Source organism: Pocillopora damicornis, chromosome 5 (genome assembly GCF_964200805.1).
Source record: "Pocillopora damicornis chromosome 5, jaPocDami1.2, whole genome shotgun sequence".
NCBI lineage: Eukaryota > Metazoa > Cnidaria > Anthozoa > Scleractinia > Pocilloporidae > Pocillopora > Pocillopora damicornis.
Genome location: NC_142674.1, coordinates 17611159 through 17721624, shown reverse-complemented (window position 1 = coordinate 17721624; position 110466 = coordinate 17611159). Strand labels below are relative to the sequence as shown.

The following is a 110466-nucleotide window of genomic DNA, read 5'->3' as shown; positions in this document are numbered from 1 at the left end:
AAAAATCGAGATCGCATAATCTTAACGTTTTGGCATGTATTTGGTAGCCATTAAAGCTTGTTATTTAGTTTATAATTGTTCATAGTTAGCCTACTTTACATAACTCGCTATCCATCATGGATGGTGAGCAGAAAAGCGGTACACAAACCTTAGGTACTTGACACAGTCACCGACAATAATAATCTTGTGAATCTTTCTACTGATCAACGCTTTTCTCCCAGACGCACTCTAATCTCTCTCCTCAATTATTTTGCAAACTTTTTAATTATCGTTTGAAATGTCTGTAGATTCTTGTTTATCATATCCCTGTCTGAATGGTGGAACCTGTAACCGTAACTTAATAACCGGAGGTTACACCTGCAGTTGTTCTTCGGGATACAATGGTGATAGATGTGAGATTGGTAAGGGACTTCTCTAGTTTCAATTAAAGCTTGCCATGTCAAGGTTAAATCTAGATAACATCCTCTTTTTCCATCTCATTACAGGCGATGTATGCTCACTTAGTCAGCCATGTTTAAATGGAGGTACCTGTTTGTTCCTTCATCACTGGCCCTACTTCAGATGCAGTTGTTCAGCTGGATACCTGGGCCATAATTGCTGGTATCAAATACGTAAGGAACCTAATTATGTCGTTCTTTAGACCACCAAACAATACATAGACCAAGAATTTAAGAAACAGATAAAAGATGGAGTAATTATATGATTACATCATTTATCAATAAAAAAGAAAAAACAAGAACACAGATGGAGGAATGAACCAATAAATTTACAGGCTGACAGACAGACTGAAATAACAAAATGAAAGGTTGCCAGAAGGAAGAAAGAAGGAAAGGCCTCTAAACTGAAGGATATAGTGACCGAAAATGGAGGGTTGAAAGAGACACATAAGGGAAGATTGACAGAATAACAGAAGTATAAATTAGTTGAATTAATGAAAAAATGGCTGAATGAGAGAATTACAGAGTGATGGAGTGATGAAATGAAAACGTGATAGGCTGACAGCATGTCAAAATAAGAGGATGACAGAATGACTCTCTTGACTTATCAGTAAACTAAAACAATATCTGGACTAGCAGAACTAAAACAAATAGAATGAAAGTTTTAAAATGACAACAGATTTCAGATTAAATGTTCTCCTCCTTATTAACAGCTGATCAGTGTTCCCCTAGTCCTTGTTTCAACGGAGGAACTTGTGAATACATCGATGAATGGCCGTATTTTGAGTGTGAATGTCCATCGTCGTACTCAAGTTATAACTGTGGATCTGAGTCAGGTGCTATGGCCACTTATGTTATTAAAGGGCGGGGTGATGTGTAAGGAGGTGACGAGCACAAAGCATCGTATTAAAAAAGTCCAATCGCACAGCATTGAGGCTGTGTATGTTGCAAAACGTAAAGGAACTGAATAAGGGACCTCTTGATTTTATTATAAGGGCAAATAAGGTGTGTAAAGGAAAGGACAGATTCTCTTCAACGACGGATTAGGAAGCTCACAGATTATAAGTAAAGAGATGATTGCTAATAGACAATGCTATGAAAATGAATTAAACAAAACACAAAAGATAACTCCACTAAAAGTAAAATCACCCATTAGAACACTCTTGAAAAGGTTATTTTTGGTGGTAAACGCAGGAGTGACGAGGTGCATGCGAAGGGCTGTGCAATCATTTTGGCTCGGGTTCGATTCACGTACCTGTGTTTACATAGTGGCTGAGTTTGGTTTCAATTGTCATCCATATTCTGGGGGATCACCAGAGGTTATTTTAGTGTTCCTCCTTTAACAAAGACAATATTCCAGATCTTAAATTCGACTTGATGCATTAGGTTGGACGTATATGAAGTTTTCCCTCTGAATTTGACTTTTTGCATTTTCTTTATTTATTATATAGGTGACCCGTGTTCACCAGAGCCCTGTCTGAATGGAGGAACCTGTACAGAGGACAGTAACCCGCTGGGTTTTGAATGCAGCTGCCCTTCAGGGTATATTGGATTTAACTGTGGCTTCGAGCAAGGTATGAGACATTCACCAAAAGTGCAATCAATCATTGAACCAAAGACTCAGTGAAATCATAAATCCTAGAATTGACGTCAGTCCATCCGTTTGTTTACACGTAATCTATTCTACCCATTTCTACATACATCAACCAGTCATAGAGTTGCATCAATTTATCAGTTCTATTTTCTACTTTGTAGGCCTTATTTGAGTGAGAACAACTATCTAGGAGTCTCTCATGGAAGTCAGAACTATGTATTTGTATTGCGAGGTATTGAAAATATTTGCATTTTTCTAAATCAAAGTTCCCTATCAGGTGACCGATGCTCAGACAACCCCTGCAACCATGACGGGATGTGCACCGCGGAGAGCAACCTTCTTGGATACAATTGCAATTGCACTTCAGAGTTTGTCGGTTTTGATTGTTCTCTTCTAAAAGGTGCTATCTTGTTTACCAAAATAATTGTTAACTTTACTTTACAGAAAAAATTAACATAATATTAACGAAACAACAACATCATTCCAGGACGTGCCATAGTTTTGAATGCTGGTTCAATATGTGCTTGAAAATCGTAATGATGTGTATTTCATAGAGATGTATGCGTACAGTTTATATCCATAGAATCTCTAAATATTTTATGAGAAAATATTATGTATGAAACGTAACAGAGAATTTTAAAAGACCTTGAGAGTGTTATATTTATGTCGCAAAGAGATTATACTTGTCTGCCATTGTCGCGATTAACAAGTGTACGCAACGAACTCAACTCAAAAGATAGAAATTTCGAATCTCTAGCTTAGGCATCATCATCAAAGATCATTTTTGAGCTGCAGCATGTTTAAAAAGTTTAACAGCTTTGCTTTGGGTATATCTCTCAACAGACGATCCCTGTCTCCCGAATCCATGTAAAAACGATGGTAATTGTACAAGGACAGCTGATCTGAAGGATTTCACGTGCAATTGTACCTCAGAATACATCGGTGATACATGTGGCAATAGGATAGGTAGGAAAGCTTCTAAAAAGTTCCAACGAAAAGTTGTTGTTGTTGTTGTTAATCTTAATGAATGTAAGAAAAAGGAGAATTCGAGCCTCATTAGATTAATGGAATATTAAACCTTTAGATATAGCGTTCCAATACCTAACCACCAAGTTAGTTCAGAATACTTTATAGTAAGCTAAGCATTAGTAGCATGGAATATACTGCCACGATCAGCAATTTAACAAGCGTCTTGAGCATGGATAGAAGAAGGAAAAGGACTGGTTTGGCTAACCAACGACTTCTCTTTTGCTCAGTGGCTGACCAGAGACATCCCAAGGGGCTTTACTCTATGCTATCCTAAGCACCCATGAGATGAGTAATGTACTTCTCTTATTACCGAGATCAAACGTTTTCGGCGTCAATTTACTTTGGGAGTGGCTGGTCCTTTCATGAAAATGTACTCTTGTCGCATTAAATTAACTTCCAAAATCTTTCGGGTATTTTGAAGTTCACGGCAACTGGAGCGACTGGAATGAATGGCCCAACTGTAACAAACCCTGTAATGGCGGATCTAGAACAAGGAAACGCACATGTGATAACCCAGCACCAGCTTTTGGCGGGAAAAACTGCGAAGGTTTACCCACAGAAATGGAGAGCTGTAATTTGGCAAGTTGTCCAGGTTCGCTTTTAGTTTATATGATGCGTAGGTTTGCTTTCTATTACAGTAATTCTTCGATTGAGATATCTGGTAAACTTCCAAGGTCCATTTATGTGACAAAATATATTAATGCATCTGCCAATAACTATTTTTTGTTTCCGATTTTCAGCTGAAATGATAAACTACAAACTCAAGTTAAAAAGTAGAGACTGGAACAGCAATCTAGCTAGTGTGGAAAGTGAAGATTACATGGACCTTGAAGATACAATTAAGAAAGAGGTCATTTGTGTTACGGCAATTTTAATCTGTTACACGACTTATTTAAGCATAAATGCCAATGCATCCTACTGACGGGGCGGCACTGATGCCGGTTTTTGCGTTGTCAAATTTTTAAACATTTCAAAATTGGTTCATGTCTAATGCGCCTATACCGAGGAATGGATGCATGAAGGAAGTTTGGAGTACGATAAAGAAGCGTAAGAATTGCTCGAGGCGCAGCAGGACATGGGGCTAAGGATGAGAAAAGACATAGAGTACGGGCTTTGGGATGCGAAATACGGAAATCGAGGCACGGGATTCTGGATGCAGGATTAGGGATTTGTTAAGGGTTGGAGTTAAGATTTTTCTAGTTTTGATTTTGGCTAAGTTTAGTTCGAAATTAATTTCCTTATTAACGCTTTGCTATCTTATTGTTTGTTTGTTTGTTTTGTCGTTTTCTCTAGATAATCAATTTTTATAACAAAAGAGATGAAGATGTTACAGTGGTGGTTTTAGAGTTCAGGTGCGTTATGTAAGTTGTGTTTGGGATTCATTAGAAACTGAAGGCAAGTTTTAGAGAGTAGTAGGCTGACTTAACAGTGGTGTGTAACTAACGATAAACTAACATTCCCTGCGGTAGTTTCATGCAAGTCATGTGCGCCGCTTTAAACCTTAAACTTCCTTGTTACACGATAAGGCGCACTTAACAGTACAATATCAATATATTCGCATTTGAAAATGACGGCTTTAATTCGTCTTCTTCATTTTCAGACCTGGAAGTGTTATTTCTAGTTTTAACGTTACCTACCCTGGAATAGACTCATTACAGATCGTTTCAATTCAAGAAGAAATAGCGGGAGGTGCATTGGGGGAAACTTCAGCTGAGTTGCTTAATATCACAGCCTCGAATGGTACGTAAGCAAAGTAATTCTCAACTGATGAGTGTAAATAGCGTTACGGGATTGCGCTGCTCCATCATTAGCTTGAGAAGCTAGTACCCTTCAGACATTTTGCTAGTTTTGGCTCTGAGCTTACTGCATTGTTCCACCGCGAGACTATATTTTGTTCTAATAAGCCTTCGTAATTTCCTTGGATTTTGACGACTTCCAATCAAGGACGACTCTGATTTGGCCTATATTTCTTGCCTCACGCCTTTGGCTTATCGTTGACGAGGATGAAAGATATCAATATTTCCTAAAATGTCTAGAGACGTCAGCTGTAACTACCTCTGAGAGCTGGCGTTTAATATACCGAAGACCTGTAAAAAATGAAAAAAATCCAAAATTTTGCAAAATAAGTGTGGCTCATCGATGATTCTTCCTCTTCACAATTTCGTATTCTTTAATGAACATATCTCGTTAGGTTTCAATCTTTAAGCTGCCAAAGTGTCTTATAACTTATGTTAAAAAGGAGAGGCTAAAGACCTTCAAATAATAAAACGACACAGTATATTTTCTTCGGCATTGAGTACGTTCCGGGTCCAAGAGGTATTTTAGCCCAAGCCAGTATATAATGGCAAAGATCAGCTTTAAGAGCTAAGGGCCTAAAACATAATTGGGCCGCGCAGATCATAACATGACAGGATGGAAAATACGTGCACTGTAAGTACCTCCCGTTGTCCCATACAAAGCCTTAGAATGGGACAATGGGAGGTACTTACAGTACATGCATTTTCCGTCCTGTCATGCTGTAAGGCCATTATTATAAGAACTGAAGAAATTAAAAACGAAGCAGTCTGAACAATCGTGAGAGTGAGCTAAAATACATTTTAAACCATCAAAATCTCTTCTCAGCACGTATTACGTGATTTGGATAACTTTGACAGTATTTTTGTTCTGCAGTACCGGAAGCTCCACTCATCACGGAGGCTACTAGTACCACTTCGACGAGAGTTGAGTTGAAATGGACTGCTGTCTTCCAGCCACCTTCCGCTCCACTGCTTGGCTATGTTGTAGTATATAAAAAAATCAATCAAAAATTCCAACCAGATATTATGAAATCATTACCTCCCAATCCCTCAGAAGCAGTGCTTGAGGATTTAAAAAAGTTTACTAACTACACCATCCGGGTGTATGCTTTTACAAGCAGCGGAAATGGAGTGTCTAGTAACGCAGTCTCTGTCATCACTCAGGAGGACGGTAAGTTTGAAATATGAAGAGAAACCTTTCAGTTTCTGTGCCAGGCCTCTCGCTAACACGCCAAGAAGTAAATCTATAAAAATTAGCTTAGAGAACTGTGTGTTATATCAAAATGACCCCTCTGTTGATCCTGTACATCTGTTTGTACGACATTTTTTGTAAAACTATGCAAATGAATGGTAGGTTAATTACTGTCGGAGTTGAAAGGGTTGCCAAAGAGAACTGACTTTGTCCGTGATTTCCTTTTTTTCTCCCACCGTAACAAACACCCCAAATTTCAATTTGATTCGGTAAAAATCGAAGTAAGAGCCACCATATAGGTGTGGCATCGCTGAAATTAAATTATTCAGGTTTGAGGGATCACAAAAGTTGCGCTAGAGAGTAGACCATATACAATTCTTTGTCAATGAAATGACATTGACCTTTGCTTTATCTTATCTTTAATGACGCTGAGTTACGTTTTCTTCAACAAGCTAAATACTTTTCTGTTCTAAAAACCTTTTAGATTGAACTTAGTACTACTTTTCTTCTCTACCCAGTACCAAGTGAACCGCCTCCCAATAGCGTCATTAAATCTACAAGTGAGAGTTCAATCCGTGTTTCCTGGGAACAAATCAGCCAAGTCCATGTGCATGGAATACTTCTAGGGTACGAGGTGAGATACGCAATAGATGACGGGTCATCGCCCTGGATGAGCAAGACACTAGGTGTAGATGAATATGAAATACATTTGAAAGATCTGGAATATTTCACACCATACAAAGTTGTGGTTTGCGCTAGAACATCAAAAGGCTGTGGCGAAGAGTATTCTGACATCGCTTATACGTTTGGAGATGGTGAGTTTATGCACTCTTCTATTCACAGTTAACTCTTTTATTTCCAGGAGTTAAAAATGTCTCCGTGCAGCATAATTCCATTTAAAGAGTTCATAGGGAGAAGAAACAATATATGGGGGATATTGACTGATTTAACAACAGATTATTAGGGCTGACTTATCAAGAAATATATGGAAGACAGTATAGAGGATTTTTAAAGGCACAGGGTCAAGGATGGCTTATCAAAATTTACAAATGATAATCTTCTTTAATATCTTGACAAGCTTTCTTGATAGAGGATGAAGCAGTCATGAACATAGAAATGTGATGAAGGACGCTTAGCGTAGGTTTTACAGCTGCGCTGAAGAATAACGCGGAAGAATATTGTGATGCATAATATTTTTAAGATTTGAAATTGGTTGAGTGCTTCCGAGCTAGCTAGATTTTCAGAAGAAGTCTGGAATATCTCAGCAGTCTTTCGCTAAGGCTCTGAAATCTTATCAATCAATCTATGGCTTTGTCAGGAGCTTTTTTTCTTATCCTTAGTGCCTAACAAGCCTCCTCAAAGCGTAGCTGCTGAAAGACTAAAAGCTGCAGAATTCATTAAAGTCACCTGGAGTCCTGTGCCTTTTGGTTATGTCGGTGGTCTTCTCATGGGGTATTCCATAAAATATCGAAGAATTGTAACAGCTGAAAAGGAAGTTCTTCCATGGGAGGAGGAAACAGCCATAGCAAAATCAACGGATCTCTTCATATTTTTGAAAGTTCAAACCTACTCAATTTACGAAATTAAAGTGGCGGCGTTCACTCAAAAGGGAATGGGCCCGTATAGCGATTATGTTTATGGTGGTGAGTTTGATGCGGGAGTGAAATACCAGGAGAAGAGAAAAATGATAGCAGCCTCATTGTAAATTGTTTTCAGAACTTTACTTGAAATTTACTGCCAGTTAACTGGCAAGAAGGGGGTTCATAAGCATATTACAGTCTTATGGGGGGATGAGGTAAATTATATCTTGATACAAACCAAATTCTCCAACACCCGCCCCCCCTCCCCCAGGAGATAAGTAATGCAGACAGCTTCTTTATATGGTGTCGTTATTTGGTTCTCTCGACGAGGGAGAGGTGAGTGGGAGGGTAGGACATAAGCATATTGGTGAGTATTGATTTTTGTCCTTCTGATAAAAAAAAAATGGAATTTGTTTTCTTCTTTTTTTCGTCTTTCCTTCTCTTTTAGAAACCTGTCGCTGTCCGAAAATCCTTTACACCAACTACTGGTCAGCTTCTCCATATCTAAGAGTGAACAGACAGGACAAGAAGTTTGGTGGAATATTGAGTAACATTGTCATTGACATGATTCAAGCGGCTTGCGACACCTGTCCTGAATACGGTCGTACTATAGTTAAAACTGATTCAAACGGAAAAGGAAAAGATGCCTTCAAGAAAAGTCTCTTAGGAGTTCTAGCTGACATTGATAATATCCCACAGATAAGTTTCCCGATTTATGGCAACGAATACATCACAAGGTTCATGGGAAGTAATGTCTACATAAACCTTGTGGAGTCTCCAGGACTAGCGTTTATTGCAGTGAAGAGGATGCCTGGAACAGCGGCCCGGAACATGATAAGTGCTGTGTTGGATTGCGCTCCGTTGGTAGTGCTTTCAGGCTGTATGGCGTTCATCGCAGGGTTTATTGTATGGGTTCTGGTGAGTAGATATAACAAGTATTTACCTGTTGGAAAACATGAAATAGGATTTATTTGGTTCATCTCACACATATTATTTGATAAGAGATTCCTCTAAGCGAGGAAGAAATTCCATCAATATTTGCCACGCTGTAAACATGCGGCTTTGTACCGAATTAGCATCGAACAGGCGTGGGCTCATTCCCCGTAGAGGCGTAAATCGGTGAAGTAGTGGCAATGTTGTTTAATTTATTTTTTTGAATATAAAACCGTTTTACCTCTCTTTCCCTGAATTTTCCCTCGTTTAAGCCATAAGCCTTATGAAAATAGGCATGATTTTCTTTCTTTTCTTCTGTTGAAATAATGTGTCTTTTTTCTTATTCGACAATTCTTTGAAACGACATTATCAAGCCTCGCGCAGATCAGATGCGGTAGTTTATTAGAAGTATAAATAGTTTTTTAAAACTTTTTTTCACGTAATATTTTTAAACAGGACATGAAGCAAAACCCGGATGAATTTCCAGCCTCTTTTAGCAAAGGCGTCGGTGAAGGATTCTGGTGGTCATTTATCTCCATGACAACTGTCGGGTGAGAACAGCACGAAAAAATAACTTTTGGCCGCATGAACTTCGTTAAGGACCTTTATCATTTGTTTGTTGCTTTTTTTTTTTTTTTCCTTAAATCAGTTATGGAGATCGCTCGCCCCGTTCTGTTCCTGCTCGTATTTTTGGTATCGCATGGACCCTGACTGGTCTAGTTATTATCTCAATTCTGATTGGTACAATTTGTTCAGCGCTCACGTCTTCAACAATATCATATCCCGTTACCCTCTATGGCACAAAGGTGAGTTATTTCGAAGACTTTCACAATACGTTTCTAACTATTCTTTGCGCTTTGGATGGAATCTCACCAGCAAATTTTTCTGCAACAAAATCAATGGATTTGCATAATAATGACAAACAATGCACTGATTATCAAATGGTTAATTCAGTATTGGTGAATAAATGGACTTATTTGTCGATTTAGAACAGACCGACTAATTGATTGGCCAATTGACTGATTGATGGATTATTTGATCGATCGATAGATGGAACTAGTAAATGACTGATTGGTTGTCTCATTGCTTGTTCTTGAAAACTCACGAAAGTGTCTGGATATTTATGTCATTTCAGATTGGAGCCATTCAAAACTCTACAGAGCAACGCGTCGGCACTTTGAAAAACGCAAGAGTAAATGAAGGTAATACTGAATTTTCCTTTTTTTCTGTGATTACTACTATACTTTTCTAACCAAAAGGAAGCAATTAATCTGCATGTAACCAGCGTGTTTTCCTTGATACATTAATGTGGGAAAGAAAAAGCACTTTGTTTGTTAGGCAGGTCCCTTCGTCCAAGATTGAAGGTGTCAAAAAAAATGAAAAAAATGTGTTTTATGAGAAAAAAATTCTTTTAGGGCAGCTGGCATGACAAGGATAATTTTCAGCCTCTTATCATTCACTGCCACTGCTTATATAATTAGGTTATTAATTTCTTCTCCGACTTTGTTATTGGGGACGTGATAGCTAACAATCCAATTGATATCATCAATATCAAAATATCAAACAAGTTGATCTTTGATATGCAAGCTTGTGTCGCTGGTTATTTAAACTACCAAGTCTAAGTAAACTTACTTGGAAATGTAAACTTGCAGGAAAAAAAAATGCTATTGTAAAAATGCTCAGTAAAGCCGTGAGAAAACTTGTTTATAATCATAAGTCTTAACTAACCTATAACTGAATCACAGATAAGAAATATACCAACTTTGAGGACATCCGTTCAGCGCTGGAGGATGGAAAAGTTGAAGGTGCTCTTTTAGACACCTATGTTGCAGCAGAGCACAAAGACGAGCTCTTCAACGACAAAATCTTTGTCAAAGAGATTCTGGACAGACCATTTGGTTATGGAGTTGTTCTATCAGGAGCAGCAGTAAATGTGGAACAGAGATGTCGCGATTACATCAGCATGCAAATAAGCAAAATAATCCAAATCATCCAGAATACAACAGAGACGCTTGATGTAAGTGTCTCATTTTCTTTAAAAAACGCCTTTGTTTGAACACATGGAGTATGCAGAGATTTTTGAGGTACTGTTTTGGGTTAGAAGAGAAAACTTCAATTAATTGTCGTAAAAATAAAGCAAAGAAATCACAACGTTCAATCAGATAAAAGGAGAATATCGAAAGAACCAATAAGAACGCACGGTAAAACCAATCAAACTGTCTGAAGGGCAGGAAAACGCGAGCGATCAATTCATAAAAGCTGGTTTTATTTTCTGAAGCATCAACACCGAGTAATACTTTGTATGTCAGAAACAGTTCATCAGTGCCTGTTTTCCTAATTACACTTAAAACTTTTCTTGATTGAATTAGCTTTTTTATTACTTTTATAGAACCATTTTTTATCTTTTTGAGATTGGAAAGCGCCTTTGAACATTAGGAAATTAGTGCTAAATAGATATCTTTATCCGGAACGAGTTTTAGAGCACTCTTTGCAACTCTATGTTTCTAAGGTAATAATAAGTTTCCAGTATTGATAGACATTACCTGACTGACATTACCGACCACCCTCTGTCATTAAAGAAATCGTATAATCTCAAGCTATTCGTGGCACAGTCTACCCACCAAAGGTACATTGCAGACAGCCCCGTGCACTTTGAAAACGCTGATCGTTCTTTTTTTACTTTAGCCAGCTTCATCAGATGAGGATGTGGAACAAAGCACGGGCCTGTTTGATGGTTCTTCTGATATGTTCCTTATCGCGATGGCTTCTTTGATTGGAATGTTAGGAGTTGCTGTCATCGTTGGACTTATCTATCATTATAAGATATTTGTTCCTCTGGAAAACAAAGGTAAAGGTATTGCTTTGTTTAATGGAAACCAAATAGGGTGTCTGGTTTGGTTTATTTCAAATGTGAACATAGAATACACATAACGGCAAATGCTTGGGGAGAATTGCGAGATCGATTTCTCTTGGCCGCAATTTTGGATTGGTGTGACCGAGATGACCTGGGTTGGGTAAAAAAATGTAATCTAGCGAGGTAATTCATAGAAAGACAGACTGGCAGCTGGAAGGAGATGACGAGGTTTGTTTTCCTTCTAATATTTGTCAGCTTATCCTTCCTCTCCCTTTGCAAATTCAAGATGGGAACTATTAGCTACCAGACAACTAACTCGCTCAAAAACGGGAGGAATCGTCGGGAGAATTTGCTAGATTTGACTCTTTACTTTTGGAGGCTGAGCTTTTAAAAAATAGCCTGAGTTTTAAGATTTATGGTAGAGCAATCAATCGTGAAATTTTTATTATTTCAGTTGCAAGACTCAAATCATCTACATCACATTTTGCTTCGAAAGAAGCTTTTGTTGAAGAAGTGAGCGAATTCGTGAACTCGTTCTATTCTGAGCTGTTCATCAAGATAAATGCGAGTAAAGAGAAGAACAAACAAGCAATTAAGAAGATCAAAGAAAAACATACAGTTGGAAAGAAACTTGTAGGATCTACAAAGAGCTCGAAAATTCCTGGCCTGGTGATAAAAAATCCAGTCTATTCAAGCTCGTCTGCTGAAAACTCCTTCGACATGAAAAGAAAACTCATCGGGCCCAGCTCGAAAAAAAGCCTTCCCGATCAGACTCAACAATGGCATTCCCCAAATTCTGCAGCTTTGAATCGTGCTGAAGTATTGTTGAGGTCAAAAAGCTCATCCAATGATCACCGTCAACGTGATATAGGTTGTGAGACAACTTTACATAACAGTAAAGCGAAGAAAAGTTATACGAAGCCCAGAAAGCTTAATATTGTAAAATAGCTAATGTCTTGCGTGCTGTGAATCGGGGAGAGAGAAGGTAAACCGAGGAACTTTAAAACTAGACATGTTCATAATGGTTATATTACCCGAATGCATTTGCAAAATCATCCCAAAAAATGTTCTTTCGAATTCCCCAAAATGTTGCATTTTGTGAAAAATCCTTTTCGGAATTGCTTTCCCTGTATTTTCCAGCCTACATTGCAGACCTCCTTCTTCAAAGTTACAATCTTTTTCCACAATATTTCCTATTTGGCATTTCCTTTTTGATAAGGAAATTACACATTCCACAGGACGAAATTGCAAGAATCCGTCAACGAAAACGTGGCAGAAACATGTTAAACCGTTCTGGAAACACGACAGATAACCTGTGTTTCCGTTACCGGTTTCGTGACGTTTTCTCGCGTTTCCGTTGCTGCGTATACAACGGAACCGGACCACTTTTTGTGCATGTTAAACATAACGGAAACATGGAGTTGCTTGTTTCCGCCACGTTTCAGAAATACGGAAACATGTGATTTCGTCCTGTGTTTGAACAGAGACATTTCGTCTCTTACTCAATTTGGAGACCATTCACCTTCACTGTCATTTATAAAAACTCTGCAGGAAGTAGAATTTAACTTCGTAGCCACTGACCAGAACAACAAAATATGAATTTACTTCATATACTCACCCGCTAAAAATTTTGCAGATAAGTTCAATTTCTTTATAAGTTGATTAATAAGTTATTCCTTTAAGAATAACTGTCGAAATATCTTCTTCGAAGAGCGGCGAGGAATTACACCATTTCATAGTTTAATCTTATTTTGCATATATTTCTCTTTTCATATCATTAACTTTTATACTTATTTATATTGATGCAGAACTTCTATATTTCCATAGTTTTATTTATTTTGCACTTTGGCTTTGTATATTCGGAATATGTTGTTGTAATTTGAATTTTAGATAGAGGGCCACAAGGTTACTAGTTTCTGTAACTATTCCGTGCTGTCCTCTTGAAATAAAATGTATTATTATTTAATCTTTGAAATATTGCCTAGTGAATTTCCATACTTTTATCCTTGCAAGGTATACCCCCTGCCCCCTTTACCCCACTCTCCTTACTCTTAGCAGGAAAGTATGTTATTATTAAACAGTCGAACTATGTAATTTCTTACCACATCTTAAGGACGCGATAAATTTTAATGGTTTTGTTTCTCGGAGAAGTAAAAGGCAAATATAGAAAAGAAAACAATAACTCTGTTTATTGCCAAGAAAAAATGAAATCTTGGGATAAACCCTGTAAACATTAATGCATTGTTAAAACTGAAACTTACCATCCTAGTGGAGGCGAATGGTCTCAAAATTGAGGTAAATCATTGGAAAGAAATTACTCCCAAAATTTCTTCTGTAGAAATAATTCAGCTTTTCAATTTAGATGACCCGAAATCAAGGATATAAATGGTGTACTACAAATAGTCTCCCCTGCCTTATGTTGCAAAGTCAACCTCAACTAAGGTCTCTGTGGAAACGAGAAACGCTTTTGATTTGCCAATGTTTTGGCATATGCCGGAGTTATGCGACTTAAGTGTGAGTAGAAAAAGGAAGTTGTGTGATGACGTCACTGAACTATTTCTATTTTTGGAGTTTAAAGAAAAAATAATGAATAAAACTATATGTTAACATCAAAAAAATATGAGATGTTCTTACTTTCCATTGCTGTTTTGCAGAGGACAGCTGGGAAGATTTTTACATTTCTTTCTTATTCCTGAGCGCAGTCATTTTAGTTTGCGAATAATCTTAAGGAGCAGACTAGAAGATGTGATTGTAGTTTAGAGAACATCAGCAAATTTCAACATGCTATAAGCTTATTAATTAAAAAAAACGTCAACATCCCTGAGCGATCACGCAACAAAAACGTGCTATATTCACCTGTAGCGGGTGTTCAAAAATATGTTCCGTCGTTAACAGAGTCGAATTACGAAGAGAAAGGAAATATAATGTACATGAACGAAACACACAATTAACTATAATTGCCCACTTCGACTAGGAAAAAAGATCCAAAGAAATGATATCCGATAAGCTGCAAACCGCTTTTAACAAAGCAGTAGTCCCAGAGATGAACTGTTATTTTTGTTATCAGCCGTTGTTTTCTTTTTACCAAGGAACTGTAGAAATAATGAGGCATGGGGTTGTACTGCGCTTGGCCCTCGAGTCGCGCTTGCGCCACTTACGATTCTGACTGATTTGTAACATCACGTGGGACACAAACATAAACAAACAAACAAAAAAACACTTCAGCATGGAGCATATCGAGTGTGGTATGCGCGAAGAAACCTATCGGCAAGCAGCGTTTGACCTGTCATTATCACCATCACAAAGCCTCGTGGTGTTTATTATTTGCGTCTCAGTGGCTCCTAGAATGATCTCTCACTTTGAAAGAAACGTTTTAATATGTCTCATCTGGAGTTGCTTGAGAAATGCCTCCAACAACTAATTGTGAAACGGACGTCTCGTGTCAATAGGGAGTGTCAGACAAGCAATAGTTACAGTGTGAACTCCCCTGAGACACGAGAGCATCACTTTTTTGCTCGATCTTCCGAATGGCCCTGAGTATTCTAGGTAATTTCCAAACAATAAGGACGAGGACAATCAATGGAGATTCGGACGAGGAGAACTTCGCAATCACCAGATCGTCTCCATATCTGAGGCGATCGGAAAAATTAGGGCAATCATATGAAAACCAGGGTTTAGTAGACCACGCTCAAGTTAAGACACAAAATACAAACTCGTTTCATGAAAAGAGAGAATATATTCATACTTTGTGACAGTATTTCCACTCATGGGAAGAATTGGAAAGAATATTTCTAGACGAAATGTTCCACTTTGAATGAAAAATTTCCTTATCGAAAAAGAAATACCAAATAGGAAATGTCATGGACACAGATTGTGACTTAGAAGAGAGAGCTCTGCAATTTAGGCTGAAAAATACAGGGAGAGCAATCCCGAAAAGGTTTTTTCACGAAAATGCATTTATAAAAACATTTTGGGGAATTCCAAAGCACTTTTTTTGGGATGATTTTGCAAATGCATTGGGGTAATATCACCATCATAAATATTTCAAGTTTTAAAGTTCCTTGGTTCATGTTCTCTTTCCCCGATAGACAGGACGCAAGACTTGAGCTATTTTGCAACATTAAGCTTTCGGGGCTTCGTATAACTTTTCTTCGCTTTACTGTTATGCAAAGTTGTCTCACACCCCATACCACGGTAATCATTGGATGAGCTTTTTGACCTCAACAATACTTCAACACGATTCAGGGCTGCAGAATTTGGAGAATTCCATTGTTGAGTCTGATCGAGAAGGCTTTTTGTCGAGCTGGGCCTGATGAGTTTTCTTTTCAAGTCGAAGGAGTTTTCAGCAGACGAGCTTGAATAGGCTGGATTTTTTATCACCAGGCCAGGAATTTTCGAGCTCTTTGCAGATCCTCCAAGTTTCTTTCCAACTCTTTCTTTGATTTTTTCAATTGCTTCTTTGTTCTTCTCTTTGCTCGCATTTATCTTGATGGACAGCTGAGAATAAAACGAGTTCACGAATCCTCTCATTTCTTCAACAAAGGCTTCTTTCGAAGCAAAATGTGATGTGGAAGACTTGAGTCTTGCAACTGAAATGATGAAATATTCACTATTGATTACTTTTACTATGACTCGTAAAAGCTCAGCCTCGAATAGTAAATAGTCAAATTGAGCAAATTCTCTTGACGATGGACGCGTTTTTGCGCGAGGTAGTTGTTCTGGTAGCTAATAGTCCCTATCGCAAAGGGAGAGGAAAGATAAGCTGACAAATAGTAGAAGGGAAAAAAACCTCCTGATCTCCTTCTACCTGCTAGTCTGTCTTTCTTTGAATTCCTTCGCTAGATTTCTTTTTTTTTACCCAACCCGTCATCTCTGTCACACCAATCCAAAATGGCGACCAAGAGGAATCGATCTCGCAATTCTACCCAAGCATTTGCCTCTATGTTCACATTTGAAATAAACCAAACTAGACACCCTATTCGGTTTCCCTTAAACAAAGCAATAATTTTACCTTTGTTTTCCTGAGGAACGAATATCTTATACTGATAAATAAGTCCAACGATGACAGCAACTCCTAATATTCCAATCAAAGAAGCCATCGCGATGAGGAACGTATCAGAAGAACCATCAAACAGGCCCGTGCTCTGCTCCACATCCTCATCTGATGGAGCTGGCTAAAGTTCGAAAAAAAAAAAAAAAAAAAAAAAAAAAAACGAGCAGTGTTTTCAAAGTTCACAGAGATGTCTACAATGTACCTTTGGTGGGTAGGCTGTGCCACAATGCTTTGAGTTCGGTGGATGGACTTTGCCACGAATAGCTTGGGATTATACGACTTCTTTAAGGATAGAGGGTGGACGGTAATGTCGGCTGTATCAATACTGCAAGCTTATTATTACTTTAGAAACATAGAGTTGCAAAGAGTGCTTGAAAACTCGTTCCGGATAACGATATCTATTTAACACCAGTATCCTGGTGCTTTCCAATCTCAAAAAGGTTTTTAAAATATGGTTAAAAAAAGTTACAAAAAAGCTTTTTCAATCAAAAATATTCAAGTGTACTTATAAAAACAGGCACTGAAGAACTGTTTCTGACATTATGTGACAAAGTACTACATGGTGTCGATGCTTCAAAAAAAAAAAATATAAAACCGGCTTTTGTAAATTGTTCCCTCGCATTTTCCTACCCTTCAGACAGTTTGATTGGTTTTGCGGTGCGTTGTTATTGGCTCTTACGATATTCTCCTTTTCTCTGATAGAATGTGGCGATTGCTTTGCATTGTTTTACGGCAATGAATTGAAATTTTCCTTTCCAACCGAAAAAAGTATCTCAAAAGCTATTGCAATACTCCATGTGCTCAAACAAAGGTGTTTTTTTTAAGGAAATGAGACACTTACATCAAGCGTCTCAGTTGTGTTCTGGATGATATGGAATATTTTGCTTATTTGCATGCTGATGTAATCGCGACATCTCTGTTCCACATTCACTGCTGCTCCTGATAAAACAACTCCATAACCGAATGGTCTGTCCAGAATCTCCTTCACAAAGATTTTGTCGTTGAAGAGCTCGTCTTTGTGCTCTGCTGCAACATAGGTGTCTAAAAGAGCACCTTCAACTTTTCCATCCTCCAGGGCTGAACGGAGGTCCTCAAAGTTGGTATATTTCTTATCTATGATTCAGTTATAGGTAAGTTAAGACCTATGATTATGAAAAAGTTTTCGTACGGCTTTACTGATCCACACGCATTATGAATAGCGCTGTTGTTTTTTTTTTCCTGCAAGTTTACATTTCCAAGTAAGTTTGCTTAGATTTGGTAGTTTAAATAACCGGCTGCACAAGCTTGCATCGCAAAGATCAACGTGTTTGATATTTTGATATTGATGATATCAATTATATTGTTTCCTATGACGTCCACAATAACAAAGCCGTAGAGGAAATAAGTAACTCACTAGACAGTTAGCAGTGAATGATACGAGGCTGAAAATTATCCTTATCATGTCAGCTGCCCTAAAAGAGACCTTTTTCATACAAAAGATTCTTTTCAATTTTTTGACACCTCCAATCTTGGACGATGGAACTTGTCTAGCAAAACAAAATACTTTTTTCTTTTCTAAGTTAATATATCAAGGAAAAATCGCACGCTACGTGCAGATGAATTGTTTCCTTTTGGCTAAAAAATAAATAAATAAATAAAAAAAGAAGAAGATAAGTTATCACAGAAAAAAGGAAAATTCAAATGCTACCTTCGTTTACTCTTGCGTTTTTCAAAACGCCGACGCGTTGCTCGGTAGAGTTTTGAATGGCTCCAACCTGAAATGACATAAATATATATCCACATACCAAGGAAACTGAAATCTCAAATCTCAAACGTTAAAAGTAATACAATTATAGTTATGTTGCTGCTAAATATAAAATCAAACAAGAGATTAAGGACGCTTTCGTGAGTGTTCAGGAGCAAGCAATAAGACAACCAATCACTCATTTACAATTTCTATCTACTGATCGATCAATTAATCCATCAATCAGTCAGTTGGCTAATCAATTAATCAGTCTATTTGATTAATCAGTGCGTCGTTTGTGATGCAAATCCATTTGTGATATTGAACTTGCCGAGTTTGTTGGTAAAATTCCATCCAAAGCGCAAAGAATAATTAGAAAAGTGTTGTGACAGTCTTCGAAATAACTCACCTTTGTGCCATAGAGGGTGACGGGATACGATATAGTAGAAGACGTGAGCGCTGAACATATTGCACCAATCAGAATTGAGATAATAACAAGACCAGTAAGGGTCCATGCGATACCAAAAATACGAGCAGGAACAGAACGGGGCGAACGATCTCCATAACTGATTTAACAAAAAAAAAAAAAAAGCAACAAACAAGTGATACAGGTCCTTAACCAAGGTAATGTGACTAATAGTTATTTTTCGTGCTGTTCTCACCCGACAGTTGTCATGGAGATAAATGACCACCAGAATCCTTCACCGACGCCTTTGCTAAAAGAGGCTGGAAATTCATCCGGGTTTCGTTTCATGTCCTGTTCAAAATTATTACGTGAAACAAAAGTTTAAGTGAATTCTTTATACTTCTAATAAACTACCGCTTCTGATCTGAGCGAGGCTTGACAATGTCATTTCAAGGAATTGTCGAATAAGAAAAAAGACACGATTTCAGACAGAAGAAAAGAAAGAAACTCATGCGTATTTTCATAAGGCTTATGCCTTAAACGATGGACGATTCGGGGAAAGAGAGGTAAAAACGTTTTATATTCCCAATAAATTTAAACAACATTGCCATCACCGCACTGATTTACGCCTCTACGGGGAATGAGCTCACGCCTATTTGATGCTGATTTGATACAAAGTCGCTTGTTTAGAGTGTGGCAAATACTAATGGGGTTTTTTTCTCTTTTAGCGGAATTACAGGAATTTGTTATCAAATAACATGTCAGAGATGAACTAGATAAATCCAATTTCACGTTTTGCAACAAGTAAACAGTTCTTATGGTGCTCACCAGAACCCATATGATAAACCCTGCGATGAATGCCATACAGCCTGAAAGCACTACCAACGGAGCGCAATCCAACACAGCACTTATCATGTTCCGGGCCGCTGTTCCAGGCATCCTCTTAACAGCAATAAACGCCAGTCCTGGAGACTCCACAAGGTTTATGTAGACATTACTTCCCATGAACCTTGTGATGTATTCGTTGCCATAAATCGGGAAACTTATCTGTGGGATATTATCAATGTCAGCTAGAACTCCTAAGAGACTTTTCTTGAAGGCATCTTTTCCTTTTCCGTTTGAGTCAGTTTTAACTATAGTACGACCGTATTCAGGACAGGTGTCGCAAGCCGCTTGAATCATGTCAATGACAATGTTACTCAATATTCCACCAAACTTCTTGTCCTGTCTGTTCACTCTTAGATATGGAGAAGCTGACCAGTAGTTAGTGTAAAGGATTTTCGGACAGCGACAGGTTTCTAAAAGAGAATGGAAAAACGAAAAAAAGAAGAAAAAAAATTCCATTTTTTTTTTATCGGAAGGATAAAAATCAATACCCACTGTCCTAACCTCCCCCTCACCTCTCCGTCAACGAGAGAACCAAATCACGACATCATATAAGAAAGCGGTCTGCATTGCTTATGTTCAGGGGGACGGGGCCTTAGGATTTTGTTTGTGTCACGATATAATTTACCTTGTCCCCAGTAAGGCTCTGTAATATGCTTATGAACCCCCTTAGTGGCAGTTAATTGGCAGTAAATTTCAAATAATCTTCTAAAAACACTTTACAGTGAGGCTGTTATCATTCTTCTCTCCTGGTATTTCTCTTTCGCATCAAACTTACCACCGTAAACATAATCGCTATACGGGCCCATGCCCTTTTGAGTGAACGCCGCCACTTTAATTTCGTAAATTGAGTAGGTTTGAACTTTCAGAAATATGAAGAGATCCGTTGATTTTGCCATGGCTGTTTCCTCCTCCGTTGGAAGAACTTCCTTTTCAGCTGTTACAATTCTTCTATATTTTATAGAATATCCTATGAGAAGACCACCCACATAACCAAAAGGCACAGGACTCCAGGTGACTTTAATGAATTCTGCAGCTTTTAGTCTTTCAGCAGCCACGCTTTGAGGAGGCTTGCTGGGCACTGAGGATAAGAAAAAAAGCTCCTGACAAAACCGTAGGTTGACAAGATTTCAGAGCCTTAGCGAAAGACTCTGATGAAATAGGCCAGACTTCTTCTAAAGATCTAGCTGGCTCGGAAGCACTCAGCCAATTTCAAGTCTTAAAAATATTATGCATCACGCTATTCTTCCGCGCGGCTATTAATCAATGGTATTTGAAGCCTACACTAAGAGTCCTTCATCACATTTTTATGTTCATGATTGGTTTATCTTCTATTAACGAAGCTTGTGAAGATATAAAGAGGATGATTATTTATAAACTTTTATGAGCCATCCTTGCAGTCAGGCCTTCAAAAATCTTTACACTGTCTTCCATATATTTCTTGATACATCAGCCCTTATAATTTGTTGTTAAACCAGTCAATTTCCCCTTTAAGTTATGTTTCCTTCTTTGTATTAACTCCCTAAGTGGAAATACACTGCAAGGAGACGTTTGTAACTCCCGGAGATAAAAGAGTTAACTGTATATGGAAGAGGGTATAAACTCACCATCACCAAACGTATAAGCGATGTCAGAATGCTCTTTGCCACAGCCTTTTGATGTTCTGGCGCAAAGCACAACTTTGTACCGTGTGAAATATTCCAGATCTTTTAAAACTATTTCATATTCGTCTACACCTAGCGTCTTGCTCACCCAAGGCGATGACCCATCATCCATTGCGTATCTCACCTCGTACCCGAGAAGTATTCCATGCACATAGACTTGGCTGATTTGTTCCCAGGAAACACGGATTGAACTCTCACTTGTAGATTTAATGACGCTATTGGGAGGCGGCTCACTTGGTACTGGGTAGAGAAGAAAAGTAGTACTAAGTTCAGTATAAAAGGGTTGTTAGAACTTACTACTATTTAGCTGATTAAAGAAAAACGTAACTCAGTGTCATTAGAGATGAGGTCTACTCTCTGGCACAACTATTGTGATCTGTCCAACCAGAATGATTTAGTTTTGGCAAAGCCACATCTACATGGTGGCTCTTATTTCGAGTTTGAAATTTATTTCAATTTTAAAACTTAGCGTGTTTATTACGGTGGGGGAAAAAAGAAAGTCGTGAACAAATTCAGCCCACCGTGGCAACCCTTTTAGCTCTAAAAGTAATTAACTTGTTATTTCTCCACATACTTTTACAAAAAATGTTGTACAAACAAATTTAAAGGATAATTAAAAACTTACCAACAAAAGGGCGTCATCTTAATATAACACCCAGTATTCTAAGCTGATTTTTATAGATTTACGGGGCCTGCTAGCGGGAGGCCTGGCACAGAAACTGAAAGGTTTCTCGTCATATTTCAAACTCACCGTCTTCCTGAGTGCTGAGAGAGACTGCCTTACTAGACACTCCATTTCCGCTGCTTGTAAACGCATACACCCGGATGGTGTAGTTAGTAAACTTTTTCAAATCCTCAAGCGCTGCTTCTGAGGGATTGGGAGGTAATGATTTCATAATATCTGGTTGGAATTTTTGATTGATTTCTTTGTACACTATAACATAGCCAAGCAGTGGAGCAGAAGGTGGCTGAATGACAGCGGTCCAATTCAACTCAATACTCGTCGAAGTGGTACTAATAGCCTCAGAGATCAGCGGAGCTTCCGGTACTGCAGAACAAACATACTGTCAAAGCTATCCAAATCACGTAATGCATACTTAAACGGAGATTTTGACGGTTAAATGTATTTTAGCCCGCTCTCACTATTGTTCAGACTGTTTCGTTTTTAATTTTTTTCAATTCTCATAATAATGGCAATACGGTTTATGATCTGCACGGCCTAATTGTGTTTTAGGCCCTTAGCTCTTAGAGCTGATCTTTACCATCATATACTGGCTTGGGCTAAAATACCTCTTAGAACCGGAACACACAATGCTGAAGAGAATACACTATATCGTTTTATTATTTCAAGGTCTTTAGCGTCTCCTTTTTAGCGTAAGCTAAAGGGCACTTTGGACGCTTAAAAATAGAAACTTAACGAGACCTTTCATTGAAGACTACGCAGTTGCAAAGAGGAAGAATCATCGATGAGCCACACGTATTTTGCAAAACTTTGGATGTTTTCATTTTTTTCCAGAAGTCTTCGCTATATTAAGCGCCAGCTCCTCAAGGTAGTTACAACAGACTTCTCCAGACATGTTAAGAAATAGTGATATCTTATACCTTTGTTAACGATTAGCCAAAAGCGTGAGGCAAAAACTATAAGCCAAATCAGAGTAATCCTCGACTGGAAGTCGTCAAAATGCAAAGAAACTACGAAGGTTTATCAGAACAATGCCGTGAGCTCAGAGCCAAAACTAGCAAAATGCCAGAAGGGTACTAGCTTCTGAAACTAATGATAGAGATTATCATAGAAAGGTTGAAGCAGCGCAACCCCGCGACGCTTTTTATAATCATCAGTTGAGAGTTGCTTTGCTTACGTACCATTTGCGGCTGTGATGTTAAGTAACTCAGCTGAAGTTTCCCCCAATGCACCTCCCGTTATTTCTTCTTGAAGAGAAACGATCTGTAACGAGTCTATTCCAGGGTAGGTAACGTTAAAACTAGAAATAACACTTCCTGGCCTGAAAATATAGAAGACGTTTCCAAATACAAATCGTTGATATATTGTATTGTTAAGTGCGCTTCATCGTGTAACAATGAGGTTTAAAGCTGCGTACATGACTTACACGAAACCACCTCAGGTTAAGGTCCGCTTAAAGGGGATGCTAATCTATCGTGAGTTAAACCCCACTGTTAAGTCAGGCTGGTTCCCTCTAAAAGTTGCCATGTTTCTAATGAATTCTAAACATAATTTACATAACGTACCTGAACTCCAAAACCACCACTGTAACATCTTCATCTCTTTTGTTATAAAAATTGATGACCTAAAGAGAACGACAAAAACAAACAAACAAACAAACTAAACAAACAAGTAAACATATTAATGGTAATCATGCATCCAGAATCCCGTGCCTCGATTCTCATATTTCGCATCCCAAAGCCTGTACTCTGTGACCTGATTCTCTCATCCTTAACCCTATGTCCTGCTGCGCTTCGAGAAATTCTTATGGTTCTTTCTTGCACTATAAACTTCCTTGCTGCACACTTACCTCTGTATACGCATTCCAGACATGAACCATTTTTGAAATTTTTAAAAAATTTGAGTGCGCATACACCGGCATCGGTGCCGCCCTGTCAGAAGGACGCATCGGCATTTATGATTACATAAGTAATAAAACAGACTAAAATTGCCGTAAAAGAAATGACCTCTTTCTTAATTGTTTCTTCAAGGTCCATGTAATCTTCACTTTCCACTCTAACTAGATTGCTGTTCCAGTCTCTACTTTTAACTTGAGTTTGTAGTTTATCATTTCAGCTGAAAATAGAAAAAAAAAATAGTTATCGACTGATACATTAAAATTTTTTGTCAAATAAATGGACCTTAGAAGGTTACCAGATATCTTAATCAAATAGTTACTGTCATAGAAAGTAAACTTGCACATCATAAAACAAAAGGCGAACCTGGACAACTTGCCAAATTACAGCTCTCCATTTCTGTGGGTAAACCTTCGCAGTTTTTCCCACCAAAAGCTGGTGCTGGGTTATCACATGTGCGTTTCCTTGTCCTAGATCCGCCATTACAGGGTTTGTTACAGTTGGGCCATTCATTCCAGTCGCTCCAGTTGCCGTGAACTTCAAAATGCCCGAAAGATTTAAGAATTTAATCTAATGCGACAAGAGTACATATTCATGAAAGGACCAGCCACTTCCAGAGTAAATTGACGCTGAAAACGTTTGATCTCGGTAATACAAGAAGCATATATATATATATATATATATATATCATGGGTGCCTGGGATAGCATAGAGTAAATCGGAGCCCTGAGGGATGTCTCTGGCTACAGAAGTTAAGATTTCAAGGTGTGATGCTTAACCACTAAGCTACGGAGAAGTCGTTAGTTAGCCAAACCTAACCCTTTTTTATCCGTCCACGCTCAAGACGCTTGTAAAGTTGCTGATCGTAGCAGTATGCTCCATGCTACTGATGCTTAGCTCTCCATAGAGTATTTTGTACTAGCTCTGCGGTTGGGCATTAGAACGCTGTATCTAAAGAGGCTCGAATTCTCCTCTTTCTTACATTCATTAAAATTATATAGAACAACAACAACAACAACTTTTCGTTTAAACTTTTAAAAAGTTATCTTACCTGTCCTGTTCTCACATGTATCACCGGTGTATTCTGAGGTACAATTGCATGTGAAATCCTTTAGGTCAGCTGTCCTTATACAATTACCATCGTTTTTACATGGATTTGGGAGACAGGGATCGTCTGTTGATAGATATACCCAAAAGAAAGCTCTTAACCTTTTTTTAAACTTGCTGCAGCTTAAAAATGATCTTTGATAATGATGCCTAAGCTAAAGATTGGAAATTTCAATCTTTTGGGTTTCAAAACCTAACGACAGATCTGAAAGTAGAAAAGGAGTCAAGTTCATGGCGTTCAAATGTAAGTCGCAATAATGGCAGACGAGCATAATCTCTATGCGACATAAATGTAAATTTTATAAGGTTCTTTTAAAATTCTCTGTTTTATATGTAATATTTTTTCATTAAATTTTTAGAGATTCTATGGATAAAAAATGTACGCATATATCTCTATGAAATGCACATCGTTACGATTTTTAAGCACATATAGAACCATCACTCAAAGCTATGGCACGTCCCGGAATGATGTTGTTGTTTCGTAAATATTATGCTCATGTTTTCTGTTAAGTAAAGTTATTTATTATTTGGGTAATCACGATAGCACCTTTTAGAAGAGAACAATCAAAACCGACAAATTCTGAAGTGCAGTTACAACTGTATCCAAGAAGGTTGCTCTCTGCTGTGCACATCCCGTCATTGTTGCAAGGGTTGTTAGAGCATCGGTCACCTGATGAGGAATTTTGATTTCGGAAAATGCAAATATTTTGAATACCTTGCATTACAAATACATAGTTCTGACTTCCATAAGAGACTTCTAAATAGTTAAGTTCTCACTCAAATAAAGCTCAAAAAGTAGAAAATAAAACTAATAAATTGATGCAACCTTATGACTTTTTGTTGTATGGAGAAATGAACAGAACAGTTTACGGGTAAAAAAGCATATGGACTAGCGTCATTTCTAGGATTTATGAATTCACTAAGTCTTTAAAATTTGGCACAATTATTGATTGCACTTTTGGTGAAAGTATCATACCTTGCTCGACGCCACAATTAAATCCAATATACCCTGAAAGGCAACTGCATTCAAAACCCAGTGTGTTACTCTCTGGTGTACAGGTTCCTCCATTCAGACAGGGCTCGGGTGAACACGGGTCACCTATAGAACAAATAAAGAAAATGCAAAAAGTCAAATTCAGAGGGAAAAACTTCATATACGTCCAACCTCATGCATCAAGTCGAATTTAAGATCTGGAATGTTGTCTTTGTTGAAAGAGGAAAACTAAACTGACCTCCGGAAAAACCCCCAGAACATGGATAAGAATTGAAGCCAAACTCAGCCACTATGTAAACACAGGTACGTGAATCGAACCCGAGCAAAAATGATTGCGCGGTGGTTCGCATACAATTCGTCATACCTGCTTCGACCACCGAGAGTATCCTAATAGCTTATTGTACTTTCAATGAAGTTGTCTTTTGCGTTTGGTTTAATTTATTTCCATAGCATTATCTATAAGCATTCATCTCTCCAATTGTAATCTATGAGCTTGCTAATTCGTCATTGAAGAGAATCCGTCCATTCCTTTACACAACTTATCTTCCCATATAAGAATATCAAGAGGTCACTTATTTATTTCCTTTACGTTTCGCAAGAAACACAGCATCGATGCTACGCGATTGGACCTTTCTAATACGAGGCTTTGTGCTCTGTATCTCCTTCCACATTCTTCCACCCTCCATGGCGAGGATAAAGTAAATGTTTATAATACCTGACTGAGATCCACAATTATAACTTGAGTAAGACGATGGACAATCGCACTCAAAATACGGCCATTCATTGATGTATTCACAAGTTCCTCCGTTGAAACAAGGACTAGGGGAACACTGATCAGCTGTTGATAAGGAGGAGAATATTTAATCTGAGATCTGTTGTCATTTTACTTTCTATTTTTTTTTTTGTAGTTCTGCAAGTCCAGATATTGTTTTATTTTAGTGGTAAGTCAAGAGAGTCATATGTCATTTTCTTATTTTGAAATGCTGTCAGCATATCACTTTTTCATTTTATCACTCTATCACTCTGTAATTCTCTTATTCAGCCATTTTTTCATTCTGTCTTTCTGTTATCATAATTTAAAATTCTGTTATTCTGTCATTCTGTCATTTTGTCTTTCTATGATTCTGTCAATCTTCCCTTCTGTGTCTTTTTCAATCCTTCATTTCCTGGCATCACGTCGTTCAGTACGAATGTCTTTCCTTCTTTCTTTTTTCTTTCTGGACACCTTTCTTTCCGTTTTTTTCAGTCTGTCAGTCAGCCTGTAAATTTATTAGTTCATTCCTTCATCTGTGTTTTTGTTTTGTTTTTCTCTTGTTTGATGATGTAATTACATGATTACTCCATCCTTCATCTGTATCTTTAATTATTGGTCTTTGCATATGTTGGTGGTCTGAAGAGGGACATAATGGAGTTCCTTACGTATTTGATACCAGCAATTATGGCCCAGGTATCCAGCTGGACAACTGCATCTGAAGTACGGCCAGTAATTAAGGAATAAACAGGTACCTCCATTTAGACATGGCCGACTTAGTGAGCATACATCACCTGTTATGAGATGGAAAAAGAGGGTATTATCTTGATTTAACCCCCACATGCCGAGTTTTAATTGAAACTGGAGAAGTCCCTTACCAATCTCACATCTATCACCATTGTATCCTAGAGAACAACCGCAAGTGTAACCTCCGGATGTTAAGTTGCGGTTGCAGGTTCCACCATTCCGACAGGGATATGACAAACACGAATCTACAGACATTTCAAACGATAATTAAAAAGTTTGCAAAATAATTGGGGAGAGAGTTTAGTGTGCGTCTGGGAGAAAAGCGTTGTTAGGTAGAAAGATTCACAATAATATTACTGTCTGTGACTGTGTCAAGCACCTAAGGTTTGTGTAACACTTCTCTGCTCACCATCTATGATGGATGGCGAGTTATGTAAAGTAGCTTAACTGTGAACAGTTATAAACTTAGTAACACACTTGAATGACTACTAGATTCATGCCAAAACGTTAAGATTATTCGCTCTCGATTTCCATGCCTGGAAATTGATTCGGGCCTTGCCCTCGTCATGTATCACATGAAAGAAATCTCGACACCAGTGTTATAGAGTTGACGACCATCAGGCTCGAATCAGCTATTGTGCATTTAAACCCAGAGCAAATAATATAATTGTTTCAGTATAGATCAAGTAGATGAACATAACTCAGCAAAAAGAAAGGCCCATTTTTTCCATTGTACTTTGTTTATAACCATAACTGCGTAGGGCTACCCTGCGAGCACCGTTGTCAATCAGTCTCCATCATTTTTGAGAGATCGCTGGAAGATGGATTATTTCCATTTCTACCCGAAATTTTCTTTAAATTGCTTTCAGATGTTCTGTTTTCCCTAAAACTCCTTATTACCTCTACATCCATAGAGCTCTATCCTCAACGCTATGTTATTGTGCCACTTCGTTGGACTGAAGCGAAAGACACTCGCTCTGACAGGTGGGTTCAGTTCATTGTGGGAAACGCTGCTACTGTCTTTATTTGCAGTAAATGTCTGAAATTTGAAAGATGATAATATGTGTAAGATTGATTACAAGTTAAACCGTAAAAAGCGACGAATCAATCAATCGCCACTGTTAAAATGGGGGATGGGATACTCCATCTTGTAGCATATCCTAAACCCTCCTTATCATATGAAAATTAAAGTTGCTATCCCAGCTACGATGAGGATTGACGAATGAATAGCAAAGCATTCACCATTATCAATCCAAGGTCCTGTTTATATAACAAACAAAATAATTCACAGTTGCCTATAGGTTTTTGATTCTACTCAAGTGTTCAACTTTTTTTCAACGAGTGAGCATTGTAATCGTTGAACGTTGAAGGTTCAAGAGAAATTTTATACCATCGCCCATGGATTATTCTCTATTTCACCCACCTTGGCGTGGATATCCCCATGGCTCTTATAATATTGCACTCGTACTCTAGCTCCCCAGTACCTCAGCAGGAATTTTTTGACCCATGCTTTTCTTTTACCCTTTTTTCCTTGGGTGGCTACACCAGTGACCCAGGTCAGCTCGTTCCCTAAATAAACCTGCAACCATTGATTTCTATGGTCCAGCAAAGGTACCCAAGACATTGGCTTCTTATTGTACTCGTAGTGCAGTCTTGCAAAGCGAACGCGAGAAGAATTGTCTTTTTCCGAAGATGCAATAATCTGATGGTCTCGAATTGCACCACTTTGCATTCCAAGAGGCCCGTGACACTCTGTTGTTAGGAAAAAAATTGCTCTGTTCGAGTATCAGAGTAAAAATGTGTCATAAAAAGGTACAAAGATCTTCAAATGTTCTTTGTCAAATGTCGGGTGATAGCATTTTTTTTAACGAAACATTCACTACTCAGCAAGTCGAAAATTTTCTGTGCCACAATCAATCCTAATGTGCGATATTTCTAACTTTCTGTTGGTCTGTCAACCAGTCGATCTTTCCGTCAGTTCTTCAGTTTGCTGGTCTTTTCCTTAGTTGTCACTTTTTTAGTCTGTCAGTCGGTCAGTGTGTTACTTAGTCAGGAAGTAAGTCTGTCAGTCTGACATCCTTATAGTTTAACAAGGTAATTTGGTGTTATCAAATGAGTTGACAACGTAAATTGGTCGGCGTTAAGAGTTTCAAAGTTGGAGTTTGGTGCGTTAGCCCTTTGTCAGAGTCTGTCAGTCTGCCAGACTATTAATCTTGATAAGTTGGTCTGTTTGGCAGTCAGTCTCTGAGGCAGGTGAGTCTGTGAGGCGGGTTCTTTCAACTTATTCTATTTTTTCCTGCTGGTTTTGTTCATTCATTTGTCTGTCCCCACGTTAATTCGTTCATTGATTGAGAATCCTTGCTAGAAATCTTTTATCGCTGTAATGCCATGGAGGGACTGATGATTTTTGTGCAATATACTAGTAAAAAAGAAATCCTATTACGTTTTGTGCTACAGTCGTTCCCAGTGTACCACATGAGGCATGTGCACTTGAAGCCATCTGGCGTATTATTGCAGCTTCCGCCGTTCTGACAGGGGTTTGAAGAACAGAAGTCTGTATTAAATACAAACACGAAAGAGGATCAACGTTAAATAAATAAATAAATAAATAAAATATATCTGTATAATATGTTTAAGAAGGCAGGGGGAGATTGTAACTCCCACCCCCAGTACGCTTTAGAAAGCTCCGTGACATTAAAGAGGAAAAAGACGAGGGATGTAACATTTATTGCAACTCCATGGTACTTAGGCTAGCAATGGCAGGAATGAGAAAACCTCCAAGAAAACAGTTGATATATCAACATGTCTAAAAAGAGACAGAAGGGCTGCAAAGTGCTACTATTAGTTTCACAGTAAATGCGTGTTACACTGATGTTGAAAAAATTGTATTGCCCACTCCACTGTACCCTGAAATCTTTGGCCCTACCCTGCAAAGTGGCACACAGAGAACCAGTGTACATCGGTGGACATGCACAAGCATAGGAACCACTAGGGTCACTAGTGCAGGTGCCATTATTCAGGCATGGATTGCTTGAACAGGGATCTGTACAACATGAATAAAATTCGTTAGTGGTAAGCCATGAAAATAAAGCAAATTACAATCACCAATAGTTTTAAAAGCTCTTACCCCAAACGCACAGGAAAAGTTAAAATATTTCACTGGTGAAGGCAGCGGAGCAGGGTACATAGGTTTTAATTATTCTGGCTTTCAGTCAGCTTGTCAGTCAACCAGCTAGACAGTTATTCAGTGAGTAACTCGGTCAGCGGATTTTTCTGTCTATTTGGCTGTCAGCCAGTCAGTCATTCTTTCGGTCAGTCAGTCGGAGTCAGTAAGTCAGTGAGTCCGTGAATCAGTCAGTCAGTAAGTTATTTGAAGAGTCAGCCAGTTGGTGATTCAGTAAGTCAGTAAGTCGGTGAGTCAGTGAGTCAGTGAGTCAGTGAGTCAGTGAGTCAGTGAGTCAGTGAGTCAGTGAGTCAGTGAGTCAGTGAGTCAGTGAGTCAGTGAGTCAGTGAGTCAGTGAGTCAGTGAGTCAGTGAGTCAGTGAGTCAGTGAGTCAGTGAGTCAGTGAGTCAGTGAGTCAGTGAGTCAGTGAGTCAGTGAGTCAGTGAGTAAGTGTGTCAGTGAGTTAGTGAGTCAGGGAGTCAAAGAGTTGGTGAGTCAGTGAGTCAGTGTATCAGTAAGTTTGTGACTTGAGTACAGTGAGTCTTTCTTTTCGATTTTATATAATGCTTCGCATCAGATTCTAAATAATTAGTCTTATAATAGATGAGAAAAAGTTTAGCTGTTGTGCATCAATCAAGTGGCTTTCATCCAAAGCTTCAGGTTGAAATTGGAAACTGGCAACTGTTGATCGTTCTCAATGAAGACAAAGGCAAAGAAGCTTGAATCTTTAATTACCGCTGCAACCATATAACTCCACTCTCATTGCTATTATGTTGTGCCACTCCAGAACTACGAAGCGAAAGGTATGTGCTCTGATAATTGGGATCAATTTGTGTCTGACAATACCATTACGGTCTGTATTTCCTTGGAACACCTAAAATTGGTAAAATATAACATAAAAAGAAAACAAACTACAGAAACGCGAAAGACCATGACACTTAAGGCAGTGAAGTGGCACTTCTTAATAGTAATTTTCACAAGAAGAGTGATTACATATCCCAGAAAATTAACTTAAGGAGATTAATATGCATTGTTAACTGCTTATGCGACATTAGTGCTCTGTCCAACATAAAATTTTGCAAGAACGTTTTCTAGACCATTTTCTCCATTTTCCGCGTAAATTTTGAGCTTTTCATTCACAATTATATCTTAACTGGATGAAATGTTCTCACTCAAACCAAGGTATAAAATGTGGCGTGTTTTTGACCAGTCGATAGGGACGTCTGTTTACTTTTTTTTGTGTGCGTTGCGAGAATTTTGCTCTCTATCACAATAAAAGGCTTCTTCGCGCAGATCTTTGTTTTCGCTCTGTTATAGAAGAATTTGCTCATGCTTTTAGCTGTACGTATATCGAGTTATTGATACACTTGGGAAGTTTGGAGCGCATTCAACTGAAAAAGCTGGAGTTGCTCTCGGCTGCAACTTGGCTTACCACTATTTCTACTACTACTCCTACTACTACCACTACTACTACTACTACTACTACTACTACTACCACTACTACTACTACTACTACTACTACTACTGCTTATATTACTACAATTTCTAATTCTACTACAACTTCTTTTATCTATACCACTGCTGCTGCTCCGACTACTACTATTACTGCTGCTAGTACTATCACCACCAATCAAAGAGACTTATGTGAGTGATCTTCCCATCTATAGACACTAAATAAAGTCTGAAAATTTCTCAGGCCTGTACGAGAGCTTCACTAGCTTAGCTAACAAGCCAGAGGGAACTGGTCATTTTTTTGTTTGAATGTAAACTGCGAGCATGATGCTGATGATAGTAATGATAAATGAACCTATAATCATAAAAATAATTAAAATTATAAAAGATTCCCATGAAACACGATAAAAAGTTATGGTATACTGCAAAGAAACGCCACACTCAATCTCGGAATTATTTTCGTTTAGGCCATTGAAGTCCAATTTGCGCTACTCAATATGCCGTGAATTTTCCCGCTAAAATTCAAGTTTTCTTTTGAAACATATACAGAATTCAGCCGAATTTGTAGAATTCATTTCAACATTTAGGTTTTACTATTAACAGTCAATTTTACCTTTAAGCCATATGTAACATTCAAGTGTTACGAATATGTAAGTAATCCTCGCAGTTAGGAACACTACTAAATAAATAAATCCAGGCCTGTACGGGATTTGAACCCATGACCTCCGCGATACCGGTGCAGCGTTCTACCAACTGGGCTAACAAGCCAACTGGGAACTGGTTATTACGTTGGTTCCAAATAAACTCTCAAATGTTAATTTCAGCATTTAAGTTTTTCTGTTAAACATTATCTTACTTTTAAATGCAAAAACCGTTTCTTTTCATTCAAATTCGTTCCTAACTGCCATCAATCCGAGTTCAAATACGCCTAAAAAGATTCAAGGTTGAAGTTTTCCTATGAGCAACCAAGTACTCTCTTTAAGTCATCAATAAGGTCTTTGCACCAACATCTAAGTCTTCTTTTAAGCAGTCACGTTTTCTATGGGTAATAAATTATTCGCTCAAATTCAAGTCTGCTCCAACCTTCAAGAGGATTCGCGAAAAACATATGACCTCTTACAGAAGTGTTAACACGCTTCTGCCACTTTAAATAATTATATCGCTCAAAGAAGCTTGTATCATACTCACAAAATATGCAATTCCTCGTGTCTCTTTGTAATTATGCCAGTTAGAATTCTTATAAATTAAAAAGTAGCTTTTGACCCACTGATCAGCGCCTTCTCTCCCTTGTGTTGCTATACCTGTCAGAACAGTGTCGGTCGCACCGAAGACAACTTGCAAATACTGTGAGGAAGCTTGGACACCAGCGACCCAACCTCCGCTGTAGTTTCCTCGCTCTGTTAGGTTCAGCCTGGCCAAGCTTGCTCCGGTGTAAGAATTCCAAGTCGAACTTGCAGTTACCCTGATATCTGGGATTGCGCCACTCTGCATGCCCAGGGCATTAGTACAATCTAATTTTTTTTTCCAAAAGTGAGAAACTAAAACATGAGCCAACAAGTCAGAAGAACTCTTGCAATAAATGGATAAATAAATAGATAGCGTAAATAGCCAGTGAGATGTAAAAGCCGCTGGATGGTTTGCTATAAGATGAATACGCAACTTTCGGTTTTTCTTTTAGTGTATTGGTTTTCTTTCCCTTCTGGGAAAGTTTGAACCTCCTTGTCTGTCAGCGATACGGAATTTTTTAGTGTTTTAGCCGCCATAATTCGGGAAAGCTCCGAAAAACAACTTGTTTGAGAATCGTGAAGGCTTTGCCGTTGATTCATCAACCTGACCGAGTGGCGCCAAAGGCGAGTGACGTGAAAGCAGTTGATTGGCCATATCAACACACGTGAAAAAATACGATATTTTTTCACGTGTTGTTGCGACTTTTCTCAGGGCCGGAAATCCTTGTATAACACCGCAGTTTATGTGATAAATATATATACTGTATATTATCGGCAATTTTTTTGAATGCATATTAACTCCAAAGTTATTACCTTCATAACTGTTTATATCACAGTTGTTACCAGAGTATCCAAACATGCAGCTGCAGGTATAAGGATTGGAGTTGTTGTTGCAGGTACCACCATTCGAACAAGGATTGGGTGAGCAAGGATCCCTTGAGGAAGGCGTTATCGGAGGCTGAGTCCCTGACGAAGGGGCTGTAATAAAACATTTTAAATTCATTATAAATGGTTAGGTCAAGTGTAGTGAGTGCGATACCTAGCTGAAACGGTCTATAAACTTGAACATTCCAAAGATAACTACTCTTATACTAAGTTAGATCTTTGACGTCCCATAAGAGAGTTTTGAGAAAATACTTGTGATGTAACTATCTAACAAAAAATTAGAGCAAACTGTCATAAACATAGCAAACCCAAACGTTGCTTTAAATTTGAAAGAGGTCTCTATCGTTACCCAATCAGTGCACCACGTCGGGTTGGATCAATAAAAACAAGTTGCAGCTTTTAATGAATGACAGTATCTCCCCTTTAGCGCGCAAAATATATCCGATAGGCCTGAAACAGGCGACATTTTTCCAAGCTAAAGTAAAACCTAACTGTCACACGGCGTGTGCCTGTCAATGCAGTAATTCCTCACGTTTCAAACTAATTCTAGCGCACCATGGCTCAGAAATAGCATACATCGATTTGTTGGATCACTGGCAGTGACCGTGGGCAATATAAATGGGAATCCTGTGTACTGATTGCGCAAAAGTCCTAACGGGCAAAATGCGCTCATCTTGCGCGCTCGGGATTGCCCGCATTGATTCCGCGCAAGGAAAAAAAGTACTATAGAAATGGTAGGCTTTCTTTTGCATCTCACGAAATAACAATTCTTAATTCTTGATACAGCGATGTTCCTTCTGCCTTGTAATAAATTCTTTATTGACCAAGCTCGTTCGGGCAAGATGGCTGGATATCTGTCTCATCCTTTTTCCCTTCTTTCTATGGACCTTGACTTCGTCTTGGTCCATATTAACAGAATAAGAGACCTCGGCCAATCTACCCATAGTTCCCTCACGCTCAATTAATAACACATATGTATAACATGATAGACTTAAATTTGAGTCGAATTAGTCTTAGATTTTACCATCCACACATTCGAATTGATTTCCATTATCCTTCAAAACGCATAGTTTCCCGTTCGGACATTTATCCCCAGAGCATTTATCGTCCGCTGAAAAAGAAGAATATATTTTTCTTTTTTTTTACTTTTTCAAATAATGATTGAAAATAAAAAGCTATAGTCCCTTTATTCACAATGGTACCTGTTCCCATTGAGCAGGAAAGTAGTATGATTTCCTAAATTCGAAAATTTCTCACAAGCTTCTCTGAAAGACATACAGCAACGTGCTAAAGTAATTCCAAAAAGCTAAAATTATCGCGGAAATCGCGAGTTATTAGCGTAATTTGGACTTTATTTCAGTGAGAACGATACACATGAGGTATGTCCCAAATATATCGGGAAGTTTACATTTTTTTTCCTTCAGGCTTAGCGGCACATCATTTTCGCTTCACGCCAGGGTAAATACCGACTATAAATGGCTACAGGAAAGGTCATGAACTGTGTGCAAACAATCTATATCGCGAGATAATCATGATTAATTGGTTATTATTTTTGCTGATAATTATTTAAACACGGTCGTTCAAGTACCAATAAAATAAGTCCCTACGCCTCAAAGGGAAAAAGAAAACAAAACAGGAAGAAAAAGCGTTTTATCAAGTGTCCTTTCTCTCCACAAATTGTAAGTGCAGGAATCCAGCATATTCAAATGGATAGTGTAAGCTTTTAAACCCGTATGTAAGTTATCAGCTAGTTATAGCTTTTTGATGTGTATAGCAAGGACACTTCGTGAAACGTTACGAAACTTCGTGTGTAGTAAGGAGGAGGACATAGACAAGAACTTTCTGGACGGCTTAGAGAAAGAGAAAGAAATTAAAAAGGAATACACAAACACCACAAACATTAAATTTGCCACTAAAACGTGTTAGCTAAATAAAATTCTATCTCACCCGGTAAACAAGGCAGCAAAACTTACCAATACCATTTGTACAGTAACGCCATCCATTGCCGCCGCAGCTCCTTATCCTAAACAGATTGTATAAGTAGAATTCGCCACAGTTCATTACAGCGAGGCTTTTTCGATTAAGGCAATTGTTGTTTTTTGAAGCCATACAGAGCGTGAGAGTAAGATCGCCGACACCGTATGACGGATGATCATCTACAAGGTAAGCTCGAACGCCTCCATTACAACTATCTGACGGAGGGAGATTGGACGCCAGAGCATTCCCTGCATCTCCAGAAACTCGGAACCAACCCCACTTTTCGTCTAAGTCAGTGGCATCACATTTATCCACATTTGAATTTATTAGGATGGAACGATCACTTTCATTCAAAAACTTGTAAGTTTCTTCGCAAGGATTTCCTGGAAAAGAAAGAGGAAGTGAAGATCTTGCAAGCAAACTTATCCATTCCGCCCACTTTCCATGTCGACCCGATTCTCACATCAATCCATTTTCAATATTTTAAAAATTTTTTTCCTCTCATTGATTTCAATTTCTTTTCAGTCATTTCTAGGAGAATCTAGAAATTGCCAATCGTGGGTTTCACGAAATTTGCTTCAAAGAACATTTCGTTTTCTGCGACTTTAGTTTCTCTACCAAAATATTTAAGCAAAGCACGTGTAAAATGATATATGAATACACTCGATTGCAAAAACGTTGACACCTAATAAGCTTGATTCACGAACGACAAGACCCATCACCTTTATGGGAAATGTTCGCACAGATACATAATCAGTGATTTACTTCTCTCATTATTCATGGAAAATCTTTTCTCATGATAAAACGTTTTCTTCCGGGAAAGTTTGGATAGCTCTTTGCTGAGTCTCATCGTTCATTATAAACGCTTGTTGCGTGTCAACGTTTTTGCAATCGAGCGTATACATGTGAGAGTACGCGAATGACTCACAGAAAGATAAAGCAGCTCTTTCATGAACAATATCAAATGATGTACATTTTCAATGTAAAAACCAGTTCAAAATGGTCTGTTGGACATGTCTTAATTTTATATTAAAAGAAAAAAAATCGGAAATCCAGAAGTCATTTTTTTATTCTGATCTCTAACGGAATTCTTAAAGGTTCAAATCGAGCCGACTAATTTTCTAAACTAATCCCAATTTCTAACAGATCAAACGAGATCGATGAATATGTTTCCATCGATAAGCAAACAAATTGGCAAAGCTCCGTTTAGTCAATTTGGTGCCGATTTTCATTAAACCAAGTCTTAGACCGGTGGGCTTTGTAAAGTTTAAGGAGCTCAGCTGGAACCTAGCACTTAATTAAACGCCTCACCTCTTTACAAAACAACGACAGAGTTATCTTATCGGTATATATCTTATCTGCGATCCATATGGTATGCACTTCTGATGGTTCATTGCTTTAAATGACCTACACATTCTTTGAAAACACATCGAATCACTTCTAACCATTTTTAAGTGCCAGTTTGATACGTGATATGCATTCATTTATATATATCAATATTCATCGCTTACGCGCGATTGGCAAGCTTTGATTTTTACAAGAGCTCCTTTGAAAATTTTTTTTTTCTGTTTTTTTTTGCTTTCAACAAAAGGATTCGCTTCTAAGTCTTCTGCATTGTCGAGTGGAATGATATTTGAAAACCTAGTAATTCTAACGTAGAATTTTAGCACTTTTTTAACATAGCTACTTTCAAGATGCAGTGCAGGTGATGTATATAAATAGCTCTTCAAGTGCGTGCTGCGTTGTCATATTTCTATAGAAAGAGAGTTAGCTACCATGACTTAAAATGACCATGAAAGCTTTTAGAAAAATAATTTCTTGATCATCAGAAGATTTCAGTTTTCTCTTGATCACAATACTTCTAACATCGACTTCCACCCGCTCCCTCTTTCGCTCGTCTTTCCTAACTGAGGGCCAAGCCAGGTTTAAATTTTTTTGTATATCAGAGAATTTGGATTTGATACTATTCTTAAAATAAGATTTCTCGCCAATATTTTTCTTTAAAGACTTAAATTATGGCTATATCCTGATGAGTTTAGTTTCGGTCCAGATGTCTATGACCTTTTCCAAAGATTTAGGAATAAAAGTGAATGTTGTTTCAGTAGTCATACCTTTGACACACATTAATGGCGAGAGCATCCATACAAATCCAAGTAAACTCCAAAGTAGTGTTATCAGCATCTGCTAAGGTAAACAATATATAGTAATAACTTCTTAAGTGATTGGAATTCGGAAGCATTTTTTTTTTCATAGGATAACTAACTTGGATTGGCTTCTCCATGGCCTTTGCATTTAGCTTGTTTTTAAATGAAGCAGTTTGAATCTGTAGCAAACCAATTTGTTGCATAATTTATTGTGGACTGCATTATTTATTGTAGACTGTTATGGAAGTATCTGGATTTTTAAGCAAGATGCGTTGATATTTATAGAAACTGTTAAACTGTCTGTGAAACGTGAGAAAAAAAAATAGATATCTACCAATAGAGAAAATCACTGTGTTTCCAAAATTGATTTAAAACCAATCCAAACCTCATCTTACGGTTCGCTGCGTTTGGTTATCTTGAGAAGTAATTATTAAGAATTCAACGAATGTTAGTTACAGCATATTGAATTTGTCCTGATGAAAATTATATACACAGCAAGATCAAAACAATTACCCACATACATGCAAACACTTTTGTAAAGAGCACTTGAAATAAAAACTTGTTTAAAGTGGGAAGGCAAGATTAACACAATACGCTGTTACAGGAAAAATTTCATCATGATCTTAATTCTTTAGCGTAGACATAGCGGGGAAACTTTAAATTTGCATTTAATCTAATTACTTCACAGACATGCACGGCAGCTATACAAGTAAAAATAAAATAAATAGGAAGATATTTATTAACATTTTTTAATTATGTGCTTGGGTTATCAAGTTAAGGTGTAACTGGTGTACTCTTACTCAATTAAAAAATCGCACTTCCGAGCGGTTTACCGGCGTAATACTCTGCGTTCGATGTTGGGAGAACACCTTTTCTCGTGTCTTCCCCCGTGGGAAAGGGGGGAGAGACATTCCCCCTCTTTCGATTGCGGCAAGAAGCCTGAACCAAACAGTCGAAATATATTTCTGCATTTACAACGTTCCTACTACCGAAGGGGGTTAGTATGCTAATAAACCGCACAACTCCCACTTCCGTGAAGTGCTAAGTGATAAAAAAAAAAAAAAAAAAGGTGGAGAGAGAAGGATCCAGGAATCTGTAACAGTTTTATCTACCTGTTTCAGTTATTTCTTTTTATCATCCCAACTGACAGTTTAATTTAGATAAAACCTCTAAAATGCGATTGGAAACTATATGTCGATAATGTTAATTCTGCGGTATCCGTAAATGAAGCGGTGCGCCTCCTATCGCATTTGGATTCCGTGGAGCCGTCTATCCAATTCCCCCTGATAACAGAGCAGTAAAATGTAAAGTAAAATAATACACTTCACTTTTAAACAAAGACATGTTTAGCTCTAAGTGGAGAACGTAACACTTTCGTTGTTGCTAATCCGGAGAGGTTTGAAAACTGATGCGATTTTTTTAAAATTTATTTTTCTGGATAAATCTAGCTTACAAATATGTAGAGGTATGTATTTGTTTCGCCAGTCATGAATCCCTGCCCGAGGTTTGGACAGGCTCGTCTGCCTTTTGTTTCGTTGTGATATGATGGTGCCGATCACGTGTAATGGAGTGAAGCGATAAGGCAGTTTTCTGTCTTTGATTTATTTTTTTCGACAAAACCTCCTCCGCGGTTACAAATATCAGCTGATATTTCCTGAGCTCTTTAATTTCCAAACGCAAGTCCTTGAGTATAGCTGCAGTTAATCTACTTAACATTTTTTCTTTTCCTTCCATTTTGTCGTAAACGATACTTTAAAGCAACATACAATTACACTCGAAGGTGTACCCGCCACGATTTGTTTCATGCAAACTGGCATGCTCTGGTGAAACGGTGAGGCTGTTGTTTTGTTTCCTTTTTTTCTTTTTTTTCTTTTTTTTTTTTTTTTTTTTATTTGATCATAAACAATACGTTGAAACAGACAAACAACAACTACGCTCGAGGGTTTCCCGTCATAATTTCTTTCATGAGAACCAACAACTGATCAGGGTTTTCCAAAATCCAGTTGGCAACACGACCAGTAAATACTTTCCAGGAACCAGTGTAGAAATTGCTTCTTATTGTTCCGATTTTAATGCACGAGACGTGTTAAATTCCAAAAGACGCTTGGTGCTTTCTCGAGGGCGTAATCGAAACTAATAACTTCACGATCAGAGTTCGCCATCTTTCTCTTTCTCCTGCATGAGCAAAATGTCACGCTCAAATGATTGACAGCGTGTGATTGACAGCTGGAGCTTAATCGCACCAATCAGGAAGTCCATTCGTGGGCGAACGGAGCATGGCAAAAGAACAATTACTTCAGGAAGGCGTAATCTTCACTCCCTTACCCCCACCCCTCTCTCCACCTTTCAAATTTACTTCTCTCCCCAGCCTTCCGCTGCCATTAACATCAAAGATGGCGGCTATAATTTTCGTTATGAAATTACTGAGCACTCGCTCGACAAAATTACGCCTGCTCTGCAGGCTAGGTGCTTCGAGCCAGCTAAATTTTTAGAAAAAGTCTGGCTTTTTCCAGCAGAGTCTTTCGCTAAGGCTCTGAAATCTTATCAATCTATGGTTTTGTCACGAGCTTGTTTTCTTATCCTTAATGCCCATTAAGCCTCCTCAAAGGGTGGCTACCGAAAGACTAAAAGCTTCAGAGTTCATTCAAGTCATCTGGATTCATGTACCTTTTGGTTATGTCGGTGGTCTTCTCTTAGGATATTTCATAAAATATCAAAGAATTGTAACAGCTGAAAAGGAAGTTCTTCCAACGGAGGAGGAAACAGCCATGGCAAAATCAACGGATCTGAAAGCTCAAACCTACTCAATTTACGAAATTAAAGTGGCGGCGTTCACTCAAAAGGGCATGGGCCCGTATAGCAATTATGTTTATCGTGGTAAGTTTGATGCGGGAGTGAAATACCAGGAGAGGAGAAGAATGATAACAGCCTCGTAAAATGTTTTCAGAAGATTATTTGAAATTTACTGCCAGTTAACTGTCAATAAGGGATTCATTAGCATATTACAGGGCCTTATGGGGATAAGGTAAATTATATCGTGACACAAACATAATCCTCTGACGCCCACCCGCGATAAGTAATGCAGACCGCTTCCTTATATGGTGTGATGATTTGGTTCTCTCGTTGACAGAGAGGTGAGGGAGAGGGTAGGACATTACCTCATTAGAGGGTATTGATTTTTGTCCTTCCGGCAAAAAAACATGGAAATTTTTTCCTCTTTTTTCCGTCTTATCCTTCTCTTTTTGAAACCTGTCGCTGTCCGAAAATGTTTTACACTAACTACTGGTCAACTGCTCCATATATAAGAGTGAAAGGTGAGTTATTTCGTAGACTGTTACAACACGTTTATAACCATTACTATATAATTTATAATTATTATTATAATTGAATTTATAGCAAATTTTTCTGCGACAAAAAGTTGGAAAATTCAATATCAGCAATGGATTTGCATGTTAATGACAAACTACGGACTGATCAATCAAATGGGTAGTTATTGGTGGATTAAAAAGTAATTGGTGGATTAATTGATCGATCGATAGATAGAAGTAGTTAGTGACTGATTGGTTGTCTCATTGCTTGGTCCAGACCACTCACAAAAGTGTCCTTAATCTCTTCTTTGATTTTGAATTTAGGAGCAAAATGACTATAATCATATTACTTAGAATGCTTGAGATTTCAGTTTGCTTGGTATGTGGATATTTATATCAATTCAGATTGGAGCCATTCAAAACTCTACAAAGCAAAGCGTCGGCTCTTTGAAAAACACAAGAGTAAACGAAGGTAACATTGAAGTTTCCTTTTTTTTTTTTGATAACTCCGTTTTTTTTTTCTTTAATCAAAAGGAATCAATTAATCTGCATGTAGTCTGCGTGTTTTCCCTGATATATAAAGGTGGAAAAAATGTTTTGTTTTGCCAGACAGGTCCCCTCGTCCAAGATTGAACATGCCCGTTTTTTATTAAGTAAGGGGAGGTGTCAAGAAATTGAAAAGCTGACATGACAAGGATAATTTTTAGCCTCATATCATTTACTGCCGACTGTTTAGTGAGTTATTCACTTCTTTTCCGGCTGTGTTATTGTTGACGTCATAGCAAACAATCCAATTGATATCATCAATACCAAAATATTAATCACGTTGATCTTCGAGATGCAAACTTGTATGGCCGGTTATTTTGAGATTGAAATCTAAGCAAAATCACTTGGAAAAGTAAACTTGCAGCAAAAAAAAAAAAAAAACGCTATTTAAAATGCTTGTTAATCAGTAAAGCCGTGAGGAAATGCTCATATAGGTCTCATCTTACCTATAACTGAATAATAGCTAAGAAATATACCATCTTTGAGGACTTCCGTTCAACAGCGCTGGAGGATGGAAAAGTCGAAGGTGCTCTTCCAGACACGTACGTTGCAGCGGAGCACAAACACGAGCTGTTCAACGACAAAATCTTTATCAAAGAGATTCTGGACAGACCATTTGGTCATAGAGTTGTTCTATCAGGAGCGGCAGTGAATATGGAACAGAGATGTCGGAATTACATCAGCATGCAAATAAACAAAATATCCATATCATCCACAACACAACAGAGACGCTTGATGGAAGTGACTCATTTTCTTAAAAAAAGCGCCTTTGTTTTAGCACATGGGGTATTGCAATGGCTTTGGAGATCTTTTTTGGGGGGTTAGAAGAGATCATTTGGTTTCATTGACCCAAAAAATTAAGCAAAGCAATCACAACGTCCAATCAGAGAAAAGGAGGACATATAAAGAGTCAAGAAGAACGCACAGTAAAAACAATCAAACTGTCTGAAGGGCAGGAAAACGCGAGTGACCAATTCATAAAAGCCGATTTTATTAGTACTTTACCACGTCTCAACTTCTTGGCTTGCCTGTCTCCTGTCTCTCTGCCAGATCAGATTTCGTTCACAGATACTGCTTAACTTGACAAGTGAAACGTACAGCTTCACTTCTTAGCCTCACTGCCAGCACTACTTGTTCCGCGTTCGTGCTGTTCTTCACCACTAGATTCTAAGGGTGCACTGTCACTATCCTCTCTGTCAACGCTGAGGGATTTCTCCGCCCAGTCTCTTTTAAGTCTGTCATAAGCTTTATCAAAATTTCGGCGAATGTGGCATTGATCGCCGATATTGAGGTGACTCTCTAGTTCACTGCATTTTTTAAAAACCATGTTGTAGCCTGGCTCAGAACAAGCGAAAAGACCATTCGATTTTTCACCATCACTATTTTGTTGTTGACTTATAGAGCCGAGCCGCCTTGAGCAGTAAGAAGATCTCATTTACAACAAGTCCTATAGCACCCTGAGGCTTTACGATTAAATCTTGGTAAGGAATCAGCTTACCCTGCCCAATACCATAAGCTCTCCATATTCGCATTCCTTCCCCTTCAAACTTGAAGTTGTGAAAGAAATTAAAAACAATCCAACGAACTAAGAAACAGACCGTTTCTAAAACACACCTTTGGAGTAGCACATGTTGTCCAGGTTCCTCAGGGTACAGTCAATTCCTTTTTTCTGGAAACGTATTTGCTGTGTATCTTTCTGCAGTCTGTGCAGATTTCTGTCAAATCGACACTGGATTTGTAATTTTTAGAGAGGAAAAATAAGCAATAGTAATGTTAAAATTGGGATGGGGCACTTATATCGGAACAAATTAAGGCTGGGTGAGTAAGATCCATACCCAACCATATCCATCTACTTTTCCCGCCAATCCCCACCGCCCCCTCTTTTCGGGGGCCTCTAAATAACAATCCATTTTCTCCTCTTGGAAGGCTTCAGTAACAGTAAACTCCTTTACTCCTTTCTTTCTTGCTTTATACTTAACTCCCAATCTAAGCCAAAGTAATATGTGTTCTGGACTCACTCGCTTGTAAAATGTCCTGACGAATACAAAGTGATGTGATTGACAACAGTACGTAATGAGAGTGAAACCCAGAGGAATCTACATTTTAATTTGTCCGTAACGGCTTAAACCAAGCCTTACCAGGAGCGTTCCTCTTCTCGGATTACCAGATTAGTAAAAACGGCTTAAAAATTAATTAATTTATACCTACGCGAACCAACAGGCACAGTGTCTCCAATGATATTTTTTATCTATCTTGCTGTGTTGAAATTCATGTGTTCCAAAAATCGCCGATTTTTTTCCTTCGTGTCTTGGATATTGGCAAGTTTTCGGCGCTTGCCACTACTTTCCTAGCCCATGACGATGAGCTGGACAAACTGTCATTTTTTCTATCTGTTCCTCAGTGATCTCCAACAAACCAGCCCTTGCTAATATTAGTTCCTTCTCAGATAAACTTTCCCATAAAAGGTGGTGTTTAATTAGATGCGCATGAATATCAGAATTACACCAGTCAAAGAAAAGTACTAAATCTGTACCTCCTCGACTACTTTCACATTTGCCTTCTGAAATGCTTGAAAACAATCACAACGCAGCCATTCTTCAAGGCAAATAATGCGAATCTTCTCCATAAGAATTTTGATTATTCCCGTCGCAATGCAAATATTTCCGACTTGTTGAGTATAAAACTTGCATATTACATCATTTGAAATTAGCTCAATTGACATAAAAGCAAACAAACAGACAACCAAAAAAAGAAAAAAAAAGAAAAAAGAAAAAAAAAATGTATGTATTCATTATAGTAACACTTTCGGTGCATATACAGTAAGAAAACAGTTTCCAGCATATTTTGGGTGCAGTTGGCTTTAGTGGCATGCTACACGCCTTTTATAATTGTGTCGATATTGAGACATACAGTACTTAGTGGACCAGCAGTTCATGCTCTGTGGCCCTTCACGAAAATTTTAGTTTATCTGAACTCATCTCTAAATCCCTTTCTTTACTGTTGGAAAATCACAGAAGTGAGAAATGCAGTAAAGGACACAGCCAGGGCGTTTTGTTATTGTTCGTGATTCAAGGTCGCCTTTATTTATGTGGAAAAACTTCCGTGTCCATATTAATCAATAAGGAATCATTGAATACTGACAAGTAATTACACTTACAGAGTCGAAACTCCATTGCAATATGAGGAGGAATACAAATTTCTTTTTCTTTTTCATGTTCTCTTTACAGGAAGGAGAATAATAAGAAGAGGAAGACATAACATCAAATTAGTCTCTTTTTTTTGCCATGAAATACATTTATGTTATTTGCCGGCTGGGAGGTCCGTATGCTGAAAAACTGTGACCGAGGTCTTGAAAATAGGTCACAGTTTTTCACCATACGGACCGACCCTTAGCCGGTAAATAACATATTTATTGTTTTTAAACTTGACGAAATTCTTTCCGAAAGAACCCGAATAATTTATGGCTGTAAATACGGCAAGATCTTCCATAAACTGAACAATTTTTGAGTGAGTAAATGGTAGTTAAAATAGAGGTGATGCAAATTAAAGAGAGATGCCTCAGCGAAACATTTTAATTTCCGTAACGATAAAGGTGATTTAAAAGGCTTCCAAACAAACTTTGAAACATTATTTTTACAAGTATCTGTCACAATCTGACACCTTGCAATTAGAGAGCGCGCAAGAAAAAAAAAAAGGGTAGGAACATTTGAAAACCAACAGAACTAGTTTGGCAAGGACTGTTACGACAATGTTTTCTTCAAAATCAGTCAATGATCTAACGGAAAGTATTATTCACTCTCATCGACCATTCATTCATGTTCGAAGATTTACCTCTGTTCATTAAGTAGACGGCGAGGAAAGTAACTGTGAGTAAATTCAATTTTTTTATTTTGAAGTTGTGAGAGTTTGCTCGTTTATTTGCTGTAATGGCGTGTGTAACTCTGGTCTTTCCTTCACAAAAACTAAATTCGAACGGCACACTCCAACGAGACACAAGGGAATTTAATGCGGCCTTTTCTCAAAAAATTTCTTCAATTTCTGTTGAGCAATTTACGGTACAAATGTCCAAATTGAACGGAATTGGAAAGACTCACCGGGAGCGTATATTTGTTGTAGAACTTAAATTAAAACTTCGCTTGCTCTTTCACTATGAACAAATTGCTCGAGAAAATTCAGATATTACATGAATGAAAGTTCCATCTTTCAGTTTAACTGTAACCAAATACCTCACGTTTCAACTTTCTGGGTACTTTTTGTGAACGATTAAATTAATTGCAGACGGTTTTTAGGCCGCTTGTCAACCAACGTAATGACACTATTGTTTATACAAATTTATTCTGAAACCAATATTTTTTCTGTCAACCAAAGTGATTTGATAGAGAGAAAAGAGAGGATTCATAAGTTATTTATCGGCTTGAGGTAGTGACCGACGTGATTACTTAAAAATATTGCCCAGCCGGAAAACGAGGTATATTTATGAAAAATGACAACGAAAGTTGGGATGTACTCGGCGACTCACGAAAGCGTTACCGTGGCCCGTGGGCAGAGATAGGAAAATACTGACCGGGTAAAGAACCAATCAGATTGCAAGATTCGTTACCGTGCCCTCTAAAAAAACAATAAAATGAGATATTGATTGAGAATTGATTCTTTCTGTCTATTGTAGACTTGCCTTTGCTCGATATGCCCTGTTCTCTCATACGTAAATCTAATATCTCGCATTTTGACTGAACAAACCGTTTTCAGCGAAGTGCGAAGCAACTTTGTCGAATAAAACCTTAAAAGAGTCTACCCCATACATTTGTGCGGCCCCTTTAGTCCTTTTGCTGGTGGCGCTTTTAAACAAGGAAGGTTGTTATTTTCTTTTCCTTTTTGGCCGCCTCAGTTATTGCTGACCTCCCTATTTATACAGTCGCAGTGAACCACTGTTTTCTTTTGCATTTTTGGCCTCTTTCAGCTGACTTTTCCCCACAATCAGGAGGAAAAACCTCAAGATGATTATGTCTAACCTTTATTTTAAAATGCGTCATGCTTGAATATCAAATAAGACCACATTAAACATCTCACAAATTGAGGACGCCACAAAAATGGCTGATTGGTAATTAAATGGCTTATATTTTGGTATTATTAAATTGGAGAATAATAAAAAACGAGATTTAGCTAAACTTTAAGTTCTCTTGAACATTAACTTTATGATGAAAACACCAGCGGTCGTCTCTTATCAATGTTCAACAATTTTTTTTCCACAAACAGTTCACATCTGCATCCAAAAACAAAGCGTAAAATGTATAATGATGTTATACGAATAAATCCTTCACACGAGCTCTAGAATAGACCGTAGGCCATTTTGGCAATAGTCTTGGTTTTAAGGGCGTGATGAATGACTCAATAGCTTAGTCATTAAAACCGGCTACGCTCTCACAGAAAGGTACTATCTGTCTCCTCCTGACGGTTTTTAAGAAGTATTACGTGCTTAGTTATCGCTATCTGTTATGGTATTTAGCTAGAGACTGGCAAATTGGGTCATTAGGCTTTCAAATACTTTATTCTTAGTCGCGTAAATAAACCGTTTTTGGTCGACAGATATGTCAGCCTGCTTGTTTTGATAACACCAAGGGTAACAATACATGATTATTGACACACTTCAGTTGTTGTTGTACAGTTACTGGTGTTGGTGGCCAGCCAAGACCTTTCAAGTTTATTTATATTTCCTTCATTGACATTAATTTTACAAGATATGGATAGAAAAATGATCAATTTTCGAATATTGGCTTCTCGGAAATGTTTGCATTATTACGATAAGTTGCGATGCCAATCACCCTATTGAAAGTTTATCAAATGATTATTTCTTAACTCTTCACCAAGGTAAAGTTAACTAGTGGTGGATATTTACCAAGCTGCCAAGCGGAGATGTAAATATCTACCCCTAGCCACCGGCACTTAGATGAATTTTTGTTTTTGTATATAATTTAATACTGTGACATAAAATAATACAAAAAGATGATTTTGAATAATTTATTCCTGTAATAATCACAACATTTTTGGGCGCAAATCCCCTGGAGGTGAATGGAGAAGGATGTGCGGAGTAACGTTTTAGTAACTACTTTTGGGTTCCTTATATCTATATATGGATCGAAATATGTCGGACTTTCGGGAGATTCAAATAAAAATAATTTTAAATTTAATTTCGTGTGCAGAAATTTCAAAACCCTATCTAAACGATAAATACTTCCTTATAAGCATATTGAACAGTCAAATAGATAAATACTGAAAAAAAGGCAAAACCAAAATTTTTGAGGTCGACATCAGAGTCCCCACTGATCTTTTGATTGACGATCGTGATTTTATTTCACTTTCATTTAAAGGACACTCCCTGTCTCAGAAAAAACTGTTGTCTTAGCCCAGTCTTAACTGGGAGAGAAATCTGAAGTTTAGTATCATCCAATAATATTCAGTAAAACAAGATTGAGGGGCATATGAAAAGCCATTTACATAAATTCTGAACAAAACAAGTCATGGAACAACCGCTTGTGGCACCCTGAATTCAAAGACCAGAGAGTCAGGGACTCAGAATTTATGAGCACTACTTGTTTTCTTTCAGATGGATTAATGATGAACTAAGCCACGCCGAAATGCCCTCGTTTATTTTGTCAAAGGCCCTGCTCATGTCAAAAAACACAACGACGGACAGTAAGAAAATAACTTCCGTTGCCTATTTCTCCAAAAATCATAGCACAGTACTTCTCACGATGAAAGTTGAAGCAATGGGTTAGGCAATGTCAGCGTTTTATGTAAGTGCTCGTGAAAAAAAAATAATTGGAAAATGACTGAATGAGAATCCATTATTATATTAGCTCGTCTGTGTTTCTTGAAAACGCCATCTATCGCTTGATTAAACTCGACATATTTGCAGACATAGTGCACCAGGAAGGCACGATTAGTATCAACAATATTCAAACACAATATTCCGAGACGCCAAAATGCCTGAAACTGTGGAGATAAAAAGTAAAAAATAATGCTTCCTTGGCACTTGGAATATCTGCCTTAGGCCAACTTCTGCACTAAGAATCATCACAATGGGGTCATTTATGTTTCAAACTTCTAAAACACTTTTCTCAGACAATGATTAGAAGCAGTGATGTGAAATAACAACATTCAAGACTAATCAGCTTAATACCGCCTATCTAATCAACAAATTGGAATAGAGAACTCGATTGAAAAGGCCGGTGAGTCAGTTGCTGTCTACAAAAAGGATAAAATGTATTGGGTTAATAATGTTTTGAAAATATGCTACTCCTGGTTGCTATGCGAGCGTAAGCTAGGAATAGAAAAATATATACACTTATCAGAGCTAACGCAGCGCTACTGGATTTCGTCAATCTTACTCTTTGAAGGAAGCCAGATGTCATTTTACTTTATGGTATCCTTCAAATCTACAGTTAGATCCAGACCAGCAATTTTGCTGCAATGAATGGAGTAAACGAAACGAGTGTAGCTTATATAAGTTTATTGAAGCATTTAGGGAGTGCTTTACAACAAGTAAATTATTCTTAATTAGATTAGGAAATATTACTTATACTCGAAACAACACTCACAAACTTACGCAGCATTTCTGACTTTATCAGTTATAAAAATTATCTTAACAGCAATTTCTTTTTTTTCTGTTTTTTTTTTGTCTCTATCAGCCTACAGTCCATAACATCAGCAAAGCACTGACAAGTGCACCAAGTGAATAAACGGTAAACTAAGAAATGCAAAAGTGAAGTAAATAAACAAGTTTTTCTTTGAAGGAAATTCCACTTAACCTCTATTTATAAACTATGAAAATGGTTACCGAAGCATAACTAAAGTAAAAGTAGGAAAAAACCTACGTCTTAAAATCAAAAACTATGAAATATTGAGGCTGAAATTCTCGAAATATAAACTACAAATTGCCACAGAGTGTTATAAGACTACAACCGTAGAGGTTCAGCAATTCTGCTATTACGTCTCAGTCCTGCACAAGAGGAGTTGCTTCAGATGACTCCTCGTCTTCGTCACTTCCAGTTTCGTCTATATCCGCAGCAGTAAGTTGATTACCATCATACTCTTGTACGCCAGCGTCTCCGTCAAAAAGGTCTACAGCATCACTTTGGTCGCCCATATAGTTTCCAAGATCGTCTTGTTCATCCTTCGTGTACTGTAATTGGCAAGTCTTAGGTTCTTCTTCTACTGCCTCCTTTTCAGATTGAACTGCTACAGCACCTTCATAACCAACGGTATTTTCAGGTTCACTTGTTACACCTTCTTCGTCATCAGTTTGAATTTCTGGAGGGAAGACGGAATCACTGAGGCCTTCTTTTTTGATCAGAGGATTGTATTCTAAAGAATCAACATCTTCTTCTTCGGTCACACAAGGGAATGGTGAGGCATCGGGTTTGTTCACCTCATTTGCGGGGCGTGCGAAAGAGGTAGGATCTTCTTTTTCCGTAACAGAAAGGCATTCTGTGGCTTTCAAATCTTCTTCCCCAGGTACAGGGGAGCATGCTGAGTTATTGGAATCTTCTTCCTCAACCACAAGGGGGCATGCTAAAGAATCAGGACTTTCTCCGTCAGTCACAAGGGGACATGCTGAAGCAGCTAGACCGTCTTCGTTCATCACCAGGGAGGATGGTAAAGGATCAATCTCTTCTTCCTCAATCGCAAGAGGGCACTCGGAGTCATCAATTTCTTCTTCCTCAATCGCAAGAGGGCACTCGGAGTCATCAACATCTTCTTCCTCGTTCTCGCTAAGGTATGGTAAAGTATCGCTCTCCAAAGGGTTCGCTTGGGCATCCATATCTTTCTTATCACTCTCAAAAGGGTATGCTGCGCAACCTTCTTCTACTTTGATTCCGAGAGGGAAAGCTGTAGCACCATCGTCAATTCCAACCATAGAGGGATGTGCCGTAGCACCGTGCTTACCCACTTCACGGGTGAGATTTCCTGCAGCTGCCCCTTTGTCTTGTAAGTGAGTAGCGAAGGGGAAAGCGGTAGCACCATCGTCAATTGCAACTACAAAGGGATGTGCAGCAGCACCGTGCTTACCCGCTTCATGGGCGAGATTTGCTGCAGCTGCCCCTTTCTCTGGTACGTTAATAGCGAAAGGGAAAGCTTGAGCGCCATCGTTTATTGCAATCACAAAGGGATGTGCCGTAGCACCGTGTTTACCCGCTTCACGGGCGAGATTTCCTGCGGCTGCCCCTTTGTCTTGCAAGTTAATAGCGAAGGGGAAAGCTGTAGCACCATCGTCAATTGCAACCACAAAGGGATTTCCAGCAGCACCGTGCTTACCCACTTCATGGGAGAGATTTGCTGCAGCTGCCCCTTTCTCTGATACGTTAATAACGGAAGGGAAAGCTTGAGCACCATCGTTTATAGCAATCACAAAGGGATGTGCCGTAGCACCCTGTTCACCCACTTCACGGTCGGGATCTGTTGCAGGTGCTCCTTCGTCTCCTACGTTAATTCCAAGAGGGAAAGCTGTAGCATCATCGTCCACTGCAACCAGAAAGGGATGTGCCGTAGCACCGTGCTCACCCACTACACCGATAGGATTTGCTGCAGCTGCTCCTAGCTCGTCGGGTCCTGCATCTTCTGGGTTTGCAACAGCTCCACGGTCATCGACAAAGTTGTACTTATCCTGATCATACTTGTCATCGTCAAAGATATCTACATATGTCTATGAAAAAGATTAGAAGGTAATCAGGAACTGCATAAGTTAAAAAATCTTGAACGAATGAATTTCAAAAATTCACCAAAGAAATTCAAAAAATGAGTCACTAAAAAGAAAAAAAAGAGCAGATCAGATATCAATCGCAAAGACAAGAACCATTAGTACTTGCATGAATTGATAAGAATAAAAGTCAGGTAAGGTCTTCCTTTCTGTCAAAGTTTTCCAAAAGTGTTATTTTAAGATCTGTTCCGTTCTTTCTTGTGTGTAGACAACAGAGGGAAAATAAGGATGATCCAGACTAATATGACGTAACCACACTTGCGTATGCTTAAAAGTAACCACACTTGCGTATGTTTAAAAGGAACCACACTTGCGTATGTTAAAAGTAACATTGGTTCATGATGAAACTGAATTCACAAATTGTTAGCGACTAGCTAGTTAATGCGTTTTGACACCACATTATTGACGAGAAAAGAAATTCGCAATTGACTTGGTAGGATACCAATTTCAATTGCTGAAGTATATCCTGAATTAGACGCTGTATGGCACACCTTTGTTTTAATATATGTATCCATTGTTTGGTAGAGCTTCACAAAGTGTGGCCGGCTGGCGCTTTCGTATTTCCAGCAGTTTAACATAACCGTGTATCTATAGAAAAACACAGGGACGCATGATCACAGTAATTCCGCGATAGGCATTAATATTGCAAGTAGCAAAGTTGAGAAACCACAACTAGTTACAAAAATAACTGAAATGCTAAGTTTATCTCATTACATTGCAGCTCAAACGAATTCTGGGATGAAAAACCCACCGTATTCTTTATTTGACTCAACAACTTTTCATTTTAATTTTTGTAGTGACAAGATAAAATTAATTTCTTAGGAAGGCTACTTATTCAGACCGAGTGTATCAAAAACACCTGACCACAGCAGCAATCGATATTGCTTTTGACTTATATAACATTCCATACAGAGGAAACAACACGTACAAACTGTCGTCGATATGTTCAGGCTTTGGCAGACGATAACCTTCTTCGATTTTTTTCATTGTCGTGGATTGAGACCATCCTTCGTAAGGAATGCCTCCTGTGGAAAAATAATGTTTTTTTCTGTTTGTCAAAAAAGCATACTTTCTTTGTTGTAGTCACTCTCATTCCTCTCAGCGCAATCGAAATGATTCTTCTGTGAAAACGACAATTGATTGCTGAAATACATTTCGGTTTTACATCAGATGAAAGAGTACGATAAAAAAAACAAATTTAAGTGTAGGGATGGATTTAAGGCTTTTCAATAATGAACTAAATACAGTTCCACTTAAACTTAAGCTTTATGTCAAGTTGTTATGCATCGTCATAATTTTATTTATCAGCGACATTAAGTATTGCTTCTACTTCTCTATTGTACGATGCTCTTTTGTCCGCTCAGTATCACTCATCAGTTAGAAATTATGCGTGCAATTTCGGCAGGTATATTTCCTGAATATAAAGTAAGTAATAAGTTAAGTACCGACGGTGAAGATTTCATACAAGACGATGCCGTAGGACCACCTGTCAAAGAAATGGAAGGATGACGATATATCTCAACTGGGTTAGAAAGATAATAATTACTCAGATACTTGGGATGTTTAAAAGCATGCCATCAAGATATAAGCAACCTCCCTAAGAGAAAACGCCATATTTATTAGTTTAATCATCCACTCATCCTTTTATCCGTCTTTTCTTGCCCTAATCAGATTTTGGATATTGCTCGTTAAAATTTATATTCATGTAAAGTCTCATACTACAGCTGTAACCTCAGCTGTTCCCCAGCTTGACGTTTCCTAGTGACTCTCTTACCGATAGAGCACTGAATATTCTAGTTTCCCTGGCTACGTTAAGGTAGAATCGCAAAAAATGTTCACTCTTGGAATATATATGTAGATAATAATCAATACAGTACGTACACATCGCTTTTGGTTGACAGCTGTTCCACATGTCCAAAGAGAATCTCGGGTGCAGTCCATTTGATTGGGATACATCCCTGGATGAGTAACCAAAATATTATAAACATCTAAAATCCAACGAGGCTTGTATACAACTTCTAAAATAATTTGCATATAAGATTAAAACCGTGATGTGAGGATTCACGATAAAGCCAACAGCAGTAGACACCTTTGTACAAATTCTATGAAAACGATTCACACACTCCTTTTGCTTTAAATCTCCTGTGTTACTTTGCCCTTCGAGTTTGTATCTTTGCTATTCAGAGAACGATATCTCTTCCGGCTTTCTTATTTCCTGTATTCACTCCTTAGGTACAATTTTTTTTGTTCTGTCAAAGTTTCGATACACTTAGAATGGCTCCCCATTGAAGGGAAATATGTTTTGCAGTAAGACTGTACAACTGAAAAGAAATGTTTGTAAGGACAGTAATATTTTAATTCTTCACGTTTTTATCTTCCATACCAGCAGCCCCAAAACCAATTGACTAAATGATGAAAAAATTCTGAAAATTACCCTCTTGGCATTTCCTGGGCCGTATTTGAAATCCTGATAACAGAGCCCAAAGTCAGTCAACTTGCAGACACGATGCTCATCAAGAAGGATGTTACGAGCTGCAAGATCGCGATGAATTACCTGAAATAAAAAAAAATAATGATATAATCTGCTAAAAGGAACGTTGATAAACTACATAAAATAAAATAAAATAAGGTATAGGTAGAAAGTTTAACATCATGCTTATTTCAGACCATTTCTCTGAGGAATAGTGATTCTAATGTGCTGGATATTTTTTAGCCGTACAGAGTATTCTTCTCACGATTTGCAAGTCATGCCATTTTAACACATGCAGGACCATAACCCGGAAGAGTTTGAGCACTTACCCCTCTGGACGCGAGGAAAGTCATACCATGTGCGATCTGTTTAGCAAACAACACCATGTCATACGTTGTCAAGTGGTCGACCCCTCCGACCCCATGATGATATTGGTCGAAAACCCCCCTGGATTTTCTGAGATAGCCCAGCAAGTCACCTCGCCACAGGTACTCCATAATAAGTATCGGCTGAGCTAAGAGGGAAACACAAGAAAATTAATACATGGCAAGCAGTGCAGAAGTTCCAAAATGTGTTTGAAATGTACATGCTTTATCTATTTATACATTAGGTTATATCTGTAATGAATCAAAGTACAGACAGAGATGGTAAGTAAAAGAAGAAAACACGCAGATAGAAAATAGACGGACTCATACGGCAGATAGAAATCTACAGAGAGACAGACAGACAGATAAACGGAGAGACAGAAAAACAGAGATGACTGATAAATAGACAAAGACTTGCCATCTTAAGTTAAAGCTTTTATCACAATTAGCATGTAGATTTTAAAGCTAAAATCTTCCAAGTAATATTCCCTACATACGGTGCGAAGTAAATTTCTTTAAAACAGTCAAAAAAATGAAATAACCATCGAGTTAGTACCCCATCTTAGCAATACTGATAAAAGTAATGGTACCAGTGGTTGACCTCAGAGATGTTTTTATCGTTACTGTGAATTAGCTGATTATAATCATAACAATTACCTCCAACTGTAACACAACCAATGAACTTAACAACATTTTCATGGCCCTCCCTTCCAAAGAGTTTTAATAACTCGATCTCTCTCAGCAGGGCCTTCCTTCCTTTCTCTCCGGAGATTGCTAAGAAACCACAAAAAAATGAAATAAACAAACAAACAATGCATATCATGAGAGACACAATTAATTATGTGGTAAACATCCACATCTAGAGATGTTGTATATTTGGTGTTAAACTATCAGCGAAAATTTCATTTGGTTTGCATTAAAAAAAAAGATAAATTACGTATTCTAAACCCCATAAAATCCATACTTGTCAAAAAAGTGTCAGTTGGTGGTCCTGTTTAATTGAATTGAACATGAAATTTCCAAAATAGATTCATCTTCGTTGAAAAAATTGTTTCCCAAGGAAGAGCAATTGTTATTAACTAGGTAAGCTCATTGAACCGCGCGATTGTTTTACAGACAACTCACAAAAGTACAGACGCGATTAAGCCAGGAAATTGCACCTGTTATAATACCTAATCGGTCGAATAGATATTTGAGACAATTTTACACTCTGTTTGTGCCTTCTTGTTTCCTTCCGTTCACATGCTACCTAATCCTTGATTTTATCTTATTAAATGTTATATAAATTCATAAGCATATCCAGAGTTATTGTAAATTCATTTGACTCTGTAAGCTTGTTAAAGTCGAACCTGTATTTAGCGGTCACGCGCGGGGATGGTTGACCGTTTAACATAGGTTCCACTGAATAGGGGTGTTACTGATAAAGGTTAAAAAAACGTCATTCTATGCCATCACGGACCACTTGACATACACAACCTTGCTCAAAAATACAACCAACATTGATTTCGGGAGATAAACATGGATTAATATTCACTTGAAAGATTATTCTTAATTTTATTTGAGTACTTCCGCTTTAGTGACCGTTCAGTACAGGTGGGGAACATGACAAATAGGCTGTAAAGGGTGACCACAACCGCTTGGTATAAAAATTACTACAACTAAAGGAGGAAAATGTCGGGACTTTGAAAACCGACCGCTTATTACAAGGTAACTGCTTAACACGGTGCCGCCTTATACAATGTTCGACGACATTGTGATTTTCAGCCTTTTCCAACAAAAGAAGATCATACTACCACCACTAGACGGGCATAAGGCACGAATTTTTGCGCCAAAGGCTCACCTTCTCTAAGTTTCTTTAAGGTCACATGACATGATTTCCCATCAAAAGTTTCTAAGCGGGCAACTTTGCAAAATATACGACGTCAGAAGGTTCTAGGTGAACAGCGGGTGACTTGTGGTGGTGCGAAAGTAGTGACATTTTTAGTATTGTAGGGCTTTAATGCAATTTAATCAATAAATTTCCATTTGTCTCCACAGCTGCTTATACTCTAAATGATAATCGTGTTCTGCTCTGACAAATTACCTGACGACTGGTCCCTCGGGGAACCCTTCGCTACTTATTTGACATGCCAGCTGGTAAATCATTTTAACAGCGCATAGCTTTTAAACTATCAATTTTATATATCAGATAGGTTAATTAAGCGAGTTCTAAGAGAAATGCTCTCTATGAAGATGAAAAACACTGAAAATTGATTAAGGATAGTTGAATTAAGCTTTGAGTGAAAAAAAGATCTAAAAATTACTTACGTAGGTAGCACTTGACAGCAACTGTGCGATTTCCAGGTCTGCCACGGGAACGACCCAGTAGCGCTCGCCACACTGAACCAAATGCCCCTTTGCCAATATGCTCACGAAGGTTCAGGCGGTCAGCTGCAATCTCCCATCCATCTGTGTTTACGTTCAGCTGATCCATCTCAACTTCATCTTCCCCTTCACTGAATAATTGCAGATGAAAACAAGACTTTAACTATCCGTGTTACCTATCTATCTTTTCCTTCTTTGAATCTGGTTTAGCGTAACGTGGTAAAGATATCTTCTATATCTCCACTTTAATTTTTTTTCTTTTCATTTCATTTCCAGGTGCTTCAGAAAATTATCACTTGTGACATTTGGATACCAATTTACTGAACCTGTTTTTTCGACTCATCGACTCAGAGAGGAGATTTTATTGAAAAAAAAATGATTAAATAAACCTCTCATGAAGATAACCTAGCGCTGACTGTGTTTTTCGGCATTTTACGTCATATAAATATCGTGTCCCTACACGAGAAATGAAATACTAACCAAAACCATCCGAAGTATTGTCTACAATCGATATATCGAGTGGTATTTTAAATTTGTCCACAAGACTCCGAGTGTATTTCAACTTTAGTTTCTGTAACAAAGAGTGACGAAGGGTCAAAGCTTCTCTTCTTCTTTACAAGTATGCCACCCACAACTCAGCATACTGGTTACAAAAAAAAAAGATACTAAACAAGCTGTCAAAACAAGTGAAGGACGGACGAATCCAAAATAGAAAGAATGTTAAGAAACATTTGACTGCCATTTGATAAGAACGGCTTCGAAATCTGCCGCTGCTTCGAAAGGAAAAGTCTTTTATTTTGGACCATGTGCTCTTGGTGGTTTTTGCTCAGCAGTGGCGCTTGTCATTACTCTACTGAGACTTATTCAAGAGTTAGAAACTTCGGAAATAACCACACGTTCAAACTGAGCATTAGAAAAAAAAGAGACAATTCACTTACTGCAGCCTAGGTGGCACCTCAGGTGGGGCTATTATCAAAGGATATGTGGAAAGAGATGAAAGAAATCGCTTTGTTGTGAGTAAGAATGACGTCATTAACTAAGTTAAAGCTTGCGACTCAGAAACCACGTGTAACTTATATTTGACTCTGTTGTCAAACAACGGGAGAAGGAATAAGGTGGGTTATCATGGTAATTAGTTTCATATAATTTATAACGTTTTTTGCTATGTGATTAGTAATGGTCTTTGTTTCGAGAAGAACATTGCTCGCGTGACATTTGCGTTACGTTTAAATGTTTATTTAGTTTAATATTTCACTTTTTCTTTTCACTTATTGATCACCTTGATTGACACTGAAATATGAGTAAGTTGATGGTTTTTAGTTAGTTTTTTTACACGTGTCGTGTCGGAGGCATGAATCAGGATAGCTTTCCCGTTTTTGATGATTATACAGTTTAGTTTAACTCTGGAATCCCGTCACGAAGTAAGTCAGTTGTTTTAAGTCGTTTTTGGTTTCCTTAGGCTTTGTTACATTCAATTATTCGCGTTGATTTCTGTTAGTGTAATTTCTGTAAGACCGCATGTAATTAGCGATTAAATCTGTTCGTGTTTTTAAGATTATATGATGTGCTTAGGTCTCTTATTTTTGGTTAGGTTCTGTTGTTTAGAAATCTTATTTATTTATTGTTTCAGATCGAATAAAATTCTATTTATACGATTCGGGATTCTTTAGAGCCAAGCAAGTAATTTGGTTTTCATCCGACGGATCAGTCTTTGCCGGGACTGTAGAGGTACCTTCAAAATCAGTGCTGGAAATGTAGAATACGACCTGCTTAAAATAGCTCCTTCGTGCTCCAAGACACTGACGTATTAAAAGCCACAATCTGCCATATGAAGACAATTTATTTTCGTATGGTAACATTTTACCTGTCGCACGGCGTTTTTTAATGTATGAAATGAACGCCAGTAAAAAAACGACAGCAGCCAAAGGTCCCGCAATGTAGTACCACTCCAGTGAGCTGCTGGAGGGAGCCTCTGAATTTCCTGAAATACAATAATAGAAGAATTTTGGTAGGAAAGTCATTTGCTGGTCGGCATTAAAAACAAAAATTAATATCACCAACTATCCAGATAGAGAGCTAATTTTTTGTTGTTGCAACAATTTACGTTGTTCATTGTTGGCGTTGGGTGGCCGGGAATAACCTTTGGGAAAACAGACGCAGATGTGTTGATTTACAAAAACAGGCAGACAGAAAGAGAAAGATTGGTTAAAGAATTATAGAATATGTATAACATACTGCTACTGTTTCAAATTCGCTTTGAAACAGTTTTTTTAAATTTCTTTCAAGTTTAATTCCTTTCAAATTTCTAGTTCCCAGAAGACCAAAAAACCACTGGAAAAGTTTGTGAGGAACATAAAAGGCGGACGTGTACTTTATAATAACGACCTTACATGGTTAATAACTGATATAATATGTAGTTCCTTAAACAACTTACCTTTGACATTTACTGTCACAACAGAGCGAGCCACAGTTCCTGGCTTGTTACTTGCTTCACAAGAATACTCACCACTGTCCTCTTCCACAACACTAGTAAGAGCCAGTTTACTCTTTTTCTCATCTAATCGGGTATCTATAATTGCTCTTTCCGTTATTGGGCCTCCATCTTTCTTCCACTTTATACTTATTGTTTCTTTGTTGACTTTGCAGGTCAACTCCAGGGCATCTCCTTTGGTAAGTGTTGGGTTTGTGTCTGTAACAACTTGAGCAGAGGCTTTTCCTGCGTTGAAAAAGGGCAATTCGTTAGAATGCTAGTGTCACATTAAAACTTCAACTGCATTAGAAACACTCCACTTCAGAACAGGCTTGAAGCCCTTATATTTTAAATTTCCTGGTTATACTTTCAACCGCCCCAGATCCTCCGCTGAACTTCTAAATTAAGGTCTTGATAATGTTCCATCTTCTCTTGTTCTTTCTTCTGCACCCTTGTGTCAAAAGGACACAACAAGTGAGTCATGCAACACGAAGTTTCGTTCTTTTCCAGCTCTGCGGTAGCGGGTGTGATTTCAAGTAGATGATCGTCTCTCTAAATTCTAAAGTACTACAACAACTTCATTAGGTGGTTTCCCATCACTTCCTGAGGAGGGTGGACTTATTACTACATTTTCTCGAGTGGACTTACAATATTTTCTCAAGCTGGCACTGTTAAATTTCCATGGAAAAACTGTGGATATCATAGACGGAACTAGAATCAAGAGCTGTTATGACAATTCAATCGATAGAGAATACTTCATGGAAAGTCTGTCCGTATGGTATTTTACTCACGAGTTGGAAGTATCGGAAATCGAACAGGTGTGCGCAGCGAACCAATGAGATTTCTGGTACAAATCGAATCGCTGTTTTCTCTTTCTCTTTTTGCTCTGCATATTTTCTATTCCGCATAACCTTCCACAGAGGTCCCTCCGTCATCTTTTGTAAGTAATTTGATTGGCTCTCCGCTCCTTGGACCAGCTTGGGAAGACTCTGTGATATTCTCCATCCTCATTGGCTGAGTCAAATTACGAGTTAAAAAGCCGTAAATCAACTTTGTGGAGAGATCTAAGAGAATTGAGGGTGCGAGGGAATTCTTTCGAATGCTTAATCGCTATTCGACCTCCGATTTCGGTCACGGATAGAAGCGTATTCGCTTTAATTAATTAGTTTCCTCTGTTTTAGTTTTGTTGTTAAATATAGAGAATACCAATTATGTGTCGTATGTAACTTTGGCTTTTGCGTCTTGCTTCGTTTTTGCTTTCTTCTGAGATTCTGGATCTCTCTGTCTCGGAAGTCTCTTCTTCAGATTTTTCCAGCTTGGGAGTACATTGCATATCGTCAAGTATTTCGAACCAATCAACTCTCTATAGCGCCATCACCTGTCCTGTTTCCTTGGCGTTTCTTTCCTTCTCAGATCTACGCAGTTCTTTGCGTTTGTAATCATAAATATCCAAGGACATTAGTATTAAGCATTGGTATCATCCGTTTTTTGAAGGTCAGATCCCGCTCCTTTGAAGGGTAGATAACACTATCCACAAAATAAAACTCTATCTGGTGGATAACGCTTTACGTTTTACTATCACACATTGACCGGATAAATATTTAACCGTTAGATAGCGTGATCTGCCTTCTCTAAAAATGGGCCGAGTTTGCCTAAATTCTCTATGCGCTACTGCCTTTTCTCAGTCGCCATTGCCCATGGATTTACAAGTTCATTTTTCTGTCTGAATTTCTTCTCTCCCTATTTCTGTTCTTCATCTTAAACATTATCATCGTCATTATCAACGTCATCGTTGTCGTCGTTACCATCATCATCATCATTATCCTTATCAATATCATTATAACTGAACTTACCATAAACACGCAGAGTTGCTGAGGAACTGGTTGTGTTTGCTTTGTTTTCTGCTGTACACTTGTAAGTCCCATTCATCCCTTTCGTGACACTTAGTGAAACTACGAATGATTCTCCTTCGTGATCGGTTTGATTGATACCAGGTGGCAGGTCACCATTATTAAAAGTCCAGACGAAGGTTGGTGTTGGAATACCTGAGGCTACGCAACTAAGGTTTACAGGGTATTCTTCGGTAACAGATTGGCTTTTCGGAGGCTCAATGATCTGGGGAGAGACTTGAAGTAAAAAGATCATCAAGCTAAACAAAGGGTCGCATTGTCCACTTTAACCGCCTCTCCCCCCTCCCATATCCAACCCTAAATTAACTGGTATCAAAATAAAAGCAAACTACGTTATTGCCGAGCCTAGTTTTAATCCAAGTTTATTTTGCAATAGGTTTTCTTCTCTTTTGATATTAAAAGGTATTAGCCAGCCCAACGTAACATCAAAACATTATTTTATTTTCTTAAACGATTTCACATCTTGTGGAGGGGGACATGGGGGCGGGAGCCCGGCAGAACGGGGGCGGGAGAAGGCGGGAAGCGGGAGCAGAAATTACTGGGTATTATTCAGTCAAAAGCATTTATCTAGCAAAGTATTGAAATTTCCGTTTAACATCCACCAATGCTTAAAAGAAAAATTTGGAAGCAAGAAAACTTAAATTTGTAGTCGGGCTGGAAAAACAGCATTACTTCCGGTGAATTTAGAAATCCCTTCAATTCGATTAAGTCATAGGTCATGAGATAGCATGACACATGTACACTTATACTTCAGTGTCTGGTACGCTGAAGCTTCCCAAAATCTCCAGCAAAGAAAGCGATTCAGGGTCATTCAGGGTCATTCACTGTTATTCCTGTTAACATAATAACAATGATGGTGAAGCAAGCTTAACACAGCAGAAATCGCCAGAAACTACAACGGACACACGTGATGTGAGTAAGTTTTATTGATTTTATGTGTAAAATGTTCATATTTCGAAATACTTCTCGTTGTAACTCGACTTAATTTTGTTCCCCATACTATTCCTTATATCGTGTTCAAATTTTCAACGGTTCCTTTCTTAACTTGACACAGACAGAGTCACACAACGCGTGACGTTTTCATGAATTAATCGTTAACTTCTTCTCGAGACGTGAGCTTTGGCCGCCTGTGGTCAAACCCGTCATTTTATACACTCAAGTTTTCCGTTGTAGCAAAAGTTCATAACGACGTAATAGCGGGATTATTTTCATACATTTCTTCGACGTTTTGGTCGCTGATTTTGCAAATTTCAATTCAATGAAACGTGGGCATGGATGTTTCTTCAAAAATCGCTATCTAACTTCAATAATAAATACTAAGGGCCTGTTTGCATGGGGGTAGGGTAACCTGCCTGTCCATATGATTTCTTATTTTATCTTGATCACGTTCACATGATAGGTGGGTTTACCCGCTTTCATGGCAAAAAGCTCTAAAGCGAAACACGTATGTTTTAAAACTTTGTACATTTCCTAGCCGTCTCATGGCAGAAATCACCAGAAACCGCAACGGACACACAAGGAGTGTAAAATGTCCACATTTCGGAATATTTAGCGTTGTAAGTGGACCATATAACAAATTATTCCTGATAACGTATTAAGTCAAAGATTGCTCGCGTAACCTCACACCGCGTAACAGAATGCGTGACGCTTTCATGAATAAATAAATAGGTGTCCGAGAATTTTAATTTTAATTTTAATTAAAATCTTTCGTCTTTCTCGAGACATAAGCCTGGGACGCTTATGCTCAAACTCCCCAGTTGTGAGCACTAGTGTCGACAACCTCAAGAAACCTCACCCCAGAACCTGGGGTTGTAAGATTGCATGTAAACGCGTTTTATTTTTCGACCACGGCCAGGCGGGTTACCTCACGTACCTAGGGTACCCCGCCTCCATGTAAATAGGCCCTCAGATAATGAGGCACTGATAGCCACTTCGACAAACTATGACGCATACACTTTTACCACTTTTGAAAATATACATGAAATCATGACTCCTTAGTCACGGGTATTTAAAAGGGAGAAAAAAAAAGTCAAAAATTTTAAACGAACTTTTATAATAGATGCCGTGACAAATCAAAGGGCCCTGGGAGCCAGCTCATTCACACTTTTCCCCATAAAAATTAGCCTGTTTCTCATGTAAGCCAATAGCAATATAAAGTACATATGTGAAAATCAGTGTAGGAACACCCTTGAACGTTGGAAATATATTAAGTCGAAGGAACAGTTTTGGTCTCAGTCCGCATTTTTGTCAACGAAATGGACACATATCAGCTCAAAAGATGAATCGTACGGACCATGTGCAAAGCTGTCCATTGTTTCACGAATACTGCGCGTGTTAAGTATTCAGTGGTGAAACCTCATTTACATCTACATCTCCTTAACAAATACATTCCAAGTTGTCCGTCCTCCAATAGATCATAACTGAGAACCAATCAGAATGCGTGCATAACTGAGCTTATTATATAATCTCACCAACCAACACGCGCGCAAAGTGAGGAGATTGTATGAAGGCTTGAAATTTCACTAAGAATGATTTTGATCAAGAAACGGGCAAGGAATATTCCACAATAGTACAAATAATTGCGAAAGATGGTCGCGGAAAAGCATGACACTCGGTAAGTTGTAAGATGACATGTTATCACCTATCAGACGAAAACAGTATAAATTATCAGTCTGCATTTTATCTGCAGTCTGCATTTTGTACCTAGTCTGCAATTTTTACCCGGTCTGCGGTCTGCAGTCTGCATTTTGTACTGACCGGATAGATATTGCTTTTTTTGTTCGAGCGAGCCTCAAGTCCGGACCGAAATATTGTAGCTCGGAAAAAATTTCATTATACTCTTCCGCTCTTTCGCTTGGTCACAGAGTGTGTTGAAATGAACCCGCTACGGGTCCCCCTAGGTGTACATTTCGGCTTCTCGATTCAAGTTGCATTTTTAGAAGTTCGCAAATGTGATATGAGTTATTATTTTTATTAAAAACCATACAATTATTCTTTCCTCGTGAGTTTCTGAACTTCATCGAAATTAATTTTGACTTTCACTAAGTGGGAAGGGGTAGCATACGAAATTTCTGTTCTGTTCAAGATCCACAATTTTCGTCAACAACTGCTTCACCACGATACCTCATTCATTGCTTCCAGAATGAATGAGCTAAAAATGGTGTATTGGTATCTATAAAGTCAAAATTGCTCGACGCTCCAAAAAACAATTGGTTTAAACTGCCCAAAAATTAATTACATGTGTCTGAACACGAAATTAATTTACATGATTTGATATATTAGTTGTCATGTTCTCGCTCTTTAAATGTTATCATCGTTAGAGCACTCTTTTTTTTCATTACTTTTAATCAATTTTAAACTAATGTGGTTTCAAGCCCTTAAATCTGATTTGGTACCAGGGAATGGAATTTTTTCCCCTCATCGAGGTAAAGATTTAAACTGATTTTCGACTCCAGATCTCTCTATATGCAAATGAGAACCGTACCTCCCGCCACTTCGATCCAGAAAGTTGAGTTTTTGCTCACTCCGCTGTTTTTGGCGCTGCATGTGTATTGACCAGAGTGCTTCAATCTTGCTTGACGAATCGTGTAAGTGTTGTTGTTACCGAGATTCACCCCATCCTTAGTCCAGTGTAACTTAAGTGTAGGGCAAGCGCTCAGAAAGCAAATTAAGTGAAGCGATGAATTATATGCAACCGACTGATTCTTGAGCTCAGGATTGATTTCAGGTTGACCTGGGCATAGAATTAACAAGTAAAATTCGAAAAAAAAACATTAAAGATTGAGAAGAGCAACTGAATGAAACAAAAATGAGTCAACATTTACAAGTGACTGTAATGTGAAAAGCTGATTCATTTTTCCCTTCACTGTTTTAAGCGCTACATGTGTATTGACCAGCATCTCCATAACTCACTCGATTAATCTTGGTAGTGTTGTTGCTATCAAGATTCAACCCATCCTTAGTCCAGAGTATCTCATTTGAAGGGGAACCGCTTAGAGAGCGTTTAAACTAAAGCGATGATTTACGGGTAACCGACTGACTCTTGAGCTCAGGATTAATTTGATATAAATTGGCCACCATAAAGATTTTCTAAGCTGACGTTTCGATCGTTTGAACTTCGTAGGAGCTAACGCTCGGAACGTCAGCTTGGAAACTATTTACGGTCAATCTCCATAACCAACTCGGTTGGTAAAACCAAGGTGTATTTTACAAAGAGTTTGCAAGTCGATAAAAGGATAGTTGAGGGATATGTGTGCAGCATTTTCTACCAAAAACGTGTCCTTTACTTTCTCCTCATACACAAAACCACTTACATTCACGTGATTCCCGAGTTCTTGAGCAGTTAAATTCTAGAAGTAAGATTATTCAGATAACATCTTTAAAGTAAGAAACAATTGGAGATTGAGTCGTCTTATTTCTGTTTGAGAAAACATCCATTGAGAATAACTGCTGAAGATTCCTGCCTAATTATTATTGCAATCTATTGTCACTTACCGACTCTTTGCCGGTTCTGGTTACATTCTTTGCAGACACTCCAAGATGACCACGCCATACAACCTTTGAAAACAACAAATTGTGCGCAAAGAGTCATATGTCATGTTATCACTCTACCTATGCTCTTTACTTCCTTTGCTGCATTAATCTGCTGCTTGTCAAAAAGAATACCAAAGTACATAATTATTAGTGTCGATATCCCCAGTTTCTAATTTCCAAGGAGACTTCGAACTAACATCTCCAAGTTAAAAAAGATTGATGGCTTGAAGCTTATAAATCACCCAACTTACAGCTCCCTATTTATAAGCCTCATTCGTGTTCTCTCAACATCTGTAAGGAATTTATTATGTTATAAAGCCAGGGAAAATGATACTGTTTTGTGTTGCTCAAATGGATGACTGTGCAAAAATGTTAAAAGAAACAAACTAGGATTTTAACGTTGTCAATTTTTGATTTTCAACTTTATTGTAAAAGTTTTAGCAGTTGATGGCCGTAGCCTGAAACGTTGAAATTCATTTGTTGTAACAATTAAAAGTTTTATTTCTATGCAACATCTTTGTCCATAAATCTAATAATACACAGAGAAGAGTATCCTGTCTGAATTCCCCTATTAAGATCCATTCGTTTGTTCAACCATCCCTATCGACCCTTTATCCTGCGTACTGATAAATGATAGTTCAAGCGTGGTTACTCACAATCTGTTATATCAGTTCGGATGAGGATGTTAGGTGAACATGAAAAGAAAGATTCACATTCGGTGAGTAAACAAATGGCTTAATATAGCCTTGGAATATTTGACTACACACATCATTAGCTTAACAAACAAACTGAACTCGTCGCACTCACCCGCTTATGAATCCGGAAAGAACGCCGTGAAAGAGGAAAACAATTTGGAAAATATGTTAATCCATTAACTATTCATGTGTATATTTGAACCAACCAGTTTGTTTAATTTGATACGTCAATATTTTACATTGAAATCGATAATTATGTAAAAGAATTTGTTAAATCAAACAAACAGTCAGCCAAGTATGACTGATATCTGATGATAATTATACAAATATCGTTTAATACAGAATTTAGGTATTGAATTTATACTAATACTTTCCACATCGGTAAAATCGTTTGGATAGTAACATTATAACATTAACAGCTATCACTAACTGTCACTGATACACACGCAGATATTTCCTTGCTATTTACGATTGCAATTTGCTGATCAGTAATCAGCCGGTGCAGAGAGTCAATAGTGTATATTAAGCCACAGGAGAGTTCTTTATTTATAAGAACGGATGATATTGATAGTTACCTTCCCATTTGGCTAGACAGAAAAGACGAGATAAGAAAGGAGGAGCAGTTAATGATCTAATAACATAGCTTAAGTTATGAAATTACAATTCATCGTAAAATTCTACCCCCCCCCCTTTGTTTTTTAGGAAAGGAATTAGGTTCCAGTACATGGAAAGCGAGTATTAGCGCCTAAATTTACATTTCCCAGAGAAGGATGTGATTTTGGAAAAAGATTATCCAGAACTTAAGAGAAAATTCTCAAGGATGGGTTGCATTTCTAAATGTTTGTTTAACCTCGTTCACGCCGATTTTATGCGTAGTATGACCAGCTCTTGAATTACTTATGTTAAACTTTGTTTTAATTCTGCTCTGCTTTTGTCAGGCCTTATAATGATCCTGAGGTAGACACCGCGAACTTTTTTGTTTGCAGTCTTGGAAGAGATTCAGTCGCTATCAGGAAGTTGAGAAAGTTAGCATTGCTGCATCGAATGTTCCTCATCAGCTGTCACCAGCCGATCACAGGATGAGAGGCCAGTTATGCATGGAAGTCTTTACCAATAAAAATATACCGTAAGCACGAGTTGAGCTCAAAATTCAAAATAAAGCATAAAAGTAAACTTAAACACATTGATGGACGTCAGCATAAATTTCATTGGTTAAAACTGTATTATTATAAGCGAAAGCGATTTTCAATGGGAGTTTCAGAAGTAATCCTTGGTAACATCGGTGTTTTGCTACGCCTCTTCCTGCACTACAGCTTCTCAGCAAATTTGATTTTACATGATCACGTGCGTTTTCCAGTCCTGGATACCAAATGTTTGCTTTAAATATGAGATTCTTGAGGCCCCAGTGATTTTTCGTTGTGCTGATTCGCCGTGATAATAACCTGCTGGCTTTGTTTTTACAACACTTAATCGACATGCACTCCGAAAAGAGTAAACAATTCATACGCGGTCTGGTTGTAAATAAGATCTTAGGTACTAAAGGAAAATTTAATTGTCTTGAGCATGATTATCAAGAATAAGAATTGCGCGAGATAAACTAAATTCAACTTACCAGCTAAGTGATTGCAGAAGTGGCATGTAAATAAAAGTTATAAAAAAAATAAAATTAAAACGTGCATCTGTTGCTCAAAACATTCATCTGTTTATTGAGAAATGCTATGCACTTTTTCTTTCGTTTATCACCTGTACTTTCGTTAAATATGTTAACGTAAACGTACTGTGAAGGTGCCATGCAAATAGAAATGCTTTAAATCACAGCGAAACATGTACTTACGTCCTAATAGTTTTTCACAGTTGCCAAGGCCAAGGAATAAGAAAAAAAATACATCAAGAACAGAAAAATAAATAAAAGGAAAGTAATTAACTGCTAAGAGAGTTGATATTCATTAATCAGTCGGCTAAGACCTCTGCTCAACAAATAGTTCTGATATGAAACCATTTTCATGATTATGGCTTCAATTCTCATAATCAAGTAACTACCACCTCAATTTCACAGTCTACCACAGATAACATTAAATCTTTTCGTAAACTGAGCCACTGAATCAAAATCTGATCCTTATCTACTTATGGTTCACACTGAATATATATTTTCACATGAGCCTAGTTCAAAACGACGTCACCAAGTTTCCAACCATAAGTTAGGAAGCAAGGCGAATATCAGAATGTCATGTTTATTAATGATCATAATTTCTCATCCATAATAACATCTATAAAACGAAATTGTAGCTTTCATTATTACAAAAGTAAGCGACAGTGACACATATATGTTGCATGACTGTTACTGCAGTAGTGAAAAGACATGCGAAATGCGCCAAATAACTATAAAAATAAGACATACTTACGATCTATTTGCCCGTTAAGGTAGGAAATAGGAGAAAGAGATATGTTAGTTAGTGATGCACATTTGTTACTGCCTACATTGTTCTTCAGTTTGGTATCGTCAAGTAAAAGTGTCTTGTTAATGGAACAGCCAGTAGTATGACTACGCATCCTATTACACTAGCCACAACTGTTGGGTATTTCAAATGGTTACCATGTTGGCAGTCAATGGTGAAGTCTGACCAGATAAGAGTCTTTAACATGCTGTCGGCCACCAATAGTAAAAGGGACATTTTGCCAAAGTATAACTCTTGGCCGCAATCAAAAATATTGACTTGGGCGAAAACTATACCAGTTCATTGTAAGTAAAGCTTTTTCTTTTACAAATCTACTCTTTCGCAAAAATGATGATAACTCTGAAGAGAGTATGATGACTGATGATGACTGTCGAATAGTACCTGGTTTGTTAGAAATGTAAAAATGAATGAGGAAAAGTAAAGAAAAAGCTACTTACGATCTGTTATGTCAATTAGACGTTGATGAACCCGATGGAAAAGAGGAGAAAATGAATCAACTGAAATTTATTATCAGTTTAAAGCCGTTGTGAGATACTGTGTACTAATTGACTGAGTGGGAGGGCCGGACGGGAAAGCATTTGGATCGAGGTCATGACGTACGGACCGAGCACAACACAGAGGTCCGAGTGCTATGACCGAAAGCCAAATATTTCCCATCCAGCCCGACCTAACTAAGTCGTTACGCATTTTATCGTATGACTTTTCAGTGTGGAAAATTTCGATTTTTTTTTTCGTAAATACTACGCGATAGACTGGCGCGCGCGGAATAACCACAAAAGCGATTCTAGAATTAACACTTTTCCTTTCTGTTTTCGAGTTAGAACAGGAAACTCACATTTCATCGAAAAACTTGGCATTTGTTTCCATTTGTACTCTCTGCTGTCACTCATTTTTGGCCACAAAAGCGGACAATGTTTTTCATTTAATATTTTTTGCCCAAGCACACTAGTGCCGGGCGGTTTTTCCGGACCGGTAGCTCGTTTCTCGGGGTCCTGGTGACTTAACGGGCCCGTAAAGCTGTTCTGCTTTTCTTCAAGATGGTTTCAAATGCTTTAAAGATTCTACAATAAAAATTTTAGCTAAAGAAACAAAATGGAATACTAAGGTTGCCAGGCTGCTTCTCTCTTCCTAAAATTTTGATTTTAAAGTATTGCCTCGAGCCCGTTAAGTTACCAGGCATTTCGAGAAACGGGCGCCGGCTCACGCAAACCCGTCCGGCCCTACACACGTCAGCTTTTCTATGGAATCGCGCGAGCAGGGCCAGACGGGCCATATGATAAAATCGATTAATGCTAATTAATTTATGTCTTTGAGCATATTTTCAGAAATCAAGAGATTATAATATCTTGCAAAGCATTTTGAATTGAACAGAATAAAAGAAAAGGGCTTCGAGAAGGGTTGTTTACTTTTCCCTTTTTTTTGCTCAATAACATGATCTAGGTATGAACTTAAATAATTTCTTACCCGCTAAATCGTCCACAAACCATGATTTTACAGAGAAAAGAGCAACAGAATTAAATTGTTAGCTCAATTTAAGTGTTTCATACAAAATAATAATACTAAGGCAACAAATTGATACTTTTAAATACTTGAAATGGCGTAAGATAACAAAATTCTATAAATTATAGAATTTTGTTTTCTTTCACCGTATTGTATAACCTAGTTTATGAGTTGCTTAGAGTTTAAACGCACCGAAAGGCCAATGATCGCAAAAGGAAAAAGGCAAATACCACTACACAATGAAACTTTCTTACGTGAGTGATTTTCTACTTTTTTAACTAAAAGATAGAACATACCGTGCGTAGGATGTTTAACTCACCCTGAAGTGCTCTAAGCAAAGATATGCTACGCAAAATATAAATTCTGGACAAGATGAATTGTAACTGGATTTTCACATACTAAGCGATCATCTGACTGAAATTTTCTGCGCGAGCAGAATTTAACAAGTTTCAAATTAAAAAAAATTCAGTAACCGTTCGAACTGCGCTTTCTTTTACTGATCGCGAGAAGAAACTATGTGTAACGGCTGCCACGCCTTTGCTACCGGACATTGATTTGTTATAAGTTTGTTTCGTGTTAAACGTGTTAAACCGGAATAGTGACGTTACTGTTTGTCCATTAGGGACGTGATCTTTAAGTTCCACCCAGAACCGCATTTTAGTTAGTTATCTTGCGTTGGGCTAACGATAAGACGTGTTTATCGAAAAGCGCCCTTTTGCCCACCTTATCTCGAAGTTCATTTTGGTCAAACCTTCACAAGCGGGACTGTTATGTTATGCTTATGTTCCTTCTCTTCGTACTTGTTTAAACATCTAGTCTTTCGGTAGTTTCGCCCAGTTTTTTATACCAGTTTCTTTGCAACTTTGTAACACGTGGCTTACGTTGTTCATGCTTTGTAAGTAAGCCGCTCGTTTTTTCTGACTCGGTTATTAGTTTTGTTTGAATTCGTTTGCAAGCGGTTCTCCTTTATCCTTGAAGATAGTCTTTTGTGAGTTTGTTTTAGAGTTTTAGCTAGTCTTTTGGGATCTTGCTTTTATATCGGAATGATTGGAATGTTGGTCCGTATCTTAGAATTTAGCTCAGCTTCTTCCTTATAATTTCATATTTCAGTTTACGATAAGTACTTGGATACCTCGTCTACGCTATTAAAACGATTCAAGTCTTTTACGTAAAATATATCCTCGCTTCATAGTGCGTCTTCATCAGCGAAACTCATAGTTGTCGTTGAAATTTCCTTCGCTTCTGTCGGCCGCTACACTATGCGTCTTAAGCACCCGAAATTTCAACTCACTGAAAAGAAGATCTGAACTGGTCAGAAAATGTCGCACAAATTTTTTCGCGAAAATTATAGAGACAGTAAACAAACTAGAACACGTATTACAATTAGTCAATGAAACTCAATTAGAGGTTACGAACAGGCAGAAAGCAAATTTTGCACTACATTTCACTTGTTAATTACATTTAATATCAAAATAGATATTCAACTTGCCTCAAGCAATTCCAATCCTATAGAAAACATTATCTTAACTAATAGCTACTTAGAAGGAATGAAAATGTTACTTACTGTCTAATTTCCCAAATTTGGGTCAATGCGCAAGATTTAAAGGAAAATACAGAAAGAAAGAAAAGGAAGTAAGTACACCAGAGTACAAACGCAATTTGATGAATACCTATAATCATTAAATACAACCCCCCAAAAAGGAAATTTTAATCTTCAGATGTTTTGTGAAGTTAGTTGCATGATAGCAATCAAAACTTATACTTTTTCGCATAATGTTTAACACTGTCTGTGCTATTCTGAGAGCAACAAAGTAAACACAACTTGAATTGTTTCTTAATGTAATGTATGGTAAAAACCTTCAAATATTTACTCTTCTCGAAATACAATTACTCGACTCGACTTGTTTTTAGCAATTTTATTTAGTCAGTAACAATCATTACGCTAATAACTATTAAGTGCCGCTCTCCCAAAGAACGGTCCTCTCGACTTCCCGTCGGGAAAAAGTTTTCTTTTATTTTTTGCCCATGGAAAGGGTTTAGGACACATGTCTCAAAAATAGTTTAGTTTCTCTCCAATTCTCTTTTTTGGGTCGCTAGAAGCCAAAAATGATTTTTGGCTGGTACACCCGTGTGCACAGCGATCGAAAGTGTAAATTTCACAGATTTTTTCCAGCGCGCAGCGACTGCAATAATATAGCTCACGCAATTCTATCTTGCTACAAGTTACAAGGTGCCTTTAATCAGTTCAATGAGAAAATATGGAAACTTCAGCAGAAATATTTTTCATACAAGCGTGATCAGAGGAGATCCTTCGCTTCGACCTTTATTTGCATGTCAAAATTCACTAATTTTGTACTAAAGAACTCTCAAAATGCAGGCGTTAATCGGGCTAAAAGATTGCCACAGACCCATGGGTATATCTGTAGCTTTCATCCACCAACATCTTAAAGACAACGCAAATCCATGTGTTTGCTTAATTGCGCTCTTGTGAATGATCGTTTGCATAATTCTGAAACTCGACCAAGATCTCCTTTTGACCGATCAAACTTCGTTTGTTTATCCTCTACGTTGAGGATTTCAGGTTTTCATAACAACTGAATGAAGAATAGATGGCGAGTTGCCCTAAAACGTTGCGTAAACGTGATCGGTCAATGAGAAAATATGGAAACTTCAGCAGAAATATTTTTCATACAACTCTTCTTCATTCGACCTTTCTTTGCATATCAAAATTCACCAATTTTGTATGAAAGAATTCTCAAAATGCAGGCGTTAATCGGGCTAAAAGATTGCCACAAACTCATGGGTATATCTGTAGCTTTCATCCACCAACATCTTAAAGAAAACGCAAATCCACGTGTTTGGTTAATAGCGCTCTTGTGAATGATCGTTTGCATAATTCTGAAACTCGACCAAGATCTCCTTTTGACCGATCAAACTTCGTTTGTTTATCCTCTACGTTGAGGATTTCAGGTTTTCATAACAACTGAATGAAGAATAGATGCCGAGTTGTCCTAAAACGTTGCGTAAACGTGATCGGTCGTAACGCTTGCGCGCTTGCGTGACTTACTAAGTAGACAAAGGTGATCGGAAGGCGCCTTCGAGATAATTTTCGTTGAAATATCTGGTCATGAACTACGCACAGTGTGGAGAAGATCAAAATTAAAGAATAAAGTTTGGTACTCTAGTCATTAGAGACATATAGCGTCGCTTAAAAGGGCCCACAAACAAGTCGAAATACGTTACAGTTTTATTTACCAAAGAATTTTCGCATTTTCTCCCGAGATTTTGCACACGGAACGCGATGAACTAGTCCTCCTTTCTAAAAATCTGTTTTCATCATTAATGATTTTACGGTGTTATGGACCACAACGGTTTTGACCGACAAACTTGACGTTTCTCTGCGACCATCAAAATCAACTGGACAAACCCAGCATGATGTATTGCGTGACGTGATCGTGCAATTTTTCCCTTGTCAGATGACCTACATTGAGGAACCGAAATTTGATAATGTAACGAATTAGAATCAAAAGCTATTAAAATGGACTTACGAATTTCAATTTTTTTTTACTGAGAATCTTATCTTTTAAAATATTTGCTTGATTCATAGAAAGCAAAGATTGTTGCGGCTGTGGGTATTTCAGCCCTGATTTCTATGAGTACAAGCTAAGCTTGTTTTGGTCCGGTCATTTTGGCCTCGAAACGGAAAACAAAACAGATATTTATATGTTTTAAACATGGGAACAGCTGGAAAACACTGGAAATGTAGTAAAAGTATTTTTGAGCATCCAGAGCACAATGGAAAAAGTGAGGTAGTGTAAGGAGACTGAGTGTTCAACGCCATTTGTCGTAAAAACTACCACCAGCTTGTTATTGAATTGACTAAAATTTATCAAGAAGGCTTTTACTTTCTTTTGTTGCAAAACTCGTGGGTTTTACAACTTTGAAACGACGTACGATAAATCCTAGCAACTAGAATTTGAGTCCATTAGCAAAATACGCCGGCTGGTCTCATGAGCAAAGCAAGCCTTGACGAAAAAAATTGACAGCATTGAAATTTCTAAAAAATGCAAAAATCGAGACAACAATTTGTCATGACAGCTTTCTCTTTGATTTTGTTAGGAGAATTCTGGTTTTGTGTACTCGTACAGACAGCCCAGAGAGGCCCTTACGAATTAATTTTTAGCTAGCATTCGAGAAATTGAAAATATATTACTCGTGTGATCCGACTACAATTATAATTCCGAAAACTTCGAAAACATCTCCAGTCAGTCTGGCTTTCTTTCACGGCCTCACATTTTCCCTTGTGCTCTGGGTGCCAACAAGTACTTTCACCGCATTTCCAATGTTTCCGAAAGTGTTCCGATGTGTAAAACATTTCGATAACTGTTTTATTTTTTCCATATCGGGACCAAAATGACCGGACCAAAACAAACTTAACTTGTACTCGAGGATTTGGCTGGATAGCTGGTAGTACTTCAAATGAATCGATACGACGTCTCGGAATTCCGGGAGAGAAATCAGGGCTGAAATACCCGCGGCCACAACAATCTTTGCTTTTCATGAATCAAGTAAACATTTTAAAAGATGAGATTTTCAGTAAAATGTAAAATTCTTTAGTCCATTTTAATAACCTTCGATTCCAATGCGTTACATTAACTAATTTTGGTTCCGCGATGTTAGTCGTATATCAAGGGAAAAATTGCACGATCACGTCTTGTATAAAGGGGGGGCTAGTTCATCGCGTTCCGAGTGCAAAATCTCGGGAGAAACTGCGAGAATTCTGTCTGAGTGTATGCGTGTTGTTTTGGTAAATAAAACTGTAACGTATCTCAACTTGTTTGTGGGCCCTTTTAATAAGGCGTTATGTCTCTTGTGACTAGAGTGCCAAACTTTATTCTTTAATTTTGATCTTCTCCACACTGTGCGTAGTTCATGACCAGATATTTCGACGAAAACTATCTCGAAGGCGCCTTCCGATCACCTTTGTCTACTTTGTAAGTCACGAAAGCGCGCAAGCGTTACGACCGATCACGTTTACGCAACGTTTTAGGACAACTCGGCATCTATTCTTCATTCAGTTGTTATGAAAACCTGAAATCCTCAACGTAGAGGATAAACAAACGAAGTTTGATCGGTCAAAAGGAGATCTTGGTCGAGTTTCAGAATTATGCAAACGATCATTCACAAGAGCGCAATTAAGCAAACAAATGGATTTGCGTTGTCTTTAAGATGTTGGTGGATGAAAGCTACAGATATACTCATGGGTTTGTGGCAATCTTCTAGCCCGATTAACGCCTGCATTTTGAGAATTCTTTCGTACAAAATTGGTGAATTTTGACATGCAAATAAAGGTCGAAGCGAAGGATCTCCTCTGATCACGCTTGTATGAAAAATATTTCTGCTGAAGTTTCCATATTTTCTCATTGAGCTGATTAAAGGCACCTTGTAACTTGTAGCAAGATAGAATTGCGTGAGCTATATTATTGCAGTCGCTGCGCGCTGGACAAAATCTGTGAAATTTACACTTTCGATCGCTGTCTACACGGGTGTACTAGCCAAAAATCATTTTTGGCTTCTAGCGACCCAAAAAAAGAGAATTGGAGAACAACTAAACTATTTTTGAGACATGTGTCCTAAACCCTTTCCATGGGCAAAAAATGAAAGAAGACTTTTTCCCGACGGGAAGTCGAGATGACCACTCTCAGCGAAAGCGGCACTTAAGCAACCCAAACATTACTTTCTTTCTGATGGGGGATAATGCACCAGATTAAAACGAAAGTGAAGAAAAAATATTAAAGAAAGTAAAGGACGTCAGCATAAATTTCATTGGTTAAAACTGTATTATTATAAGCGAAAGCGATTTTCAATGGGAGTTTCAGAAGTAATCCTTGGTAACATCGGTGTTTTGCTACGCCTCTTCCTGCACTACAGCTTCTCAGCAAATTTGATTTTACATGATCACGTGCGTTTTCCAGTCCTGGATACCAAATGTTTGCTTTAAATATGAGATTCTTGAGGCCCCAGTGATTTTTCGTTGTGCTGATTCGCCGTGATAATAACCTGCTGGCTTTGTTTTTACAACACTTAATCGACATGCACTCCGAAAAGAGTAAACAATTCATACGCGGTCTGGTTGTAAATAAGATCTTAGGTACTAAAGGAAAATTTAATTGTCTTGAGCATGATTATCAAGAATAAGAATTGCGCGAGATAAACTAAATTCAACTTACCAGCTAAGTGATTGCAGAAGTGGCATGTAAATAAAAGTTATAAAAAAAATAAAATTAAAACGTGCATCTATTGCTCAAAACATTCATCTGTTTATTGAGAAATGCTATGCACTTTTTCTTTCGTTTATCACCTGTACTTTCGTTAAATATGTTAACGTAAACGTACTGTGAAGGTGCCATGCAAATAGAAATGCTTTAAATCACAGCGAAACATGTACTTACGTCCTAATAGTTTTTCACTATACTAAAGGCACTAAAGTATGTATCAACCAAAAACTACAAACAGTCAATAAAACTCGATTATCAATCACGAACAGGCAGGAAAATCTCGTGCCTCGTTTCACTTGTTGAGCAGTGTCAATCTAGATATTCCACTTGTCTCGCGTAATTTAAATGTAAGAGAAACCATTTAATTTATACCAATTTACTTAGACGTTTACCATTATCTTTATCAATGACAAGATAAAACTATTAGACAACGAAAACGTTACTTACAATCTGATTTGACAAGTGGGGGCCAATGCACCAGATTAAAAGGAAAAAGAAGAAAACCAATTAAGAAAGTAAACGCTTTAAGGCAAAAACTACAATTAGTTTATAACAAAGAATTATCAAATGCAACACGAAAAAGATATATCTCACTATTCATGCGTTTTGTATCGCAAAGTGCTCTTTAATAATCGGGGCGTGGTACCCTCAATTAAATAAAAAGGAAAAAGAAACAGAAGGTGGAAGGTAAAAAAGCGAAACAAAGACTAAATTTAATTAGTAAAACCCACATATCGATGAAAAATAGGGAATTGAATTTCGGTCCTTTAAAGCGAGGTGTACTAGTATCATATGGGAAGTATTCTTTTTCATTTCATTGGAAAGTCCCATCGGCTACTTTGAGATCTACAAAGTAGATAAAACTTATCCCTAATAAGGATTCAAACTGTAACAGAAATGTTACATACAGCCTAATTTTTCAAAGTTGCCCAAATGAAAGGGAAAAGAAACAGAAAAAAAGTAAGGGAATTAGAAAGTGATATAAAACAAACTAAAGAGAAAAAAAAATTGTAATAGTTATGATTATTTGGTAACATGACTTCGCTTCGCCTGATTCTGTCTAAAATTATAGTCATAATTGACAAATGGGACTCCTACTGCGCGTTCGTCCTAGTTTGATAATCACTCGTATGATTACGGACCGAATTAGAATCCACCAAATCAAGTTCCGGCTTTTTCATTACAAAACGACAACAGCAGTTTGCCAAATTTTCAAGAACGTTACTACTTAGAAAAGAAAAACCGACCACCTCAGTGACAGAGTGGGCCAATGCATCAAGACAGGAGCTTAATAACATTGAAAGAACACGATCTGGTCGACAAGAAGCACAAAAGCGGAAAGCGCGGGAAATTTTCGGCCATATTGTTAGGGAGCAACAGGGCTAGCACAAGCCGTGGTTAATGAAAATTAAACTTCTTTGGATTTTACTTGAATATTTTGATTAAAAGAAGACCAGGCAGGCGTGACACATGCCATTTTACCGATTTCTTTCAAACTTTCACAGTTTGTGAGGGTCAATAAGTTATTCAAACAAACAGAGTGGTTAGGGCTTCCGGCTCATCCCTGGGATATAGAAGCCCCCACAATAAATCCCTGGGGTAAAAGGCTAAAATCAGCTCGAAAAATGCCCTTTTAACGAGTCTCTCTCACACTAACTGAATGCGATGGAGTTTAATTAATCAACTACAAACTACAAGTAATCAATGAAACTGAATTATCAGTAACGAACAGACAGACAAATCTCCTGCCTCGTTTCACTTGTTGAGCGGTGTCAATCTAGATATTCCACTTGTTTCGAGCAAGTTAAATATAATAGAAACCATTAACACCGATTTACTTAAACATTAACCATTATCTTTACTAATAAAAAGAGAAAATTATTACACAACGAAAACATTACTTACCCCCTGATTTGACAAGTGAGGACCATTGCAGCAGATTAAAAAGAAAATGATAAAAAACCAATTAAGAAAGTAAACACTCTAAAGCAAAAACTACAATTAGTTTATAACATAGAATTATCAAATGCAACACGAAGAAGATATATCTCACTATTTATGTGTTTTTTATCACAACATGCACGATAATAATTGGAAAGTGGTAGCTTCAATCAAATAGAAAGGAAAAAGAAACGAAAGGTGGAAAGTAAAAAAGCGAAGCGACGACTAAATTAAATTAATAAAACCCAGATGTCAATGAAAAACCGGGATTACAGATCTTGCAAGAGTCCATTTTGCAATGATCCTGCGGTGACTGTTGCCGCAATTAAAAAAATGTCTCCAAACTAAGCACAATAATGCGTTTCGGGGTCTATGGAACTGTTGACAAACTTTTCGATCGAGGCAGCTGTATAAACAGCTTTACAGAAACTGGAAAACGACCCCAGCCCACCCGACTTCAAGGTGCTAGTACCAGGTCAGATCGCGGACCTCTTGACCCTGGAGATCTAAATACTTTCACAATAGCAGCAATAACATTGAAAGAACACGATCTGATCGACAAGAAGCACAAAAGCAGAAAGCATTAGGGAGTAACAGGGCTGGCAGAAGCCGTGGTTGATGAAAATGAAACTTCCTCGGATTTTCCTCAAAGAGTTCGATTCAAACAACATAAAAAAGGTAGATGCGCTATATCGTTTGCGAATCATAGTGCTCTGAAAGAAAAATATGGAATGGTTCCTCAGAAAGAGCTTCTGTAAGTCTGTCCACGAGAAGATCAGGAAGGCGTGACGCATGTCATCTCACCGATTTCTTTCAAACTTTCACAGTTTCTGTGGATCACTAAGTTATTCAAGAATACGGAGTGCTTCGGGCTCCAGGCTCATCCTTGGGACATAAAAGCCCCCACAATAAATCCCTGGGGTAAAAGGCTAAAATAAGCTCGAAAAAAGCACTTTTAACGAGTCTCCCTCACACTAACAGAATGCGATGGATTTTAATCAACTACAAACTACAAGTAATCAATAAAACTCAATTATGAGTTACCAACAGGTAGGCAAAGCTTCTGCCTCGTTTCACTGGTTGGGTGGTGTCAATCTAGATATTCCACTTGTTTTGAGCAAGTCAAATGTAATAGAAACAATGAACACCGATTTACTTAAACATTAACCATTATCTTTACTGACGACAAGAGAAAATTATTACACATCGAAAACATTACTTACATACTGATTTGACAAGTGAGGGCCATTGCAGCAGATTAAAAAGAAAATGATAAAAAACCAATCAAGATAGTAAACACTCTGAAGCAAAAACTACAATTAGTTCATAACAGAATTATCAAATGCAACACGAAGAAGATATATCTCACTATTTATGTGTTTTTTATCACAACATGCACGATAATAATTGGAAAGTGGTAGCTTCAACCAAATAAAAAGGAAAAAGGAACGAAAGATGGAAAGTAAAAAACCGAACAACGACTAGATTTAATTGATAAAACCCAGATATCAATGAAAAACCGGAAATTGAATTTCGTTCCTTTGAGGCGAGGTGTATTAGTACCACATGGGAAGTATTCTTTCTTCTTTAATTGTACTAAGTCCCATTACCATTATTTATTTCCCAGGGCTCACTGAACTCTGCCATTTTCCTTTCAAAATACAGATCTTGCATGAGTCCATTTTGCAATGATCCTGCGGTGACTGTTGCCGCAATTAAAAAATTGTCTCCAAACTAAGCACAATGATGCTTTTCGGGCTCTATGGAACTGTTGACAAACTTTTCGGCCGAGGCAGCTGTATAAACAGCTTTACAGAAACTGGAAAACGACCCCAGCCCACCCGACTTCAGGGTAATAGTACCAAGTCAGATCGCGGACCTCTTGACCCTGGAGATCTAAATACCTTCACTAAAGCAGATCAATTCACTAACAGATAGTCGCAGTGACAACATCGAGGGGAGAAAAAACAATAGCTGTTCATCTAAACGGTGCTTTCACCCCGATAACAAACCGTGACCTTTCTTTCGTCTTAAGATACCACTCCCTTGAAAACATATGGAGGATTAAGGGTAGGAAGGAAATCCATATGAACCAAGTCAAGTTCTGGCTTTTTCGTTACAAAATGACAAAAGCAGTTTTCCAAATTTTGCTCTCATAGAAAAATTTTTAAATGGTTGCTCGGAAAGAACTTTTATCTCACGAGAACCACCTGCATGTTGATTTTCCTCCCTATTGTTGGACTAAGGAACACAAAAACTCGAGATAGACAACCACGCATAAGAACCACATTCTTAAAAACCCTGGGACTAAGTAGCCTCGCTTTGATACAGCTTAACTCAGTCCGTCCGGGTAGTCAGGCATTTTCGCATTTGGTGTAGTACTTATCCAAAACTTGATAACCGGGGAAAAGAAATAGAGTGTGGAGGACCACCTAAAACTATTTATACAAAGTTGAAAGATCGTCTTCATAAAGAACACAGCCTGTATTTTACTATAATTTCATTTTCGAATTTAAATCAGATTATGAGCCGCACAACTTCGATAAACATTTAGCTTCACGCCTTACTCTTCGAGAATTAAAAGAGAAACATTACGAACCGTCGAGTTTAGGTATCTTCGTTTACACGAAACAGAAAAGAGATATACAAATCAATAAAAATAACAGTAAGATGTACAAAGTATCTAAAGACTGGACCATAACTCGACTTTGAATTTATGGTGACGCTATGTCAAAAGCTAACAAACGAAAGTTGGAACTTACCTCCGGCTGGTGTGTCCATCATATTCATGGTTGTACAGAAATGAGAAAAAAAAATAGATAAATAGGAAAACAGTAAACTAATTGAAACGGGATTCCTACCAATTTATTCAAAATCCGAGAAAAAGCGAGAGTGAAATCTTCTTGGACGCATTAGACTGTACCACCCACCTCGAGAAATAAAGGAGAAACATGACGAACCGTCGAGTTTAGATAGTTTATTTTGTACAAAGCATCTTAAGACTGGACATCAGCTTGACTTCGAAATTATACAAACACTGATAAAAACATATAAAAGAAAACTGGCACTTACGCCTTCCTAATCATTCCATCGTGTACATGAAAATACAGGAAAGAAATAAAAATGAATGAATAAATAAACAAAACAACCAAAAAAACAAACAAACTAAGGCAGAAATAATTCCTTCTAATATATATTCAAATTACGAGGAAAAGGAGAATGAAATCGTCTTGGATGCTTAGACTGTACCACCCACTTGGAGAAAAAAACATGACGAATATCAAGTTTTACTAACTTTGCATGCACAAAATGAAATAAAACGCCTTGACATTTAATCCAACCCATTGGATTCATCCCAAAGGGCTCAACATAATTTTATTGCGGAGATGGCTGAAATGCGTTTGAGTCAGTCAAACGGATATTGATCATAAAGATCAAATTAATCAATTCTGTATCCAAACTGGACCTTTTCCCACACCAGGCGTGGATCCAAATTGTGCTGCTTATAAGAGAACGCTTGTGGTCCAATAGTAAGCTGGACTTCTTAGACAGTGAGACTCAAAAGTAGGGAAAAAAGAGAAATACTTTATTTACTTACGTTCTGTAGTCCAACGCAGATTTCAAAGGGGGAAAGATGAGGAGAAATATTTTGACAAGTTACTCTTTGCTTAAGAACACATTTTATATTATTGCTTGCTTAATATTTTCGCCTGATTCGGAACCATAACAATAACAAAGACACTAGCAGTGACACGCAACGAGGTGCACGAGCAGATCGTCAATTGCCACTGTCGCTTGAGAAAACGAATCCATAATTCAACCGTTAACAAAAAAGCCAAAGCAAAAAAAAAATGTGGTCATTTGATTGCCCACCGAAACATAGTCAGCTGCCAAAGGACACTTTTTGGATTAGTCATTGTGCAAACTAAAACAATTTTAATATTTTATGACATGCTGAGTACACTTACAACCATGAAGAGAAAAGATATCATTATCAAGTAGTCCTTGAAGAAGAATCTAACATGTATTTATCAACACGACTAGCATTCAGGGTAGCTGTAGGAAGAAGTATTTCCCAAGGAGGCTAATTAATGCGAAAGAGGTACTAAACTAAGCGAAGGACTGCACTAGGCGAATAGTTTGATGAAACTGACCTAAAGGATGATCTAACTACTCGTAGCGTCCTATTGTATGCCTACGAACTTTTAAGGAATCAAAGTGCTCGCATTGAAAATTGTATTATTCCCTGATGTCCAGGGGGTCAAAAGTGTATCTAGAATAATCATTATGGGAGAAATTTAAATAATGTTTTTAGAGGTCTTAGGAACGACGAGCTACCATTTGTGGAATACCAGAAATATAGACTGATAGCAATGGGGGATATACTGATCCCATTTCCAAAAAGTTTATCTTAATACCATCTCCACCCAGTGTTTTCCCAATTCAAGTGACACAGTTCTTATCAATTCCATTCCCTCAACCGCTAAAAGGGAGTTACTCCACTAGACGCATTTGGGCGTGTACTCAGGCGCTCGTAACGGGGAGTTCTGATCACTATCTACACACAATTTTCACTCTAATCAAAACCATAACAAAATTCTCCAACGTGAGTGGTTGTCACCAGTCCGATCTAAGCACTAACAGGACAGTGGACACGTCATGCCTGTGTAAGTGGACAGTAAGCGATGTTGTCGCGCATTTCGCCGAGTTAATTGTTGTTTTTTTTAATGAAAACGTACAACTGATGTCTATTTTCCCTCTCAAATTTTGTCATCGTTCTGACTAATTGTAAACAGGAATTCAAGTCGTCCAATTCTATCTGTGATCATACTCGTAATTAACAAATCCGTCTCCCGCTGCGCGGTCCTCCGATTCTGATAATCACTGGTATGGTTACAGACCGAATTGGACTCCACTCAGTCCTATTACCATTATTTATTGCCCATGTATGAATTACATAAGGCAAGTTAAAAACGTGTGGAAGGTATGTGGAAGAGTTATCACTTCCACACAGCAGAGTAACTTCACATATTTTTCTAATAGTTCTTGAACGCTTGATGTGAAATACTTGCACTCACACTTGTTCCTTACATTCTTGACAGCTATTTGAAAATGAATCGACCCCACTACGGAGCGCCTAAGTAAAACGTGTTACAGATCAAAGTTCGTTTTGATGATTAACGTAAAAACCGCTTACCCGCTTGATATATCCGGTAAAATTGAGGGAGAAAAAGGAAATAAAGAAGCAGAATTAGTGTTTTAAAATTACAGCTAACTTCAAAACATTTTTGTCATGTACAAACGTTAGAATGTCTGTGATTCGCGTAAATAAATAAAATGGTGGGTACTTACCGCCTGGAGATTAATTTCATTTTGGAAAATAGAGAGAAATAATGATAAAAGAAAATATTGTTAGTATTGAATGCAAAAACTTATGAAGTAATATATATTTCTAACTACCGCTTTATCTAAATTTTAAGGTATGAAAGTTCCATGCGCACCATTTAGAACAACATGGTCTATTCTTAGTGTTACCTAATTTTCTGCATTTCAGAAATTCGCTATGTTGCTTTAATACAGCTGCCAATAGTTTCATTGATTGGGAAAACTTTAAAATGATTCATTAATGGTACAAATTTAAGTGATAAGAACCATTGTAAGTATTACTACTCTATTATTAATCATAACATAGCTCAGTGACTTATCAGTCAAACATTGCATAGTGACGTACTAAAACCTTTATTTAAAGACTTTATTGCAAAGAATTCCATGATATGTTCAGAAACATTCTTTTGCTTCACTAAATATAATATCACAAGTGAAAAACGGTACAGAAAGACAATGAAATTCAACTTTATATCTATGAATTCAAATCTCTGAAAACACGACTCGGGGGAAAATAAATTTAGTTGAATTGAGCTCAACTTACAGCAAGACTAAGTATGAAATAAAATTGAGTAGTGTAGTAGATGGGTTCTTTCGCACTGATAAGTTTGTGTAGCGTAAGGTTTTTCAATTCAGGTAATTAAAATGTATACATATCCAAGTTGATCTCTACGCAAATACTAACAAAATGCCTATTTTAGATAAAATTGAGTTGAAGCTGAAAGCAAGATCAACGAGTGGATAAACGTACAGAACACAATGAATAGATACTTACAAACTGTTGAGAATCAGGTGAAATGAAAGAAAAGATACAAAAGTAAATTAACGCTCTCTTGCCTTATGATTTTAGCGTGGTATGCTACGATCTGCCCTAATTAGATTACTATCAGGTGATTTTTTTCCCTTTTTCGACGATACAAGCGAAGAAATCATTGATCATAATTGTCACTGAGGATGTCCTGGGCTAACCTGGTTTAATTGGATCGCTTTCATGACATTTGTTTATTTATTCATTAATTTCGTTTTACTTTTTACAGTTTAGTTGGATTACACTCAGGCTGCAGTTTTTTTTTGTTTTTTTGATTTTACAGAGTTTACTCTCGATTAATTATCTCCTTCATTTCGTACTAAGTTGTAATACACCTGCTCCTTAAAAGATAAAAATTATGAAATAAACAGTTGGCTATTTTCTTATTTCTAAAGTGATAAAGGACCTATAGGTTTGTTTGTTGGTTTGTATGGTTTCTATGGGGGGGGGGGAGGGGGGAGAAAGGGGGGAGAGAGAGGAAACATTTAAGTGGCGATCTCTTAAAGAGCGGTCTAAGACATTTCACATCGGAAAAAAAGTTTTTCCTCTAACTTTCCCCATTAAAACCTTGAATTGAGCTGAACAGCAAGACCGACAAATGGATAATTTTTTTTACAATTTTGATCCTCAAATGAGTTGTCTAAATAAACTCCATATCTAAATGAGTGAACATATCACTTTTCGTGAGGGAACCAGGAAAGCTGCGTTACGGTCGAGTTTTTACCATTCGTCATGATGTAAAGAAAGACAAGAAAGAGGAAACCGTTAACTTTCAGTTTCATTGAGGAGGCCTGGATCTGCAGAACAGGCGCAATTTTTCAGCGTTTTTCGGTCAAACGGAGGCAAGCGCGAGGCGAGCTCGAGAGCGAGTCACGCGCGAGAGGAGGAGTGAAAAATAAAACCACTAAAACACACCTGAGTGAATAGCTAGGGAGGTTATGATTAGAGTTAAAATACTTAAAAATATGTCAGAGTCATTGGAAAAAAAAGAAAAAAAAAAAAAAAGAAATCCGGTCTCAGGGCCCTCAGGGCGGGAACACCCTCATGTAAAATATAGCTTATTGTTGCTTATTGTTCTTGTAACTTCCAAGCTAGCTCCAACAAAATTACTCAGCGGCCAGAAATTTATGTGACAACTCACAAACATTACGTAAGATTAATTTAATTTTAGTTACATATCAGTTTTAAAAAAAATGATAAGTATTTAAACTGGATTTGATGCAAATTCTTGTCAAAGGCCTATTTTAAAAGAAATAGGATTGATCTTAAACAAAAAGATCAGGAAATGGATAAGCATACGTAGCACAATAAGTAGATACTTACTGCCTGTTGAGCATCAGTCGACATGAAAGAAAGAAAACAACAATTAGTAATCATTAACTTACATTCCCAAGGATCGAGAAAAGGCCAGTAAAGCTGTGTTCATTCCAATTCGGATCATTATCAGGTAATATTTTCCACAGCTTTCACTCTCGACTAACTCTGAGAAAAACCTCCTTATCTGAATGTTGATGTGTTTATAAAAAAAAATTTGTTTTTACAATGAAGAAAGACAAGAAAGAAGAAACGATGAACCCTTAGTTTCATTGAGAAAGCCTGGATGTGCAGAACAGGCGCAATTTTTTAGCGTTTTTCGATCAAACGGAGGTAAGCGCGAGGCGAGCGCGAGAGCGGGCCTCGTGTGCGAGAGGAGGAGTAAAAAATAAAAAAAGCCACCAAAAAACACCTGTACCCCTATGTACACCAAGATAGAAAAACCAAGAAAAACATTTTGAGAATAGTGAATAGCTAGGGAGGTTACGAGTAGAATTAAAATATTTTAAAAAAATATCAGAATCATTAAAAAAAAAAGGAATCCGGTCTCAGGGCCCTTTTCCTTTTTTTTAATAACAAAATGGAACACCCCCTCATGTAAAATGAAGCATATTATTTCTTATTGTTCTTGTAACTTCCAAGCTATCTCCTGAACAAAATTACTCAGCAGCCAGAAATTTATCTGACAAGTCACAAACACAACATAAGATTAATTTAATTTTAGTTACATATCAGTTTAAAAAAAAAATGATAAGTATTCAAATTGAATTTTATGCAAATACTAGTCAAAAGCCTATTTTAAAAGAAATAGGATTGATCTTAAACAAAAAGATCAGGGAATGGATAAACATACGTAGCACAATAAGTAGATACTTACTCCCTATTGAGCATCAGTTGACATGAAAGAAAGAAAACAACAATTGTTCAGTGAAGTGTCGTTAATAGTTTTAGCTCAGTAATCATTAACTTACATCCCCAGGGATAAGGCCAGTACAGCTGTGCTCATTCCAATTCGGATCATTATCAGTTGATGTGGTTATAAAAAAAAAAGTTTGTTTTTACCATCCATTTTGATATGAAGAAAGACAAGAAAGAGGAAACCATGAACTATTAGTTTCATTGAGGAGGCATGGATCTGTCGAAGAGGCGCAATTTTTCAGTGTTTTTCGGTCAAACGGAGGCAAGCGCAAGGCGAGCGCGAGAGCGAATCACGCGCGAGAGGAGGAGTGAAAAATAAAACCACGAAAAAAACACCTAAACCCCTGTGCACACCAAGATAGAAAAACCACGAAAAACATTTTGAGAATAGTGAATAGCTAGGGGGGTTATGGTTAGAATTAAAATACTTTTAATAAATGTCAGAATCATTAAAAAAAAAAAAACAGGAATCCGGTCCTAGGGCCCTTTTCCCTTTTTAATCAAATGGAACACTCTCGTATAAAATGTAGCTTATTGTTGCTTATTGTTGCTTATTGTTCTTGTAACTTCCAAGCTAACTCCTGAAAAATTACTCAGCGGCCAGAAATTTATGTGACAAGTCACAAACACAACATAAGATTAATTTAATTTTAGTTACATATCAGTTTTAAAAAAAAATGATAAGTATTCAAATTGCATTTTATGCAAATACTAGTCAAAGGCCTATTTTAAAAGAAATAGGATTGATCTTAAACAACAAGATCAGGGAATGGAGAAACATACGTAACGCAATAAGTAGATACTTACTCCCTATTGAGCATCAGTTGACATGAAAGAAAGAAAACAACAATTGTTCAGTGAAGTGTCGTTAATAGTTTTAGCTTAGTAATCATTAACTTACATCCCCAGGGATAAGGCCAGTACAGCTGTGCTCATTCCAATTCGGATCATTATCAGTTGATGTGGTTATAAAAAAAAAAGTTTGTTTTTACCATCCATTTTGATATGAAGAAAGACAAGAAAGAGGAAACCATGAACTATTAGTTTCATTGAGGAGGCATGGATCTGTCGAAGAGGCGCAATTTTTCAGTGTTTTTCGGTCAAACGGAGGCAAGCGCAAGGCGAGCGCGAGAGCGAATCACGCGCGAGAGGAGGAGTGAAAAATAAAACCACGAAAAAAACACCTAAACCCCTGTGCACACCAAGATAGAAAAACCACGAAAAACATTTTGAGAATAGTGAATAGCTAGGGGGGTTATGGTTAGAATTAAAATACTTTAAAAAAATGTCAGAATCATTAAAAAAAAAAAAACAGGAATCCGGTCCTAGGGCCCTTTTCCCTTTTTAATCAAATGGAACACTCTCGTATAAAATGTAGCTTATTGTTGCTTATTGTTGCTTATTGTTCTTGTAACTTCCAAGCTAACTCCTGAAAAATTACTCAGCGGCCAGAAATTTATGTGACAAGTCACAAACACAACATAAGATTAATTTAATTTTAGTTACATATCAGTTTTAAAAAAAATGAAAAGTATTCAAATTGCATTTTATGCAAATACTAGTCAAAGGCCTATTTTAAAAGAAATAGGATTGATCTTAAACAACAAGATCAGGGAATGGATAAACATACGTAGCACAATAAGTAGATACTTACCGTCTGTTGAGCATCAGTTGACATGAAAGAAAGAAAACAACAATTGTTCAGTGAAGTGTCGTTAATAGTTTTAGCTTAGTAATCATTAACTTACATCCCCAGGGATAAGGCCAGTACAGCTGTGTTCATTCCAATTCGGATCATTATCAGTTGATGTGGTTATAAAAAAAAAAGTTTGTTTTTACCATCCATTTTGATATGAAGAAAGACAAGAAAGAGGAAACCATGAACTATTAGTTTCATTGAGGAGGCATGGATCTGTCGAAGAGGCGCAATTTTTCAGTGTTTTTCGGTCAAACGGAGGCAAGCGCAAGGCGAGCGCGAGAGCGAATCACGCGCGAGAGGAGGAGTGAAAAATAAAACCACGAAAAAAACACCTAAACCCCTGTGCACACCAAGATAGAAAAACCACGAAAAACATTTTGAGAATAGTGAATAGCTAGGGGGGTTATGGTTAGAATTAAAATACTTTTAAAAAATGTCAGAATCATTAAAAAAAAAAAAAACAGGAATCCGGTCCTAGGGCCCTTTTCCCTTTTTAATCAAATGGAACACTCTCGTATAAAATGTAGCTTATCGTTGCTTATTGTTGCTTATTGTTCTTGTAACTTCCAAGCTAACTCCTGAAAAATTACTCAGCGGCCAGAAATTTATGTGACAAGTCACAAACACAACATAAGATTAATTTAATTTTAGTTACATATCAGTTTAAAAAAAATGAAAAGTATTCAAATTGCATTTTATGCAAATACTAGTCAAAGGCCTATTTTAAAAGAAATAGGATTGATCTTAAACAACAAGATCAGGGAATGGATAAACATACGTAGCACAATAAGTAGATACTTACCGTCTGTTGAGCATCAGTTGACATGAAAGAAAGAAAACAACAATTGTTCAGTGAAGTGTCGTTAATAGTTTTAGCTTAGTAATCATTAACTTACATCCCCAGGGATAAGGCCAGTACAGCTGTGCTCATTCCAATTCGGATCATTATCAGTTGATGTGGTTATAAAAAAAAAAGTTTGTTTTTACCATCCATTTTGATATGAAGAAAGACAAGAAAGAGGAAACCATGAACTATTAGTTTCATTGAGGAGGCATGGATCTGTCGAAGAGGCGCAATTTTTCAGTGTTTTTCGGTCAAACGGAGGCAAGCGCAAGGCGAGCGCGAGAGCGAATCACGCGCGAGAGGAGGAGTGAAAAATAAAACCACGAAAAAAACACCTGTACCCCTGTGCACACCAAGATAGAAAAACCACGAAAAACATTTTGAGAATAGTAAATAGCTAGGGAGGTTATGATTAGAATTAAAATATTTAAAAATATGTCAGAATCATCAAAGGAATCCGGTCTCAGGGCCCTTTTCCTTTTTTTTAATAACAAAATGGAACACCCTCATGTAAAATGTAGCTTATTGTTGCTTACTGTTCTTGTAACTTCCAAGCTAGCTCCAACAAAATTACTCAGCGGCCAGAAATTTATGTCACAAATCACAAACACAACGAAAGATTAATTTAATTTTAGTTACATATCAGTTTTAAAAAAAATGAAAAGTATTCAAATTGCATTTTATGCAAATACTAGTCAAAAGCCTATTTTAAAAGAAATAGGATTGATCTTAAACAAAAAGATCAGGGAATGGATAAACATACGTAGCACAATAAGTAGATACTTACAGACTGTTGAGCATCAGTTGACATGAAAGAAAGAAAACAACAATTGTTCAGTGAAGTGTCGTTAATAGTTTTAGCTCAGTAATCATTAACTTACATCCCCAGGGATAAGGCCAGTAGAGCTGTGTTCATTCCAATTCGGATCATTATCAGGCAATATTTTCCAAGGCTTTTACTCTCGACTAACTCCGAGAAAAACTTCCTTATCTGAATGTTGATGTGGTTATAAAAAAAAGTTTTTTTTACCATCCGATTTGATATGAAGAAAGACAACAAAGAGGAAACCATGAACTGTTAGTTTCATTGAGGAGGCCTGGATCTGTCGAAGAGGCGCAATTTTTCAGCGTTTTTCGGTCAAACGGAGGCAAGCGCAAGGCGAGCGCGAGAGCGAGTCACGCGCGAGAGGAGAAGTGAAAAATAAAACCACGAAAAAACACCTGTACTCCTATGCACACCAAGATAGAATAACCACGAAAAACATTTTGAGAATTGTGAATAGCTAGGGAGGTTATGATTAGAATTAAAATACTTAAAAATATGTCAGAATCATTAAAAAAAAAAAAGGAATCCGGTCTCAGGGCCCTTTTTCCTTTTTTTAATAACAAAATGGAACACCCTCATGTAAAATATAGCTTATTGTTGCTTATTGTTCTTGTAACTTCCATGCTAGCTCCAACAAAATTACTCAGCGGCCAGAAATTTATGTGACAAGTCTCAAACACAACGTAGATTACTTTAATTTTAGTTACATATCAGTTTAAAAAAAAATGATAAGTATTCAAATTGCATTTTATGCAAATACTAGTCAAAGGCCTATTTTAAAAGAAATAGGATTGATCTTAAACAACATGATCAGGGAATGGATAAACATACGTAGCACAATAAGTAGATACTTACCCCCTGTTGAGCATCAGTTGACATGAAAGAAAGAAAACAACAACTGTTCAGTGAAGTGTTGTTAATAATTTAAGCTTAGTAACCATACCTTACATCCCCAGGGATAAGGCCAGTAAAGCTGTGTTCATTCCAATTCGGATCATTATTAGGCTATATTTTCCAAGACAATTACTCTCGACTAACTCCGAGAAAAACTTTCTTATCTGAACGTTGATATGGTTATAACAAAAAGTTTGTTTTTACCATCCGTTTTGATATGAAGAAAGACAAGAAAGAGGAAACCATAAACCCTTAGTTTCATTGAGGAGGCCTGGATCTGCAGAACAGGCGCAATTTTTTAGCGTTTTTCGGTCAAACGGAGGCAAGCAGGAAGCGACCGTGAGGTGCAACTCACGCTTGAGAGGAGGAGTGAAAAAAAAAAAACACCTGTGCCCTGCAGAACAGGCGCAATTTATTGCGTTTTTCCGACAAACAGAGGCAAGTAGGAAGCGAGCACGAAGATTGAGTCACGCACGGAAGGAGGAGTACAAAAAAAGAAAGGTCAAACCAGCTGTACCCTGTACCTATGCCAATTATTCAAGCTAATTTTTCCCTAAACACCGGCGGAGACTACAACAAACATGATTTTATGTCGAGGCAACATTTTCTCCCAAAGAAATGACGGTTTCAAGTAAACATATGCTTCTATGCGAGCGAAAGCTATAAGAAGGTGATATATTTGAACGTAAGTAAATCTTTACAGTTATTTTGGTGTTTTCAAATGCGTATGCGAACAAGTTTTGTAAACCAAGTGCGTCTGCTACCTTCGGAGGACAAATGTCATAAATGACATTTATCCCATCCCATTGTTTACAGTTGATGTTGCTATTTTTTTCAAGATCAGTTCTGTTCGTATTCCCAATTTACTTCTTTATGTGCTTGTAAATACATCAGCGATGCATTTCCTTTGCCTATCCTTTACAGTTGGCTTGTTCGGAATTAAACGAAGGGCTTCTCGAATAGCTTCGTCCATAGAACATGATACGCTACGCTTTTGTTGAAAGATATTCCATTATCACATGATATTCACTGATCAATTTGATAGGAACGGTGGAAGTGTGGAAAGTATTTATTTTTTTGCGCTCTTCCCTCGCGCTCACCTAACGCTTGTCTCCGTTCGCCAATGGGACGCAAAAAATTACGCCGGTTCTGCAAGCAAGACAAGGCGTGGTGTGACATAGTTGGCAACAGGTTATCGATTAGAAAAAAAATTTCAAATATTGAACTACCAATTTAAAAATGGAAATGATTACGAAGCACGAGAATATAATCTCTTGTCATGAAGTGAATGTGTTTGGAAACCTGAAGACTATAATGTTTGATGGCTGACAGTCAAATCCATTGAGACCCTTCAAAGCGGACGCTTTGCCTGAATTACACCCGAAACTCATCTGGAGGCATGTATTGTCAATGACCCGTATGGACCCGCGCGCCTTTCTTTTTTATGCAGGTACATCCTAACTAGGTTGAGACAGAAATTTCGAAATCTTCAACACTAAGTGGTAGAATGTTCATTGACTGAGTTTGGTCGGGCCGGACCGGATAATAAGCACTGGGATGACCTCGAGCCAAAAGTTTACCTGTCCGGCCCTCCCATCCAGTCGATAAGTACATTTTATGTAATTTTTTCCTCTTTCGAAGTTATGCTGTTTGCCAATATACCAATAAAACTCACAACCAAAGACTTACACACTACAAAAAATTAATCCGCACATTAGTTACATTAGGTTTATCTTTCAACAAAAAATCGCCGATATTTTATTATGTTTAAATGGTGACGATGAACCAAGATATATGCATTCGATTAAATCAAATTGAATGAATAAAAAAAAGGGAATAAAAATTTTAGCTGACTTATGTAAGCGGTCAAACCAAAAATGCTTAAGTGGGTTAATAAAAAATAATGGTTACTTACAGCCTTATTGTCACAAGGTCAGGTAAGATAATAAAAGAGAATAGAAAAGACAGTAAAATCATAAATTAGCAAATTGTGTCTGAATTAAAAATCGTTTTGGTTCAACAGTTCACAACTCGAATAGACAATTAAAATCATACTCACATGCTGTATCGAGCAGTAACCAGGGGCAGAAAAGTAACAAAAAATGTTAGTTTAGGTGAGGAAAGAGTAATTTAAGAAAAAGAATGCAGTAATGTTAAAACTAATCAATGAACCTAGGTTAAACAATACAATACAATATTTATTTGCCATATACGACATTTACACATGGAAAAAAAAATGAAGAAAATTGATGACAGAAAATAAATGGCGAGAAAACCTGAAAGAAACCACGAGGCTTATAACAAGTCAGGCTTTCTCACTTAAAATAACTAATCTTATATTAGAATTACAATATGGACTTATGGTAATTAACTTTGACCGCGCACACGTACACACACACACACGCACACACATATTAAGTAAGTTAGTTAAGAATTATTGCCTTACAGAAGCTAATACTTAGAGAGAAGGAATTCCTTAAGCTTTCTTTTAAAAGAAGCGGAGGAGGGAGAACTAGTTATGTCAGAATTTAACGAATTATAAAAGTTTGGACCTTGAAAGTAAATTGAAAACTTCCTGGTGTTCGTTCTGCACAGTGGCAAACGGAAGGACTGAGCATTCCTAGTATTATAATTGTGGATTTGACTATTCAGTAAAAAAAAGTTATTGAATTTGGAAGGGAGAGTAGAGTTCTCGAATGAAAACATAAAAGTACCTAATTGAAACGAATGGATATCATGAAAATTTAAGAGTTTAAGTTCCTTTAAAATAGGGCCAGTATGGGCAATGTATGTAGAATTGCTTACTATTCTTAACGCACGTTTCTGTAAGGTTACAATTCTTTGAAGGTTTGACTTATATGTACCAGCCCAAGCTAAATTGCAATAATACAAATATGGAAGGATCATAGAATTGTATAAAGTACGAAGGGAGTGAGTAGAGAGAAAAAACCTAGATTTATGAATAATACCTATAGATTTGGATAATTTATTTGCTGTTAAGGATATATGCGATTTCCAGGTCAAATTGTCATCTAATAAAACACCCAAAAACATGGTCTCAGAAACACGAAGAATAGGCTGCTCATTTATGAAAACTTGAAATTCAAAGGATTGCTTCTTTTGCCAAGGCTTGAATACCATAAAATTAGTCTTGGCTAAATTCAAGGAGAGCCGGTTTGCTGCAAACCAGGTTGATAATTTGTTTAATTCTCTATTTAATGTGTTAATTAGGTAAACAGGGTCATTATGGGAGATAAATAAGTTTGTATCATCAGCAAACAAGATTGCATCAAGCAGGGAAGCATTGTTCAAATCATTAACATACAGGATAAAAAATAAGGGACCAAGAATAGAACCTTGAGGCACCCCACAGGGAATCCCCTGTGGGGCAGGGGGACAAGGGATAAGAACTCTTATCACACTTTTGAAGGTTTATTGGGCTGCAGGCATAGAGGATGAATGACCAACAATTAAAGGTAATGATATGATAATATTTATGGGCAACTGTTTGATACGTGTCTTTCCGCTTGTTCTCTGAGGGACAAAGTTGTTTTCGATCTTATAAGCGGACTTGTCAACAATGGCATTTTTGCTGAATGGGAAGGAAGCTTGCAGTAACTGCCAGATTTTTATCTAATTTGCTCTTTTTCTGCTTGTCAGCATGACAGCATGAGCGGAGAAAAATGCCAATTTAAAAAAATACTCTGGTGTACTGTCGATGTTGTATTTTGATCATCCCTTTCCACATCGATATTTCAATTTTCTCAGTTTTCTGTCTCTGTTCACTTAAACCCAGTTCCCTGAAATTTGTGTTTAATGCATTATCTTCTGCTGACATTATGCTCTCTCTCTCTCTCTCTCTCTCTCCCTCTCTCTCTCTCTCTCTCTCTCTCTCTCTCTCTCTCTCTTTAGATTGTTGTCTGCCTATTTACTACCTTATCTCCTTTTCCTTTTTTTATTCATTAAAAAGGACTTAAGATATGTTTTTGGGATATAGACCTTTCATTTAAACATTCTTTTTCGTGGCCACATTGCAATGAAGAGAATTACGAGCATTGTGAAGAAAATATCGGGAATTTCATCAGACAGACGTAGCAAATACTCAGTCATAGGTACACGGACCCTAAAATAATTAGAAATTTTATATTTTTGATTATTCTAAAGGTCATTTACGAAAAGATATTTTCCACCAAAGCCCCCGTCGAGCTCAAATATTTTTTGTTCTTTCCCACGTCAATTTTTGAACCAAATCCTGTCTGAGGCTATGAAGTAAACTCGACCTTAAAGTTGAAGATTTTTTTGAAGGTACTGGAATCTTTTTTCCTCATAAATGTCCTTCTTTTCTTTATAACAAAATAATTGTTCCACATATGGCTTGCGCTTTGAAAGAAGAACTGCTTCCATTTTCGAATAATTCAATTTAGCACTTTTTGACGATTTATTTAGAAAAATGTATTTCGTAGCAAATACGCATTTAGTAGCAAATACCCACTTTCAGTTTTTGGTGACAAAGTTGATTTTTCTTTAGAAAATGTGATGCATTGATGATGTAACACCCTCGCCATCGACTTTTAACGCAACATCGTACCAGAATGCACAACGCGTGATCAGTCAACGTCAGCATTTTTTCTTTTTTCATGTCAATAAACAAAATGGCGGAGATTGTTGACAGTGAGGCCGCTCCGGTCGAGACATTTATACCAGAAGTACATCTTGATAACAACGATAGGTGTAAACTCATCGCTTTCTACAAGGTGAGACTAATTTTGTGGGACGTGTCCCTAAAATTGCCGAAGAAAGCAGCGAAAGAATAAAAAGAAACCGCTTTAAAAGACCGAAGGAGCGCTTTGAATTCAACTTCACATTAGACGAGCTAGTAGGAGTGTGAAAAAGTCTGAGGGCATGTAAGCTGAGAGAGGTCATGAGAATTGGAGAAGATAAAGCAACATTCAGTGAAAGTATTTCAAATGTAGTTTCTGCGGAAATACTGACGTTGTTATTGATCGCGCGCGCAATGTTGCCTTAAAAATCGTCCCGTGTAACATACTGTTGTCGCAACAATGTTGCGTTAAAAGTTGTCTTGTGAAACATGGATTTAAAATCGCCGTTAAAAATTGTCGTTAAAAATCGTCCCGTGTGACATCATCTTAAGAGAATAGATAAGAGAAAGGGTAAGGTAATCTTTATTTTGCCAGGATGGCCCATTCAGCAACGAGGATGATATCCAAAGGGGTCCTAGACAAGAGAGCGGACAAGTAACACGCCCTAAACGAAGAAAAAATAAAACATTTTCCTTTCATAGTTATTTTTAGTCGCATGTTAAATCTTTAGTCTTCCTATTTTGTTAGATAAGTTTAAGGCTTGCGTTGTTTCATTGAGTCTTCCTTCGTCTTTTGTTACTTTTTTAGCTTAGATGTTTTGATGAGTAATGCCCTTTAATGAGCTTTAATGCTCTTTAGTGGTTTTATGCTTTTAAATTCTTAAATATCCGTGTGTCTTGTAACTGAACTTATAAATCACATGATCTACCCCCTGAGTAAGAGATCATACAAACTTAATATTACTGGTCAGAATACAAAGGAGTCCCTCTTAACCACCCAGTGAATGAAAAGGTGACAAAGCTATTGGACCACACGGAAGTGGCTAAGGTAGAGAAAGCATACCTCGTGCAGCGTTTATACAGACAGGGTTCATAAATTTTGCAACCGCATAGAGCTCTTTCGATGACGTTACGCCTTTCGTTTACACGTCGCCGATCAAGACCACTACTGACACTAGCTTGTTTCGAGGAGCTTTTTCAAAACGATTTGCTTTCGTTCGTCGCTTAAGCGGCGATACCATATTCACCCCCAGTTTGATACACTGTGTAAGGTTCTTGCTCGATTGCTTGACGAGAGACTGCCACCTTTCCTCATTCCTTCTCATTAGCAACATGATAATTTGTCTGAAAATAATTCAGGCTTGAACGAGATTTGAAGTAAGTGTACTCCGCAGTACAAACATATGAATTTCATATATTCACTTCAGTATAGTTCTAGTTTGTACTTACTAATTTTACTTATATATTACATCGAATTTGTCAGTTGCGTTCAGGCCAGCACTTAATATTTGACCCACTTAGAAGAAAAGAACAGAAAAAGTATAGAAAAGTACATCATTCAGTGTAAAAACATTCGTCTGATTCATTGTTATGAAATTTCACCTGGAGGAAGTTTGCAAAGTAAGTTGAGAGATTAATACACCAACAAAGGCCAACATACCAACATTTTTTCTTTAAATATCATTTGACAATATCTCCTAGAGCGACGCACGAATTACAGCATGCCAGTTACCAATAGCATCAGCAATACAAGAAATGGGGAGATGATTGATGTCCAAGGGACGCGTAGAGAACCATAGTTTCCTTTCCCGATAACGGCTCCAGTTAATAGGGAAATGATCAAATGTCCAGATATTTTTTAATTTTTCAATTCTGCCAATTAAATTAAACGTTTGTAACTATTTAGTACATACTTAAATGCGATCTGTTTTCGCTAAATCAGTATATCACAAAGTGAATGGATGGATAGATACCCGAAAACAATAAAGTAGGAAGTGGTATGTTTGATGTAACTGGTAAAGTCCTGTCTTCTCAAACAGAGAAATCGTTCCAGTGCGAATAAGGAGAGGGTAATGATAATGATAAATAGGCTACCTTGTAAATACTCTCTACTGATCCCGAACAAAGGAGCGAAGTCGAGGTTGAGGGAAAAAAAAAAAGAAAATTCAAATAATTCCCCTGAACCTCGACTTGGATCTTTTGTTTAGGATCAGTGAAGCGTAATTCGAAACTAGCTCATAACGTCTTCTATCAGGCAGATGCAAGATAGAAGTAAAACATCATGAAATAAAGAATTATCCAAGTAAAACGTTTTTTATTCGTTAATAATTTTATAACATAAGCTTCAAAAAGGACCCCACGGCCAGGCGGTCAGGAAGGGTACAATAAAAATGTGTGATAGCTGTTCAAAAACGTATTAATGGTTGACTATGTCCTTAACGCTGACCTCAGATTAAAAAAGAGTACAAAAAGGAAGCCATGTCTAGCTACAACTTTTTTAACATACAATTCGGAAAACACGTAGGGACGGTCAAGCTAATGACCTACAACAGAGATAAGTCCCATGTAGTGTTTAAACGAACGAACTAGTCGCAGTGACCGACTGCTTTGGTTAATGATCAGTTTACCTTTATTTTGTCGTAAGGACTGGTCGCAAAAACAGTTTACAAGACTGCACAATCAAAATTTCATAGGAAAATATTAGATATGTATAATCAAAAAGTTCAACGATGTACAAAACGTACTACACTTGAACTAAGCACTTAAGGTTAACTCTTAGATTAAAACGTATTTAAAGTTAACTATGGTCAACAACAACCTTTTTCTAACATGAGCCTCGAAAAGAACACCAAGGCCAGAGACAGCCGGAATTTGTATAATCCCAATGTTCAATGATGTTTTGTATAATCCCAATGTTCAATGATGTAAAAACGCACTAAACATCAACTACATACTATAAGTAAATTTTTGGTACAAAAAGTACTAAAAGTTAACTATGATTAACTATTTTTTTTAACAATCTTTGAAAAGGACACCAAGGTCAGGCGTAAAGAATGTATATAATCAAAATGTTCAATGATCTACAAAGCGTATTAAACATTAACTATATACTAAAAGTAAATTTTTAGCACATAATGAACTAAAACTATGGTTAACGATTTTTTAACATAAACCTTGAAAATGACACAAAGGCCTGACAGTAAGAATTTGTTTAATAAAAATGTTAATTGATGATGTAAAAACTAACCTGTACTACAGGTTAACTACACGTACTAGAAGTTAAGTTTTGCTTTTTCGAAGTGATTATAAATTGTGTCCAAAATAATGCTCGCGTTTATTAAAAACGTCATAACAAAAGAAGAGGCTATTCCAGCCTAACGATAGTGTAAAAGTTATACTCGTTAGTTAATTTTGTTGTAATCGGCTTTAAGGTGCACTTCAGTGATCCTTAATCGTATAGACGATCTGTTGCACATTCACTGAACGACGCTGTCAGGTAGCTATCGAAAAGCATTTATTGCTGTCGCTGTCAGGGAACTAAAAAGGTCTTTAAACTCAATGTTAAAGATTGGCATATTGTTCGGTTCAGGCCGAATTAACCTATGTTGTAGGCATTCCTTTAGTAGTCAAGAGCATAGTTTTTGATCTGTTATACGTTACACGGCCTTAATGATACTATCAGATTTAAACCGTCCTTTGGTTCTTATAAGTGCAAGCCGGTATTGTAGACGACCTGCGCAATCGTTAACGACGCTGTCAGGTAACAATTAAAACTGACTCTTTAACTCACTCAAAGCCGAAGAAGCCCACATATACGGTTACTTAACTATGCACGCCTTTGCTCTTATTGTTAAAAACAACGTTTTTGATCCATTATTTGGGCTTAATAATACTATCAGGGTACACCCGTTATTTAGTTGCGTCTAGGTATAATAAGTAGAAAGCAACCTTTAGTTATTGATAATCGCGTGGGAGATATAGTGCGATTAATTAACGACGTTATCAGGGAACTAGTGATTATTCTAACCCACATTTTACCGTCGTCATTTTTGTTTCTTATAACATTCTGGAGCGTTTTAGTAATTGACAACAGTGTTGAACTGATGCCTATTCATTAATGATGCTGTTAGGTAACTAAGGAAAAGACTTTTAACACACTCCGATAAAAGCAAACCTAACTAACAAGAAAACACCCCTGTAGACTTTGAATATAAAACGAAACGCAACTAAATAACAAGTGTTACTCTGATACTATGACACATACTCCATAACTATGGAGAAAGTATGCACGATAAAATGGTAACTCCCCTGGCTCAGTAACCATTAGGTATTTAGTCGTGATTCACTTCCTCTTTACTTTACTTTTCCGCGCCATTTTTCTGACCTTGTCTGCTAATCGCTGTTTTGTTCTCATTTCTTCTTCCTGATCCTCTCTTCCTGACAATAGCTCGAGTTCCAGTGACCTAAAAAAAACGTTGTCAACACTGTCTTAAGCTGCCCTGTGTATAATCTCAACTTAAACTTCTATTTTTTTTTTATAACTATTAAATAATCTCCTCCTTGATGTCCACACAACTAATTTTACAGCCCTCATGAGTATATGATTAAGCAATTTAAGCAGTAAATTAATTACGCAGCCTGATGATCATTTAATCAGTCTATTTCACTAATTGTAATGTATAACCTTTTCATCTGTGAGATCACGAGGGGTCTTTAGGTATGTTATATGCCTTATTGTTTCCTGCTAATGAACTCCCGTTACTTCCCTTGTTTACCATCTTTCTTTCTTTTGCATTTATGTTTGTAGGATTTTTTTGTGCATGACAAACAAGTACAATTACCTTTTGTCGCCTTTCACCCGCTGCCAGACGACTTCTTTCTTGATAGCGTTAGCTTCAATAAGGTCTTTGGTTAATTTGAAAAGATGGGTTGCCTGCTCTTCCGTGAATTTTTTCCATAACCTTGAAGATTCAGCAGATACCGAGCCTGTGATGTGCGATATGGATGACGGCGCAGCTTCTGGTTGGGCTAAATCAAGATACCTCTTGACTTTCGCTTCAGCAGACTCTATGTCAGATGGGGGCTCGCAACCTTTCATGTGTTCTTCTCTTAGTCTCCGGAGCTTTAAGACCACAGCCTTCAAGGGGCGTTCCTCCAGAAGCGTTGTTGTTGTTAGTTTTTCCTTCACGTTGGCCTCCTCGATAGCGCCTGTCTCGAGGTCTTGTTTAAATAGCTCCTTCAGATGTTCCGTTTCCTCCCTCTTCCACGGCTTTGGGACTGCTTTAGTCTCCTTGGGATCATTCTGTGGCTGATGAACGTTGCTTGATTTGAGGGCAACAAGTTTGCTCACTGCCCTTCGGCCAAGGTCAGTTTCGAGAAGCTTATCGTGGACACGATAATACCTGGCTTGTGTCAGGGTCTTATGCTGGGCTAGGGCAGCGAGATGATCCTTTTCATCTGGCATGTGGACATGCATACCAGTAGCAAGAGACTTCCGTATAATTGTGGCAGATATTCTTCCCTCTGTCACAATCCCCTCTCTCTGGAAAGTTCGCCATACCGACGTTGATACCTGCGAAGATGTTAGGGGCATCCCGTTGCTTGAAATGAATAGTTGTTCAACCTGTGGGGTAGCTGCCGTGAACTGGCTTCGTACAGTTCTAAGGTACATGTCCATCATTTTGTACAAATCGTCATGTACCCAGATAACCGCAGAACCATACTGGTCAGCTGTTTTGTGGTTACTAACAAGAATTCTGTAACGAGCCTGGTCTTCGTCTGTACCCGAGTGATAAACGGCGTCCTTGAATTCAGCTACGGTCATGTTTGCAATGACCCCACTTCTTCCACTATTGTCGATGACGAGACGAGTCATCAACCAATCCCTTACTTCGCAGTGAGTTTTGTCGCTGATTATCCTTTGAACCTCGGCCCCCTGACTGGTTTCCTTTGACGAATTGCCAAGCTGTTTTATTGCATTTATTCGCTGATCACCATGGCAGATTTGGTAGAGATTTTCACTGGTGATCAGTTTCTTAAAATCTTCCTCGTACTTCTGAAGCTTTCTTCTCAGAACTTTCTTCTTTTGGGCATACATTCAGTTAAAAAGGGACAGGGTTTCTGTTAAAATGTATCTATACTTTTATTATTGATATACAAAACACAAGTACATCACGATAGGACTCAATGCACTTCACACGAAGTGAAACGTGGAGCCTTAAATGAATAGGCAACAGGTAAAAGGCTTACAATTATTAATATAAAGATTTGAAAATAGAAACATATACGCATTTGTGGTACGACTATCTGCTACTGTAGCAAATACGCATTCGTGGTAGCAAATACGCACTATGCGTATTTGCTACGGTAGCAAATACGCATTTGTGGTAGCAAATACGCAGTGTGAGTATTTGCTACGGTAGCAAATACGCGGTGAGTATTTGCTACGGTAGCAAATACGCACTTATAGTAGCAAATACGCAGAGCAATCTAACTCTCTCTCTCTCTCTCTCTCTCTCTCTCTCTCTCTCTCTCTCCCTCTCTCTCCCCCCCCTGTTCCCCTCTCTCCCTCTCTTCCCCCCCCCCTTCTCTTATGAAAATCTTCCGCACTCGTTGTTCTTAGTTGTCCACTAAACGCAAGAAAGGCAGCGGCGCAGATGTGCCCGCAATGCAGCTGGTCATTCATGCTTTAATCATAAGAATATTCTTAAACAAACAAACAAACAAACAAACAAAAACGAACAAAAGGAGATGACAACGTATCATTATCCTTAAAGTAATTACTTCTAAGCTTTCACCTACCGCCTGATGTATTTACATGTATTTGATCCACCCAAGGCGATATCGAGAGCAAAGAAAACGATAGGGATAAGCAGAATTCAAGTATTATAAAACATTGTTCAGTTCAACTAACATTTACAGTTAAAGTAGGCAATACTAACACACTTCCCATCAATCATCATATGGGACTGAAAGCTGGCCTCCGTTATTCTTCATTAACTGTTTTCGAGATATGTCATTTATTTTGCTACTACAACGAATGGTATAAGAACATCAAATTCTCATCCTCATCCTCTCATCCTGTGTTTTGCTACTCACGCACGTTTGCATCATTTAGGAATGTTATGGAAAGTGGAGCAGAAACAGATGTTATAACTAAATTATAAACTTCAGTAATCTAATCAAAAATCACTTACACGCTGGTGTATTTCACAAAGGCCGCACATGAGTGGAGAAAGCACAGAATGACAATTAAGTTAGGGAGATTAGATGAAAAATGAGTTGGCCAATAAATGAATTATGCATCAAATAAATTTGAAGCCTCAACATACCCCATGGGGAACCCGTGGATCCGTTCAAATTTCAGCCCCCGGGGCCAAAATTGTGTTTCAATACTCTACCCAAGTGCTGTACTTGATGGTCAATTTTTTTTGAAAAGGCAAAATGAGCGATCCTAATATTCTATACATTGCCAAGCCCTATAAGCTAGACCTGGTAGACCTTTTCTCCGGAGCCATTCGTACCCAAAAGTGAACTCTTTATCTTAAAACACCCCCACATTACAAGTTAAAACACTTGTATTCGACACTTCCGGTTTAAATTCCCACCCCAACCAAGCGAGGCTCACATTCCCTAAGGCCTGGGCACGAACGACCGTTCCCCAACAGGGGAATGTTAAAGCCTTAAATTGATCGGCCCATTAATCAATAACTGAATGAAAAGCGAAGCCATTTAGTATTGAAACGTTTTTTTTATGCAATGTGGTGTAATTGAAAAAAGAAAAAGGAAGTACATTCTTTTTAAACGATTTTGATTTTCTTTCGGTGGAACAGAAGTAAGGAGAAGTCTTTCTTCAAGACCTTTACCGAAAGCAAGTTTCGTTAAGTTTAAGATGGTGACGCTTTGATATCTACTTTGCATAGAATAGGAAGGAAAGAAAAAACCAAATCTTCAACATTGAATGGACTCAAATCCACGCTAACTTGCATTCAAAGTTAAATATGATGCCACAAGATAAAGCTATTTTTTAAATTTTAACAATAATTTGTTGTTCAAAACAATGCAAAAGCAAAATTAAGCGAGTCCTGAAGGGAGGCTAAAGTAAAATTATTCGTTGAGGTTTAGGATTCAGTGTGTGACCTTGAAACATGGGTTATTTTACAGGCCGAAACGCAAATCTCGACTTCTGAATGAAGTACAACGCCTCCTGATCTTTTCTTTTGTTATTATTAGTTTTCAGCTGGTAGAAAGGGTACAGAATGGGAGTGGTTAGCAGCTTTTTGGTCATGTGACAGGTTAGGAGTAACATCTACATTAAGAAATTGAAGTAGCACTTACTTCCTGATGTTTCCGAAGTGCAGTCCATGAAAAACATAGAGAAAGGAAAGAAAAGAAAATCACCGGATCGGCTATCACATTCCCGTGTTAACCAAGCATAGAAAAGTGGGAAGAGTAATGAAATATTTCCTATACAGTGCCAGAAATTTAATCAAAATATTTAAATGCTTTTCTTTTGGACATGCAGTTTTTATTATCATAGTGAATGATGCAGCTGAGTTAATCCTCCCCTGTGCTTTTTAAAAATAATTCCCTATCAACTGTCCTATACAGTGCCAGAAATTTAATCAAAATATTTAAAAGCTTTTCTTCTGGACATGCAGTTTTTATGATCATAGTGAATGATGCAGCTGAGTTAATCCTCCCCTGTACTTTTTAAAAATTCCCTAAAAATCAATATCAACGCCCTGACAGCAAAGGTGCGTACTGTTTTATATTTCATTCTCCTCCTGAAAAGGAAGAGCTATTGCAAGTCGTGTTGCAAAAACTTGGTGACCTGTGAGCATATTGTTATCCTGCTCGCCAGGGCAAATAAAACAAATCCATTTTATACAAAAACAGGGGGCCTCGCCATCATGATGGAAACGTGAAAGACGTCAAACTATCCTCATTTCAAAACTTCATGGGAAAACATAAAAACACATTGAATTATTTTTAGTAAATGTTTTGTATACTAGTGACTGTCAACAGTAAGTTTCGATTAAAAAAAAAAAACTATCTAAAAAATTTCTCGCCCGCAAGCATGAATGCTTCAAACAGGTAACTGCTACACTTCTCTTTGACAAAAGTGTGATTACCATTGCACTGAAATAATTACAGAAAAGTATAAATGACATAGAATAAGTAAGTGATTAAAGAAGCGAACACATTGTTTTGCACTAAAAAGTTAATAAAATATCCAAAAGATTACTTACTTTGAGCTAATATTTCCATGAAAATGTTTCGTACATTGAGAGACAAGAAAACAATCTCAAATTATGTAGTGACCAAGATTTGTTTATTGCATTTGCAGTTGAAAGAAAAAATAGCAACTTCAAACGACTAAATAAACAATAAAAATGAAATGGAAACTGAAGAAAAACATACTAAATTGTCGATAGAAACAACAATAAGAACAAGCTTAATTTTGCCTACTCGGTCCATGCTATAGTTAAAGTTATTAATTATTCGATTCATTGAAAAAGAGAGAAGGAGGAGAGACAGCTCCCAATATTTGTTTGTATCTCGACCTGATTACTACAGCACAACTTGAATAGTTAGCCATCAGCCCATAGGAAAGGCGACTGTACTATTTGGACAACGGTGACAGTGATAACAAACTTACGACACTGCTGTTCATCTGAACCATCACCACAGTCATCTCCGCCACGGCAACGTCTCCATTTACTAAGACACTTTCCATTAGCACAAGTGAACTCATAGTTTGCACACTTTCCTGTATGATAATAAAAACAACTTAAATTCAAAGACAAAATATTGAGCCTGTGTATTTAAGAAAAGGAAAAGAACAAACAAAACCTAAAATAAGCCTAACAATTCAGACATACTTCTTAGCTCTGAAGTCAAAAACTATAGGACAGTAATTTTCATCTCCGAGGTTATGCCTTTGCCTCAAAATTCTCCCCTGCTAAATATGTTTGAACCGATAAGCAGACCATTAAGCAACTCGCAAGCTCTTGCTAGCACAGATTCCCTTTCTAAATTTTAATCCCCGTCGTCTACGATAGGAGAAAGTTGCCGCTGACCCTTGGTCTCTCGGTGTCATTTTTTTCTTCTTTTCACTTTTAGACTAGTTTTGAAAAAAGAAAGAGACGAGGACTCGACTATATCGGTGAATTTCAGCTGTCTTAACAGAAAGGCTTTGTAAATATATATGGAAATCGATGAACATGTTTGATTAGTTTCTTTCCTCCATATCTCATACAGCCTCCCTATCAAGCAGGAGGTGACCAGCTAACTTTGGTTTTTGTTCCGTTTTTGTCGTTTCAATCCACCTCTTGAAATCATTTTTTGATACTTCAAAGATCCCCAATCTTAGATTTTCTATTGATAGTTATATGTGAACCAAATAAATACAAGCGACGTGTACAAAATATGCCATTCCTTCAATGCAGTTATCCGAGCAATATTACAAGGAAACGACACAAAGATAGATTTAGATTTATGATACTTACGGCCAGCTAATTGGCGCAGGTTAAACATGAAAGAAAAGGAAACGTTACTCAATTAGTATAATTACGATACCGTTTAGCTCTATGAAATTTTGGTTCTGGCGCACTGGCGACAAAAATTTACGTGTTAAAGAAAAATTTATTGGTAAGCTCTACATCAGCAATTTAACATCCCCTGCGTTGCGACCGTTCGCGTTTTCGCCTTTTCGCGGTCAATTAATACAGTCAATTAAGGCAATGCCGATGGGTGCATGACTATATTTCTAGAAAAGCTTTTTTCAAATTAATATGCTAACGCTTGGGGAACTAAATATACTCGAGAAATCCTGAAGTGTTCACTCACTGCATACATGTGTAATAATGGTTGCTTTAAAAATTTATCATATAGAGCATTTTACGTTGCAAAATACAAATCATCATTTCTGGTCTCCCAATTAAAACATTTGACTTTGTCCAACGGTAAGATACAAAAGGAGTTATCTCGTATATGAAATCGCTGCTATCTCATTCAACTAGTTGCAGTTTATTTCATTCGATTTTAAAGTGACTTTGGCCATCACAAGAACCGTTTTCATTCCGTTAAAGTTCTTAATCTAAAGATAGCCCAATGTGACGGCATTCAACCAATAGCCAGTTCAGTTTTGTAAAACTACCTCTGCACAAGATTTATGTCACAGCTTTATTTCGCTGTCTTGGAGGTGTTCTTGGAAATGAGGTGTTCTTGGAAAATATAGATTTTTTTCTATATTTTTGAAAAGAGAGTTAGCCTTCCAATTTAATATTACTTTTTGAGTTAGCATTTTTACGCTAACCCTATATAGAGAATGAGAAGATGTACAGAAGTAGAAGATCAACCACAGTACTTACTGCATTGTTCGTCTGATCCATCACTACAGTCAGTGTCTCCATCGCAGCGGTAATACGCTGGAATACACTTTTGTTGATTTGCACAAGCAATCTGATCGCCTCGACAAGTTACTAGCAGATGATTAAAAGAAACACATAAACCGTGACAAAACGTTGGCACTTCTTGTACGTTTTTTACCAAAAATATATAATGAATATTAACGGCTACTTCACGACTTGAGCAGCTCACTTTTGCTGATTGATCCTTTGTGACTGACATTTTGCAGTAACTTTTCATCAAAGACCAAGCTTGATAACCGTTAACGTCCACTTTACATTTTTTCAGTTTATCGTTATGATTTTATCGAGTTCTGTATTTAATAATCTTTTCGTCGATTCAGCCCGTGCCAATTTTTTCTCCGGATGGCGCCTAAGGTCAGTACTCTCTCCCAAACGTAGCCGGATACAATTTCTTGATGGCAACAAACTCCTGAGGTTAGTTTCCCTTTGTTCTCGATGAGAGATAAAGCCTTCCAATTTACTGAAACTCTCACGAAACGATTGGAGTACATACGTCTACATCATACACAATTCAGAAGTTCACTGACTCGACTGTACGTGATGAGATTTACTTTAACCATCATTGTTACTTTTACCATCATTAAAAATAAAAACATTTATTGTCCGCTGAAATTTTCATGGAAACATTTTAAGATGGCGAGTTTTCGATGAAATGTTGCAAATACCAGTAAGACACGCGAGCGAGCTTCTTACCTGAGATTTAAAGCTTTTCTCATTATTTTTTTTAATGTCTCCTTCAGATACAGAAAAGCCTGTTCAGAATAGGGTTGGAATTTATAATGTATCTAACATGCTAAACTTCTTTTGATTATAAGGTTTCATAGGGCATCACTCGGTTGACTAAAAGTTAAACATTACAAAATGGCAGAAGCAACATACTCGCAGATGTACAGGGGACGGCTAACAGCATGAGCAGTAGAACAACCTGGGGATTCATGACAATCTTTGTAGAAATAAAAAAAAAGGTAAAAAATAATCAAAATCGGATGTACTCAAATCGTTCCTTTTTTGGTAGGAAAGTAAGCAATCCGCTGATTGTTGTGCTGCTTAGTCAAGTTCTCCCACCGATAAAGGAACGACAGGCAGTCTGAGACTGCATGTGGCTACTGATATAGCTACTGATACAGCACAGTGACCAATTGACTTTCATCTAATAATTCACGTTTATTTTGCCTGTTTATTATAATACTTTTTCTTATTTCATTGTAATTCCATTTTTTTTTAGAAATAAAGACCTGTTGTTGTAATAATTATAATAATGATAATGATGATAATGATGCTACTATGGTCATAAGCTACTGACAAAAGTCGAAATTACGTTTGAAAACTTGTTGTGCAATTTGATATTTCGCCATCAGAACTTAGAATGAAGATTGTATGTTGACATTAGCAACAATGAAATGTTCTGATATACACAGTGCAGCTCAAAGATAAGAGGACATTGTATAGAAGTACCATGCGCAAGTATCCAGCGACATACGTCGACATACTCGCATAAATACGCGTATGTCCTTCTCGTATATGCCTTTGTCATTCATTGCTCTACCTGTGCTTTGAGAGGCATTGAGTTGTAGAAAAAAGAGATGGTAAGTCTTTAAGTTATTAGTAGTTAGCCGTTTCCTTTAGAACGAGCGGCCAAGAGCAAATAATGTAGATTAACCAAAACATAATAGCTAATTTAACCGAGAGGTGCTGTAAAGAAAAATGTCCAACAAATCTTTTTTTTTTATATATTCTAGCGCACGGTCGTTTGCCGTCCGTTGATAACAATAAGTGGATTACCTCAGAATTGCATGATCTCTCCCACGGATTTTTTCCCCTGCAATGTTGTCTTGTTTTCTTCCTATTTAATGTACTATTTTAAGACAAAATATTTCAGCAGTTTTTCCTTTTTTTGTCAAGAGGAAAACAGGTAAATGTGCCAATATAATTCAGCTATAACGACCACTTAGATCTAGAACTATATAAGGAAAGCTTATTTAACAAGCACTTTATCAGAGATAAAGCATACAGAAGCAAAGTACTCTAAAAAAAATTGGCCCAAAATGCTTAATATACTGAGATAATGGTATTAACACAACAACACTCTTATGTCCGTCGAAGTCGCCCCGATCAGAATTAGAATCAGTACTTGTATAGTACTAAAAACCATCAGCTTTAAAAGTAATTATTTAACGACCGAGTCGAAATAATAGAGATGATGATCATCGGCGATGATCAATTATACACGGCACATCATCAGCAGGTAACAACTGAATTAAATAATATTTAGAATTACCATGTTTTCAATGTTCCACACGGTACAAAAATAGCCTATAAAAAAAATTACCTTTCTCAAAGGTGTCTCTCTGAGAATGAATAGATTCCTGCCAAACAAAGTCGAAAGTCGCCGAATATAAATATTCCTTCCGTGATAGCAAAAACCAAAAAAAGGAAGACGGTGACGTTAACTTTGCATAAAGATGTCTTTCAGAATCCAACTCTCTTTAAATGTTGATGACCTCACCTCGAATAGAGCAAATAAGAGGGCAAGAAAATTATAAGCTTGCAACCATCTGGAGAATGCAATTAACTTCTGAATAAACGGGTTTCTATAAATATAATTTTATTATCACTTGGTTCCGTAATGATAGTCAATCCAACACGTTAGAAAATTCAGATCGAGAGTAACTGAGGCATCTTACTGTTCTTATGAAATTTTTTTATAACACTATTAAGAATAAAACGTTCAAGGCGTGTTAAATGAGCAAACACCTTTGACGCGAACAATTCTAAGGAGAAACCCTCCGTAAAAAAAATTTGATAGTTATCAGATAGGTAAACACTGCTCTGTTGGGATAGAAAAGGCGAGAATAACAATAACAATCGCAATAATGACGATGATGATACATGTAAATAATAAAAATACTAATAATCATACTAATAAAATGATTAATGATAATCTATAGATGGGTAAATTCTCATGTAGCTTTAATGTTTTCGAAT

The 110466-nt window shown here is 37.5% G+C and overlaps 4 protein-coding genes, 1 non-coding gene and 1 pseudogene across 5 annotated transcripts; 1 reads left to right on the top strand and 5 right to left on the bottom strand.

The window, feature by feature from the left end:
• Window positions 1-436: 436 nt before the first annotated feature.
• LOC113665122 (uncharacterized) lies at window positions 437-13433 on the top strand. Its single transcript, XM_089205950.1, has 19 exons — window positions 437-611; window positions 1151-1273; window positions 1889-2011; window positions 2309-2431; window positions 2875-2997; window positions 3482-3652; window positions 3801-3910; window positions 4354-4412; window positions 4661-4800; window positions 5731-6027; window positions 6567-6863; window positions 7389-7691; window positions 8077-8546; window positions 9018-9112; window positions 9211-9367; window positions 9697-9763; window positions 10307-10578; window positions 11247-11409; window positions 11870-13433. Exons 1-19 carry the CDS (start codon window positions 437-439, stop codon window positions 12361-12363), a joined length of 3762 nt encoding a protein of 1253 aa, XP_089062076.1. The 3' UTR covers window positions 12364-13433.
• Window positions 13434-15383: 1950 nt separating this feature from the next.
• LOC113665123 (uncharacterized) lies at window positions 15384-38295 on the bottom strand. The gene is made up of 30 exons (XR_016186481.1): window positions 38136-38295; window positions 36021-36407; window positions 35072-35158; window positions 33976-34140; window positions 33125-33447; window positions 31220-31358; window positions 30248-30364; window positions 29765-29875; window positions 28745-29073; window positions 28222-28360; window positions 27453-27566; window positions 27243-27368; window positions 26539-26661; window positions 25806-25928; window positions 25377-25499; window positions 24774-24896; window positions 24090-24260; window positions 23835-23943; window positions 23394-23452; window positions 23010-23149; window positions 21898-22194; window positions 21090-21386; window positions 20261-20563; window positions 19426-19895; window positions 18854-18948; window positions 18601-18757; window positions 18156-18222; window positions 17310-17581; window positions 16427-16589; window positions 15384-16004 (listed from the first exon to the last, which is right to left on the bottom strand). It is a non-coding gene; the product is annotated as an uncharacterized LOC113665123 (transcript).
• A 4829-nt stretch (window positions 38296-43124) lies between these two features.
• LOC149045721 (uncharacterized) lies at window positions 43125-45053 on the bottom strand (annotated as a pseudogene).
• Window positions 45054-54112: 9059 nt separating this feature from the next.
• On the bottom strand, window positions 54113-57100 carry LOC149045720 (tyrosine kinase receptor Cad96Ca-like). The gene is made up of 4 exons (XM_089207430.1): window positions 56919-57100; window positions 55269-55385; window positions 54576-54760; window positions 54113-54330 (listed from the first exon to the last, which is right to left on the bottom strand). Exons 1-4 carry the CDS (start codon window positions 57082-57084, stop codon window positions 54139-54141), a joined length of 660 nt encoding a protein of 219 aa, XP_089063556.1. The 5' UTR covers window positions 57085-57100; the 3' UTR covers window positions 54113-54138.
• Window positions 57101-59347: 2247 nt separating this feature from the next.
• Window positions 59348-81548, bottom strand: LOC149045719 (peroxidasin-like). The gene is made up of 6 exons (XM_089205949.1): window positions 81521-81548; window positions 65850-65912; window positions 65669-65704; window positions 64840-65088; window positions 61299-61571; window positions 59348-59691 (listed from the first exon to the last, which is right to left on the bottom strand). Exons 1-6 carry the CDS (start codon window positions 81546-81548, stop codon window positions 59348-59350), a joined length of 993 nt encoding a protein of 330 aa, XP_089062075.1.
• An 18163-nt stretch (window positions 81549-99711) lies between these two features.
• Window positions 99712-102586, bottom strand: LOC149045718 (uncharacterized). Its single transcript, XM_089206087.1, has 2 exons — window positions 100888-102586; window positions 99712-100509 (listed from the first exon to the last, which is right to left on the bottom strand). The coding sequence occupies exons 1-2, from the start codon at window positions 102141-102143 to the stop codon at window positions 100389-100391; spliced, it is 1377 nt and encodes a 458-aa protein (XP_089062213.1). The 5' UTR covers window positions 102144-102586; the 3' UTR covers window positions 99712-100388.
• Window positions 102587-110466: the final 7880 nt, after the last annotated feature.

What these genes read in the sequence shown, in the direction of transcription:
- LOC149045718 (XM_089206087.1), bottom strand. Translation starts at nt 102,143, where the DNA reads ATGTATGCCCAAAAGAAGAAAGTTCTGAGAAGAAAGCTTCAGAAGTAC. An exon ending in CGGGTGAAAGGCGACAAAAG is followed by an intron (nt 100,510 to 100,887) that starts GTAATTGTACTT and finishes CGTTTTTTTTAG; the next exon opens with GTCACTGGAACTCGAGCTAT.
- LOC149045720 (XM_089207430.1), bottom strand. Translation starts at nt 57,084, where the DNA reads ATGGATCAGCTGAACGTAAACACAGATGGATGGGAGATTGCAGCTGAC. An exon ending in TGCTGTCAAGTGCTACCTAC is followed by an intron (nt 55,386 to 56,918) that starts GTAAGTAATTTT and finishes GTGGTTTCTTAG; the next exon opens with CAATCTCCGGAGAGAAAGGA. An exon ending in TGGTTGTGTTACAGTTGGAG is followed by an intron (nt 54,761 to 55,268) that starts GTAATTGTTATG and finishes TTTCCCTCTTAG; the next exon opens with CTCAGCCGATACTTATTATG.
- LOC113665122 (XM_089205950.1), top strand. Translation starts at nt 437, where the DNA reads ATGTCAAGGTTAAATCTAGATAACATCCTCTTTTTCCATCTCATTACA. An exon ending in TAATTGCTGGTATCAAATAC is followed by an intron (nt 612 to 1,150) that starts GTAAGGAACCTA and finishes CCTTATTAACAG; the next exon opens with CTGATCAGTGTTCCCCTAGT. An exon ending in CGCTTATACGTTTGGAGATG is followed by an intron (nt 6,864 to 7,388) that starts GTGAGTTTATGC and finishes TCTTATCCTTAG; the next exon opens with TGCCTAACAAGCCTCCTCAA.
- LOC149045719 (XM_089205949.1), bottom strand. Translation starts at nt 81,548, where the DNA reads ATGAATATGATGGACACACCAGCCGGAG. An exon ending in GATGGACACACCAGCCGGAG is followed by an intron (nt 65,913 to 81,520) that starts GTAAGTTCCAAC and finishes TTGTTTTCAAAG; the next exon opens with GTTGTATGGCGTGGTCATCT. An exon ending in CTGGATCGAAGTGGCGGGAG is followed by an intron (nt 61,572 to 64,839) that starts GTACGGTTCTCA and finishes TTTTACTTCAAG; the next exon opens with TCTCTCCCCAGATCATTGAG.